This window comes from Serinus canaria, chromosome 4A (assembly GCF_022539315.1).
Source record: "Serinus canaria isolate serCan28SL12 chromosome 4A, serCan2020, whole genome shotgun sequence".
In the NCBI taxonomy this organism is placed as follows: Eukaryota; Metazoa; Chordata; class Aves; order Passeriformes; family Fringillidae; genus Serinus; species Serinus canaria.
The window spans coordinates 5,973,536-6,105,337 of NC_066318.1; the positions used below are offsets into that span (position 1 = coordinate 5,973,536).

General features: G+C 50.9%; 3 protein-coding genes across 5 annotated transcripts; 1 reads left to right on the forward strand and 2 right to left on the reverse strand.

Annotated features, from left to right (window-relative positions):
- Positions 1-2,123: 2,123 nt before the first annotated feature.
- Positions 2,124-7,102, reverse strand: YIPF6 (Yip1 domain family member 6). Its single transcript, XM_030229040.2, has 7 exons — positions 7,010-7,102; positions 6,065-6,193; positions 5,462-5,540; positions 5,112-5,154; positions 4,309-4,434; positions 4,056-4,213; positions 2,124-3,381 (listed from the first exon to the last, which is right to left on the reverse strand). The coding sequence occupies exons 1-7, from the start codon at positions 7,046-7,048 to the stop codon at positions 3,263-3,265; spliced, it is 693 nt and encodes a 230-aa protein (XP_030084900.1). The 5' UTR covers positions 7,049-7,102; the 3' UTR covers positions 2,124-3,262.
- A 397-nt stretch (positions 7,103-7,499) lies between these two features.
- OPHN1 (oligophrenin 1) lies at positions 7,500-57,661 on the forward strand. 3 transcript variants are annotated; one of them, XM_030228799.2, is made up of 24 exons: positions 7,500-7,704; positions 21,902-21,997; positions 26,002-26,063; positions 27,485-27,556; positions 33,883-33,984; positions 34,920-35,030; positions 35,637-35,741; positions 36,684-36,813; positions 38,158-38,258; positions 39,818-39,909; positions 40,030-40,108; positions 40,739-40,772; positions 42,075-42,137; positions 43,056-43,130; positions 44,752-44,836; positions 45,160-45,218; positions 46,583-46,688; positions 47,412-47,571; positions 51,196-51,343; positions 52,342-52,638; positions 53,304-53,469; positions 54,403-54,453; positions 55,166-55,216; positions 55,362-57,661. In XM_030228799.2, exons 1-23 carry the CDS (start codon positions 7,551-7,553, stop codon positions 55,206-55,208), a joined length of 2,391 nt encoding a protein of 796 aa, XP_030084659.1. In that variant the 5' UTR covers positions 7,500-7,550; the 3' UTR covers positions 55,209-55,216; positions 55,362-57,661. The 3 variants fall into 3 exon arrangements, with proteins under 3 accessions (XP_030084659.1, XP_030084660.1, XP_050830356.1); XM_030228800.2 differs by having other exon boundaries at positions 52,345-52,638; XM_050974399.1 differs by lacking the exons at positions 7,500-7,704; positions 21,902-21,997; positions 26,002-26,063 and adding an exon at positions 27,025-27,139.
- A 3,381-nt stretch (positions 57,662-61,042) lies between these two features.
- AR (androgen receptor) lies at positions 61,043-101,174 on the reverse strand. The gene is made up of 8 exons (XM_030228989.2): positions 100,097-101,174; positions 83,054-83,205; positions 75,867-75,983; positions 70,375-70,662; positions 68,134-68,278; positions 67,236-67,366; positions 66,880-67,037; positions 61,043-66,609 (listed from the first exon to the last, which is right to left on the reverse strand). Exons 1-8 carry the CDS (start codon positions 101,002-101,004, stop codon positions 66,454-66,456), a joined length of 2,055 nt encoding a protein of 684 aa, XP_030084849.2. The 5' UTR covers positions 101,005-101,174; the 3' UTR covers positions 61,043-66,453.
- Positions 101,175-131,802: the final 30,628 nt, after the last annotated feature.

The window sequence follows — 131,802 nt, forward strand, 5'->3', positions numbered from 1 at the left end:
AGGGACAGCGCGGTCCTGCCGCCCTCTGGTGACCACTGGCCCACGGTGGCCGTCCCCAGCCCCGCAGCCCATGCTCTGCACAGGGGCAGGGTGTCCCTGCTGCCACCAGCTCCGGGCCAAGGCTCCCTAGCCAGGGCCGTGTCATGGATGTTCTCGTTGTCAGTGAGAGCGTGGACAAACCCCTGGCCACTGTCTCAAATCCTGCTGTGGCTCAGGGATGGGTTTAATTGCCATTGGTTCATTAGCCAGTCAGGGATGGGCCTTAATACCCATTGACCCATCGGCCCCCTCCTACCAGGTTTCTGTTCCCCCATTGCCCCAGGCTCCTCCAGCCCCTGGTGGTCCCTGGCCAGCCCTGCTGAGGCACACACAGATCCCCTGGGTGGCTCCTGAGGCCTCCCAGCCCTGAAGCCACTGGAACCCCAATTCTGGGGTACAGCAGCACCACTGCTCCTTCCCTGAGCAGGGTGTGAGCACCAGCAGGATCCCAGCCTGGCCAGGGCCCTGTCCTGGCTCAGCCTCAGGGTGTCTGGTTCGAGTGGCACACGTGTCCTGCTCTCTGTGTGGGGACAGGGGACAGGAGGGTAGGGACTGGGGAGCTTCCCCCTCCTGCCTCAGCCAGGCCAGGGGAGCTCTGGTGCTGCAGGTGCCATAGGTACAGAGAGCACAGAGCTTCCATCCATCCACACCCGACATTGCCCACGTGACTTTCAGCCTGTTTGAATTTTTCAAGTTAAAACAAAAAAAAAAATTCTTTTTTATTGGTATTAAATAGATCAGAATTAAACATATATAACAACTTCTGCTGATAAACAGTATTAAAAAAATCCTAGTAGGAAAGAAAGCCTGGTTTGTGCACTGGAAATCAGCCATTTCTCTGCAGAGCAGTTCAAATACTCCTTTATAGGCAACACAGCTGCTACTCCTTGTCACCCATCCCCAGCAGCTTTAAACAAGAAGGAAAAGCCTTTCCCTTTGGAAAGCACAACAGTTCTTACCACAGACATTTCCAGCACAAATTAAACCTCTCTTGTGGTGACAGGGATCAGTCCCCTGCAGGGCCCTTGGGAGGGATGTGCTGCCCACCAGGCTGGACAGGATGAGGGACATTCAGGGAGCACTCACAGGTGACCCCAGCACTTTAAAGTGTTGCATTAATCAATCAGCTGCATTAATTCCAGCATCTGCAAATATTAAACAAGCTTGAGGCATTTTGTTTCCCTGAACCAAAATGGTCTGGCTGTGTTTAATGTGCCCTTGTGGTTCTGTCACAGCAGGGGCTCTGCAGGACCTCAGGGGGTCAGGGTGGCTGAGGAACAAACCCCAGTCTGGGCTTTTTGACTTTCTGAAGTCATGTAAAAAATTTGAAAATATTACTGGATCAATTAAATGCTACTCCAGTTATTCTCGAGATAGAACAGCAGCTCAAGTCACAAGATCCAGAGAGAATCCAAGGATTTCTTTGAAAGTGTGATTAAATTCTTGTAGGACAGAAAGATTTGGCTCAAGGAATCCCACCATAGCCATCAACAACATTAACATTCACTTCCCTTGAATATTTCTTTTCAGCTTCAAAAAGCTGAACATTTAATTGAATGAAAAACTGCACACTTAAAAGAAAAACCACATTCCATACCAGCAATAATTTAATGGAAGCTTAAAAAATTCCCCTTTCCATGGTTCCCATGTCTACAAACCACCACAGCTCCCCTCCAGCCCCGTGGTGCCACAGCCAGGCCCTGCCACACACAGCAGCCCATTATCCACTAATGCAAAATTGCACTTTTCATCTGAAATTCAGCAATTTCCATCGCAACTCCCACCCACTGCCAGTGTTTACAGACTGCTCTTGCACATAGAAGTAGAAATTAGGCACATTCACACCTCAGCAGAACCCACAGACCTCAGTTTCAGTCTGTCTGCACAAATGTAGGAAAAAGGACATTTTACAGCAGCTTTTTCACCCCAGATATTTCATGGATTGCTGACTGAGCACAACAGACAACAGGAATCATTTCTGTAGTTTCCAAAAACAAGTCCCAGCCCCCCAATGTCTGTGCCAAAATGCACCTGACTCTTGCACTCCTGTACCCAGGAGAGGTACACAATGAACCTGCAGTGACTGGTGGAGCCTCCTCCCTTTTATTAAAGTATTAAGCAAAATTAAAACCCCACAGAACAGTATCTGACATCTCATGGGAAGTACAAGGGAACAAAATGCACATTTGCACACATTTCTTTGCTGTCTCCATGAACAACCAAAGGAACAGTCACACAGAGGCAGGTGTGAGCAGAATTCACATCCTGCTTCAGAGCACCCAACACCTCCAGTACCATTTACTTCTCTTCCTTCAAGCTGTTTTAACACTCTGGGGGCCAAGCCCTGGTATGGCTTTTCAGACCCAAACAGCCTGTGCAGCAAAACCTCAACTTTCTGCACAGAACCCCTTGTTTTTATCATACATACACATTCATGGTACTTCCCAAATGCAGAGTAAGAGCCCAGTCTTTGCTACAAAGCAGTCTCAGCATTTCTGCGGGACTCTGAGCTTTGTTCCTTCAGGTCATAGGTCTGCAACTTGCAGTGAGCCCACAGTCCCCTCCTAGAAGCAGTGCTGAAGGCACCAAACTGGAACCTTCTTTCTTGCCACATGAAGGGATGGACACACTCAACACATGGATACGGGCAAAAGCAACTCCCTGCCACCAGCTCCATTCCCTGAAAAGGGATCCAGCTGAGTTTTGACTGAACTCTCCTTTCCTGGGAAAGCCCCAAGCCCACAATGCCTGGGTGCACATCCCATCACTCTAGAAGGGAATGAAAAGGAGTCAGACACATCTCTTTCCTCTCCACACATGATTGCAGTGAAGTTCTATGGTTTGGTAAGGCATTTTTATCTTCAGTGAGAATCCAAGCACAGGCAGGATATCTGCCAAGTCGTGCAAAAACTTAATCTCCCAGCAGCTTGAAAATCCAGGATTTCCCACTCTCCCCTCAGATGGAACAATCCCTGTCCCAGTGGGCACTGTTTATTTAACACCAGTACAGAACAGGGCTAAATAAACCCCTCAGCAGCTGGACCTCAGTATCTTTCACAAAGAGGGACACACAAATGAGCACTTTTTGCAGCTCTCTGGCTTTATCCCACAACCTGCCTTTTTACAGTATCCCTATATATAAATTAGAAAGAGATAAAGCCAAGGATTCACTGCAGCGTCCATGAGAAAGTCCAGCCAGTGTAGCAGTCCCTTGGGATGGTGTTCACTGGGGGGTGAAGGTCAGGATCATCCAGCTGATGACGAAATAGAAGAGGAAGATGGGGTACACGACCAGGGCCTTGCGGTTGGGGGGCTGGCTGTCTGCCAGGAACGCCGTGGATGCTGCAGAGACACAAAACCTGTGAAGCAGGAGCAGCACAACCCTAACAGCCCCCTCACAGCCAGGATCTGCACTGCAGTTGTGTTGAAAATAAAACCACTGCTCAAACCAACGGCTGTAATCACCAAGTGCAACTTCCATTATCGTAGAGAATGATAAGTCATAGACTCATGGAATCACAGCATGGTTTGGCTTGGAAGGGATCTCCAGTTCCACCCTCCTGCCACAGGCAGGGACACCTTCCACTATCCCAGGCTGCTCCAAGCCCCAACCAGACTGTCTATAAATGCTGATTAACACTGTACAATGAGAGCCAGATGTACAGGAGAAATCGTGCAAATGCATCTCTATAAAATCAGCATTTTCTAATAGTATTTATAACTTAATCAGAGAATAAACCACCAAACAGTCTAACAGAGTTCAATACTAAATCATCATCCCGCTGCCCAAGGCAATTTGCATATGACCATGGAAATCATCAGGAGCAGAAGCAGAGGCTGAACCTCTGCCAGCTCAGGGACTGTAAGAACTAATTCTACAGCCCTTCAGCTTCAGATTGGAAGAACTATTTCTACAGCCCTTCAGCAGCCCAGAGCCACCTCAGACTAGAGCACCCCTTGGTTCTGCCTCAGGGAATGCACACGGATCAAGCTCCCCAGGCACAGGGAGGACTCACCCAGGGTGGACCAGCCAAACATGGCCCCCACCACGATGAGGCGGATGATGAAGCTGACGGTGCCTGCGCCCGCCAGCAGCACCAGCCTGCACACCAGCATGGCCACGGTCAGCGGCATCACGCAGTACCCCAGCACACACAGGCTCTGGAAGAAGGAGCTGCACAGGGAGACAGCAGCAGGGAAACAGCAGTGAGGCCAGGCAGGGCAGAGCTCTGTGCACAGGGAGCCTCTACAGAACAAACCCGCACTCACATGGTGCCTCCCAGAAGCTTCGAGTTGAGCGTGATGACAACGGCCCCGAACCAGATGATGACAAAGACCTCGGCAAACTGGGGCCCCCCATCATCCTTGCTGTCTGCAGAGCCACCCTGTAGCATCCTGGAGTGGGGAACAGGGAGAAACAGCTGCACTGGGGAACAGACAAATGGAGGCATCAGCACTGATGGAGTTTTCCCAGACTGGAGCAGGTGCCAGAGCAGGAGCCCCAACACCGATCCCCAGTTATGCTGCAGGCCCATAGTTTTTCATCCATTTTTTATTTTCATTACATCATCAGTTTTGCACAGGAAAGGAAAATGGTTGTGGCTCAACTGAGGTGATTGCAGTCCATTTGTTTCCCTGTTTTGAGGGCTGTGAAAGCACTCAGAAGGGAATCAAGCAATGGACAACAGGCTGAGATGGAAATTAAAGTACGAAAGTTTTGGTACCTCTCAAGGCAGCAGAGTAGTGTGTGATTGAACAAACCAGCCTTAGAGAAATCCTGGAATAACTATGGGATGCAGGAACCACAGCTGAATCAGGACAACCTGAGACACCTTCCGAGGCCAGGGGACCAGGAATAGTTCATCTTTAAATCCTAAATTTAGGGACAGGAGGTACTAATGGGCTTGAAGTGCCACAAACACATTTTATCAGAGAACTCAACCAAGCAGCGCTTGCAGAAAACAGAGAGGGATCACATGAAATAGATCTTAACACATTAATTAGTAATTTTGAATATCTCATTTCCCTCATGCATTGGGCTACAAAACCCCAGACTCCCCCGGAATACTCACAGAGCCAGGGACACACACAGCACCAATGGGCCCCACAGATCCCCTGCAGGGAGAGGGAAAACACATCACAAAAGTCACAGAACCATCTCAGTTCTGCTTTCCCTGGGAATGCCCAACTCCCAAGGTACCATTTGCCACATCTCACTGCTTTACAATTTTCTTATTCAGCATCTTACCCCACAATCTATAATAAAATTCACTCAAGAACAAGCAGCTGCTACAGCTCCCAGTTCCACCCATCCTGGCCCAGGCCACCCTGCCACAGAGCCCTGGTGACACCCCAGCTGCCCAGGGTGTTCAGCCCTCCTGAATGCCCCTCCCCTGCAGGTCAGGAGGGCCCCAGCACGTACAGTCCCTGAGGAGGGCACTGCTCTTCTTGGGATACATGACATGGACAAACTTCTTCCCAACGGCCTTCAGGTCCCTCATCTGAAACAAAAGCAAAACACTTTCATTTATCCCCTCGCAAAAATTACAGCTCCCAGCTAAAGCAAAGAGACAGAAATAAAGGAACATGGATGGCAAATCAGGAGAGGATCCAACCCAACAAGTTCTGTAGCACCCTCTGCAACAATGACTGCTTTTCCTGCACTCCTTAACAACCACAGCATCACATCCTTTTCTTTAACAACCACAATATTGTATCTTTTAATAACACCAGAATATAACCAACAACTTGTTTGCTCCCCTAAGAAAAGAGAATAAATTAAAAACACCTTCAGTCAGTAGAGTTTCTCACAAGCTCCCACTGAGGCCTCTGCCCTCACATTGATTTCAGGATCACAGAGAAACTCTGGGCCATAATTCAGACACTTTTTGACCCACAGGAATTTGTTTTACATGATGAGTTCTAAAACAATTCCTGCTGAAGTACAAAACCACAGGTTTTGCACAACAGCTGCCAAAACCACCAGAAAACCTGAGTTTTACCCCAGCCACAGGCTCAGACTCACAATTGTGTCCTTGACTGGCTCATCCAGCGTGGAGTAATCCTCATCAGGAGAGTGAGATCCCACAGGGACAGTGATCTCCCCTTCCACTGGAATGTCCTGGGATATGGACACATCTGCCAGACCTGGGAACTGAATGGGCACAAACCTTTAGGAACAAACACAAACATGCTTGTGTGCACTTTGGATGGGTTGGGGATGGACAGAGCTGCTCAGAATTCACGGATACAATAAAGAAAAGGCTTTGCAGCAGGGCCAGACTGTCTCGGCCCGATGTGAGCAGTGGTGGCCTGAAGAGCTGAGCCAGGTGTGTGTGAGCCTGTCCCCTGCCACCCCCAGAACCCACCCTCTGTGCTCTACTCCGGCAGTAACTAGAAGAAGTAAAAAGTCGTGTTTCAAGGGAGGTGATGCCTGAGGGCTGCACAGCCGCACCACTCCCGAGTATCCGCATTTAAAATTAACAATAACATTTAACATCAACAGCTCTGGGGAGGTGCACGGACACCCCCGGCCCGGGCACACACCGAGGCTGCTCAGGGACCAGGTTTAACCAGGCTGAAGCCCTCTCTGCCGGCGGGCGAGCCAAGCTCCGGGGTGCCCGGAGGCGAAGGCAAACAGGGCACGGCCCGACCGGTTCTGCGGCAGGCGCTGGGCAGGCGGGGCACGGAGGGCACGGCGGAGGCCGGCAGCCCCCGGCCCTGCGCCCGACCCTATCCCCTTTCCTCTCTTCTTTCCCTGTCGCTTTCCTTGGCCCCCGCCCTTGGGACGAGCCGCCGCCCGCCCAGGCCTCCAGACCCCGCTGCGCCTTTGCCCGGCACCTGACCGGCTGCCCGGCCCTGCTCAGGGACAGAGGGGGACCCGAACACCCCCGGCCCGCCCGCAGTCTGGCCTCCCCGGTTCCCCTCCCGACGGTCCCGGCTCCCCCCGGGCCCCGCTGGCCGCACTCACCAAGGTCCCCCCTGCCCCGCTCCCCTCCGCCGCCGCCATCTTGGCTATCCCGGCGACGTGGAGGCCACTTTGACCTCATCACCGCGCGCCGTCGCGTCACGCGCCGCCGCCAGGGCGTCCATGGCAACGCGTGCGGGCCGCGCCCTGACGCCGCCCCGCCGGCAGGGGGCGCGCTGGGAGCGGCCGGGGGGCGGCGGCAGCGCCCGGCCCAGATCGGCCCGAGCGGAGCGCGGCCGGCACCGCGCGGAGCGGCCGAACCGAACCGAATCGAACCGAACCGGGCCGGGCCGGCGGGCGGCGGCCCCGGGCGGCTCATCCCGAACTACACCTCCCGGCGGCAGCGGCGCGGCCGGAAGCGCGGCGGGCGGGCGGGCGGGGGTCGCTCGGCCGAGGCGCGGCAGCAGGAGCGGGCGGGGAGCGGCGGGCGGGGCCGGGCGGGCGGGGCGGGCCCGCGGGATGCCGGCGGCTCGGGGCGCCCGGGGCGGCGGCGGCGGTAGCGCTCCGTAGGCGCAGCGCGGCGGAGCCGGGCCGAGCCGCGGCCATGGGGCACCCGCCGCTGGAGTTCAGCGACTGCTACCTGGACAGCCCCGACTTCCGAGAGCGCCTCAAGTGCTACGAGCAGGAGCTGGAGCGGACCAACAAGTTCATCAAGGAGGTGATCAAGGACGGCAACGCGCTCATCGCCGCCATCCGCGGTGAGCCGGAGGGGCGGGGGTCCGGGCAGGGCTCGGCCGGTCACCGCGCTGTGTCCCGTTCCCTGGGCATCGCCCGCAGCCCCGGCTGGAGCCGCTTTGGGGCCGTGCCTGCATCGCTCCGGGCAGGGCTGCCCTTCCCCGGGCCGCCACCCTCGGCGTGTCCGTGTCCCCGCACTGCCACCCCCGGGGCCACCCGCCGCTGTCCCCAGGCAGGGCCGGGCCGGATCCGCCGTCCCGCTGGGCTGGCACCGGCCGAGCCTTGCCAGCATCGATGTGCTCGTCTGGGGACGGCGATGCCCGCTCGGGGATGGTGCTCCGTTATTCCGCATCTCCCGGGCGCGGGGGGAGCGGGGCGGGTCCATTCACCCTGCGGGACCCCCGTGAGTTGAGAGGGGCCCTGCTGGCAGCCCTCCCATTGTTGTCGGTGTTCTGTCATCCTTCAAATCGCGGTGAGCGTTTTTCCCAATGAAATGTCGATTTCAATGTTGACTTTGCGGGAGTCGCCTGTTCAGAGGTGCTGACAGATCACCAGAGCACCTGGGCCAGGTTGTGTCATCGGAAACCACCGAGTCCCACGTGTTTGACACTGTCCTGACTGCTTAGATTTGTTTTCCCTCCCCACAGCTGTGGATCCACCTTCATACACACCTTCCTTGTGTTGTCTCCCATGCCCTCCTGGACTCCGTGATCTTGTAGGTTTTTCCCAATCCAGATGATTCCATGATTCTCTGCTGTTATCCATGCAGTAGAATCCAGGCCAGCAGAGCATCCATGGGGGCAGTGGAGGGGCCCAGACAATCCACGCTGGTCACACACGGTTTTCCTGCCAGCTGGTTGGTTTCAGTTGGTGTTAATAGGTTTAGATGTTGCCCTTTTGTTCAGAATAATTCAGAGCTTCCTTGTTATTGAGGCCGTGGCTGGAATAGCCCGTGTTTGCCCATCTGGAAGCAGCAGAGACAAAAGCTGGTGTGACTGAAACTGCCGACATCACAGGGCTGTAAGACCTAACGTGGATACAAAAACTCAAATCTCTGCACAGGGCAAAGAAAAACCCCAACAAAATGGAAATTAGAGGGATTAAAACAAATCCGCTTGCTAATGGAAATGTTTTTCTTCATCACTTTGTTCAAAACCATTTCCCTTTTCAGTGTTTGTAGTGCACAGGGATGTGAGGGATTTCGCTGGGTCAGCAGACCCGGCCCAGGGAGACTGGCCAGGGAGGAAGGGCAGAAGCAGAAGAAAGCAGAGCACACCCAGACAGCACTGAGAACCCCCAGGGATGAGGATTTCTTGCCTGAAATGCTGTGGGGTGTTTTTGTAGATGATCCAGCAGGCTGCCAGGGAGGTGCTGGTCCTGCCTGGGCTTCCATCAGCTCCCTGTGTTTAGTTAACAGGTAACTTAAAAAAATAGATATATATCTGAATCCTACCCATGTGGAGCTGTGGGTGGGAATCTGGGGTACTCACTGGCCATGGTCTCCTCACGGCCAGCTGGCAGATCCCAATGTCCACTGGGACAGCCATGGCTGACAGTCCCTCTGTGCCCCCTGACAGGGTGGGGCGAGGTGCCCTCAGCTGCTGGGATGCAAAAGTGGTGGTGGTCCCATCAGGAGAGTGAGATCCAATGAGGAGAGAGGGTGAAGTACCTGAAGGGGCCTACAAGAAACGTGGAGAGGGACTTTGGACAAGGGATGGAGTGACAGGACAGTGGGGAATGGCTTCACATGAAAGAGAGCAGAGTTAGATGGGATAATGAGGTGAAATTCTTCCCTGTGAACCCTGGCAGAGGTTACCTGCAGAAGCTGCCCCATCCCTGGAAGTGTCCAAGGCCAGGTTACCCGAATGAGGGGGGCTCTTTAGGGGGCTTTTAACTCCTTTGGCCTTTCATGGATTGAGGGAAACTGGTTCCATTCCCTCCACCCAACTGATGTGTCACCAGCTGGAACAAAAAAAATTCCAGGGCTGAAGCTCTTCTAGGGGTCTGCATCCCACCATATCCTTTGGAGGGTCATCCAGCAGCCACAGCCCCACCAGTGCTGCCTTTGAGACTGGTACTTTCTCTTGTCAACTGACATCCCCCCAGCAGCTGAGTAGTCCCAGATACATGGGACACCACAAGGGGACAAAGAATTCGGTATTGCCACGTGAGGAATTAAACTGACTAAAGCAGAGAATAATATTGTTCATTTGTAACAGTCTTGGGTGTGAAAGCCAATAATAGGAAATAATACTTTCAGTCAGAAATGGAAATTATTTTTCCTGTAAAGTTGGCTGCATCCCTTGGTCTTTGTGGCAGCAGTATGGAGAGTCACTGGCAGTGCCAAGTGACAATGCTGGTCCCACACACACTGCTGAGACCACCGTGGCCTGTCCCTGGTCAGGCAGGGAGAAGGACTGGGAGGTGTCTGTCCCTTCATGCCCATCCTCGTGGGCTGGCCAGGATCAGGACCTGATGTGGGCACTGGGGATTCAGCTCCAACAGCAGCTTGTCCATGCCCAGAGCTCCCCATGGCCAGCACTGGTGGGACAGAGGGGCCTTGCTCAGGGCACATGCTCTAGGCCACTGGGGTGTCAGAGGTTGTGACTCCATGGCATCACTGTGGCTGTAAGAATGGCTGCTTTACTGCAGTTTCTTTCTGTGCTGCAGTGTGGGTTTCTTTAATCTCTCCTGCTCACTGTGCTCAGCTGTGTGTATGATAATGCAAAACCACCTATTTCCCCTGGTCTTTGATCTTCTCTCCCAATTAAATATCAAATGGAGTTGGAGAAATATCAGATGGAAGCTCTTCTCATTAGTACCTGTGAGTGCTGTGAAAATTGTCTTTGAAGCTTGAAGAGCTGTGAGTTCTCATGCAAATGTTGTGTATGGTGGAGCTCTGCAGAGTGCCTGGGACTGTGTTGGCAGTCCCCAGCCTGCCCAGGTACTGTGAGCACTTCATCCTGAAGGATAAAGTGACAAAGGAATGTGTAGGGACTGTGTGAGCTTTTCCCCATGAATGGGGTTCCTCGGACACCCAGGAAAGTCCCACCATCATCATCATCATCATCATCATCATCATCATCATCATCATCCCTGGAGGTCCTGCAGTGTTGTGTGTGGGAACTGTGTCCCCTCAGGGAACTCTTGTGTCCCCCAGCATGGCAGACCTGTTCTGGACAGGTTTCTGTGCTGTTGTTGGATGTGGTGCTTGGGGGTTTAGTGCTGTGGTGTGTGGGAAGCAGCATGGCATTGGAACAGGTTATTTTAATGGGATTGAAACATTGGAACAGGTTATTTTAATGGGATTGAAGCCACCCAGAGTGGCCTGTCTGCCCAGTTCCCCAGAGCCCCATGTCCTGTTTCATGGGAAGGCTGTGGGGCAATGGAATCTGCTCCTGCAGCATGTCACAGCCAGATCCAGGGGACTGTGTCCAAACAACCCTAAAGCTCCTCTAGAAAATGGGGAAGAGGAAGGAGCCTGTCCCACACCAGGAGAGGCTGCAGCTCTCCAGGCAAGCATCAGCTTTGCTGGGAGGCACAGCTGCAGTGACAGTGTCCTGTCCCTCAAAGACAGCTTAGCCATGAGACAGTGAGGAGCAGGAGGGAAATGATCTGCTGGAAAACACATCACTCTCCTCCAGCAATAATGTGATCTCTTCTTGGCTCCTTGCTGGTCTTCCCCATCCTCACTGGGGATTTCAGCCAGTAAGGGCACCAGTTACAGCTGGTAACTTGTAAAATTGTCTTCTAACTTCCCAGCTCTGTCTTAAATCACACCCATAGCCAGAGCCCAGCTCTCCCTGGGAGCCTCTGCACCCTGCAGGCATCCTCAGCTCAGCTGGGCGCAGGGGATCTCTGCAGCCAACAGCTGCTGATGGAGCAGCTCCTGCTCCTGGGCTCCGAGCTCTGAGCACAGGACTAGGGCCCCACTTGGTGCAAATCTAAACCAGACAGGCTTTAACCAGACACTAAAACACAATAGCAGAATAAAGAACAAAAACCCTCCCAGAAGCCAACTCACCCCCAGCGCCAGAGCTGCATCCTCAGCGCAGGCAGGAGAGATGAGGGGCCAGCACAGGATCTACCAGATCCAGCTGTGAGGCAGATCCCACCCCGTGTTCTGGGGCTCAGGGATGGGTTTGCTGGGTTTTGCTCCTCCTGGAGCAGCTCTCTGGCTGGGCAGGTTGTCCCTGTTGGGTTTGCTTTGCCAGTGGCTGAGGATGGTTTGGCTGTGCCATGATGTCCCCAGGCCTGGCTCATTGTCCCTTCCTCCCTCCCTGCTGCAGTCCTGAGCTCCCCAGCCTCCCCCTGGCTCCTGCTGGTTCCAGCTGCTCCATGCATGCCCAGGTGTGCCCAGGCCTGGGTTTGTTTTAGGAAGCCCAGGGCAGGGGTGGCTGGCAGCAGCAGTAAGGCAGCCCTGTCCCTGCCAGCTCAGGGGCTGGTGGGAGGGCTCTGGACCAGCCTTGGCCCAGCTTAAACCACTGTGCAATATTTTGTGATGGCTTTTTCCAGCCCAGAAATGCTTCCCAAGGACTTGCCTGCCTACAGCAGCACAGGGGCCAGGACAAGAGGCAAAATCATTTTCATGTGTTTAATGATATTTTTTCTTGTGCTGCACATGAGGCATGCAGGGAGTTTTTCATCCATCTTCTACTGCCTTTTCTGGCTCCTTCCCTGGGAGGATGTGGGTGTTATCCATGTTCTGTGTGTCTCACAACCCTCGGCTCACAGCAGCACTGCTGCTGACCTAAGAGTTTCCTCTTGAGTCACTGTATGAGGACTCAGCTTTTCTGGCTTTATCCTTTTATTCCTAATGCTTTTGGTGGCACACTGATAACTACAGATGTGGCCTCCCGTGCTTGCCCCCAGGCTTTTCTGTCCTGCTGGGTGCCAGCCTGGCTCTGTGGAGTGACAGTGATGTGCCTGCTCTGTTCTGCTGCAGCAGGCAGCCAGACACCTGTGGCACATCCTGGCCACGCTGCATCTTCCTGCCCACACAGCGTGTCTCTGGCACTCATCCCTGGCTGCCCAGCCATGGATCTGGGCTGCAGGAAGAGCCTGCAGTGCCAGCTTGGGCCATTCTCCAGGGACAGTGGGGCAGGTGCTGCTGTGGGGGCTGTGAGGCACTGCCTGGCAGGAACACAGAGGTTTGCAGAACTGTGGGTTCATAGAAAAAAATCTCTGGTGAGCAGTCAGCACTATTTACAGGTACTGAGCACCAAAATGCAGCGGCTTTGGAACTGCTGGAGAAGTTCAGGAGGCAGCAGTTATTTTTCCTTACTCAGCATTAAATGAGTCTTCCAAACACATAAAGCTTCCGTCTGAGGATCTGACGCGTGTGAATGAGAAAGCTTCTGGAACCTTGTTGTTTCTGTTCTGGGGATGGTGCATTGTCCATACTGGCCTGTGTTGTGTCTCACAGCTGCTGCACTGGGAGCAGTGATCCCAGGCTGTGCTGGCTGTTTTCTGCTAGGACACATTCAAACATGGTCTGCCCCTTGTCCTTTCCTGTCACCAAATTCTCCATGCAGGTGAACGTGCGGTCATGAGTTGTTCAAGTGATGATAAGAGCAGCAGAATAGCCTGAGATAAAGTCTATAAATATAAGTACAGCCCAGAAGTCAGTTGCTCTCTCAGTCTGATCTCGCTTCTTTTTAGCCTGTTCCCCCAGCCAAGCCTGATTTTGAAGAGCCTGGGGATGTTTAAAACAAGAATAGATTTATTAATGTTACTAAACCTTGTAGCTGTGAGAATGGAGAACAAGGCACACAGTCCGTTCCTGTTCCATCACAGGATGAACTGGTGACTCGCAGAGCATTGGGGAACCCTTTGATGTGGAAGCACAAAGCCAGACCCCCAAGTCCTTGCAGAGGTGCCCAGAGTGGGGGCAGCTCTTGGCAAAGCCCCCCTAAATGTGCTGGTCAGGCTGCCCCAGTGTTGGTCAGGTTGATGGTGCCAAGGAGCCTCCCGGGAGATGCCAGCTGGTGCAGGACATGCCATGTCCACGCTGGCATCATCTCCCAGACTGGATCCGGAGGGATGCGCATTCCTCCCCGCACCGGAGCCCTGCGGATCGCTGGTAAACCTCCGGCGATCCCTCCCTGGCGTGCTGTGTGACTCAGCCGGCCCCTGCCCAGCCCCGCTGCGCCCTTATCGAGGGAAACTCTGAAATCATCGGGGCTTGGAGCGAGCGCCCGTCGGAGCCTGCCCTGCCCGGGAAGGGGGGCTGCAGTGAGATGCGTGTGCGGGCTCTGCAGATCATGAGACGGCTCCGTGGGGATTGCTCGTGCTCTGCCCCGGATAAGAGTCCGTTGTTTTCATGTTTGTTTTCCCCGTGTCCGTCCTGCCTGTGCAGCGGGGAGCCGCGGATTTGGAGCACACCCTCTGCCGCTCACGCCAGAGCTCCGTGCCAGGAGCCTGCTCGGCTGCTCTGGGAGCCGGGGGCTCTGGGTGGCCCGGAGCACTGCAGGGATCTCTGCTGCTCCTCTGATGCCCCTGGGAAACCGGCTGCTGCCCCTCCCTGACGTCTCACTCCTCCCAAGGGAGAGCAGAATCCATTTGTTTTTCATGGCTCAGCTTCGTGTATTTTTATTTTTCAAAAGAGTCTGTCCTTTGTTCCCCAGCCCGAGGACTGTCCCCAGGCTTGTATTCTGAAGGCGGGGACTTGCCTTCTGTGGGACAGTGATGTCCCACATCAGGTGTATAAATAGGTGCAGCAGCCAGAGCCACCTGCCAGCCTCACTCTGCTTCCAGCTGGCTGCCTGCTTGGCTTCCAGCCCCAAAGTGTCACCCACAGCCACAGCTCACCCGGCGCTGCCATCCCCAGGGCTCACCCGGCCATCCCTGCTGCACCCAGCAGCCTCTGTGTTGGGAGTTCTCAGGAAAGCTGAGAGTGCCGCCACTCTTGGAGCCTCCCATGAAGGGTTTGGGAGCCGCTGACGGAGCTGCCACCACTTCCAGCAGCCGCACCAGTGCCCATGGAGGCAGGCACTGTCCCCCAGCTGTGGCTGTTCCTCCTACACCTGGGTTCATTGTGCCCCACAATTCCCTACTGTGCTGACAGTCGGATTGGGACACCAGCTGGTCTGAAATTCCTGCAGGTGTGGCAGCACCAGCCCCGTGGTTGGGCTTGGTCTGTGGTGAACCAAAGAGCTGTGACAGCGTTTTGTCCTTTGTGACTCTTCTCTGCCTCTGCAACCCCAGGAGTGTCTGTTTAAAAAACAGTTGCGTTATTTCTTACTGTGCATTTCACCACTTTTTCTGATTTCTAAGGCAGCTCATCTTTTCTTAACTTCATTTCAGTTGGCCACGTGTTCTGGGCTGGCTGCCCTGTGTCTCTTCCCAGTTTTGTTGAAGCAGCTCTCCAGCTTTGCAGGGCTGCAAGGTTGATTTGAAAGGCCAGCAAAATGGCAAAGGGGAAAAAAACCTAATCTCTGAGAAGTTCAGGCTTCTAAAGTGCAGTTTTAGCCATGGCTCATCCTGAGGAGCACTAAGGGAATTGCTGATGCCAGCAGGAGATTTGCTGCTATGGGGAGAGTGGGGGTGCCCTGGCTGAGCTGGGCCAGGCAGGAGGCTGTGCTGCCCTTGTGTTGCAGAAGCAAAAATCATTAAAAATAATTCATCCAACACACTGTCCCTTATAAAAATATTAAACACACAGCCTGAAGTGCTGCTGTCTAGGAAACCAGTACAAGCCAGTGAGTGTCACTGGGAGAATGGTGTGCTCCATGTCTTTTCTTGAAATTCTGAAGGCATCGTCTGCTGCATTATTCTCTTCTGGATCAATGGATCTGTCACTGTGGAGGTCTTAGGAAGAAGATGCTGGATAACTTAATCCAAGGGAGGGTGAGAGTGTATCCTTCTCCCAGAAGCTGTATCCCACATCACTCCCTCCCAGTTTTCTCCAAAACAGACCAATATACCCCAAAATTTTGTTGTCCTTCCAGTCTTGCTTGGTTGCTATGTGTTTTGGTTGGGGTTTTGGGCTGATATGTCGCCAAACTTCCAAGCTATTGGTGAGAAGACCCATGATCTCCTTGCGCTCCAGGCATCCAGGAAAGAGCCCCTCTGTGTGTTTAACTGCCTTGAGCAGTTAAAGGTGCAGCCTCATAACCTTTACCAGCTCATCTGGGGCACGGCAGGTTCGGCAGAGCTGGTTTCCTTCAGGCAATGAGGGAAATAAAGCAGGCGTGAGAATTATGTGATGAGTGTGAACCCTTGCTGTCTGGGTCTTTGGGTATTTAATTTAACAGTAAATAAGAAAATAAACCTGTCAAGCTCGTTTGGGCACTTCTTCTTATAAGGCTGGCAGGGCAAGGAGAAGAATTCATGAGAATAAAAGATTGAAATTTAGGACAGGAAACAGAAACTGTGGAGGGTGAGGGGAGAGTGGGAGGGGGATGTGTAAGTGGAGGTGATGGTCCAGAGGGCAGGTAACCAACTTGCAGAGCAAAAGGTCACTGGTCAGGGAGAGGTACTGAGAAATGTCCTTTTACTGGGAGCACAGCCCTGCTCTAATGCCTGGAGCCTGGGCTGGACTGGCTGTGAAAGGGAAGCAGCAGCTTATGAAAAACTCAGTCAATGAAGGGCTGATTAGGAGAGGTAAATGTGTGACAGAGTGTGAGACATCCAGTCAATTCCTTCACAAGGGATTTGTAAAGCACAGCTAAATATAGCAAATTATTTTTAGCACTTCATGCTAGCCACTTACTCCTGGCAAGTGGAAAACCCGTGTCAGTGTGGGAAAAATGGCCTTTGTCCAATGTGTCAGGATTTCTGAGTCCCCACAGAGCCTTCAGGGGCACTTGCGGACGGCTCGCCCTGGGTCACTGCCAGTCACTGCCTGTCCTGGGCCACTCTGTGATTCCCTAGTGGTGAGCATCTCTCCTCTGTGCAGCACCAAGAGGGCTGCATTCCTTGCAGGATCCTGTGTGGATTTGGGACTGCCTGGAAGGCTAACTGGAAGGTTATATTTGTATCCCCATCTGAGAAAATTAACATGTTTCGGTGTTTGGGCAGCTGTGGTGTATTTGGGAGTGTTCCATGTGTCAGGGCTCATTCCTCCTGATCCTGATGGCACATCTGGGCTCCTCAGGGGGAGCTCATGGCTTTCCAGGCTGAGGTGTTTTTGTGGGACAGAGACTGGGGGCTTCATGCAGGTGGTACACACAGTGTAAATCCAACACCTTGGAGCAGAGTCTGGCACCTTGGCCACTTACTTTGTGTACTGGCTCCTAAAACTCTGCTGCAAGAGAATTCCATGGAAGCTATTGGTTGGGTACCTTGTCCAGACCCTCTTCCTCAGGGTACTGATGGTGATCAGCTCTCTCTCCTTAGTGATGCAGCTCCCTGGGGAATTCTTTGGTGGGAGTTGGTAACAATGGGCACATTATTTTCCCCTTAGGAATTACAGCCATCTCTCTGCATGCTGGGAAAAGAAGAATTTCTCATGCTGTATGTATGCCGTGCACAGCTCTCCACCAGGGAGGAGAAAATCATCCATAGGGACCATTGGTAGGAAATATAGTTATGTCCTCAGCAGGGTCTTGCAACGTTTCCCTGACAAAAATGGATTTCCAGGGTTGAGATCCCAACCCGAAAATTTCCATGTCTTAAAATGCCCTTGTTTAAGGGCAGAGTGAACTTTTATTGTCTTTTGTTTGCTTATCTGAAAGGAAAGTGTGTGACCAGCTTTGATAGTTCTGTTTTCAAGCTGGAGAATAAGAAAGCAAAATGCAAAGATGGAGCTCCTGCTTAGCTTTGCTCTGGATATTTGCACTGCCACAATCAAACCCAGGCTGTGTTTTCCCTATGGGTTTTATTCATGGCTGGCTGAAGCTGTGACTGAGTTGCTCTGGCACTGCAATCTGTGGGTTGGCACATGCAGAACCTCAGGAATTGCCTTTTCCCCCCTGGAAATCTCTCCTGGCTGCTCTTCCCCATGCTGTCCATGTGTAGGTGCAGGCAGGGAGACCAGTGAAAGTCACTTCCCACCTTCCAGTGTGGGCTGGGACATCCTGTCCCTTCCTAGGAACAGGGCAGGGATGCTGCAGCCCCATCACTGCTCAGCTGTTCATGCCTTCAGCTGGATCAGATTAAACTCAGGACTGCCTTTGCACTGAAAGTGTCACTGGCCAGTGATTGCAAAGATGATGAACTTGAGGGACGGTATTTTTGTTTTGTTTTTTCCTCCTTAATTTGCTCCCTGGGAGCAGCATGAGATGGGGATTAGCCAAAGGGCTGCTGAACCCACTGCTTGGGAACCCACTGCCCCTGAGCTTCTGGAGGAGCAGCAATTCCCACCTGGCTGTTTCCTAGGAAGAAGCAGAGTGGTGCTGTATACCAGCTGCTGCACAGCCAACAGTCATATAAACAAGGGCTGTTGGGGTGTGGATAACAGGGGTGAGGGTGCTGGTACTCTGGCCCTGACCAATGTGATGTGTGCCCTCCACACCCACTCTCCTGCACAGTTGGAGATGTTCTGTTGGTTTTCAAAGTGTTTATTTCTAAAAATCAGGCTGGATTTTGCCCCAATTGCCACACCCAATGTCCCATTGTTCCCTGTGGTGTTAAATGAGGCAGCCCAGGCAGGGCCCTCCTGTCCTGGCTCAGGATCCTGCCGGTCCCCATAGCTGTCACCACTTGGTTGTCACAGCCACTTCTTTTTCTGTGTGCTCAGGGGCATGGTTTCCTCTCTTGGGAACAGAGGACCATTGCAGTCAGACAGATGTGACCTGGGTTGCAATTAGTAAAGCTAATTAAGGATGTGCACCTGTGACACCTCAAGCATTGCAGACCCTCGAGCGGCACCTCTGTGCCCCGTTCTCTGGCTGTGTCTGCTCACCCTGTTCACCCATGGTTCTTTTCTGTGGTGATGGTTTCCTTCTGGTTTAAATTCTAAGCATTGGAGGAAAAAGCAGCAGCACAGCTTAGTTTAGGGTTCTGCTTGTGTTTGTGTTTTGTCAGAGACCTGTGGCTTTTGCAGTGGTAGCAGCACTTTTTTGTTTATGGTTTTGGGTTACCTGTGGTTGCTGTCAAAGGCTGAAGTGAGAATCATAGGTCCTTACTGAGCAAGCTGTGAGGCACATCCTTCCAGAGCTGCTGGCTCTGGAGGTGTTTTTATCCACACATAAATGCAGCCTCAAGCTCTCTGTGTGCCTCCTGAGGCTGGCATGGCTGGCACTGGTGCCCTGCAGCCTGGCTGGGGCCACTCTGTGCAGGGATGGAACTTCATTTTGACTAGGAGAGTAAATTATTGTAACCACAAATGATGATATTTGGCATTGCTTCCTGATGCTGGAAGGGAGAGGAGTCCTTGAGGACTCCTGATCAAATTCATTTTGGTGTGTTTCCATGGAAACAGGCTGAGCAGGGTCTGTGGGGTAGTGCTGAGCCTTGGCGTGCAGTTTGCAGGGATATTCCAGCTTGGAGCATGGCACTATTCCTTGATCCTTGGGCCCTGGTGCTGGGGAAACAGGACAGGCCCTGCACTGCTGTCCTTCCTGCCAGGCTCTGGGGGTGCAGAGCAGCAGCCTTTGGCAAACAAGTGTTTTTATTGGGGGGGGAACATTTCCGACTGTTGAAACAAGGAGAATACAGACTTATCTCTCCCAGCGTGGGATGGAGCCCCGTTTTTCCACAGCAAATCTTTTCCTGCTGGCTCCTTCCTGTGGTCAAGGCTCTTTCCTGTGGCCATGGCTTATCCCTTTCTCCCCAGCTCCCCTGTCCTGCCTGATGGGGTGTCACCACTGTCACCAATGCCATTCAGGTGCCACCAAGGGAAGGGCAACATCCCACGGAGTCTCTGAGCACTGACACCAATTCTCTGCCTCGGGGCCTGGTGCTGGGCCCTGCAGGGACACAGCCCTCGAGGGGAGACATCCTCTGTTCCCATGGTGCCAGCAGTCAGTGAGCCCCCTGCTGTGTCCCACTCACACCCCAGGGCTGTGGCAGTGCTGCAGCAGCAGTGATGCTGTCCTGTGCATGCACACAGGAGCTCTGTCAGGAGCCAATGTTCAGCCAAGGATCACGACGTGTGGGAGTCGAGTTGTGTTGGTCTGGAGAAGCCTGGTTTCCATTAAGAGCTCCTCCAGAGCCCGCCAAGCACGCAGGGTACTGGCTCACACCCCCTCCTCTCTCCTTCCTTCTCTCCTGGGCTGACAGGAACACACAGCACAGGGAGACCCTCTGCCCCTGCCAGGTACCACCCATGGGACCTGTGTGTGCTGCCATGCTCAGGGGTACACTGGAGCCATGGTGCCTTGTCACCTGCCCCCAGCCAGCACCCATGGAGGGGACAGACAGACAGAGAGACAGATGCTGGCTCAGGATGCTGCTGTTTTCAGAGGTGCTCAAGGACACACACTGGTCTGGGAGGGGTGTTTGGAGGGAGGGACTGAAAATCACCTGTGACCAGCAGCAGGGGAGGGGCTGGATGGGGCCACAGCAGCATCAGGGGCGGTGATGGTGATGGGGATCTGCACGGGATGAACAAAGATTCCCCTGAGCAAGGGCTGAATGAGCCTCCAGCCTGGCCTGAGCGAGCACTGGGGCACTGAGGGGGAATTATTTGCTGAGGTTTTCCATCAAGTCAATGACATCGTTCTGTGCGAGAGTTCACCCATTTACGTGCTCCAGCCCCTGGCAGCTGGGGCTAAATAGCGACATTCAGGCCTGAATCTGCCCATTCAGGAGCCAAGGTTTGACCCATCGAGGGAGCTGCTGAACGAGGCTTTTGAGGGAGAAGCAGGGATTGCACTCTGAGCCTGCACTGGGGACCCAGCAGTCCCCCCACCCCTGCCTGCCAGGGACCTTGGGGAGGGTCAGGAGCTCCTGACCTAGGGACAGAAAAAGCAGGGCAGTCTGGGGACCTGCCAGCATCCCACACAGACCATTTGATTTCTTTTCCCCAACATTCATTTCAGTGTTGTCCAATTTTTCCCTCAGAGCATCCCATGATTGCCACCCCAGTAGTAAGTTTTATTTCCAAATCAGAAAAACCCATCCATGTACACCAAGTTCCTACATACAGCAATCATGGTGCTGGTTTGGCAAAGCAGTGGTGGGAGCTGGTTGCCCATGAGGTCTGTGCCATCACATCTTCCCCACATATAATTTCATGAATTTCTGAAAGTGCCATCTCTGTGCACTTCCACAAAGGAGTCCAGCCTGGGACTGTGCCCATAGCTGGAGTCCCAGATTAGGGGAAGCAGCAATGTAAATCAGAGGCTAATGTTATTCCTTTGCTTTTCTTTTTGTCGCCTACATGCTACTCTCTGAGGTCAGGCAAGTGCAGCCTCCTTCTGTTTGTATCTCAGGAATTGTTGTAGCTTTGTGTAGGATGATGTGGTCAATCCAGTGAGTGTGCTGTCCCTGCTGGCCCTGGGTCAGGCTCTGTACTGGTGTCACTGTCACGTCCCAGGGCCCCTCTGCCAATGCCAGCAGACGCCATCCAGACACGTCCTGCAGCCACACAGAGTGCAAAGACACAAAGCATCCTTTGGGCCAGAAACTTCTCTGGAAGGTCCAAAAATAATTTGGACTGAGCCACAGGAAACATCAGGCAATTTCTTTGCTTCCAGCCCAGACTGTTCCTCACCAGCAGGAGCAGCAGGTCCCAGGGCCATCTGTGAGTGCCCAGGCAAGCCCAGCTGAGGCCCCTGGCTCAGCTGTGTGCTCTGTGGCACTGTCCTTCCCTTAGGGCCTGTCTTTGTCCATGACCCCACAGAGGAACAGTTATTTTTAGTCCTGCCTTTTTCCTCGCATTTATTTTCTGACTCTACAGATTTTTCTCTCATATTATGAAGCAATTTCTGTGAACAGTGGCCAGCCTGTCCAACAGCCCCTGAGCTCCAAGGAGCTGTGCTGGGGCACACAGAGCCCTGGAGTATCTCCTGAATGTTTTCCTGCAGGAAAGCGTGTCCCTTCCTGTCTGTGGCTGGACACAAGGCCATTGATCAGCTGTTGTACGGTGTGGTGCATCCATTAGTGCTGCAGAAGCTTTTTCAGAGAGAGAAAAAACCCAAATCCAATTCTCTCTGCAGTCTCTGAGGGTTATTAATGCTGCAGCATTTTCTGTAGCACTGAAATTCCCAGTGCCTGTGGATTTTCATAACCACCCTCCTCTGGTCTTGTTCCATTCAGGATAAATTCCTAGGACATGCAGCCTCTGTAGAACAATTGCAGAAACCCACAGCTGTTTGCTCTGTCCTTTTCCAGGATACTCCTCAGCAGTGCAGAAGTTCTCCCAGACTCTGCAGTCCTTCCAGTTTGACTTCATTGGTGACACGCTCACGGATGATGAGATCAATATTGGTGAGTTCTCTGCTTTTTGAAGCCGACTTCCAGTAATTGGAACAGTCTCCCTCTCTAGGAATTAGCCTGCCTGATGGTTTTTAAGCAGCCTCAGGAGCCAGGTTCCAGGCAGCTCTTCCACAGCTTATTTTATGATGTTGAACAGTCACGGGTCGAGTTTCACATTCCCAATTCAGCGGATAATTTGCAGAGGTTTTCCATGGCTCCAGGCCTGCTCCATGCTGCCAGGTGCTGGGGAGGAGGCAGCGTGGTGCTGACCTCCCAGCCAGTCCCTCTTCCCAGAGCTGCAGTGAGCCCAGCTCTGGGTGCTGCTCCCAGAGCTGCCTTCGCTGCACTGGAGCAAACTGCCCCACGCTGCCCTGCAAAGGCACCAGGCTGCAAACTGCTGGGAAAAAGGGCTGCTGGATGTGTCTCAAATGGAAAACAATGGCCATCTGTGCCCTGGGCAGCCTTGCAGGGCTGCTCCCTGCACATCTGCTTGGGGATTAGTGATCCTGGAGCTGTGTTAAATCCCTGCCCTCCCCCAGCTCAGCTTTGGGAGTCACTCAGCATCCACAGCACAGGGGGCCTTAATGCCCCAAACCCTGCACGTTTCACATGAATCTGCTCTTGGCTTAGCAAGGTGAGTGGACTCTGTGGGGGTGACAGGGGGCTGCAGGAGGACAGCATAGCATCCTCAACCCCCAAGGTTCTCACCCTGCCCCATCAGACAAAGCACTTGGGCCACCTGCCTGGGTTGAGGAGCTGGGGCTGCCCATTGGCTCACAGGGCCTTTTCCAGGCAGGAGCACAGGGCATTCATGGAGTGGGGCACAAGGCACCGGGTCTTTTCCAGGCTGCTCCCGACGGCTGCACATAGGGGAAAAAAAGAAAACCAGCTTTTGTCAGGCAGTGGTTGCAGAGTGGCCACAGCGTGACATTGCTGGTGTCAGATCTCTCGGCCACTGTCAGAAGGGGAAGGAAGTAGAGCCTGTTCCTTGGGCTGTTGTATTTAAAGCCACGTGAAGCAGACTGCAGCCTGCCCCTCCAAGGCTTGTTTCCTTTATGGAAAGTCTCTGGGTGAAACCCACTGGAAATGAGTCAGCCTCCAAATGTAATGGCAGCAGAGGTGCTGAGCTTCCAAACACACACAGGGTCAGGGAGGGGGGAACTCTGCCATGTAAATGCCCCTCCTGGGAGCTGAGGGGTCTGAGGCAAACAGCCATGCAAGGAAAGGAGTGTCCCTCCTCTTGGCTGGAAGGAACAAAGCTCCAACAACCAAGCAAGGCTGCTGGGAATGACAGAGGTTGAATAAAGGGAGTGTGGGATGGGGAGAGCAAGAGAGCAGATGTAAAACTCTCCGTGGTGAAAGGAATATGTTTCCCTTCAGTTTTGCTGGGGAGGATTTGTTTTGCTTTTTCAAGAAGAGGTCCCCAGCTTCCCTGTGAAGAAGCCTGGGCTGTGTTTCTCCTCCCACCCAGGCCCTGATGTGCCTGCTGGGGTTGAGGTTTCCTTATTCCTGACACAGCAGTGGGGCGTTGATGTCTCCGTAGCAGCTTCCATCTGCCAGGGTGCCAGGGGTCTGTGTGGGAGGCAGAGCTCATTTCATGTGCAGGGTATGGGAGTGAAACAGAACACTTACAGGCACTTCTTATGCGCTGCAAGAGAACGTGTTTGGGTTGTAAATAGAGTTTAAGTCACACTGCTCTCTCCTTGTGTGGGCACAGAGCAGGCTGGCACCCGAGCGGGTGGCAGTGGGGACACTGCAGGTGGCAGTCAGGACACTGGGTTGATGTTGTCTGTCGTGAGCAGCACTTTCCCCTGGGGAGGTGAAAGGTCATGGATGCACCCATGCTACCCTGCAGCTGCAGCCTCTCCTGTGCTCCCTCCTGCAGCTTCTCCACTGTCACCTCACGGGACCCAAATCAGCAGCTCCTGCAGAGATGGAGGGGGCAGTGAAATGGGGTGGCATGTTCTTCCCTTCCAGACACAGGAACCTGGAATCTGGCTGTAAGGACCTTCCTGGAATGCTTCTGGCTGCCCAGCAGAGTTGCTCTGGCATTTCCAGGTGTCAGTTCCCAGGTGTGGCTGGGCAGGCTGTGGCTGCTGGTGGCCCCCCTGCTCCACACTGCCCTGCATGGGCTGGCAAACTCTGACCCAGACCAGTAGCACAGATCCACCGCAGGCACTGCTGGGTTGGCAGCAGGATCTGAGCCTTGTGTGTGGTGCAGGGTCAAACTCAGTGGCTGTTCTGTGACTGGAGCCAGGAAACATGTTCCTGGGCTCTTCCTGTAGAGCAAAGGGAAAAAACAGCTAGGGAACATTTTATGCACTGACATATTCCCTGTAAGTTTGGGGCTGGATTCTTTCTCCCTGTGATAATTCTTTTCCTGGCTCAGGCCCCTGGTGTCCATGCACTCCATCCTCCTGGGGAGCCACAGTGACAGCCACGTGTGGCCCTGGGTGTGAGCACCATGAGCTGTAGGACCATTGCATTGCGGGGTGCTGGAGTCCTCACTGGAAGAGAGCTCAGAAGCTCCTGACTCATCAGGAAGGTGTGTTGTGCCACTGCCCGCTGAGGGCCCATGTCATGAGGCTGCAGTTGTTCCCTTCTGTGTGTCTCAGCAGCTGCAGAATGAATCCTCACACTGGACTTTAGGACAGGTACCTCTCCCAAGGTGCTCCTGTGGATGAGGGGAGAGGGCCTTCAGCTTGCACAAGGAGCACAGGAGCACCCTCTCCCTGACCCGTGGGACAAGCTAATCCTGTGCCTGCACTGCTGTACACCTACTGTGCCCCCTCGTGTGCTGCCCTGCCCAGCCCAGCCCAGCAGGGAGGGAGGGTCTGAACTGCAGAGCTCTGGGGTCTCACAGAGCCACTCTGGGATGTTCCCACCAGGGCAAGAGGGAGCCTGGGACCCACCAGACCTGTACCACACTGTGCTGAGCAAGCTGGAAGTGTGGGAAACTTTCCCAGCTAACTCCCAGGTAGTTCCCAGGTACACTGGGGTGATCAGGTTGTTCCCCCAGGCAGCCAGCACACAGCCACAGTACCTGCATGGGCAGGTGTTTGCCCAGCCTTGCCTTGCAGCCCAGAGAGAGGGGAATTTGGCTTGGCACTGTCAATGCTCTGCTGCTGAAGGGTTTCCTTCCCTGGGACAAATTCAGCCCCTTCCCAAGTTGACCTTTGATGGGCAGGGAGAGGGGCTGCATGTTCCCTCTTGGTGTGGGGGGAACTGCTCCCACCTAGTCTTTTATTTCCCCAGGCTGAATTATCCTTATTTCAGCTTGTTAAAGGAAGGGTTTCATGCTATTTTTATTGTAGTTGCACTCCAACTGCTTATCAATGAGATCTTTTTGTTTCACTGCTAATATCTTGGGGGGTGGTGTCAGTGTGTGTGACTGTGTCTACACCTCTGCCTTTCCTCCTGTACATGGACTTTGTGCCTCCTGGTGCAGCATGTGATCTTTGTCATTCCAAGCCATTTTCATTTGACACACTTGTCCTGGCAAGCACCTGCAACTCTTCCTGGGACAGAGGTGCCAGGCCCATCCTGGTGCTGCTGGCAGCTGTCCAGGCAGGCCAGGCACCCCTGTCCTGCCCACACTGGCATTGCCTGTCCTGCTGCAGGCCCTGGGGATGGCAGCTCCCCTTCCCCCTCTCTGGCCTTTTCCTGCATTTGCCCCTTCTCTGCCACCTGTGTTGCCATCTCTATAACACAATTCCTGATAAAAGCTAATTAAAATCTTCTCACCTTCCCAGGGCCTTCACTCCTTCATTGCCTGGGTAGGAGACCCTCCTGTCCCTTGCATACATAAATACCCCTCAAGGCCAGCCTGCACCTGGCATTGCCTCACTCAGTTTCTGCCAAAAGGAGCCACCTCTTGGTTTTTTTACCAGCCTTTAGATGGCCATGCTGGGGGGTACAGCCACATTGGGGTGTCCTGACATGCATCACACAGGGTGTGACAGTGCCACATCCAGTGCCACAGCCCAGCTCCACTGACCACTCTTCTTTTCTTACAGCTGAGTCCTTTAAGGAGTTTGCAGAGCTGCTGCATGAAGTGGAGCTGGAGAGGTCCATGATGGTAAGGAGATGGGAGCTGGGCTCTGTCATTCCTGAATGCCAAATCACAGCCACAGCCCCATGTGCCTCTGTGTCAGGTTTCTCATCAGAGGGAAGCTGGGAGCACTGAGAGTGTGCTCTGTACTCATCTGGTCCGTGGGCCCTGAGCATGGGCGGGCACAGCAATAGGTGTGGGGGGCTGTGGCTCTCCCAGGCAGCACAGGCAGGCCCAGAGCCCCAGGCCTGCAGCTGGAGGGGCTGATCACCAGCTGCTTCTGTGGGGAAACCAAGGGTTAAAGAATAAGAAGTGGTTTTGCTCAGTTTTTGCTGGGTGCAAGAAGGCAGGTGTCCCTAAACCCATCTGTGCTTGTCCAGCTCCTGCAGTACAATGCACTGCCATCAGTTTCCTGCTGCCATGTGCCCTCAGCCTCTCCAGGACTCCTCCAGAGCCAGTGCTGGCTTCCCATTTCACTCCTAATTCCAGGAAAAACATGAAGGTTAGGCTCGGTGGAGAGCTTGCAGCATGCCAGGAATGTGCTGCTTGGCTCTGCCTTCCCCTGCCTCGTGCAGCCGCAGGATCTCCTGCCAGGCTGGGCCAGAGGGTCCATGGGCAGGCAAGGAACAGCAGGAAACCAGGAAAGCAGTGAGATACTTCTTTATTATGAATTACATCCCAGGTATAGTGGCTCCTTTGGCAGTGGCGGTAGCAGTGGAAGGTGTTGTTTCAGGGGTTATGGGCACTGTACAATTTTCAAAGTTGGGGTTTTTTCCCTCTGCTTGTAGGATCAGTTTTACAGCAGCTCCCTCAGGAGGTTTCACACTCACTGTGTTCATCAGCTTTAAATTCCCTGAGGGGCTGTGCTGTGTGGTGTCCTGTCTCCTTCTCTTCCCCTCTCCCTTTTCTGGAGCGTGGGACAGAGCCTGTCAGGGAAGTGGGGATGGGAGGAGACAGCAGGCTGATCCCAGTGCCAGGCTGGAGCTAGAGCCAGTGGTACAAATTGGGATGAGCTCACTTTCATGTGGATTCATGGTAAAGGTGTGCAGAGCACCATCCAGGAAAGATCTCTCAGACATGAGACCGGAGTAGAAGAGACACAGGCAAGCTTTCCCTGTTCCCTAGCTGTTCTGTGACAGATAACCTGGCTGAATCTCGAGACAAGGGAACTCCATCCTTTATTTGAGAGCAGCCTTGTTAGTTTGGGGACACTCCTGTCACCCACAGGATGTCCCCAAAGCCTCCTGGGATGTGGCTGGGGTTTGCTGTGTGTCACCCATAGGGAACAGCAGGTACAGATGGTTTAAGTGAATTCACCTCCAGACAGAGAAGTTTCCAGTCAAAAACATTAAAATCTCAGAGTTTTGGCTTCTAGCCCTGTTCAGCCTCTGTTTAGAAGAAAATTGATCAGCATCCTGCAATCAAAATGCTTTTTCTTTGCACTGTAGGTGCAGAATGCAAGTGATTTGCTGATCAAACCTTTGGAAAACTTCCGCAAGGAGCAGATAGGGTTCACCAAGGTAAGGCTTGTTTGTTTGTTTTCAGTGTAAACAGATTTGTTTTCTGTTACTGTCTTTGAATTCAGATTTTTCTCCTGTTGTTGTTAACAAGCAGTTGCTGTACTGCATTCTGACTTCAGGCACTCAGAAACTCCCTGTTCAATGCTGGCTTTCAGCTGCTGGCAGGAGGGTTCGTGCTGTGACTTTTAGTCTGATTTTTCAATCTTAAGAGTCTCCAAAATCTTTTCCTGAATTCTTTGGGTTCTCTCCTGGCCTGATTCCAGCACTGCCTCTGTCCTGAGCAAGGAGTGCTTGTTTCAGCCAGGAGATCCTCCTTGCTGCATTACCCCCTCTGTCCTTTGTTCAGTCAGTGCTATTGAGAAGAAAATACTTTCTGCAGAGAAGTGTGTGGTGGAGTGGGAGGGAGGAAGGGAAGGAGGGAAAGCAGGAGAGGCCAGCAGGCAGAACCTGATTACAGTCATAGGGCTTTTGTTATGAAATATTTACATAAAACATCTAATGAGTCTTTCAGATGGACCAAACTTTTAAAGAAACAAGCTATAAAAAGCAAATTCTGCACATGTGGAGCACAAAAGATCTTTTTTCCCTTGTCTGCTATCAAGAAATCCAGGTTCCATGTTACTCAGCGGCAGCTTAAAATGGGGCTGGCTCTGACCCAGCTCTGAAATGGAGATGTTTTGGAGAACACTTGAGGCTTGGATTCAGCCCAGCCCATCTGGAGGCTTTGACTTTTAATAAATACAGGGTTTGAGAAGAGATGCTTGATGGCCCTCCTGCCCTCTGCCATGCCCTGAGGGCTGGTCTATGGAGCCCTCTGAAGAGTTGCGGCCACAAGCATGGCACAGGTGCTGCCCACAGCCCCTGCTCTCGTGTCCTTCAGGCTGATTTTGTTCCAGAGAGCCCTTAAGGTGTGTAAGGGCCACTCTGCCCCCAGCCCAGGACATGGTGTGCCCCAAGAGCCGAGCTGGCTGCACCCACAGGCCTGTGCCCATGTCCTGCTTCCTTCCCTGATGGCAGGCACTGGTCTCAGCAGGGCTGGTGCCACAGCCCCAGCACTGACACAGCCTGCAGCCCTTCCTCAGTCCCTGTGCATGGGCAGAGTGCTCCAGGTGGAAGCACAGGGTGGTGCCAGTGGCAGGACACTGCTCAGAGCAGCTGGAGAGGCGGCAGAGGGCAGGGGGGTGTTGCAGGTGGCTCAGCCATTGTAGTTTGGTTTGGGGTTTTGTTTCTTGAGAGGAGCATGAGCTGCAGAGGTGCCAGGGCACTGTGGTGGGAAGAGGGCTGTGCTGTGGCTCAGCACTAGTGCTCCATGCAGGAGCTCACTGGACAGCACCTTGCACCGTGCTAGGATCCAGGTGTGCCCACGCTGACAGGGATGCACAGGGAGGTATCCCTGTCCCCAGTTTCACCCCAAAGCCTTGAGAGGGTGTGAGTTTGGGAGTGAGCCCCAGCCACTCCAGCCCCTTGTCCTCAGCTCTGATGCTTCCCTGACAGCAGCCTGTGCCCCACTGCTGGTGGGCTGCACCCTCAGGTGTCACCTGGGCACAAAGCCTTCCTTCCTGCCAGCCTGCAGAGCATCTCCAGGTCATCCCCACCCTGCAGCAGGAGGGGGAAAGTACAAATGAGGCTCCTCACAGTGGTGCTCTCTCAGTGTGGGTTACTCCCATTGCTGCTGGGTCTGGCATCACCCCATGGACCCTTTCTGATCTGCACCGGGGGCAGAAGCCCAGGCCAGGCTGTGGAACAGCCGGGAGACATGACACAGGGAATTTGTGCCCTCTGCTTAGTTTCCGTATTTTGGCAGCATCGCCTTCTGTGAGATGTTTTCTGTTCCCTTTGCGAGCTGCTGGAGCCAAATAGGAAGAGCCCTTGAATCGGGGCTTTGTGATGCCTCTGGCTGGAGCACAGCCAGTCTGACCAACACATCTGAGTCTGCATTCAGCCGTTCTGCCGGGAGCAGTGGAGTCTCCTCGGGAGGCTGTGCTCGCACACAGGGCAGCCCCGGCTGTCACCGGGACCCCTCCAGCCACTCCCTCCCGCCACAGCCCGTGGGGTCACTGCTTCTCCTGTGACTGCTGTCAGTGTGAGTGACCTGCCACAGCACAGATAAAAGGGAGGGTCTGGGACCCCCTGAGCTGAGCCATTTCCCAGCTCTGGCACTCATGGCAGGGGGTGAGTTTGGGAAGGAGCTGGTTCATATGGAGGTCCCATCCCTCCCTCTCCATAGCCCTGGGGCTCAGCTCACCCTTGGGGAAGAACCTGGCCAAACTTACTGAGCCAAGGAGGATTTGAATAGAAAAGTTTAATTCCAGTTTCACTTGGAAGGAGACAGCTTTTTTTAAAAAACACGAAGCCAACCAAAAAAATCAGGGGGAGAATCTTGTTGGGATGTACTGTAAGGGCAAGAGGAATGCTGAAGAGCTGCAGTGTTTGTCAAAATTTTTTCCATAGGAGATAATGTATTCCTAAAAGGTCTTAGTTAATTTCGTTATTAATTTCATGAATTATAATTTTAAAAGAAAGGGAGGTTAATAACTTCTACTTGCTTTCATCTCTGGGGGAGCAGGGCCTAATGAGCATTTGAGAGAAAGCAGTGGGTGAGGGAAAAACGCCAGGATGAACTGAGTGTGCTTTGATAGAACTGATCTTTCTGCACCCCTCGACATTTTAGAAATCTGTTTTGAATTAACTGCTGATGTCTTATAAAAATGAACTGTGATGATCCTGCATCCACTGCTTTTGCACCCAGACCCCTCAGGTATGCAAGGAGGTGGGGGGTCCCAGCAGGACAAGTGTGTTTGATTCCTTATGGAGAGGAGAAGTGGCCCGGGAGCTGGGCTTCTCACTTGCCACTCACTCTACCTCCCCAAAAATGGGAATTTCAGAGGATCCTAATTAGCAATTAATGGTTAAGGGGGAGTTTTGGCAAGTCTGTTTGCCCTTTTCCCCCTGATGAGCTGGACCTGAAGCTGCCGAGGGGCTCCAGTGTCACCTCAGTGCTGGTGGCAGCCAGGATGTGGGCAGGACCTGGCACACACAGAGCAGCCAGAGCTGCTGCTGCATCACCTGCCTCAGCAGGCAGCCAGTGCTGTCCCACGGGCTGCTGCCATTCCTGGGCACAGCAATGCCTGTCAGAGCTCCCAGCACAGGTGGTTCTGAGCCCCATCCTGCCTGTCCTCGGTGGGATCTGCTCGGTGTCGCCCAGTGAGCAATAAACGGAAGGTGGGTGGTGCCTCTTGGACTTGGCAAACCTTAATGGAAACGTGGTGCTTCCCTTTGATGAATATTCATGAGGAACTAATTTGTGCTCGTGTTTCCAGATTGTGCTTCAGTCTGGGTGATTTTTTTGTGTTGTTTTTTTTGTTTTGGCTTGCTCTGCTCAGCAGCCAACTCAGAAGGATTTGTAGGTCATCCTTCTGCTCTTCAGTTATATGCTAATTAGCCAGAGTGGGAATGATTGGCAAACTCCGTTTTAGTGGCCCAAAACGCCACACTGCACTGTGGTCCTGTCACACATGGGTCCATCCTGGACATCATTCCCAGTCCCTTCAATCCCCGGTGCTCCATGTCCCCATTGTGCCCCTGCCTGCCTTGGGTGCTGGCAGAGGAGGTGGCACTCCCTAGAGGAGTTCCTGTCTGGCTTCCCAGCTCCTGCTGCAGAAGGAGCTCCACTGCTCCCCCAGGCTCTTCCTTTCTCTTCACCAGTCTTTCCTTGAGCAGAGGTGACCCCTCTTCCTCAGAACCCACCATGTCTTCCCACAGGGAGCTGCCCACAAGCTGGTGACAAAGCTGCTGCCTGGTGGTTTGTGGTCTCCCTGTGGCTGCAGGCTGTGGCCTCCTGTGGGCACCACAGCCACACACAGCTCAGGGCCTCCTCCATGGGTTCTTGTGGCCATGTGCACAGGCACCACAGCCTCCCACAGCAATGTCACCTCCCGTGGGGACAAGCCAGGAGTCACATGCTCCCAGGCTGCTGCATCCAGAGGCACATCCCCCTGCCCATGGGCTCTGCCATGCCCAGCCACGGTAGCACCAGGCTCTGGTGGTTCCCTTGCCCCCTGCTTCCCACAGCTCCTGGCACAGGTGAGCAGCCTCCCACATGGAGAGAGCAGGAAAGATTGGTCCCAGTTCTGGCCTGCAGTGTGGCTGTCTTCCCTGGTGGCCTCTCCACAGGGTGGGGACAGCTGAGTCATCCTATGTGTGCTGCTTGCTGGTGGTGAAAGGTGGGAGAGAACTCCTGGAGTGGGCTCCAGCCCCATTGCTGCTGCTCACCCACAGCTCTGCTGAGGAACAGGGATGGCACCATCCCTGTGCTGCCACCACCACCTCTGCACGCCGCCTTGCTGGGGACAGTGGAGCTCTTGGTTGGGTTTGCAGCTACCTTTCCATGGCAGCACCTGCTTTTCTATCTCAGGACATGCTGCTGGCACAGCCATCTCCTCCGAGATGTGAGGACGTGGCCACACGAGCGCTGTGCCTGCAGCCCCACAGCTCTGCTTCCCTTCCGTGGCCTTGGGGCTTGGAGGCTCTCATTGAGGAAATGGAAACAAGGCAAATTCCTGGCTGCATTAGACAGGGCATTAATGGCACAGACAGCCCAGGAGTTTGACCTTGCAGACACGGGAACTGCTGCTCCACAAACGCTTTTGCTGCTCTGGGTTTGGGGTTGCTGGTCAGGGCCTTAGTCACGAGGGTGGTGGTTTGTTTTCATCTTCCTTCCTGGCTTCAGCCCCGCAGTTGCTGCACTGCTTAAATTAGGATTCACCCTCTCTCTTCCTCTGGATTTGATGTAGATCTCTCTGTTCTGATGTGTGAGGCTGCTAACACGGAGTCACAGTACCTGATATTGCAGGGGGTGGTTCCAGAGGATGCACTTCCCTTCAGGTGTCCTGGAATTCCAGGGTCTGCATGGCAGGGTATGTAATTGCTGAGGTGAAAAGGTTTGCTGGGCTAATCCTGCCCTCCTCCAGACACTTTTACATAAAGAGGGGTTGGTGCCACTTCCTCATGGTAATTGTGCTTTCACTACAGCCATGGCAGGACTCTTGTGGGAAGAGAATCCTCTTCCCTGGAAGGCAGCTGGTAGGAAGGCTTGTTACTATTGTTGGGAGCCACCTGTGCTGAGCCCAGGGGTTTTGGGAGCCTCCAGGCCTCCTGCTGCAGGGCATCCTGATGGACAGATGGAATAGTCTGTGCAACTGGAACAGGGAAGCAAAACTTCAGGCAGGGGAAGCTGTGGTCACTACTGAATTCATGAGGAAAGTTCCTAATATCCAGCAGTCTGGCAGAGCCCATCTGCTCTGGATTGTGGTGATACTGGTGTATACTTGCTTATCCATGCATTTCTGAGTGGGGGCAAGAGAACAGGATTTCGGGGCTTGCAGGAGATAGATTTTGAAAGATAGCAGTAATTCCCCAGGACGGTGGAACTGCTTTCCACTTTCTTGAGTTTTCAAAAGCCAGACAGAAGATCTGGGCATCCCATACATATCTGCACTGTGTGTACACCAGATCTTAACTGCTTGGACCTGGCACTGAGGCTGCTGCCAGGCTGGAATTTCCTGATTTCAGTAATTTAGTTGCCTCCCAGGAATCCCTGATATGTCAGATATCATCTGAAGTGGGTATTTGTGAACCTGGCCCCTGCTCTGGTTTTTTTGTGATTGCCAATGTCACAGTCAGTGCAGGCAGGAGCCAAGAGAGCCTGGTGCTCAGTCCTGCTGCTCCCTGCCTGCTCTCAGGGGTTCCTTCTTGAGTGTCTCTGTTTGCTGCTCTCGTTCATTTGCGCTCTCTCTGCAGCACAGCTGAGGGCAGATGAGGATTTCCTGCCTGCCAGGCTTCTGCTTTCCTTTTGGTACTCTCAGAAACAAATTATAAACTCTTTAGAACAGAAATTTGCCACAATCTAATGAACCTTTTCTTGACCTTGCTGTGTCCCTGACATTGCAGTGTTTGCCCAGTTGTTTCTGGGCTGTGTGAACAGCATGTCAGGAGATGGTGAACAGGTTTTTATGTATGAGCACATATTCAGTTTACTGGATATTGAAGAGATTGAGAGTGGGGCTTTTGCCATGATGTTGGCATGAAAAAATACTTCTTGTGCCACAGAGTATTGCTGGACTGGGTCTTGAGGTGTAATTGCATCCAAGGTAGGCAAGGGGCTGTGAAATCAGAGCAAATGAGAAGTGGCCTTCTGTTCTCTGGCTGGGTTGACTAAAATTTGTCCATGGGAATACAGAATTGCACAAAGAATCTCGGTGTTGATGCATGTTCTTATCTGGAAAATGCCAATAACTGGTTCTGCTTCAACCTCTTTGCATCTACAGGAAAGAAAGAAAAAGTTTGAGAAGGATGGCGAGAAGTTTTACTCTATGCTGGATCGCCACTTGCATTTGTCTTCCAAAAAGAAGGAATCTCAGTTACAGGAGGTGTGTATGTAATTTTTCTCAGACTTAGGTCCAGAAGCAACAGCACCAACTGCTCTAGGTCTTAAAAAAAGGGAGAGGAATCATCCCTTCAAGTAACCAGTTGAAATTAATAATCCATTAAATCTACCCAAAGCCTGGGTTCTCTGTGAGACCGGGGAAATCAAGCTCATAGTTCTCCTGTGTCTGTTGGATGCTGGTAGTGGCTTCAGACATTGTCACTGCCCTTCACCATCAAGCATTGTCATTGCTTGATGGTGAAGGGCAGTGACCAGTGGCACTGGCACTGGGGACTGGCCACCCTTTGACCTGGGGAAGTGTTCTGGCTGAAAAGTAACCAGTTATTACTCCTTTTGCTGGCCTGGTGTCCTGCCTTGCTGCTGGTGCTTTTGGGTGGCTGGGGGCTGACAGAGGAGGGGGTTCCTTCCAGCTGGTGCTGCTGCAGACATGTGGCAGCAAGGAAGGAAAGCCAGCTGTTCCAGCCCACTCCAGAGCAGCTGAATCTGGTCAGATCTGTCAGACCAGTTGTCACATCAACCTACGAGCATCTCTGCAAGGCAGACTGTGTGTGAGCTCATTGTGTGCTCCTGCCACTGCTGCAGCTCCAGAACTGCTGGTTCTGGGACACAGATGGAGTCAGGCAAGAGGGTGGTGATGGTGTCCTTGTCAGGAGAAGAGGTGTGCTGAAGTAATAAAGAACTTTGGGAAAGCCTTTTCCTTGCAGAGTGAGAAGAGGTTTTGAATCCTTGAATGAAAGGGAGCCAGAAATGGGCAGACTTAAAAGAATATCCAGTGTTCTAGCTCACAGCTGGGCTGGACACCAGGCAAGCGTTCAGTGAGGACAGAACTATGTGTGGGCTGACAGACAAAAGTGAGTCAAATATTTTCAAACTACATGTGATGTATTTTCTTTTTCCACCTTTCCCTCTTTCTTCTAGGCTGACCTTCAGGTGGACAAAGAGAGACACAATTTCTTTGAGTCCTCCCTTGAGTATGTGTACCAGATCCAGGAAGTACAAGAAAGCAAGAAATTCAGTATTGTGGAGCCGGTAGGAGCTTTCTTTTCTCTCAGTCTCACTGGTTGCTGCTCAGATGTGCTGGCAGGGGATGAGTTGCCAGGTTGGATTAGGTCCTGTGGGGCAGGAGCACTGTAAAGCCCCAGTCCTGTTTCTTCTGGCTGTCTCTGGATCCTTAGCAACAGGTTGGACACAGGTCTTGTTATGACCTATCTTGGCCCCCCTGGGTTTGGTAAGAGCTGTCTGTCTGCAGAGGGACAGAGGTGTTATCTGCCCTGCTCACCTGTCCCAGCCTGGCCTGCAGGGTCCCAGACTGGCTGAGTGCAGGGACCCTGCCCTGGATGGTGGCTCTGCCCCAGTGCCAGCTGCAGGGGGGTGTGGGATCTTGGGGATGATCTCTGCAGATCTGCTCTGGGTCTCCTTGCCGGGTCTTTCATTCTGAGTGTTTTATTTAGACAGATGTGTGGGTGGTAGCTTGGGCTTTAGGAACACTGTGGTGGATAAACCATACCAAGGCTGGCATTTCCAAAGTTGTGAAGAAAAAACAATTGCATATGTAATTTCTGAAACCCCACACTCTGTCCATCTTCCTTCCATTATAAACACAGAAGTTCAGTGTGTCCTTTCCCTCCATTGCAGGTGCTGGCATTTCTCCACAGCCTCTTCACTTACAACAACCTGACAGTGGAGCTGACACAGGATTTCCTCCCATACAAGCAGCAGCTCCAGCTCAGCCTGCAGAACGTGAGTCCCTGCCCAGCTGAAGGACTTTTGTGTGTGACTTCTCTTCTCATTTGTATTTACACACCTCTGATGGCAAGGTCTTTCCACCCAAGCAGTCTGGCCATGTTTGCATTGTTGCAGATACAGTTATTTCCTTCTCAGTTCACATGGGTTTTCCCCTGTCTTCATGGGGCAGTTCACAGGTCTATGAAATTGTTTTCTCTGAAAGGGGCTACTGCAGTTGCATCATTTAACCTGGTGCATAAAGAAGCCTGAGATTTTCTTTCAATCAAGAGATTGAAATTGTACTCTAGGAAGGCCTCTAACCTTGGTGTTAGTGGTACTGGCTTCTTGCAGGCTTGCTGCATGCTTTGGTAAGCTCCTCTGCTGGCCAAGTGTGCTCATGGGGTAGAATATCTGAGTCCTGTTTCCTTTATCTTCAGTCTTTCCTGACTGGCCTTCATTTCTATGGAACAACAGCCATAAATCTGAGCCAAGATGATTTTGCTGCTGGCTCATTAATTGGTCCAAGCAGTATTCCATCAAAATGCCTGGATTTTGTACCCCCTGTTGATGTGACTCTTTCATGCTAAGCACTGTAGCATGATCAACACCTTTGGGAGGAGAATACACCTGTTACCTGAGCAATGGTGTGAATGGGAGCTCCTCTCCTCCAGTCAGCCTTGAAATATGCTGAAGTTCCCTAATTAAGGGAACAAATGGCCTCTCAGCTGTGTCACTCAGCACCATCTCTGCACATGATGTGTCTCTTCAATCATCCCTTAGAACTCAATGGTTCTTACAGCCACTTTCCATGTGCATTTGTGGAGAGGTTTCCATGTTTTGTACCTTGGGAATGGATTCATTTCTGCTACAGCACCTCAGATTTATCTAGGAATAAATAACCTGCAGCTCACTTTTTGCTCATATTCAATTATGCTTCTGTCTGTTTTCTGTTCCCAGACAAGGAATCACTTTTCCAGCACACGGGAGGAGCTGGAAGATCTAAAGAAGAGGATGAAGGAAGCACCCCTAACCTGCAAGCTGCCTGGGCAGCCCACCATTGAGGGCTACCTGTACACTCAGGAGAAATGTAATGGCTCTGGGATGCAGCAGGGAATGGGGCTGCCCTGACATAACCCCCTGCTGCACTGGGTGTCACCACTGCCAGGCACAGCATGCCCAGGGTGTCACCTTCTGCCACTGCCTGAGGTGCCTGGGGTGTCACTGCCTGCAGTGCCTGGGGAAGCACTGGCAGCCTCAGCTGGCAGCCTTGTCAGCAGTGGCACAGAGCTCTGTCCAAGTGACATATCTGTGACAGCACAGGCTAATTGCCCTGCACTCTGATGAGATGGGATTTATGACTCCAGAGCCTGGAGCTCTGGCAGACTCTGCCTTGGCTGTGTTTTACCAGGATGAATCTGGTGTCCTGCCCAGCCTCCCTCTGGCAGCCTCTGTGAGCAGCTGAGCACAGCCAAGGTGGAACCGGTGCTGAGTTAAGCTGCTGAGAGCAAAACTTGTAATTCTGAGCAGAATAAAATCAGACCAAATGCAGCCTTTTCCAAAACCTGGTTGCAGCTCTCCATGGCCATGCAGCAGGAATGCTCAGAGGACATAGGTCTGTGCAAAACTGTGACTTCTGGGGCTACAGACAACTTTGTAAGCATTCATTCTTAATCCTACGTAGAAATCTATTTATACATATATTTTTATGTCTGTTTATCTTGGTTTTAAAAGAAAGCACACTCAGTAATTTTAGATCCTAAATGTGGCATGTTCCTGCAGGCCAGTGGCTATTTTCTGCCTCTGTTTATGCTTCCCTATAAATCAAGTATGAAAAGTTGCTCTTCCTGACAATTGCAACTTAAAAACAAATTATAGAAAAAACACCAGTTGGAATATTTCCTATAAAGGGGTTCAGGTAAGAAAACAGAACAGAGGAAAGTGACTATAAATCTGGAAATAGGAACTTCAGAGTATTTCAAAGCTGCTGTTGTCTTCATTATTGAGTTTTCACCCACAGGAAAAAGTAGTGGGGTTTGTGGAACAGACATTCAGGACATGTTGGATCCTGCCAGTGTAGGTCTTGGCTGGGCTTGGCCAAACCAGCCTGGCTTGTGGTCAGAGTCCCACAAACGCCCTTTTACCAGCTGTGAGTTGGGAGGGTGCTGGAGGCAGCTGCTGTCCTGTGCTCCTCCCCTCCTCCTATTTCTCCTCTCCTCCTGCTTCTCTCTTCATCTCCTCCCCTTTCTCTCTTCCTCCTCCTCTTCTCCTCCTGACTCTTGCCCATGGAGACACCTGCAAGCTTGATGTCCCTAGGGGCTGTCAGGGTCCATCCCCAGAGAAGGGAGGATATGTGGGCAGCACTGACCATGCCTTGCTGGCTGCACCCAGCTACAGCTCTGTCCCTGATTCCAGCCTCTCCTATGTTCTGCAGGGGCTCTGGGCATCTCCTGGGTGAAGTATTACTGCCAGTATGAAAAAGAGGCCAAAACCTTACGGATGACTCCCATAGACCAGAAGCCTGGAGCTAAGCAGGTGAGTTGGATGTCTGCAAACATTGGTCCAACCACTGGGCCCTCCTTCTACCCATGTATGGCCTCCCTTCCTGTGACAGCCAACCCTGCAGGTGCCACAGAGCAGAGGGGTGGGCTCTGTGCCCTCCCTGCCCACACAGGGCAGTTTGTTGTCACCTGGAATAGTCACCCCCATGAGGAAAGGTCTCACTCCAGTGTGTCCCTGGGAGCCCAGGCCCTGCAGGGTTTGGCAGCAGACGTGGGTCGTGTGACATGAGAGATACCAGACAGTGCTGGCCCATGAGTTCAGTCTGGGGTGAAACTTGTGCTTCTCTGGACCAGCTGATGTTGATCCTTCCCCGTGCACAGGGGCTGGAAGCCACAAGAACTGTGGCAGCCACTGAAGGGCCTGAATGATTCAAGTTACTACAGGAGTTCCTGCTTCCAAATGCAGCATTTCCTCACAGCACTGTGTGCTCACAGCACTGGTTTGTGGTTTGATTTCTGCTCTCAGCACTGGTTCTGTGGGACTGGGACAGTGTGAGTAGAGGAGAGGGCAACAGTGCAGCTCCAAACTGCACTAAGGCAGCAATTTGGGTAACTACTTCTTTCACAAAGTGCTTTGGCTTACCAAAGCCTGGGAGTTCCCTCAGTCCCTCCTCGTGACAGGGGAGGGGTGGGAGGATGGAGCTCAGCCAGTGCCTCCAGCTGAGTCCCCCGCCCTCCTCTGCCATGGAGTGGTCCCCGGGGCCTTCCCAGCCAGGCGTGTGTGCTCCAGTGTGTGAGCTCATGCTCTGCTTTTGGCAGGGCTCTGCACACTGCAGCAGGAAAATAAAATAGATGTTTTGCAACCCCTTGGCAGAGTGCTGGGCAAAGAAATATCCAAACTATTGTATGGAGAGATTTGTTGTCATTTATGCCTTAAGCAGGTCTAGTAAGGCCCATTACTGCAGGCAGGGGCTGGGAGAACTTAGTGCTTTCCCAAATACTGGTAACCTGCACCATCAGGTTACAGCTGGCCACAAACCCACAATCAAATTATGAATTAACTCTGCTGTGGAGTGCAGAGACACAAACACCAAGGACCAGAGCTGAGCCTTTCCAGAGTATGTCTGCTTTGTCTGGGGTGAGGAAATGTACCTCCCTTTGCCACACAGTGTTTGTGTAAAGCCTTTGGTTCATTGGTGGTGTGGGTAACTGGTACTGATGACCAGCCCTGGTAAAAATTAGAACCCAGCTGTGTCAGAGCATGGGTGAGCGTGGTCCTGGCCTCAGAGACAGGGAGTGCCTCATTGGGTTGGTTGGAGCAGTGCTCCAGCACTGCAGGGACAGAGTGCTGCTGTGTGGGGTAATGCTGTTGAGTCCAGAACATTTTTTTGGCTGAGAGCAAGCCTGGAACTCAGAGCCTCATCTGCCTGTGATGATGGTGGGAGGACCACCTGTGTCCTGGTACCAATGCCATTGGAATATCAGGACAGGAGCCATGGGCAGTGCTGTGCTTAGCTGCAGCTGAGGGGCCTGAGGAGCCCAGACTCTCCCATATTTCTGTCCTCTCACCTTGGCTTTCATGTTCTCTCCTAGGGCACCTTGGACCTGACCCTGAAATCTTGCGTAAGGAGAAAGACTGACTCCATAGACAAAAGGTTTTGTTTTGACATTGAAACTAATGAAAGGTGAGAAGCTTCGTGTCTGGTAGCCTCAAACCCCACGGGCCTGCAGCAAATCCCTCTTTGCTGTCTATTAAAACCAACTTTCTTCCTTTCCCTGCCTGCCCCTTGGGAAATTCCGCACAGGTCCGGGACCATCACGCTGCAGGCGCTGTCAGAAGCCAACCGAAGGCTGTGGATGGAGGCCATGGACGGGAAGGAGCCGGTGAGTGTTCCTGGAGCCATTCCCAGCTGGAATGCGCTGCCCAGCAGTGTCCTCTGCCGGCGGCTGCTGCTCGGGATCACTGCTGCACCTTCACCATGGGCTCCCTGCTGTTCCCTCAGCTCCCAACTGGGGATTTTGGGTTTCCCCCGAAAACTCAAGGTGTTCCCTGCTGTTCCAGACCCCAGCCTTTCCAGGGCTGGTTCACTCCTGCTCCTCACTACCTGCTGGAGATGGTGTTTTGTCTGTCCCTGCTCTTAGCCACCTTCAAAGTTGTCACTGCCCATCCTGCACCCCTGTTCTCCCACCTTTCTGTGCCTACTGGTGTCCCCTTCCTTCAGTCTGAGCAGAGCTCAGTGCCCTGTGGTTTGCCTACAGAACAGAGAATTCCCCTAGCAATAGGTGCCCCACTGAAATACAGGGAGGCAGCAGAAACTCCTTGATTGTGGAGATATTGGGTTCTTGCCTAAGTATAAAATAAGATTTCTATTGGACATTGTCTTTTTGGCCATGATTATCTCTGGGTAATATGGGGGTGATTTATGGAATGCTGCATTTTCTATTAGAAATAAATGCCAAATCATGCTGATGATGTTTTTGCTTCTCCCTCCCCCATTCCTGCCCTTTTTTCAGATTTATCACAGTCCCATCACGAAGCAGGAAGAAAGTGAGTCACTTCTGTTGCTGTTCTTTGGACTCTCACAGCCTCGAGGCCAGGCAGAATTTGCCTTGCAGATACACTCATCCTCAAATCCTGCTGAGTAGCACTGTCCCCGCTCCGTGACAGCAGTGTCACTTCTGTTCTTCCACCACAGTGCCTGGCATTGAGCCCAGATGAGAACGAGTTGCACAGAACTGCAGTGAGCAGTTTTTATTTAGCCAGGAGTAGTGGGATGTGAGGTTTAGTTTGCACCTCCAAACCCTAGTGAGAGATTCTGAGGATGTGTCCCTTAACAAAGGTTGTAATGGGGCAATAGAGGTGGCATTGAGTTCCCTGGATCTCCCACTCACCACCATGTCCTGTGTCCCCCCTCTCAGCAGTGAGGTGTACCCTGCAGAGCCCTGGAGCACTGAGACACCCTGCAGAGCCCTGGAACCCCTCTAGGGCTCTGTTAGGTGTCTGAACCCTGCATTCTGTCCCGGAGCTCACTTCATCAGCACTCTAACTAGCTGGCTCTACTGAGCACAGGGGGAGCATTCCCAGAAGCATGAGCACAAACCTGCTGTGTGGCTGTGTTCACATCACACACTGGGAGGAATGTGAATTAGGGTTCCACTGAATAAGCATTCTCTATTTGTCATAGATTAAAGCTGGTATGAATTCCGGTGGTATCATAGCCCTCAGTATCAAGCACCAGGTGGGCCTGTGCTTATTCCTGGGGCAGGGCTAAGAGATGTCTGAGTTTGATGTTGCTGTTGCTCAGAGCAGACAGAATCAGTATAAACAACCTGCTGAAAATGCAGGGATCCCATAGGACTGCCCAGCTCAGTGGAGGAAGCCCTGTGCTCAGTTTTCCTCAGCACATCAAGCTGGATTGGTTTTGCTTTTTAATCCTAGTGATGTAGATAAGGAGAAATTACACAGTCCCATGATGAGGAGTAACTTTAACTACAGATTTTGCTCTGGAGAGTATTATTTAAGTCTTTATCAGACACAATCCAAATAATTGACACTATTATTATTATTAAATACCTTATTATTAAACACAGAGAGCGTGTAGGGAGCAGTGCTGCAACTCAAAATAAATTTGAGGCAAAATGGGAGAACATGTGTAACTCATAACTCCTTGTCAGGGTGTCCAGAACACTGGTGTTTCCCGAGGGGGTTTGGGTGCAGGTGTGAGCACTCTGTGCTGGGGCACTGCTGCTCTGGGTGCCAGGAAAGGCTGGGGGTGGGCCTGGAGCTGGGGGGTCCCAGGGGTCTCCAGGAGTGCTCAGGCAGCTAACAGAGCTTCCTTGTCCAAAACAGTGGAGCTGAACGAGGTGGGCTTCAAGTTTGTTCGGAAGTGCATCAATGCAGTGGAGACCAAAGGTGAGGAGCTCACCCAGCCTGGCCGTGCTTCCCATGGCCTTGAGTCACGCTGTGGTTCCTGCAGTACAGGGTTAGCCACTGGCACAGGACTGCAGCTTTCAGCTGAGGAATGTGTGTTCTTCAGTTAAATGCATGTTCTTTGGGAGCAGAAATCCCAGAATGTCAAACCAAGGCCGTTGGGGTTGAACTTCCACCTTTATGCTGTTTTCACTTGCGGTTTTCTCAGTTTTGGCCCTGAGCACAGCCAGTGTTGGGCAGGAGAGCAGCTCTGGCAGCAGGGGTAGCTACAGGCTGCTTCAGTCCCAGTCTGTGAAGCAGCAGAAACAGGTGGAAGGGTGGCAGCTCATCCTCCGGGCTGTCACATATCATCCAGCCTGCACCAGTGAATATCAGCAGTGTGGGATGGGGACCTGGATTCATCTCCATATGTGGGGTTGGGGCTGCTGGGGCTGTGGCAGCCAAGGCCCCCTGGAGTGGGGAGCAGCAGGGGCACAAAGACCCTGCTGGCAGAGCTAGGAGAGAGAGCCTGTCCCTTCTCTGGCCAGTGTTTTCAGATTCTGCTTCAATGCTTTTGTCTTCTTTGGGGGTTTGAGCAAATCCGTGATAAAGCAGCACCCCACAGAAATGGGGTGTGTGGACCCACACCCTGGCTGTGCTCATCTGGCTGTGACATGGTGACCATGGTGGTGCTGGTGGCCTTGGCTGATGGGGTGAGCAGAGTCCCTGCCTGCAGGGCCCGGGGAGTGGAATAGGGTTTGGGATATGGGGCAGAACCGGGGTGTGGGACAGAACCCAGGATATGGGACAGAACCCGGGGTGTGGGACAGAGCCCAGCAGCAGGAGAACATGTCCACTAGATGGGGCTTGTGGATCACCAGCAGGAAACCTCGGCTAATGCTCTTGGCTATGTCCTCTTAGGAATCACTACGGAGGGCGTGTACCGGACTGTTGGCAGCAATATCCAGGTGCAGAAGTTACTGAATGCCTTTTTTGGTAAGAATTGATTATTCTGTGCAATTACACTGTCCTGTTCTTGAATTATTTGTGAGGGACAGAAAGGATTGGGTTCCACAATGAGAAATGTCCAGCATGGGTCTTGGTCCCTGTGACCCCTCTGATGCTCATCTTCCCCTTCTCTCCTGGAATGACACGATGAGCTGGACTGGGAGAGTGGCCTTTGTAGGGAGCCCTCCAGCCTGGTAAGGTTTTTCTTTGGAAAGATGGGGACACCTTGCTGTGTGCAGTGTGTACCATAAGGAGCCAATGTATGTTAAGAAGCCAATGGATGCATTCCTGCCATGAGCCTTCCTGTGGCTGGATCTGCCTGTCATACAAACTTGGCAACTGGGGAAGTTTTTACAGTCTTGGCAGTCTGTGGGGCTCAGCAGCACTGCTTTGTGCCAAGACAGGCCCTTCTGGGCTGGGCCCTGGCTGAGGCCATCGTACCCTCACCTCACCTGTGAGCCTCTCAGGGAACCTCTGGGGTTGATCCCCACCTACCGAGGCCAAACCTTTCTCCCCAGCCCTGCCTGGGGCTGGAGCACAGGGCAGGGATTGAGTTCACCTCTCTGCCTGCGTGCCTCGGGCTCATGCCAGCTCAGACATCTGATATTAATGCAGCACTCTAAGGCTTTGGCTGTTTCCTATTGCTTCTACTCTGGATGTTGTTTATTAAAACCTTGGTTTGTTCTGATGTCTGGCTATGCCCAGTTCTCACAGAGCCATGACTTTGGGCATCTGCCCAGCTCTGCTGGCCCATGACTCATTGCTAAGCCTCAGGTTTTATTGCTGCTTGATTCTCACCCTCCCTGTGAGCAGCTCTGTGGTTTTCTCCTCTGAATCCCACCAGTGAGTGCCTTTTTGTTTTGTTTATCTGCATGGGTCTGTGTAACCACTTGCCACCCCTCTGCATATGAAAGCATAATGGAAAGTCCAACACCACAGAAATTATTGCTACAGCAGGATTTCATCTTTAACCACTCAAAGGAGATAACTATTTTTTTTTAGTCTCTAGTCCTATTTATTTTCAAAAATAAATCCTGCTGTTTATTTCTATAGTCCAGCTTCCCTCCATCCTACCACTACATCCTTCACTTCATGGCGCCACAGACGTGATGTGGTTTGTCGGGGGGGAGGCAGGACCAAATTGTATTTCCATGCTCCTGGGCCTTCCCTCAGCTCCCTCCTCTCTGTGCAGCAAGAGGGAACGCTTCCAGAATAGCCTTCAGGGGAGTAGCTGCAAATGAGAGATTTGAGCTGGCATTCAAATTACTTTGGATGTCAGAAAGCTTGTCTTGGACCTGTTGAAATCCGTTGTTTCTGCCAACCTTGGGAAAAAACAAACTGTAGAGAATATGCTCTCAGTGGCTTCTCAGCACTGCTTAAATTTTACCTTCTGCTTCCCTCTTTGTCCTCATTAGCACCACTCTCAGCCTCTCCAAAACCTTGACACTGGTGCTGTTTTTCTGCTTTTCCCAACCATGGAAATTAGGAGTTCTCTTTGTCTGCTGCTGTGGCTTCGTGTGTCTCAAGGGGAATTCCCCCCGCCAAGCAGACTGTTTGTTAGTAACCTCTAAATGAACTTTATTCTAAAACATTTTTATTCTCCTTGCAGATCCAAAATGCCCTGGGGATGTGGATCTCCAGAGTGGGGATTGGGACATCAAGACCATTACCAGCTCACTGAAGTTCTATCTCAGGTAGCACTGCAGGTCACACCCAAGGAGGCAAAGGGGACTGGGGCTGACCAAGATGAAAGCTGGAATGAGCTGTCAGATATTCACATCTGGCTGTTGAAAAGGGCAAAGTGACAAAGGCTTTGGGAAGAAGGATGATAAATATGGGTGTTGCAGAATCCCTCAGTCCTATGGGGAGGGCTCTTTCACTGATATTGACTGCAGAGGGAAATGTCACTGGGACTTGGTGGCACTGAGGGATGAGCCAGTTTGCCCATTGGTCCAAGATAGGTCACAAGGGGGTGACAATGCTCTGCAGAGCTAAGTTTTCTTTCTGGTTGTTGCAGGAACCTGTCTGAACCCGTCATGACCTACAAGCTCCACAAAGAGCTGGTCCTGGCTGCCAGTAAGTCCCACAGCTTCCCCACTGGTGGTCCCTGGCCCTGCTCTCCCCAGCCAGGGTCCATCAAAATCACTTGGCAGAGCTCTGCCAGCCCAGCTCTGTGGTGCCCCACTGCTTCAGCTGTAGAGAGAGCAGTGCTCTCTTCTCCAAGTGCTTTTCTGTGCAGGGGATGTGGTGGTGGATGTTTCCTTCCCTCCTTTACTCCTTCCCTCAGACAGGGTCTGTGGTCTCAGGGGGTCTGGAGAGCCAGAGGATGTCACTCACTTGAAAGCAGCACAAGTCTGCCACAAGAATTGTTTCCCTCTAGTATTGATATATTTATTTTACAACTGTGAGGGAATGGGATGTGCTGTTGCCCCCCAGATAAGTAGGTATTCCCTTTAGGTTGTGAAATTTGTCCTGGGATGTTGAAAACAGTCCATGGAAGGCATTTCTCTGCTGTAGCTGTTGGGATTGAGTCACAGTTGGGACTAACAGAGGTCAGCCAAGAAGCTGCTCTGTGGCTGTCACCTCGTTGTGGCCACTGCAGATAAGCTGTGGCAGCTGTGAGCCAGTGCCCTATGAGGGAGACAGGCATGCAGAGAGCATGATGAGGGTCATCACCCTCAGCATGGGAGTGCTGGCATTTGGAAATGTGTGGGATTAGAGCATCCCTCATCCCACTGTGCCTCCAGAAGTCACAGGGAGGCTGGGAGGGATGCCCACTTCTTCATGTATCCCTCTGGAGAATGAATAACACCCATTTTTCTTGGAACGGGAAATGTTCCACCTCTTGCTGAAGGTGGTCAAGCCCAGGATTTATTAGTTTCAGAGCTGGTTAAGCCCATGATGGCTGGGTGTGGGCAGGACATTTATCCCTTCCCTGCCCTCCTTCAGAAACTGGCACCATTGAGCTTCCCAGCCACCCAAACACTATTCTTTTCACACAGAGTATTTTATTGTTTCCTGATTATTTATTCGTCTAAGTGTGACCTCTTTGGGTCAGGGACTCAGGTTTATTCCCTGTAGGATATTTTTAGGTGCTGTTCAGTGTCAAAGCTCTCTGGGCTCATAGACTCCCAGAGGGAAGCTGTGTGCTGCCAGGTGTGTGGAACAAGGGTGTGAAGGGGAGGACCTGCCCATGCCCAGCCTCTTCTGGAGTGTGTCCTTGGGCTCCTTTTCAAGCTCCGTTTCTTCCTCTTTCCACTTCATATTGTTTCTGACAGTATTCATCCTGTTACTTTGAAATCTCACTTCCCTCTGCTCCCTTTTGCTCCCATGCTGCACAGGGAACAGCTTCCACAGGTTTCATTTGGCTTTATATTTCTCTGGTGTATTTAGTTTGAAAGTGTTGGGTACAAATTCTTCTTTGTGTTGCTGCTTTCCAGAGTCTGAGAACCTGGATTACAGGCTGGGAGCCATTCATGCACTGGTCTATAAACTGCCTGACAAGAACAGGGAGATGTTAGAACTCCTCATCCAGCACCTTGTCAAGTAAGCAGATATTTTCCTCTAAAACCAAAGAAAGGGGAATAATGGAATCAGCAGAATGAGCCTTTCAGGAAGGTCAAAAATTGCAAAATTTTACCCACCATAGTCCCCTTGGAAATTTCCATGTGGATTGCACAAAGTGGGTCACTATCCTTGCTGCCCTCTGCATGCTTCTCTTTCTGATGGTTCCTTCCACTCCCTTTCAGATATGCACAGAGCAGGAAATGATTTAAAAAATAAAATACTCTCTGAGAGCAGGGGCTGTAAACAGGCCCTCAGAAATTTATTGGAAACCACCATAATGTGCTCCCTGTAATCAGTTCTCATCCTTCAGAGGCAGGGAAAATTAAAGCCAGAAGTCAGTTCTGGATAAAAAGGACATAGGATTTAAATGATTCCTTTTGTGCATATGTTGTGCAGATAACTTTTGATTGCAGAGTTAAAGAGGAGCTGGGAGTGAGAAGAAATCAAATAAAGATGCTGTCAGCACGTTGCTCTCTCCAGCATCTGTCCGAGCCAAATGTGTGTGTCAGACCTAGAGCCATGTTTGTCACTGCTAGGAAACAAATTCTGAAACACAATGAAGAAAAATGAATTACTGATTCTTAGTGTATCCTGGGTTTTGTTTTTTTGTTGTTTTGGTTTTTTTCCTACTTGTAATAAGATCTGTTTGGAAAAAAAACAAACCAAACCAAACTCTGTTCCTCCTTCCCCTGCCCTCTGCAGCGTCTGTGAGCACAGCCGGGAGAATCTGATGTCACCGTCCAACATGGGGGTGATCTTTGGGCCCACCCTCATGCGAGCACAGGAGGACACCGTGGCAGCCATGATGAACATCAAGTTCCAAAACATCGTAGTCGAGATCCTGATAGAGCACTTTGGGAAGGTACGGGGCAGCCCCGGAGCAGCCTCGGAGCAGCTCCGGCTGCTCCAGCCTGCTCCTGCCGACTGTTGCTGTGGCAACACGGCAGCTCCGGCTCCTTCTGGAGTCTCCTTGGGCTGGCTTTATGTAACACTCTGCTCTGAAAGGCTTAAGGAGGAAGCAAAGAGTAGCAGGTGTGTGTTCCTCAAGGTTGCTGTTATCTGGTCCCAGAGGAAACGGCGAGTCTGGGCATTTTTGCCTGTTCTTTTTAAACAAGGGGAAGCTTTATTGAAAAAAAACCTATTGTATGACTGCACATTACAGGGCTTTACTCTTTCCTTTGCTAGACAGGAGCTAGGCCAGAGGAGAATTGGTTTTAATGGGCACAGTCCAAGATGAGACACTGCACAACTGTTAAATCAGTGGAAAAAACCTAGAGCAGAAAGTGTTGAATGGTTGATGAAAGTAATTCAGCTGTGGTTGCGTTCAGATACAGACACAGGGATGGTGTGGAGATGGAATGGGGAGTCTGAGGGGGGTGCTCCCTGGACTGAGGGGGAGTCTGAGGGAGCTGCTGTCTGGGGTGGAGCCTTCAGAGGCTGAGGCTGCTGCCCATGTCCCTGAGCCATTCTCTCACAGGACTGAGAGCCCTGGAGAGCCTCCAGTCTCATCTGCCCTCCATGGATCTGCACTGGGTATTCATATTTCAGCCTGAGCATCGCCCGTGTACCCAGCCAGGCTCTGGTTGCTGGGGTGGTGCTGAAGATGCACGTGCAGACAGCAGCTTTGTCATGTGGAGCTCTGCCTTTGGAGAGCAGAATGTTCCACTGTGTCTGTGCTCACACTTGCTCTGATACCCAACACCGGCTCAGGGGTGTCGGGTGGCTGGGGGATGACAAGAGCTGGGTGTTAATATTGAAAGCTGGAGCAGCCTTTGCATCCAGAGCAGCAGGTCCTGAGCAGGGAGCAGATTACTGCCCTGGTAACAGCCCTGGGTTCCAAGGAGTGAGTTGGGTCCTCCAGCTTTTCACAGCAGAGTACACAGTGTGCAAACCTCTCTTGTGGAGCTGTTCATTCAGGGATGCTGTTTGCTGTGAGGGGCTGGGGTAGCTCCCAGTGTGCAGGGCAGCACATGGGCAGGGGCAGGGGTCCCTTTGGAAAGGGAAGAGGCAGTCAAAGTTGGAACAGCAATGTTCTTGCAACAGTGATGTGGAGCCAGAGCAACTGTGGGGGGACCACGTCGGGGTGTGGGACCAGATGAGGGGGTGGGAGTTGGCTGTAATGCCAAGGATTGAAATGGGATGGAAGAGCTGAGACAGGCTTCTGAGAACCCAGAGCAGAAGTTCATGGAAACACCAGTCGATTCCTTTGTAGGCCTCTATGAACACTTGTAATAACTTCCCACAGAAAAACAGGAATTGGTTTTTGTCTGGGATCTCACATGCTCGCTCCAGATGAGGCTCTGTGCTCCCCTCCTTACAGCCTGCAGCAGAGTCTGAATCAACACACCCTGCCATCTCTGAGAGCTGGCATGACAGCTTTAATTAAGTTAGATGTCCTTTTGCTTGCTTTTAATTTCTCTAGCAATAAGGTTAAGTTAGTCACATTTATTGGATTGAGTTTATAAATTCAGCCTTGGAGCTGACAGAGTCTTCAGCTCACACATGAGCAAACAGCTCAGATGAGACTTGGAGGAAGAGGGGATGTGGGTTATATGGTGCAATCTGAAGACTCTGAGGACAGAGTAACTATTCATGAAGTGTTTGTGGATAATTGCTGTTTCCACAGCTCATGTTTCAATGCTGTGGTTAAATTAAATAGGTTGATTGTTCTGGAAACACCTTCTTCCCTGTACAAACCTCCTTAAGGTGAGGGTCTGTCAATATCTTTGTACATTTATGTTATTTAACTTGATTTTCAATTAGAAGTAAATCAGAGCCTGCACCCACCTCTTAAACACAGTCATTTGTGGTTGGTTTAGCTTGGGTTTCAGGTGTTGAAAGCAGTATTCTTTGGTACCTGTATAAGTGTCCATGGGGAGCTTAATGTTTCTTTTAAAAGCAGGATTGGATTCTGCTCAGAATAGAGCAGAATGAGGCTGGTATTTCCAAAAAACTTCCCTCCTACAGGCAATCCTTTGCTGATTTAATAATACACAAGTTGCTTTTAATTCATGTACTGCTATGTCACAGCAAGAGAGTACTCTAGTACTCCAAACCTTGTGTTTGGAGCAGGGAACATGTCTTGCCCCTGCCCAGGGCAGAGCCCAGCAGGCAGTGAGCCAGCACCTGCCCTGTGTCACCAAACCCTGTGTGGGGCTTTTTTCCCAGAGTGGGTGTGTAATCTTCCCTCACTGGAGATATTCCAGAACTGTCTGGACACAATCCTGTGCCATTTGCTCCTTAGGGAAACCTTGCTTGAGCGGGGAGGATGGACCAGATAACCCACTGTGGGCCCTTCCAGCCTGAACCATTCTGTGACTCTGTGTTGTTTCTCCTCTCCCCATGCTGATTGGGCCAGGCTGTTGGGAGCAAAGCCTGGCTCTGGCACATGGATTTATCCAGAGCCAGCCAGGCTGGGCCAGAGCAGCCTGACCGTGGGGTGTGAGGATCTGTCTGCCACTGCCTGCCCACCCCAGGCACACACTTGGGACCAAGAAATTTAAACCAGGGACATGTTTTCCTCTCCCATCCCCCATCTTGCTCTCCTAGCCCTGCTCTTTGGCCTGGAGAAGAAAGAATATATTTTTGGTTTGAATTACCAAAATGAGGCACTTAATCAAAGCAGAATGTTATACTTCTTCATGGTAAGATTTTTCTGGGTGATGCAATTAGGCTGTTTTTCCATACCGAAGTGTGGCCCAAGGGTGTGGTGACCCAGCATGCCAGTGGGGCTGGCACAGCTCTCCTCCTCTAGGCTGGAGCCAGGAAGGGTCCAGCTCCACATCTCCCAGGACAGGCAGTGCAGCCTCTGGGTTCAGCAGCTCAGGCCACCTCTCCATAGTAACTCAGGCTTTAAAGCCTGATAAAACTTTGATTAACATCCCTGGGAAGAACAGAGGAGCAGCTGCTTTGGGCCTTGATGGGGTGTTTCAGCTCTTCAGATGTATTTCTTTTTCAGCTCTTAAAAAAAGCCCTGACATAAATGAGAACCTCTCAATTAATCCCAACTAAATAGGTGCCACATGACCAGTGAGAAAAAGAGATAAAACTTCTCAGTAGCATTGCTTTTATGCCAGTATTTCATCCCAGGTAATTTCCTGGTGCCAAATGTGTCATTGTAAACCAAGAGCTGAAGGGTTTTAGTGTTAGATCTGGAACAATGCAGGGTTGGTTTGGGTGATTTGAGGATTGTATCTCTGTGACGATTGGAATCTTGGTGTTGGTCAGGAGCTGTCAGCTCCAAAGCCTCCCCCACCTGCTCCAGGGGAATTTGCTTCTACAAATTGTCTGTGTTTGTGATCTTCCTGCTGAGCTTCAGTGACAGTGTCAGTGGTGGGAATGGTGTCAGTGGTGAGAATGGTGTCAGTGGTGGGGACGGTGTCATTGGTGGCCACCATCACCCTCTGTGCTGGGCAGGGGCATCTGCAGGAGAGGTCAGGCAGCAGCCCCTTTGTGTCGGGTCACCTGAATGTGTCTCCCTTTGCAGATCTACTCTGGCCCCCCAGAAGACACAACAGCCCCCCCGGTCCCCCCACCCAGGGTGGCTGCCCGGCGGCACAAGCCCATCACCATCTCCAAGCGTCCCCTGAGGGAAAGACCTGTCTTCTTCAATGCCTCTGTGGAGGAGAGTGGAGGTCAGTCTGGCTGTTCCCTGATGCCTTACCTACTTCTCACCCCTCCTGCTTCCTGTAAAACCTTTCCAGGAGCAATGGGGGTAACAGCAGCAGGGCTGCACTTTCCAGGTCCTGGACATGGCAGGAAGTGAGGGCTGCTCAGAGAGAAAGGAAAGCTAAAAACACTCATACATTGGTTGCATCATGTCACAAGTCAGACTTTGTGGGATTTGGGCTTTTCTACTACCTGCTGCATGCTCCATTAGCTAAACTAAGGCTGGTTCTTAGCACAGGGGAGGCCCACAGGAGAGGTTTTGTGGCATCAGATGCAAAAAAACTGCATGGAGTGTTGGTGGGATGGTAGCCAGGGAGGGCTATGCTGCAGGAGGCCCAAGGAGGTCTCAAGCCAGCTCAGCTGCTGGCAGTTCCACATCCAGAGCAAGAACTCCAAAGAACTTTTTCAGGACGCAGTGAAGGTGTTTTCTAGACCATTATGATAATGTGAGAGTAGAACTCACACATTATGAGTGAGTTCAGCATTTCCTTCAGCATTTCCTTATAGTCAGCTGGATTAACAGCAAGGGGCACATCACCTTAAAATTATGTTTCTGCACCTGATTAGCTCTAGTCACTGCAGGCTGTGCCCTGATTCCACAGTCACCGAAGAGATGGAAAGTTGCTTTCTCCATTAGTTTTCAGAGCTCTGATGATGTTTAGGTATAAAGTGCACTTTGTGACACTGGCAGAACATGATTGATTCACATTGCTCTTTAAAATTCCCAGACTGCTAATGGAGTTGGGGCTGGCCTTGCATTTCAATGCTTCCTCGACCTGGGAGCAGAAGCATTTGTTCACCTTGGACTGCCCCAAGGCTGCCGGGAGCAGTGGGTCCATAGCAGAGCCCCTGCTTGCTCCTGGGTCTGCAGCACAGCACCAGGGGTGGCATGAGTGGCTTTTGGAGGCACTTCAAGTGCAGTGCACACCTAACCCCACGGCTCTCTGCCCTCTTGTCTCCACAGCAGAGAGGCTCAGCCAGACCCCCAATGGCGGCAGTGTGGAGGCCCCCAAGCCCCTGCTCCGCAGCCGCCTGCCCGCGCCCCGGCCGGGTGGAGATGAGCTGGGGCGTGCCCCTGCCGAGAGCCGGCCCCAGCCGCGCACTGAGCCCGAGCTGGGCAAGCTGGGGAAAGGGCTGCAGGATGGAGGGGCCAAGCCAGCTGGCAGGGCGGCCAATGGAGTGGTGACCAGCCCTGCCCTGAGGACCACCACGCTGCAGGCCAGGAGGCCAGCACCCCGGCCGGGCATCTGTGGCAGAGAGGGTGAGTGTGCGCTGGGGCCTGGCCAGAGCCAGGCAGGGCAAGCCCGAGGTGCCCAGTCAACCCTCCCTGGGCCAGGTGGTACCTCTCCCCCTGAGTCCTCTCGATGCAGTTCAGCAGGAGTGACTGGGAGACCAGAACAGCCTAAGGTGTGGGCACGAGTAAAGTCTGACACTCATTCCTTGTTGACTTGACTCTGAAAGACTTTGAAGGGTTAAGTAAATAGTAAGGTTGGCTGGATCTTGGGGAAGAAAAGAAGCCAGGGAGAGGACAGTGTCACTGTCCAGGATGAAAGCTCAGCTGCAGGAATCACCAGTTTGTGCTGTTCCTCTCCCATTCACAGAGCAGCATCGCTCAGGGTTTGGTTAAGAACACTTTTCATTCCCAGGAAATCAGCTTGACAGTCCGCAACTGCATTGAGTTTGTCCTTGCAGGTCCAGCTCCAGCCCCTGTTCCCAGTGCCAGGAAAGATTTTTCTGGGACCGGTAGTGTGGGAACTTCCTTTCCCAGGACTCTGTCCCTCTATTCTGGCTATTGGCCACTGTCAGTGAGAGAGTGCTGAGGCAGAGGGACAGAACTAAACCCATGGACCTGTTCAGTGCCCCTTCATAAATATCTGACCTCTGCCAGAGCTTCCTGATCAGTGTTTGTTATCTCCATCCCTGCAGGTGACTGTGACGGTGTCCCTAAGCCACGTTCCCATGGTGATAAGCCTGTGATAACGCGTCCCCCTGTGAGACCTCCGGATCCACCGTGCCGGACTCCCATCCCTCCAAAGCTGGAGCAGAGGCCAGATCTGATAGCAGGGACAGCAGAGGAGATGCCCTCATCTGTGTAAGCCAGCAACCCGTGGAGGGTGCTTGGTGCTGGTGGTGACACTTGGGGGCTCAGTGGCTGGAGCCTGTGGATGTCCCCTTGGCACTGGTGCAAGTGCAGGTTTGAACGTCACTTGGAAAGCTGAGCAGAGAGCATGGCCAGGGAGGGGAGTGGGACCACAGTGAAGGCAAACACGAAGCTTTGGAGCTGCTCAAGCACAGCCCCAGGGCTGAGCCTTGCCCCATCCCCTTCTCTGCTGTTCCTGGGTCGGTGGAGCTGAGCCTCTCCCTGCCTGCCCCCAGCAAACCTCTCAAATGGGACACTTTCTGGCGCAAGACATGATCCAGCTTGGATCTTCTTAAGAAAACTGGATGGAGTTCAGCTTCATCTCATCCTCAGACTTCTTTCAGATTTTAAGAGAGTCAGAAACCCTGCTGGCTTTAGTGGGAATTAACCTAAAGAAAACAAAAGGTGCCATGAGGGTGAGCTCTGTGCCAGAACTGCCTTAATTCCTTCTCTGGGATAATTTAACTTCTCTTTCTTGAGTATGGTTGGGAGCACATAAACACTGAAGGAAAGACCATAGAGGACATGGATGCACATAGGATTATAGGCAAGAGCACAGAAATAATGATGTGGCATGTGGTGCTATGTTTTAGTTGGTGTGGTGGTGTCTGATCAAAGGTTAGACTCCATGATCTTGGAGATGTTTCCCAGCCTAAATGATTCCATGATTCCATAGCTCTGTAAGCAGCCCAGCCAAAGCACTGGCAGGTGGTGTGCGGGTGGAGTGAGCACAGGAGCCCAGCTATGCCTTGGCACAAGAACTGTCAATTGAAGGTGATCTCTGCAGTTCTGCCAATGCCGCAGCTCATTCCCCTGGCACAGAGCAGATCTCATTAGCAAAATGCCAGGTCGAATCAGGAGAGACTTCTCCTGTTTTCTTTGCAGGGTGGCCTCTAGGACCAAGTTCTTTGAGACGGCATCCCGAAGAACAGGCAGGTAAGGCTGGCACGGGGAAGGTTCCATGTGGAGAGCAGCAGCCCTGCAGCACAGGGTGCTCCCTCTGAGGCAGAGCCAGCACAGACAGCCCCAGCCCCAGGCCTGCCTTGTCTTGTACTCACAAATAGCAGATGGGGCTCAGCTAAAATGCTGAAACTAAACAAAGAGCACAAAGCATAAAATGTGAGTCCAGATACAGACTTGATAAATTAAATCCGCCAAGCGAGAAACCTCCCTGTGGATCCCTGTTACCATGTGTGTGGATCTGTGTGGTGTAGTGCCCGTTGTACTCAGGCTTTGTGGGAAGATCAGGTCATGGGTGAAGTGATGAGGGCTGGTTAGGTCCCAGCAGCTGCCGAGAGCATGGCTGGTCCAGCACAGGGGGTATGCAGACAGGGAGCTAGGGGGTTATGGGGACAGTGTGGGCAAAGCCCTCAGCTCTGAGTGGCAGCAGGTGCCATTTGTGATAATATTTGTCCAACTAAGCCTCATTTCCTGCTTTGAAAAGCTGCCAATCTCTGCCCAAGAGAGAGCAGGTTTGTGTGTAAGTCTGAGAACTGCTGCTGCTGCTGGTACTGAGAGAAAACATTTGTGCTATTGCAAAATAGACCCTCCCTGCCCATTAACCCAGCCTCGAGGAGCTTGTGGAGCTGAGTTGGAGCTTGCTCCTTGCACTCATTTTTTCTCTATTCTTCTACTTCCTTTTAACCAGTTCTTCATCACCACAAGGCCGGATCCCAAGTGATGAGAGCTGAGGCTAAAGGTATGTGTTTATGACAACAAATCAGATAAACTGAAAGCAGACAAGACAAATCAGCATTTATGAGGTTGTGGGATTCCAGTGGTTCTGCCATTACTGGTGGGTTTGCACTTCTGCACAGAACATGAAGCTTGTTTTCTTCTTCCAGGCTTTGTAAGCACACCTCAGCCCAGCTGGACCCAGGAGACTTTCTGTGCTTGTGACCCAGGAGTCAGAGCTGAGCCTTGCCAGCCCCAGTGCCCTGGAGAGCAGCTATCTTACTGGACAATGATTTCCAAGCCACAAGTGGCTCAAGAAATTAGGAGAGGGAGACCACGATGGAGTGCAGGTCCTGCCCACACATCTGTGTTGAACTGTTCCCTGCCCTCCCACCTCTCCTCCCTCTCCTCTCCCGTGTGTGCCCTGCAGGTGACGGCAGCATGGGCAGGGCTGGGGGACACGGACCGCCTGTTCACCTGCTCACTTTCAGGAAACACGCCTTGAAAAGGGTGTTTGGACAGCACAAGGGCTGAGTCCCTCTGTTTGGGTGCAAGGGCAAAACAGCTGCAGTCCCCCCTTGCCCTGCCTGCCCTGAGAAGCTCCTTCCTTTGTGCTTGAGTCCCTCACTTGGTGAGTGTCAGCGTGTGGGACAGCTGTGCCTGCTAACGCTGCCCATGGTGACAAAAGCTGGGCAGGGATGGAGGAATCACTGTGCTCAGCTCTGGGGGATATCCCCTCATCTCTTTCTGGACATCCCTGGCCTGGGACACTACACTGACAGAGAGGCTTGGCCAGGGGCCGGAGCCATGGCCACAGCCTTGCCTGGGATCAGCTCTCAGGCAACACCCTCGGGTCAGCAGCCTCCAAGGGTGCAGCTGGGGGAAGGGAGCAGCAGGTGCTCCTCCTCTTCCTCCACTGCCTCCTCTTCCATGAGCCACACTCGCCCCAGATCCACTTCTCACAGGCCCACCAAGAAGTCTCCGTCCTGGGTGATTGTGGTGGCCAGCACAGAGGTGCTGAGGATCTGAAACTCACTGTTTGTAGGTCAAACCCATTGTTTGGTTTTTTTAAGAACTGCCCAGTTTCTTGTTTGCTTGTTTATTAATTTCCAGTACAAGATGCCCAGCCTGTCCCTCAGCCATGGCCCTGTGGATGATGCCCATTGGCCTGGGAGGTGTCCCTGGCCAGGACCTCTATAGCACTTAGAGGCTTGTCTGTTGCTCCAGCTGCCACCAGGGTCCAGCTCCAGGGCTGTGCATGGCAGAGAGCTACTTCCCTGCTTCCTCCATCTGCCCAAAGATGACTCCCTCCTTTTGAATGGTTTTCTTTAGGTGCTGAGAGAAACCAGTGGCCAAGCATTCCCACAGCTGCTTCCCAGGTGCTCCATTCCCTCGAGCATGGTGTCCTGCCTGGTGCAGGTCCTTCCCACCTCCTGGCACTTTGCCTCTGTGTGACCTCATGTCTCTTATTGCTGAATGACACGCAGCTCATGTGTGTCATGTCCATGGTGCTCTCACTCCCTTGGCTTCAGCAGTGCCCCAGCTTCTCCCTCCTTTAGGCCTGGCACATGAAAGTGGCTTTAAAACCAAACCAGCCCTGCAGCCCTGTGCTGTGGCAGTTGAGGCTGTGCCACATGCACTGGCAGGCCCTGGGGCTGTGCTGGGCCCCTCCTGCTGCAGCCCCTCACCAGGGGCTCAAGGAAAACGCACAGGGGTTCTGATCAGGGATCTCTGAACAGGAATGGAGCTGAAGCTGAAGCGAGCTGCTCTGACCAGCCTGGCAGTGGGGCCACCTGCCTGCAGCACATCACTCCCTGGCCCTGTTGGGGTCTTGGGCCTGTGGCTCCCACACAAAAGGCCGGCATTTCCCTACTGTCTTTCTTGCTTTGGGACACTGTTTGGGGACCCGTCAATCCTGTCAGTTTGGGAAGCTCCTTGGGTTGTGCTGATGCACGTGGCTCTGGAGGTGACATTCTGTGGGAGAAGTGGCTTGTCACATCCTCCTCCTGCTCGTGCCCACTGCCCAGCACAGGCCCCCAGGACAGAGCTGGGCTCCATGGGTAGGGAGAATCCAAGGGTGGCTGGATTGGTCTGAAGTATAAGCAGTGGGGAGAGGCAGCTTCTTGCAGACTATTTTGTGTCCTTTTAAAGTTCTGTGTCACTTGTATGTCTGTGCTGATTTTTTGCTGCACCTGTGGGTGCAGCTGAACACTGGGGACCAGCAGTTGGAGCAGTGGGGATGCTGGTTGTGCTGGCAGGGGGCTGTGGGGTCCAATTCCTGCTGCTGTGGGGCCCAATCCCTGCTGCTGTGAGCACAGTCCCTGCTGCCAGTGGCCCAGGAGTGACAGCTGGGAATGTGGGATCACCCTGTGCAGCATGGCAGCCCCCAGCATCAGCCCTGGAGCCATTGTGATGTGTACAAGCTTAGGTTACTGCAAGTGTTTATAAAGTTTCCATGAAGTGAAACAACTATCTCGGTGTGTTTTGTTCCTCTTCACCCTGCGCCCTGGTGCTGCCCCACTGCGGCCCTCTCTGCAGGCAGGCCCTGCTGTGGGGGCCCAGCTCTGTGCCTTGGGGAGGCCACACAGGGCTGTGTCCATGGGATTGGGAATGCCCTGGGCTCTGCATAGTTCCACTCTGGGTTTGCAGTCCCCAAAGCTAGTTTTCTGCATTTTTCATACTGGAGAAGCTGTCCCTGCCTATCCCTGAATATTCCTGCACTGCCACAGTGCCTGGACAGCGTCCTGTGCCGTGGGTCAAAGTTTTCCTGCAACCACCAATGGCTTCTTTCCATCTATCCAGCACCCTTTTCCACTCCTCACATCTGTTTTCCCCCCTGTTTTGACTCTGACATTGCACACCAGTGTTTGCTTTTCAGGCCTCTTGCTTTTCTTTAGCAGTGGGCCTTCTCCCAGGAGAGAACAGCTTCTCTCTCTGACACGGGAATCTCGCAGCCAGCTTTGGAGCCCGGATTTCTGGACAAGCCTGACAGAGGTGACCACTCCAGAGGGTGTTCCTGGGGGCCCAGGGACAGCCAAGCTGCCTCCACAACCACAAGAGTCCCCAGCTGGAGAAGGGGAGCGTTCCCACCCACACCCTGCTCAGGGCTGCTCGGTGTTTTCGGGATCCTCCTGCAATTATTGTGTGCAGGCCCTCGCCCACAGGCTCTTGGTGCAGCACAGGCCAGGTTTGTCAGCCCCGAGAGGTCTGTGCCAGGCCAGGTTTGCTAGGCCAGGTTTGCCAGCCCCGAGAGGTCTGTGCCATGCCCTGGCTCCAGGCCCAGGCAGCCAGAGCACTCCTGGGGCAGGCATGGACACAATGCACCAGAAGCAGCAGCTGGAGAGTTTTCTGCTTGTTTTTTCTGGCTTCTTGTTTCTCTCAAAAGTTTCCTTGTGGGTCTGTAACTTTTCCAGGACTGGATGCATTCAAAACAGCTACATTTGGGGAAATAAACTTTTTCCTTTCCTCACTAGGCCTTGTATGAAGTGATCCTGAACTGGAACGAGCATTGAGGCACTGCCCTAATAATCCTTGTCTGCCAACCCACAGGTGCCTGGCTTGCTTTTTTACAGAAAACATTTGGATTTAATATGAGCAAAAAAATTATTTTCCAGCACAAGTGAAACCTTTCAGGTTTTTATAGAGAGAAGATAACAAAACAAGCAGTTCCAAAGCTTGAGCCCAAGCCTCAGTGAGTTCTTCCCAGAGGAAGATCTGAAGAGGCCAAAGACTCTGCAGCAGACACATCTGTGTGTTAAATTTAGAATTGAAATATACTTAGTGGAACACTGACATCTGAAATTTATGTGCTACACAGAGAGCCATGAAGGCACCGAAATCCACCCACGTGGGATTCCTTAGAGGATCAGAGCCGTAGTTTTCAGCTCTGTAGTTCTCCCTGACCCATCCCACTGCACCATTACCCATCTGGATGCTCCGAGCTGGGATCAGCTCCCTGCACTGGGTGGGTTCCTGGCAGCCCTTAGCAGGTTTCTTGGACTGTACACATGGCTGTAAATCAGGTCGGGCCTCCAAAAAGTCCTGTGATTGGCTTAAACAATCAAATGCTTTGAACTACTAAAGGCCATAATGTTTTCCATTTTCTGTGTTTTCAGAAGTTTAAGAAGTGCTTTAACAGCCTCTGTCAGTGTCTCTAAGAGCTCCCACAAGGCAGAACTTCTGAAGATTCTTGAAATCTTGTATAAAATGGGCCATGTCCAAGAGGGCTCAGAGAGACAAGTCCCCACAAGCTCTATCCTCCCACAGCTCCATCCTTCCTCACTCTGTGTCCTGCACACCCCAGCTCCCTTCAGTGCCTTGGCCCCACAGGTTCTCCTGGTGGCGACCACACCATGCTGCCACACCATGCCACTCTGCCCACCCTGCTCCTATGGGATGGGACACGTGGCATGACAGGCAGGCCCTGTTTGCCCTCCCCTTGGCACCTGCCCACTGCTGGCAGAGGGAGGCAGCAGCAGTTTCGGGTAAGGAGCAAACCCCGGCGTTGGCTGGTGTCCCTTGTGTCAGGGCACTCGAGTCAGCGTGACCCCACTGAGGTCTGTGGCTGCCACTGGCCCATCCCGGCAGCATTGGCACAGCCCTGACACCATGGCGGCACACAGGGCTGTCTGCCAGCACAGCAGGGTCACAGTGCTGGCACTCCAAGACCCCCAGGGAGGGGAACTGCTGAAAGGACTTTTTGACAACTCGTCACTATTTTTGGAAACAGAACTTCTGTTTTAAAAACATCCCACTTTCTGCTATGAGGACAAGAACAAATAAATTACCTTAAAGCATGAGGCCATTTTGGGGTTTTCATGATGTTTCCATGTTTTCAGTTGTTTTCTTCTTCATGGTAACTGGACTTTTTCCTGTGAGCTTGGTGTGCTGTTCTGCCAGGGAGCCAAGGCATCTCTAAGGGCAGCTCTGGAGCCTGCTGGCATGCTCCTCACCCCCAGTGCTGGCATGGTGGCTGTCACCCTGCTGCCAGGCCCCACAGCTACAGCAGTTAGGAATGGTCAGGGAGGTCAGCAGAGCTCCCCTGTAACCTGTAGGTCCCAGTGAGCTGGGCAAGGGGGATGCAGGGTGTAGGATGTGGGATGCAGGATGTGCAGCAGAGGTGGCTGGAGCATAGTGAGGCAGAAGGAGTTGAGTGAGGTGAATTTTTCCTTCAGCTTCAGTTCTGACCCAGCAGCCCCAAGTTGTGGCCTCACTGTCCTCCCACAGACACTGTTCAAGCCACACGAGTTCAAGGCCGTAAGAGACTGAGGCCAGTGTAAGCCCAGGATGTGTAGCCACTGAGGGACCAAGTCCATCATCCCATGAGGTGCTGGACCAGTGGCTCCTGAATGTCCCTAGTGTCCAAGTGGCCATTTGGCAGGTGACACTGGGACTGACATGCTGGCAGGTACCCATCTGCCACACTAGCCTTGAGGAGCTGAGGCCTGCTCAGTGTCCATTAAGGGTGAATTTTGAAAATAACACAATAATTTTCACTGTGACTCAGAGCAAGGGATGGGATCAGGTTCCTTGTGGATGACAAACCCAAGGGTTTTTATTCTCTCAGCACACTGTTCTTCAGCTCACAGGGCACGGTGTGTGGACTGCTGCTGTGCAATTACACACCAGGCATTGCCAGCTATTTGTGGCCCAACGAGCTTTTTTTTTTTTCCCAAGCTCTTTGCTTTGTCTCAGTGAATCAAATCTTGGCCCTGGGCAGGATTCACATCTGTGCCTTGAATTAACAAGTGGCTGATAAGCGTCTTCTTTATTACTTGGAGAGCATAGGTCAATTTTATAAAGACGTTGCAGAAGAATGGATTTACAACTGTTCATAAAGATACCAAAACAATGACAAGAGCAGGAGGACACTGGCCTTTATTAGCTCCTTGCTTTGAGAAATACATTAATCAACTGAAATTCAATTTAAAAGACCCAAAGAGGAATATATGAAAGGATTAGCCAATTGATATGTAATTGAATTACGAGTTCAGACGTGATTAATAGTGAAATCTGAGTGTGAAAGAAAGCCTACAATGATCCAATGTACAGCCTCATCTACTGGCAAATGACCCACTGATTCCCAGCACCTTTGCTTGCTGGCAGCCATCACGCCCACAGCAATTTCATGCACAAAATCAACACAAAAGCCAAATGCAGGCAGAGGGTAGAGCTCCAGCAAACTGGATTCTGCATTTATTGGACTCAGAACAACAGCGGATTTTCAGGTTACAAAAAGAACTGAACACCAAGCGTGAGGGGCCACCCTGTGGCATGGCTGGGGGCTCACATGGGCCCAGGCATGACTGAAAGAGAAAGGAGAATTTTCATTTACCTGGGTGCCAGGCAGGCCCCTCTCTTTGGTTACACAAATAAACGTTCTTCAGTCCCACATGGGGACTTGTGAGTTGCAGTTGTCCCCATGGCATCCTACACTGTACCCCATTGGCCCCAGCAGCATCTGTCACCACAGTCCAGCCCCCATGGTACCAAAACACTCTGGGGCTCTCTCTTCCTTATCCAATGCATTCTGTTCCAATAAAAATAAAAAATAAAAATTAAAAAATTAAAAAAAAAAAAAAGAAAGGAAAACCAGCTGTGTCAGCAATCCATCTAATTCCTTCTCTGGGATAATTTACCCTCAGGTCATGCTATAATTTGGGCAAAGCACTGCAATTCCAAAATGGGCCAGACCAGGCTGTGTGCTCTGCACCTGCATCATGTGGTTTGTGGGGTCTCCAGGGTCACAGCCCCATGGAAATGGGACCAAGGTGTGCCCAGTACCATGCTCAGCCCTCACCTTGGAGCCAGGCCCCAGGAAAGAACCAGCATCATACCCCAAAGTCTCTTTGCTTTCCAAGGCTGCTGGCTCTTTTTCTTCTGGCAATGCTGTGGCATTGCCTTCTGTCTTTCTCTCAGCTCTGGTGGAAGGAGCAATTGCAGACTGGCCTTTGTTACTCCCAGGAACACAGCTGGGAGGCCCCCCCAGGCAAAAAGGCACCAGCAATGAGCTTTTTGGCTTATTACAAAGAAAGTAAAATATATCAAATAAAGAACTCTTATTATTACAGAAACATGTTAACAAAGAGAAACAGCATAAAATTGCCACAGAACACCAAATATCCAGCACAGAGAGCAGCTTTTATCCACTTGCTAAGGGTTTATGTGGGTGCAGAGATTGACTCTGTGAGTCACAAGCACAGCATCCCTCTGCTGCTGAAGGGAAGGAGCAGGCACCAGTGGGCAGAGGAGGCTCTGACCCATCTGAAGGGGCTGGGACACCCTACCTGCCCACAGCCCTCCCAGTGCCTACAGCCAGCCCTGGGCCTGCACACAGGTGGAACACAGACACTCTCTGTGACCCCAGCATTCTGCCCAAATCTGTGAGGACACTTTGTGCAAGTCAAAGAGGGAAGGAACAAGGGACACTCCATTGTTCCTCAAATGCAAACACTGTCCCTGTCTAACCTCAAGACACAGGAAGGCTGGAGAAGTGGATACCAACCCCAGCCTATGCCAGTGAGTGCTCTGTGCATGCCACAAAAAGGGGGACCTTTGCAAACTGGGCAACACCCAGACAGAAAAATAATTAAAAGTCTCCATTAAATTGGCACGTTCTGACTCATCTCCTGCAGAGCATCCAGTACCTCAGTGTGCAACCAGAGAGGACTCTTAGAGCACGTCACTAAATAGATATCTTTAGCAATAGAAAATGGGCCATGCCTTTATTTTATACAGAGATAGATAATTTTAGCATACATCATGTTATTGAAACATCCAGGGCAAGAGCTCAGCAAGGGGAGGGACACCACAGGGACTACAGTGCTGGCCAGTGGTGGGAGGTGACAGAGGGCAGCAGCTCTCAGGCTGGCTGGAAGGCAGGTGACACCTTGGGTACCCTCAGCATTCCCTACAGACCACAGGGACAACCCCATGGCCCAGAGCAAGGAGTGGTACTGCAGGGAGGGTTCTGCCCCAGCTTCACTTCCCTCACCGAGCACCCTGTTCCCTGAGCCAAGCACAAAGGGCCTCTTGGACATTATGGCAGTGGCATGTGGATGCTGCCAGCTCTCCAGACTCAACCACAGCCTCTCCAAGCAGAGAGCTGCTGTCCTGGCTCTTGCTCCTGCTGAGCTGAACTCCCTGCTGAGGCAAGGGGTGCTGGCAGGAGCCTGTCAGGCTCAGGTGGGCACAGGTTGGTGACACGTGCCCCGGGAATGCTGCATGCCATTGCACCATTTGATCTGTCTCACTGCTTCTGGCATGACACAGGGTGAAGAAGTGTCCCTCCTGCCCTCACTAAAGGCAGCATCCTTTATCCCACACCCTCTGTAATGCAATGGTGCCCATCCATGCACAAACACTGCTCCCAGGGAGATGCCAACATCTGTATCCCTTGTCCTCCATTTGCTGCCTTGGGCAGGAGCTGATGGGCTGAGCCATGACCCAGACTGAGCCAGCTCACAACCCCCCACACCTCTGAGATGAGCCAGAGCAGGGTCAGGGAATTCACAGGGGAACATGGAGATGGTTGGTCTTAGCCCAACTCGAGGGCTCAGCCAGCCCAAGGAGAGCCTCAGGGACAGCTTCTTTGGGACTGTGAACATGGTGAAATTCTCCTTGCTTTATTAAAGCAAAAGTAGACAAGAAAATGCAAAAGAAAACAAAAAGCATAAAGATAAATGGCAGGTGTTGGACTTTGGTATTTCTTAAAGCCTCTTCTTCCCCAGTTCCTGCAGCAGCTCATGAAAATCCACATGGAAACATTATTAATTCCCCCAGCAAATACACACAAGTGCTGCAAGTCCTGACTCCCACATTTCCTGTAATCATATTGCAAAAACCCAGCTTTTGAATTAACAAGTTGCAGAAGTTTACTGTGATAGTGAAGAGACAGAGAACATGACCTCCATGCCCCTGACTGCCCCTCTGTCCTTGGCTGGGGATACACAGGCAGAATCCTTCCCCTGCTCCCCCACTTCTCATTCACATGGGGCTCCCACCAGCAAAGCAGAGTGGGCAAATCCCTGTTAGGTTTGGCCTCTTTTAGTCTCCCAGCAGATGAACACCCAGCAGGACACTGCCACACTTGTTAACCAACCTAACCTTCCCTGACACGAGCCTGTGTGAAGCACGAAGCTCTCCCAAATTGCTGTTCCGAGTGCTTGGAGCCGGAGCTGATAACAGGAACTGGGAATCACCACTCATCTGCTCACTGAGCTCTGCTGTGAAAAGCCACGGAAATTTCCAGAAGACAGGGATGCACCAGCTGGAATTTTTTACTGGTTCATTTGCAAATATCTGTAGCTCACACCAGCACTGAAAATGCCAGCAGCCCCCTGGCATGGGGGGCCTCTGAGAGCAACAACCTGCTGGCTGCCAGCCAGAAAGTTCACTTATGGATTCTGTTGCTGCCTACATGAGAAGATTTCGGGAGGAGGAGCAGGATCAGAACCCTACCTGTCAGAGGAAGGAAAACCATTGCAAAGAAAGATCACCCCCTTCCATAGGAGCTTTTTCCACACTCCTTCTCATAATGAAAATCGCATCAAAAGGTTGAAAAGTATCAGGGAAATTGTTTGTTTTACTCCAAAAGTGTAAAGGAGCATCTGCACCATGACAGCATTTCCTGGAGAGCTGGGCACAGGGTGGGCACAGGGCTCCGGGTGGGCACAGGTTCTGGGTGTGCTCACTGCCCTGGGAGGGTGCAGAGTTTGCTGTTTGTCTGTGCCAGCACAAGAATCCCTCATAGATGTCTGGGTTGGTAATGCCAGGCCATGTCACAGCCCATGATGGCATGTGTGTGACCCTGGAACCAGCCTGTGTGTGTGCAGTAACTGACAGCCTGTCTAGGTTTGGGCAGGTGGTTTTGATGTACTCAGGATGTGCAGGAAGAGGGGAACTAAAACACCACAGAGCACACAGGCTTGGCTGCTGGGTGTCTGCTGGGGACAGGCTGGCTGTGTGGGGTGGTGCACATGGGATGGGGTGTGGGTGGTGTGGTGCATACAGGACCATGTACATGGGACAGTGAGTGCATGATGGTGTCCTCCTGGGCTGCAGTCAGCCACTGGCATCAGCAGGAGCTGTGTGTGCTGCTTCCAAGAGCAGGGGGTCTCTTGGTGCTTCCCTTGCAGCCCCTCAAAGAGCCATGGTGGCAGCAGCCAGTTCCCACAGCCACCTCTCCATGGACAGGATTCAGAGGAGTCCCATGGTCCCACAGGTCCCGTAAACCCTGGCCTTGGTCCTGGCTCCAGAACACTCATCTGCTGGCATTGGAAAAAAATAGCTGGGACGAAATATTTGGGACAAATGAAGGGAAAGAGCATAGTTGGAATCCCAGGTCTGCAGAGCCATGACAGGAGCAGAGCAGGTGTGGGGGCAGGGGCTGCAGGTGCCCAGGGGAGCCAGGCAGGTGTGAGGTCCGAGGGCATCAGGCACTTTCAGAGGTGGGTTCAGCTTTGTCAGGGAGCAGCAGCTGGCAAGGACAGGAATGTGACTGCTGAGCACCCAGGGGTCAGCAGGGCAGACAAGACCCAGCTGGACAGGCCATAGGAAAAACATCCCAGGTGGAAAACATGAGCCAGCCATCGTTGGGGGATTTCCAAGGTGATCTTCTTTGGCAGGCCTTGTGCTGCAGCCTGTCCACTCCATTGCTCGTGTCTCAGCAGTGCAGGCCGGTCCCAGGGCCAAGCTGACCAGAGCAGATCCCACAGTGGCTGTAGGGCCTGTGAACTCCTCAGCCACAAATTTGCCTTGTCTCCCAGCTCTGCTCTGCTTCTCTTCTGCAATGTTTGAACTTATCTGCTTCCCAGCACCATAGTGCAAACAAAACATCCAGAAGGAGGCTGGCAACATAACCCACATCCAAACACAGAGCTGCAACCTGCTTTGTGTTGTATTCTTTTTATAAAAATCACCCCAAACCCACCAACCACTGGCACTTCTGCTGTCCCATGGCCCTGGGCTGCTGGAGTCACAGTGACAAACAGAGAAGAATACTCAGACATGGTGCCACTGCCCTCACCAGTCCCTGTCCATCACCATGAGCAGATGGTGCCAGGCAGAGGTCGGCGCCAGGGGTTCAGTTCAAGGTACCCCAGGAAAATAGTAATCTCAGGAATCTCAGCAGGTCTGTCACTGCCTGTCCCCTTGGCCACCGCTGCAGAGGGATTCCCCAAGGCACTGCAGGACAGTAGTGCAGAAGTAACAGGCAGGAGATGGCTGAAATGGGGGTGGCAGCACGGGGGTCCCTCTGAAAGATCACTGTGCATGGAAGTAGATAGGCTTGACTTTTCCAGACAGGATCTTGGGAACCTGCACAGAGATGATCTCGGCCATCATTTCTGGGTAGTCCACGCTCACCATGTGCGCCTTGATTAGGAGATCAAATGTAAACTGATGCAGGTCCTTGGCAATCTGGGAAAGGAAGAGAGCTGGTTAAACAAGTCTCTGGGCAGAGCTTTCTCTGGGAAGATACATGACAAAGGTCCCACCTTCCCTGGGAAAGGGAAACTGGATGAGACTATCCAGTGCTCTCTCCAATTGCATCTGAACTCCTCCCAGGATGGGGAGGTTGTTCCAGGGAATGATCATTCTCACTGCGAAAAATTTATTTTCTAATATTGTTTCATATGCATCTAGATGCACATTGAGCATACAGATGAACATTTCCCTGTCCTCTCTTACCGGATGCACGGAGTCCAGGACCTTGGTGAGCTGGTAAAACCTCCGGGAGCATGAGGTGGGGTTCTTCCTCTTGCAGGCAATGATACGGTCAAGTTCCTTGATGTAATTCATGCGGAGCTCATCGAAGAGCTTCTGGTTCTTCAGGCCATCCACTGGAACTGGGTGGGAGGGGAAAGAAATAGTGAGAGGAGCCCAGAGAGTGACAACAGGAGAGCAGGAGGAAGGCTGAAGCAGGGGACATCCCCAGCCTCCTCCTGGAAAGTGGAAGTCCAAGCACAGGAAAAGCACCAGATGCCTCAAGCATGATGCAGCAGCAGGTGCTGGAGCTCTGTGGAGGGAAGAGTGTGGATACTTACTAATACTGAAGAAGAGGAGAGCCTTCATACAGAGGAACTCCTGGGGTGTGATCTGAAGCCACCCGAATTCCTGGGAGAGGTGCCGCATCCTGATGCACTGGCTGTACATCCTGGATTTGTGCATGCGGTACCTGGCCGGGTGAGATGGGCACAGATGGAGCCCAAAGTGCACATGAGTGACAGGGAGGACACTCCCTGACCCAGCAAACCCCCCTTGCCTGGCACAGCCTGTTGCCAAGGGCCTGAGCTCTGTCCCAGGGGTGCCACATGCAGGAGTGGGGCATTTTCTAGAACGCCTATGTGTGATCTTCACTGGACACAGATGGCTACAAGGGACTTGCAGCGTTTGTTTGAAGAGCGACTGTAATGATTTCCCAAACACTTCTGTCTGTGAGGGATATGAGGCTGAGTTGGAGCTCCCAGGCAGGTGGGGGTTTGCCTGCTGCTGTGCTTGGTTATTGGGTTCAGGCTCTTCTATCTGAGTGCCAGCAAACCCTCCCCAGCTCTAAGCTGATGGTACGTCAAGGAGAGCTCACCAGGACCTTACAGTACATTTTGTCTCTGTCTCTGCTCACCCCAGCTACCCAACAGAGCTGGAATTCAAACCCCATAGCAGAAAGGCAGAAATGGAGCAGTCCCTCACCCCACACCAGCTTTTGCTGCTGCCCCAGTGGGCGTCAGCCCACGGCAAGGCTGAGGGAGCAGGCAGAAGGACCTAGAGAGGCATCACAGTGCTCTCACTGCTCCTGGAGGTCGCCAGGGTTGGTGGCAGTGGGGAGCAGGCTGGGCACAGCCATGCTGGGCTGGGTTGGGCAGCTCAGTGTAACTGCTCTAAGTGTAGCTTGTCACCTGGGCTGACTGAAAGCCCAGCATCAGGCTGTTGCTGTTTCACACTTACTCATTGAAGACCAGGTCTGGAGCAAAGTAAAGCATCCTGGAATTGACGTTGGTGAAGGATCTCCACCCCATAGCAAACACCATCAGGCCCATCCAAGAGTACTGGATTATTGACATCTGGTCATCCACATGCAGGTTGCGAAATCCTAATAAACAATGAGGGAGGGATGTTACAAATTATTGTTGGGTTCCTGCAGTTTCCAGGGCTGTTTCCAAGCAGACTCCAGCTCTCCTGCAGCGCTTCTCTTAGGACAAGGTAGTCAGTCCACAGCCCAAGCTCAGCCAGCTCATGTCTCAGGACATGAGTCATGACATGGAGCTTGACTGGGAATTAAGGATAGAAAAGCACAAACCTGCCCCTCAAAGGGAAGAAAGGGAACTTCAGAGACAAAGAGGAGAGAAAGTCCCATTAGAACTTCACCACATTTAAGTAACTGGATTTCTATGTGATGCTCAGAGCCAGCAGGCAGCCCCTAGGCCTCCCACCATGGTTACAGGTGCTCCGGTTTTTGCCCCATGCACACTGCATGGATCTCTTGACTGTGGGAATGAGCATGGAAACCTCAGCTACATTGCAAGAGAAACAAAAATAGCAACTAAATTCAAATTACCATTCCCAGATGGCATCCCAGAGTTAAACCCCAGGCATGCTTACACCACCTCCAACGCTGGTTTTTTCAACATACTTGTAAATAGGCAAATATAATTGAGTTTCAAGGCAATCATGCATTATTTCAATCAAATATTAAAGCAATTTAACAGCTCCAGTGTATAATTACAACCCATTGAGGCAAGGATCTCTGTGCTTTGGAGAGCTCTTCAAGGCAAACAAGCTGGAGAATAAACCTTGCCCAGATGCCACCCTGGCACAGTCGGTGCTGGCCCTGGGGGGCAGCAGGGCAGCAGCTGACACCGCTACACACTGAGGGGTTGGGCATCAGGTGCATTTCAGGAGAGTAAAACCCTCTGATAAAGGGGTGATTATGATAGAAAACATTTCCCACATCACTCTCCCTTTCCATCAGCACTCCTGCAGTGGTAGAGCCTCAGCCCTGGATGCCAGGTGGCTTTGGTGGTGTCTCTGTGGATCTTGATGTCTGGTGTGGACAAGCCAAAGAGGAAGCAAGATTTGTCCCTGGTTTTACAAGCCAAGTGACTCAAGAATAGCAGAAACAGAATGGGCTACTCTGCTACTATGCAGACAAATATCCCATTGGGAGCACCAGTCTAGGGGACTGCTAAACTCCTGGGAATGTCAGACACCTGACCACAGTTCATCACCAAGGTTTGGCAGAGAGTGGCAAACTTACTGTGCCTCAGTCTTCTCCTCTGGCTGTATCACCCCACACTACAAGGAGTGGGGTTCCTCTTTTCTCTGGTGTTCCCTAAGGAGTGGGGCCAGAAAGGAGAAGGCAGAAGGACCTGGCCCCATGCCCCAGTCTCCAGGATGCTGGGAGGTGAGCTGGGTCCTGCTGTGCCCAGACTGAGCTCAGCCCTCTGCAATCCCACTCACTCAGTTCCAGGATTACAAGGTGGAACAGGCAGCATGTCACCAACCTTGCAGTGACGCCTTGCCAATCCAGCTCCATGAACACATCATTCACCAGAATGCTTCATTTACTGCACCTGCTGACCAGCATCTGGAAAATTCCTGACCCCAATTACCTCTCTGAAGCATCACAAATATATCACACCAGGCTATCACATGGGCAACCTGAGTGAGTGCCAGGAAAAGCCCTTTGGGATTCTGCATTGCTCTTCTGCCATGTTGCTATTTACCCTTTTCATCACTTCAGCTGGGTTCTGGGACAGGGCTGATCCTTGTCTAGAGGGCAGTTCTGCAGGGCTGGCAGACATGGCTTGGAAGTGGAGCAAAACCTCCATGGAAAGAGAGGGAGAAGAGCAGGACCCTGAGCCCAGACAGCTGCAGCCCTGCCATGGGGGCAAGTGCATTGTGCCCACATGGTATCACTGACCAGGGGCTATCTGAACCCAGAGTATAAGTTCCAACACATTCCCTCATTCCACATCACCCCTCAGTTCCTTCTTCCACCAACAGCCCCTCTAGAGACAAGTCTCACTCTGCTACAGGCTGCTTCCCAGGCAGGGGACACACACACTGCCCATGGAGATGGTCCTCCAGGAGCTGTGTGATGGGACAGGGGCTGCAGACCACCCGCTTTGCACCTGCCCCCAGATGGGCTTTGGAGCTGGGAAGGGATTTATTTGCTTTTCTTCTTACCTGGCAGAGCCTTTGCCCATTTGACCACGTAGACCAGCTGCCTCTCCCCAAGCTCATTCAGGCTGGTCAGCAGGTTGGAGAAGGAGTCAGGCTGGCTGTTGTCATGGCCAGCACACACCACCCCAGGCTCGATGGCCTCCAGGACGTTGAGGAAGATGGGCTGGCACTCGTAGCCATCAATGCGTGTCATCACCAGCTTGGGAGCTTGCTCCTCCGTTGGGCTGGACAAGCTGGCTCCCTCTATGTCGTCCTGTGCCTTCAGGTTACCCAGTTTCTTCAGCTTGCGGGCTATGGGAAAGATACAGTTTAGTGTGATACTTAAAAATATGTTAAAAACATGTCAGGGTTTCTTGGCTCCATCATTGTAGTTATGAGGAAAGGAAAAGTGATGACCAGCAGCACTCTTCCCTCAGTGGGCACTGCCCAAGGAGCGCCCTGGCATTGCAGCTCTCACCTAAGGACAAGAGGAGAACACACTCTGTGACAAAATCCATTTTGTTGTTAATCTGACATGGAAAAGAACCAATACCATTTACATCCTCTGCAACAACTGGTCTCTAACTCCCATTTAAAAACAGAGAGGAAGATGCAGGGAAGAGAGAGAAGAGGTTTTGACTCGACTCAAACTACTGCTTGTATGCACTCAAAAAGAGGAGCAACACAAGATGATAAACTCAGCATGCAGTCATGTTCCAGAGAGATAAAACACTGCACTTGCATGCCCAGGTGGGATTGTTCCATCCCAGACCAGGGCCGAAGCAGGATGCATCTGAGATAAAAGCCTTCTCCCTGCAATACCTGCTGCCCCACAGCCAGGCTCTCCCAAACACACTGCACACATATTACAGAAAACACATTTCAGAAGCCAGCAGGTGGTTCCAGGGCTGTTTCCCTGGAGTCCCCACCCAGGGGGAGTGGACCTGAGCCAGGTGGCCTCACTCTGCTGTGCAGCCTCATGTGCCCCATCAGCAGAGCAGGCAGCTGGCAGGGGGGCCAAAGCAGCTGGTGACTGTGCCTGTGCCCAACATGAAAAGGTGTTTTCCCCACACACCTGGCTCTTAACCACAGCTGCAGCACTCCAGAGGTGTGATACCAGAGGTCTTGGGGAGTCTGTGTTCCCCTCATTGATACCAGCATGATATTACTCAGCACAGGTGGCCACCTACTGCCACCCCTCACCAAATCCAAACCCCAGCTAATTAGAGAACAAAAGCCCATGGCTTCAGCAGGTAATACAACATCAAACCAGAGTCCTTGGGGTTTTGGCTCCTTCATTATATGATACTTATCTCAAATTACCTTTCAGCTGTAATTAGAAAAATAAGCAGTAAAACATAAAAATGTCAAGTCAAAGTGCAGCTCTGGAAATTAACTCCAAATGTTGATTTTTTTTTTTTTGTAGTCTGTATGATCTGCTGTATGGGCAATGAAGACAGGCTTCTCCGTAAAAAGAGAGGAGAAAGATTTAATAAAAATAAAGGAGAGCAAGAGGAAAACAGTGCTGCAGCACAGTTTGGCCTCTGGCCATCAGCCACTCCTTTGATACAGCCTCCTCTCCCTCGCCTCCAAAGTCACAGCTCTGCCAAGACCACCACTAACCCACATCCCCAAGTGCCACAGCCACACATCTGTTAAATCCCCCAGGGATGGTGACTCCACTTGGGCAGCCTGTGACAGAGTTTAGATTTAGAAATAACCACTGCCCCAGGTCATGTGTGTCAGTGAAGCCAAACCCACATGTACAAAGCACACATATGGTTGTGTTTAATTGCTTGGGTTTTTCCCCTTAATATTTAATTATCTAGTATTAAAAGATCCTGACTGAAGTGAGAAGACAGCAAGTACTTACTGCATTGGCTCTGAAACTGCAGCCACAAACCAGACTCCTCTGTGACAGTGGGTGATAACTGTGCTATCAGACAGGCCTTGGGTTTGTGCATTCCTGGAGCACTGAAATACTGACATTATCAGGTGGAGAAAACCTTCAGAGGTAAAGGTCTGAAGGTTTTCTCCTTCAGACCTTTACCTCTGTCTCTGTCACCTGTGGCAAACCCCTTTGTGGTGGTGGCTCCTACTCAGTAGGTAATATAAACAAAAATTTAAAAACTGGAATTAAAGATATCTGCAATGTTTTTACTCTAGGATGAGCTAAGCTGGGTAGAAGTCTACATTGCACTTCTTCAAACCATGGTGGGAGAAACGTTAGGACATGTGACCAATACTGGGATGGTCCTGCTTGTCTGTCAGCAGGGACAAGGGGCCCAGGGAGCCCCTTGTACAGCTGCAGCACAGCACTGCCCCAAGCCCTGCAAGCTGACCTGGGGGTCTCTGGGGAACTATTGGATGGATTTCGGAAAAATCTTAAAGGACGCAATTATATATCACAATAAAATATTCACCAGTGCAAGAACCCCAGGGAGCACACTAAGAGTGACGGCCAAAGTGATACACATTTTAAGTGTCTCCCTTACAGGCACTTCTAAAGTTTTGAGGAAGGAGCACTCTGGGCTCCAGCACCAATTTTCTGGATGCCAGGACTTAGGGAAGTTATGGAGACCTGAAGAAGCTGCTCTTGCACTGACTGCAACAGAGAGATCCTGCAGCACATGTCAAGCTCAGCTGCCAGCGTGACACTGAGGAGCAGAACAGGACTTGATTTATAACCTGCTGCCCTTTGCTGCTTTTATGAACTTCACACCAGGCTTGTGAAAACCTGAACCTGTCAAGCTATCAGTCTTGTCTGGCACAACAATTTCAGTTGATAATAATAACATTACTGGTTGTGGCAGATACATTTAAGAGGTCTGACTCAATCAGGTCCACATGACTGAAAAGAACTTGAAGGATGTAATAGTATATAGTGTTGCTGAATTATTGCAAAGACCCTAGTGACACATCTCAAGGCAACATCAGACAGGTTTGTTTCTTACAAAGGTGGCTTATTTCTACATTCACCCAAAACCAGACTTAACCATTTTTAGTCAACCAGCTCATATGGCAATGTATGGATGGGAAAATAGGGATGAACATTAAGGATGATCACGGAACAGATGGACTGAGGTCAGCAGACAAGGGCTGATAGGTGTTGACAAACTGCAGAAGCCATTGAAGATTTGACAACACGTCTTGGAGCAAGGAGGAAAGGAATGTCACTTGGGTGGCTGTGTAGGAGGCAAAAGGGTTATTGAGTCAAAGGTGACAAATATCCACTGTGGGGACAGAAAATCAATAAAATTAGAGATTTTAATCAAGCAAACCAAGTTGTAATAAAGATCCAATTGCTGTAAGTCAAGGGCAGACCAGACGAAAAATGAGGAACAGCCTGATTGTAACACTGATTGTAACTACTGCAATGGCTCTGCAAAAATTGTGTCAGATTCCCCCTGGCTGGAATCAATACCTACTGTGTGGTGAGACATGAGCTCTGCTCTGCCCCCAGCAGCTGAACCTGAATTAGGACGAAGACCTGAATTAGCCTGGACTTTCACAATCTTTTGGCTGTTACTACAGGAGATTTTTAGCTCTACTACAAATAAAATTAAAAGAATTACATGTATTTTGAGTTTTTGCTCCAGCCAGGACCCACAGGGTTGCAGCTCCGGTGGCTGCCAGCTCTGGCTGTGGGCACATGATCTTGAAGTTCCCCACAGGAATAGCCCCTGGAACCTCTCATGCTCCCTGGGCTCAGGGCTGGCAGGATCCCTGCAGCTGTGCCCATACCAGGACATTTCCCAGGTTCAGGACTGGCAGGATCCCTGCAGCATCTTCCCCAGCAGGAGGCACAGGTGCAGTGGGACAGTGGGCACAAGCCAGCACAACAGTAGGACTCAACACACTAAAAACAGCATTATCACTGGTTTTTTGCTCTTTGTTTTTTTCTTTTCCCTCTCTACAGTATCTTTTCCCTCTCTGTAGAGAGAAGATCCTGCTTAGTGGATACCAGCTTGCAGGTCACTGTGATCTCAATCAATAATGAAGTGCTTCAACACATTGCCATCCTGTTCCAGAGCAGATCCTGCAGAAGCCATTCAGTGTGTCACCTCCCCCTTCTCCTCCTTCTTCTCCTTCTTCTCCTCCTCCTCCTCCCCCACAAGAGCCGCAGGGCTGCTGGGGATGTACCCCATCAGTGACTGTAATTAACCACCAGCTAAAAACAACTGGTTGGAGCTTGGGAGTGATTTCAAACGCCCTGCCTCCGCTGTGGGAGAGGTTACTGTGGGCAACCACAAGCTTGCCTGTTTGTAACAATTGCCTTTACACCGACATCCAAACCAAATGTAAAATAGACCAGGCAGAACAGGTCAGGGTGACCCAAAGAGCTGAAGAAAAAAGAAGGGAGCGGGGTATTCGTATTAGCATTAATTTTGTCAGTGTGTCCTGCAGAAGAGGGTTACACTGATGTATGTCTTCTCCTACTTATGGAAACTTCACCAGAAAAAAGCACTTAAAAATAAGCTAAGAAAAGGGAGGGAGAACAGCGCTGCCTTTTGGAATCTTTGGGGAGAAATTAAATGAAACCCTCTGCTCTTTGGTGAGTCACAAATCAGAGCCACTTCAGGAACAAGTCCTTCAAGACAGTGTTGTTCAAGACAGCCCAGCAGCTCTGGAGGCTCAGCCCATCCCAGCAATGGGGTCAGGATTTTACCTAAAATGCTGACACACCCAAGCAGTCTGGGCTGCCTCTGTCCCCCTGTGCTGTGCCTGGCACTGCCAGGACTCCTCTCTGCAGCCCCAGAAGCTCCTTCAATCCAGGGCTTCCCAGCAGAGGCAGGTCTGTCAGCACTCTTTTCCAGGATATTTTCCTCCTCACAGAATCACAGGGTGATTTAGGTTGGAAGGGACCTTAAAGATCACCCAGTTCCACCCCCTGCCATGGGCAGGGACACCTTCCACTATGCCAGGTTGCTCCAAGCCCTGTCCAAGTTTCCAAGGCCTTGGAAATTTCCAGGGATGGGGCAGCCACAGCTTCCCTTGGCACCCTGTGCCAAGGCCCCACCACACAGGGAAGAATTTCATCAGATGAACTCAACAAGGAGACAACCAGTGATCAACACTGGCTTATAGACTATGAGCAGAAAACCTCAGATTTTGGATATCAGCACCCTGTCGGTTTTGGAGGGCTACAGGTTTGGGAACAGAGACAAATTGTAACAAGGACCGTGGACACAGGAGCAGTCTCCATTCTGCAAAAGAAAACACTGAGCCCCTTTCTGCCTTGGAATAATCCCATCAAAAGAGGGGAGTGCTCTGCTCTGAGGCTCCAGGAGCTGTAACCAACTCACCCTGCTGTTTACATTTTTTTAGATTGACAAGATTGTGTTAGATTGTGTTTCCTGAAACACAGACAAAAGCTACCAAAATTCCCCATTTTGCTATTAGAACCCTAAAAATGTTTCTTGAGGGTGTATCCATCAGCCTCATTTTCCAGCCACTTACTGACTGTTCATCCCCCAAGTGACACTTGGGGCCCCAGGAGGGGACCCCGGCTGTACCTCCAAGCGTCATCCCGGCCTCGTAGCACTTGCGCAGGCGGCAGGAGGGGCAGTTTTTCCGCCGGAACTTGTCGATGGTGCAGTCGTTGCGGCTGGCACAGAGGTACTTCTGTTTACCTAAAACACCAGAGAGACAGAGCATGGGTGCTGGGTACCAATGAAGATGCAGGCTGGACTCTTTTGGGACCACCAAGGGCAGCCTGGAGAGTTTGGTTCTCGTTTTTTAAATGCCATCCATCCATCCGTGTCATCCATCCATCCATGTCATCCATCCATCAGCCATTGCATGGTTTTTGGGGGTTTTCTTCCAGACCAAACCCCACAGTTTGATCCTTCTGCCACAATACTCACCTATCAGTCCCCTCAAAACCATGATGTTCTACAGACCTTTAGGGGCTGAATTATTTTTTGTGCAACCCATTGATACCAGTTGGGTCTGTTGCCTCCAGGTTACAGATATTGGGGTTGGGGAGCTGCTGCTCCACAAGTGAGTCTGATGCCACCCTGTCCCCTGGGACATATCTGCAGTCAGCCAGGAGGGAACTGGGAGCAGCAGTTCCCAGCAACTCCCTGTACAGGGGACCTTGTGCAGCCATGGGTTTTGGGGAGCTGCAGGAAATTCAGAAGTTACTTATGGCGAGAGTCACCCATACCTCAGACCCAGCCTGCACTCACTCAGAGAGCAGCTCCTGCAGCTCCAGGCCACAGCTTTTTTCACTGCCCCATTTGCCAGACAAGCCAAGAATCGGCACATTTATTGTCAAGTTTGAATACATTTACTGGATCAGGATTTATCTGATGTTCTTCAGGCTGCTCCAAACCAAACTGGACTCAGCACACAACAGAGAGGTGCAGCTTATAGACCCACAGGCAGCCCACATGGGGAACCAGCCCATGGCCTTTATTTATTATCCTGCAAGGGGTTACTTTCTGCATTCCTATAGGAATAGCCCTTTGGAGTCATCAGAAATCTATGAACAGAACGAGGCTGAATCCAACCCCTTAATATGCCAGTTTTGGCATGAGATGCACCAATTTTGGTGCACAGATTTTACAACCCCCACACCTCCCTCATTTCTGCCCTCACTGCCACTGCCTGAGTCTTTCACACTCCCCTCCTGGGTCCCCCCAAGTCGTGCCTGGCCACAGTTTTGGCAGGACCAGCTGCCCCTGTCACCCCCACAGACACCCCTGTCATGGCTCAGCACCCAGCCCACTCCTCCCACAGAGCTCAGGGGCTGCACAAACACCCCATGTTTGACCTTTTCAGAACTGTCCTCTTTGGGATCATCAGCCACCCCCGTGCTGCAGCTATCACCTGCATTACTCACCACATCTCACACCTGTTAAATCATTTTAACACCGTCTTCAGAACAGCTCTTCTCACCTTCTCCCTGGCTCATTTCCCATGAGAGGGATACTCAGGCAAGCCTTGATGACACCTAAATCCCTAAGGACCCTAAAGGGAGCACAAACACCATCCTCCCTTTCAGCAGCTCATTGAGGAGGAGGATGAGTAACAAAGAACTTCAGCAGAAACTGGGTTACTTGGAGTTATTTTTGTGCCAGGGGCACTGAGCACTGAGGCCACACTCACTCCACTCAACCTTCTTAGGTACTCACAAACGGGTGCCCTACTTTCTGGGGAACAGAGAGCTGGAAAGAGATTTGGCTGCCTGAGCCCCCCAAGAGTGTTCCAGGATCAGGCACAGCTGTGTCAGGAGCAGCACCACCACAGTTCCATTCCCCTCCTCACCCCCAGGATCTGGACAGACCCCAACACGTGGGCTCATCCCAGCCCCGCTCTGTCCCCACGGGAGGGAGCATGGATGAGGTTTGGTGGTGGAGTCCAAGCCTTGCTCCATGAGGCCACTGTGCTGTTTCCCATCTGCTCCTCAGCAGCATCTCCCAGCTCCAGAACTGTTAAGAAGAACACGGAGAAGGAGCCTCTCCTGTGAGCCAGGAGCAGGCAGAGGGGCCCAGAGGACAAACAGGGCATGCTGGAGGAGGCTGCAGAATGGCAGTGCCACCCCAGAGCAGCACAGGCTGTGAGCAGCAGCCACAGCTCTCCCCACAGTCACGATACAGTGACACTGCTGAGATGGCCAGGCCAGCTTCATGGTTCATGGACAGCTCTTTGGGGCAGGAACCTGCTCTCTGTTGTCTGTGCCTGCACAAGTGAGCCCTGTTTACTTTGTGCTGTTCTCCAGTAACAAAAAGAGAACCCAAGAGCCACAACTGGTCATGGTACTGCTGCTGCTGGGTGTGAGAATGAACTGAGCTCACCTCACCCTAATTCCTGGGGATACAAAGATTTCTCCTTAACCACCAGGAGAGGAACCACCAGCTCTAAAAGGCAGGAGAACAGGGAGGGGTGGCTGGAAGGTGCATGGGTTCCTTCCCTCTGAAGTGGAGGGAAGTTCCCTCCCTTCTCACACACAGAGACTTGTTTCTAATTTCAGGGTAATTCCCTCTCTTCATTCCAGAGCAAGGTGAGACATTTGCAATCAGCTGCTCTATATTTAAAGATAAATGTGCTGGTTTTTCCTTCTCTAGAGTTTAACAGTGAAACTACCTCTTTGTTTTCCTTTCCTCCCCTGCAAACAGCAGAGGTGTTTTCTCATGCCACTCAAAGGCAGAGGCTCTTGCTTTGCAAACCTGTACATACAGGTCCAAACCTCACACCCACTCTGGGGTGTTCCCCAGCAGTCCTGCTTTTGCAAGGCCCATCACCCAGCCTGCCCTTCCCCCACAGACCACTGCCCAGCTGAGGACACTGCAGATGTCGCCCAGAGAAGCCTCACCTCCTCCCCTACCCCCCCAGGTCCTGTTTGGCATGTGCACAGGTGAGGGGGGAAGTCACACCCAGCACCCTCTGCTTTCCAGACCAGCACAGGCACCCCAAGAGAGCATCTTTGCAGCAGCCCCCACCATGAACACACTGCAGTGCCAGTGTCCCCTCTGCTTGGGATGTCCCCCCCACCTTGGGCCCCTTCTGGGCCCCCTCACACCAGGCAGAAGGACTCTTCCACCACCTCTGAGCCCTCCCACTCCTCTCCTGGGACCGCAGCACACACTGGGAGCCAAGGGGAAGAACTGCTCTCCAGGTCTTCTTGACTAAAAATAATGATTTATGGAGGAGAGTTGCTCAATCCAGAGGAATCATCTAACTAACAGCCTGTTGCCACATGAGCTGTTGTGCCCAGACTAACTTTCTCCTCCAGACAACAAAGTAATCTCTGCAAACATCTGGAGCAAGATATACGACTGTAAATGTGAAAAACCAGTGAATGCATTTTGGAAGACAGAGATCCTCATATTTCAGGACATAAACTGAATTTTAACAGCTGGGGGATAAGGCCAAGCTTTCTGCGAAAGCAACTCCCCTGGGTCTCATGTAACCGTGGAGGCTCCAGAGCTCCCCTGGAAAGCCTCTGGTCCTTGGGGCTGTCACCAGCAGGGCCATGCCCAGAGCTCAGCCTGGGGGTTGATGCTGGTACCCTTCCCCATGTGATGCTCCTATTAATAACTCAGGAGGGCTCAGCCACAAAGCTCCCAGAAACCAGCACTGAGCCACTCTGAAGAACTACCTTTGCAAAGTCAATTCCTGAATAGCCCTCTGTATTTACCAGATGGTAAAGTGAGCATAGGGAAGGCACCCAGAGCTTTCCCTGTGCTCTGGTTGTTTCATCTTTTGCTCTCCCCATGACATTTTAAGGCAAATAGCACCCAAACAGTCATGAGAAACCCACCACTGGAGCATCGTGGTGCTGCAGCACCACTGAATCTTTTGCACACTCAATTTCTTTGCATGTCACATCAGCCTGGGAAGGAGGAGAAAGTTTTTTTATAACATGGCAATGATCTTTGCAAACGTTTACTTTAACTTTGTGTCATGTTGAAATCTGGCAAGAAACTGTTGAGTTGGCCCAGAGACATCTCTCTGGTGTAAGGCTAATCCTCAGCAGGTCAGAACATAGAACACTAATCCATATGGAGAATGATGGAGGCACTCCGAGCAGCCTGCACAGCAGCCTGGCTGGCTGCCTGCTAGGAAAATTGCCAAATACTGTGTTATTTTTTTCATTTAGCTCTCTACTATTTAAAGACAGCCCCATCAGGAGCACAGCCCAAAGCATCCCAGTCCTACACTGCCAGGAACGCTGTGTGGAGGCAGCTCTGGGCTGGCTAAGGTCACCATCAGATCTCAGAAACCTCAGAGGGACAAGGAAGGTCTTCTTGTGTCCAGGGATATATGCAGAGACATGATGATCCCCCTCCTGGACAGAATGGGAGAGCAGGAACCCCTGGGCTGCTCACTGACAAAGGAGCTGCCTTGTTTGAAGCATTTTTCTGTTTCAGGGACAAGGGTGGCATCACAAGGACTGAACTCCCATGTCTTCAACCCACCCCAGCCATGCTCACCACACCCAGAGGTGTCCTGCCTGTAGGGAAAAACAACATCTGTGCTGAGTTGGATGAGCTCAGCAGATGAGGAAGGGGAGCCCTGCTTTGTGGGCAGCAGGGGAGCAGCACCCTGGTGACAGGGCAGCCACCCAGCCCTCTGGGGTTGGTGACTGCAAGGGAGAGCTGGGCTTGGTCACCAAACGAGGGTGGTGACCCTGCAAGTGAGGCAGTCCCCACCAGTCTGTGGGGTGTGCTTCAGGGCTGGCCTGGACACAGCCTGGACATCTTGAGAGAGTCTGTGAATCACAAGAGCCGGCAAAACAAGACAGGGCAACATTCCTGTCTTTTCTGTTAACTCTTCAGCATCTTTCTGGAAAAAGCAGTTGAACCTGAACTTGTGAAACCCCTCAAATCTGTCAAATATTCCATCAAAGCAGAGGTGACCTGCTCCTGCCCATAAACCCCTCAGTGTGTCCAAAGGGAAGAAGAATCAGTGTCACAACCTTTTTTTTCTAAATCTTTTCCCTTTCTCACCCCTTAGAAGCCAGTGCATGTCTATAAAACCTCCTTAAATATCCCTGAATCCCAGCCAGATAAGTTCACTATTATCTCAGAAGAATATAATAAAAAGGAAATTATGTGCCCAGCTATTTCCCTCCCTTCCAAGATGCTGTTCGTGCTGCTGCAGTCACAGCCCTCTGCTGCTCCCTCCACTAAAGGCTGTGGCTTGACACCAGCACCAAGAAGGTAACAGGTTTCTTTTCTTGTAGGGGAGCATTTTGATCTACTGCTGTGAAGTCTCCAAGGGTGACCTAAGGTTTTCTGAGAGGCATTTTATGGACTTTAAAACATGAGAACGCACTGAAATATCAGCTTTCAGTAATGCTGCTCAGCTTTAAGAAGGAAGAGATCTGTCTGGAAACTCACCAAAAGTTAGAACAGAAATCACCACCTGCCATCTCTGCATTCAGTACCTATAAAGGAGCACAATTTATTATCACTTCCCCAAAATAAAGACTTAGCCATGTACCTCAGGGTAGCGTAAGATGAAACCTCACAATTTGGCAGCCCCCTGCACACACATATGGCTCCTCAGGAAAGACAAAGGGCTGCTGCCCAATCCCAACACAGCCAAACGCTCCCAACCCTCTGCCACACTGTGAGGCTGAAAAACTAGGAAGAGACGTAATTACCATTTAAATTCATGATATAACACAATCAGGAGAGGGAACAACTCCAGGGCACGTGTCTCAGAGCAGCCCAGGCTGCCCCTCTGCCCATGGGCACCTCTGGTCCCTGTGACCCACAGGACAGAGCCCACCCTGGTGCCAGGGGAGCAGAGCTCCCACACCCACCCGCCGACACAGGCACTGCAGCGGCACTTCATCTGACTGAGAGCCAAGGCTCCACTTACTATAAATCAACAATAACTTGCTGACTTAAACAAGCATCTGTTATTTACTCTGGCTGCACAAGCCAACCCACTTGGCTTGACACAGAGCTGGTGTGCAGCAGAGACAGATCTGCAAATTATTTACTCAGGAGAAATATGCAAAATTTGTTAACTATTATTTGACTGCCCTTTTTGGCAACATTGATGTCCCCTGTGGCACAGCCCCTATTCTTCCCTGAACCTGCCCTGACAAGCTGGCTCCTGGCACAGAGGAATGAGGGAAACACGACTCCAACAAGAGGCAGGATAATGATAATTGATCTAATTGACGAAGAAGCAGCATTCTGACAACAGCAGGTGAGCACCCCTAGCCTGGGACTTCTGTTCATAGACAGAAGAGGTTGGGCACAGGGGAAGGTCATGGTGAGACAGAAGCTCCATCCTCTTTTTGCTGCCAGCCCTCTCCCAAGGACACCATGGCCAGTGACACCAGCTGCCCACATAAATTGTATTAGCAAGAAGGAAAAATGCTGGCTTGTGTTGGTTCATCTCTCCTGACAGCAAGCCTGATGAGTGACTACAGGCACGTTACATTGCTGGACAGTTCATCTTCCACACCAGAGGCTCTCACTGCTGACCAAGAACCACAACTCTGAACTGCAGGTAGAAACCAGCCATTGCTGAGGCACAGCCTGAGGAGACAGCTGGGCTGGCTCCTTCTGCTTGTTCATTGCCCAGGAAAAGTGGTACAAAGACCTTGCTGTTGAGAGGGAACATTTGAGCTCACACTTATCCCTGGAGAGCCTGACACTATGGAATTGGACATGAAGGAGGAGTTGCTTTCTCACAGGCTGGGGAGAAGGATCACAGACCCCGAGGTCGAGCATGGCTCCTGAGGGACAGAGGGTTGTACTCTTTTGTGAGCAGTCACAGAAGGGACCCTCCAGAAGGGCTGCAGTAGAGGAAAAGCCTTCCCTGAACACCAGTTGTGCATCTGAGACTGCAGGTGAGCTGATGGGAGCTTAAAGCACTCTGGAGAATCAAGAAGAGAAGCAGGAACTGACTGCTCCAGGCTCTCACCAGGTCACTAAGACAATCATGGAATCACAGAAACATTTGGGTTGGAAGGGACCTGAAAGACCATCTTGGTCCACACCCCTGCCATGGCAGGGACACCTTCTCAGAGACCAGTTTGCTCAGTGCCACTGGAAAGAATTATATTTTGGGAAACTGGTTTGGCTACTTTTTGAGAACAATCTGTAAAATGAAATTGCAAACCCCAGAGAGACAAATCAATTTATCCTTGATTTTTCTCCCTTCCTGCTTTAAGAAATCTGAGAATGTCATCACAGTGGGGCAGTGACCTTTCCTCTCCTGTCCCCATTACCTTCAGCTGCCCGTTTGAAGAACACTTTGCAGCTCCCACATGTCAGGGCTCCGTAGTGGCACCCGGAGGCTTCATCTCCACAGATCAGACAGGTCTTCTGGGGTGGGAAGTAATAGTCAATGGGCAGGACATGGTCACGGCCTGGCTCCAACCTGCAGCACAAACCAGAGAGGACAAGAGAAGGGTCAGCAAATGTGCTCAGGGCACGCCATGGGGAGCAGGGTCATGGCAGAACTGCAGTGATGGATCAGCCAAGCACTGAGCAGAAAGAGGGTGAGCAACAACTGAGCCAAGCCTGGCCCTGACCGTGCAGAGACCCTGCCCACTGCGTGCAGTGTCTGACAAAGTGTGACAAAGTACAGTGACAGTGACACACAGTGACAGCACAGCCTAGGGACAGAAGGTGACTGGGACTGGCTGTTGCAGTGCTCATGGAATTTTGGCTTCAATAATGAAGCTCATGCACAAAGCAAGGCAGAGCACGGCACTGCCAACCACTTGATGCCACGTCAACCACCAGCACCTGACTCTCCTTCTCCAACACCTCACCATCCCACACACCCAGATTCTCCTCTCTCAGCTGGTACTGTCCCCTCCCCAACCTGATCTGATCTGTTTGATCAGATCCATGGAAAAACTGCTCTTCCAGAGGGCATGGCAGGAGGAGAGGGGCTTATCCAAATCAGGAGCCAACATGTCCAAGCAGTTTGGGAAGCACCAGCACGTTGAGTTAATTACCAGAACTCATTTATCTGCAACCACTGAATGTGGCAATTAGCTTCTAACAGTCTGCAAGTCACTGCAACTTTTGGGTAAAATTAGATCCCCTTTCATTTTTGGCATTGTTTATTGCTTGCAGGTGAGCTCTGAGAAATCAGGTTACATCAACAGTGAGTGTGACAAAGATGGGACTTCTTGAAAAAACCTTTATACCCAGAAAAGCCCCACTGTCCTCACCTGGGAGCTGTGCAGATCCCACCTCGGTAACTGCAAAAGCAATTTCATCCTCAGTTCTTATGGCAGAAACCTTCTGAGTGATTTCTCATCTCTTTAACAGGAGCAATCAGTGATTGATCTGTAGATGCAGCTCAACCACCATTCCCCAGCTATCTCTATTTCCAAGGCTTTTCTGGAATTACTGATTAAATGGAGGAGACACAGTTGGCTGCACTGTGCCTGCCATAGTCAAATCCTGTTGCAACCAACATGTTCTTTTCTTGGCTTAAATGGCATCCCACCTGTCCTCCTGGTGCTCCACATCCCCCCAGATACTTTAGAACCCTGGGACTGGGTGAGAGGGGCTGCTGCAGAGCAGACCCTGCTGAGGAATACCAGCAGCACATAGAAAAGCCTGGCTAAGAATGTCTTATTCATACAGTGTGTTTTAGGTTCACACATAACAGGCATTCCTGCTAATGGCCCAACAACTCTTTTCTCCTCTCTGTGCAGTCAGAAATCCAACAGTGCTCATTTCCCTCTTTCCATCAGGCTTCCCCTCTGTCTCCCCCACGCTCAGCACTGTGTGCCATGAGCAGCAGGTGTCGTGACAACAGACACAGGACTCCCAGAGGAGGGTGTTTTTGAGGATCAATTATCTGAAACTGCAAAGCAGGGTTTGAAATTGAGTGGCTTCTGAAACAGCTTTTAAAGAGCTGCTCATGTGTGGGGAGATTTGTGCAAGTACAGAAACACCTTCCAGCAGGTGTGCATCGAGAGTACCCCATACACGTGTCCCTGCCAGGGACGGGGCTGGGCAGGGCTCCCCACACACCCCTCCGTGCTCAGCCACCCTTGTCCCCACTGCCACCAACGGATGGAGACTGGAGGACACTGGCTGACATGGAAGGTGATTCCTAGCCATGGGACAGGATCCTCCTGAGGTAAGGCTTGGCAGAGTGTGCAGCCCAAGGGGCAGGAGATGTTGTTTAGGCAGGTGGGGAGTGGTTCTGCAGCACCAGAATGTGTTTCCCTGCCAGCAGCCACTGCCCAGAGCTGAAGCATCTGCCCAGGAATGCCCTTGACTTCAAAACAACGCCAGTTTGCCTTTTCTTTTTATTTTTAGAGAGAGAATTGCCAGAAAAACATAATGTGAAAATGTTCTAGCAACTCAGAATGAGCTATGCTAATGGTTCCCTTAACGATCCATTTTCCAGTTTCCAAGGGACATTTACAGGGTGTTCTCAAAACGTGCAGGTAATACATAACACAGGCCAATGAGCCAAAGAGGTGCCTGGAGAAGCTGCAGGGCTGGCAGCACTCTGGGCAAAGCCCCAGGTGCCACCTGCCTCAAGGCAGTGCCACAGCCCCTTGCCACCATTGAGGGCACAGGAGGGACACGAGAGGTGGCAGAGCGGCCACCTCAAAGCCAGCAGCTCCAAGCTTTCCTCTGGCTGGAAGTCTGTACTCTGTGGGGCGGTGCTGGCCCTCGGAGCCACAAGAGTGCTCAGGTCAGACCAAAACAACTGCGGGGGGCTCGCAGTTGGCACAAAGTGTGGCAAGTGTCAGCCCCAGTGCAGAGCCCAAAGCAGGGCGATAGCGGCCAGGGCAGACACAACTGGAAGCGGCGATGGCGGCGGCGGAGCCAGAGCTGCCCCCAAGGCCAAGGTCGTGGCTGTCACAAAGGAGCTTGGTGGCTTTTGGGGGCAGGGAAAAACAACCTTGGTATCTCTTCTGCAGCTCTAGGATGAGCTTTGCTCTCGTTTCAGAAGGGTTCTGTAAGGAAGTGGAAGATTTGCTGAGCTCCCCTTACATGCAAATATTTCTGGGGAGTAGGAACTATCATGTGATGAAGCATTTGTTTGTCATTAGTTAAATTTCACCAAAAAGCCACATTTCACAACACCCCCAGAAAGCCAAGGGCAAGCTCTAGTAAAAGAGGAGCCAGCCATTTCTCCTGATCCACAAAGGAAGTTTCCATCTCAGCAACAGCTGGCACAGGCTGCTCTAAAGGAGCCTTGGCACAACTGCTCCCTTCCCCGTGACTTCCCACCCCTAAGCCAGACCAGGACACAATGATGGCAGCTGCCACACACCCCCAGCTCATCCCACACAGGAGCCCCAGAGCAGTGCCCTGGTCCCATACTCCCTGAGAAGAGGAGGTTTGCACTTTCACCATGCTGTGTCAAAACCTGACCATCTGTGATGCTCAGGAGGGTGTTGAGCCAGCACTCACACACAAACTCAGGTGACACAGAACCCTACCCAGTCATTTCAAGTATTGTCATTTCTGAGACACTCTGATGTTATCAGGGGGGATCTCTGCCTTTAAAACAGCATTGCCTGTGCATGACATTCTCTAATCCAATATTAAATTTAATTGGCTTCCCCTCAGTGCAGCTGTGGTGCTCCTGCCTGGATGAAGTTCTGTGACTCCCATCAAGAAGCCAGACCCATACTCAGCAAAGGGCATGACTGTCCACTTTGGGCACGTCCTCGTGTCCCCTTGCACTGTCATTTGGCTGCTGCTGGCTCCAGCCAGAGCTGAGCCAAGCCGTCACTCACTGCCACCACATCACACTGATCCAGATAAAAACACCTGCACAGAAACTTTAAAGCATTCATCTGTTAAAATGCTTTCAGCCATTTAATCTATAAACATACAGCTTTGTACACCAAATTCACATCCTTTCTGCTAAATAGCCTTGAGTATTTTTTAGTCTGCTCATGCCTTGTTTTTGTGTGCGATGGCAGCAGAGGCACGACAGCATCTGAGAGCAGAGCAGGGTGCAGCATGAGCCCCAGGCCTGCTAAATACACAGAGGAACAGGATCCTCACCGGATTTAAATAAATATTACCAGATGACAATGGGTTTTCCAAGCATCCCAGCAAGGCAGGCTGCCAGGAGGAGCACACCTCAGAGAAGCAGATGTCCTCCCACCAGCAACTCACAGGAGCAGGCTTGGGTCTCCAGCCCTGGCACTGCCTCCCAGCCCAAGGGGCACAAATAGCTTCCACAGGCAGAGCTACGCAAATCCCTTCTCAAATCCCCAAATTAAACTCTGGGTTTTTGTTTTCAAACACTCTGTTTCCTTATTCTGACAGTTTATTTTTCACACAGTGCATCCCCACTGCAGCTGAAGCCCCACCACTCCCTTTTCTGTCCTGTGCCCCTCTGTGGTGCAGTAAGGCTGCTCCAGGCCTGAAGCTGCATGGACCCAGCTGCTGTTTGTCCCTGCATTCAGGGGACAGCCCCAACCTGCCACCTGACCAGCTGAGGCAGTGCACATAACCCAGCCTGCCAGGGAGTCCCCTCATTTAATGGCCATCCTGGGCTCCCACCTTCCAAAGTTCCATATGAAAGAAGCTAAAAATGAGCTTACAAAGGTGAGAGGTGGCAGGTTTGCTAGGCCTGGAATGCAAAGCCTGGAAGAAGCCGCCCTGCAGCCTTTGCACCTCACTGGTGGCCACAGCAGAGGCTGCTGCCCACATTTGGTACAGCTCACACCAAAACTTCTGCCTCAGAGCCTGATGTCCATCCAGAGGCTCAGGGAGCAGCTTAAATAAATCAGCTCAGAGAAGATGGAACACTTGATCCCCCAGACAGAGCAGGTACCTATGAAAAGAGATGGCACAAGGACATTGCAAGGTCCCTTCAGATGGGAACTCACCTGATTATGAAGGAAAAAGGAGACAAAAAAGCAAACAAGGAGCAGCAAGGCTGCAGGCAGGCTGCAGCCCTGAGGAGCACTCCCGAGGTCATCCGAGCCCTACACTGTGTCCTCCTGGTGACTGCAGAGTCACCTGGAGTCACCAAGGACAGGACCTTGGCATCCTTGTTGCAGAGAGAACCCTACTTATTTTCCAAGGAAACACTCTGTCCTCACTGATATTTATGCAGTTAGTTTAAGCCACACCATAATCTTCCATTTTTCAAATCCATCTCCTCTGCTCACAAAAAGAAAATGTGCCTGTAAAGAAAATCACAAATAATGAGACACTTGATACATATATTTCATGCTCCAAGAGACACTGCTATCATGCCAGATGCAGGTACGGGCTTACAGCTCCCAGGAAAGCATCCACGGTACAGACTTGTGGTGCCACATACCAATATCTTCACCTTCAGGAGAACTTTTACCTTTCCCTCTTCCAAAATCAAGCACACTGATGCTTACAAAATGCTCTGGAAGAGGGGATGCGAGTTCTCAGTGCCTCTTCTCACAGCTGGTGTGTTGGGCAGATCTCCAGAGGATCAGAACACAGTACCAGTGTCCAGCCATGGGGCACAGCACCTCAGGTGAACTGGCCATGTGGCCCCCAAGGCCACCATGGTCCTCCAGCACCCCCAGCTAACCACAGCACCTGGCACAGGGCTACCAAGAGAAACCCCAGGCAGAAGGATTCCAATCAGTGTCTCACGGAACTCCAAATGAATTTGGAATTTAATTTGGCAACAAGGATCAAGTTGTGCTAATGGCCAGAGGTCAGTGGTCGACTCCCAGCTGGGCTGCTGAGGGATGCCAGGATTCATTCCCAGACTCAGATATTTAAAACACAAAATATTTTCCCCTCTTCCTTTGGCAGTGGAATTATTGCTAAGGAAACCAATGCTGCAAATTCTGCATTTTTATTTCTCCACTGTAGGAAGCACAAGGCTAAAACAGTCAGCAAAAAGGGTGGGATCCGGCATGGAAACATGAGGAGACCGCAAATACCACAAATTTGGCACCCAGCTGGGGAGGCTCATGGCCTGAGCCAGCACCCTCCCCCGGGCACAGCATGGAGCCCTGGCATGGACGGGCATGGCAGCAATCAGCAGAGCCCCCCCATCTCGGGGATCAGCCCCCTGCACCCCTCTTGCAGTGGGATCACTGCAGTGGCACTGCAGCGCTGGTCCCACCACTTACCAGCAGCGCTGCATTATTTTTAGGCACGTTTCTATCAAGACCAAACCTTTGCAGAGACACAACTGCAGGGGCATAAAAATCCTTTGCCTTATTATGTCTGGAAGTGGATACGAGCTCTATCTGCAGAACTTCCCTTCAGCTCTGCTGGCAAAGCACTGAGTTTCTAGAGGAGACTTCACGACTTGTGCAACACTATCATCTTCCCGCCGCGTCCTCCAAGCGGATCGTGCTGTGACTCATCCCCGACATAAACACACTAATTATAATGAAGGTTTCACATATTTAGTGCCAGGTCTCCCTGCAACTCTTAGCCCCAGTCTCAGCAGAACAGGCAACAGAGAAGCAAATTCCCCAGCAACTCACAGCCATTGGCTGACACCCACCAATCCCTCTGGCTCCCTGGCCTTCGTGGCATGCCTGTGGCTCACAGCTGTCCACATCTGCCAGGTGCACATGGATTGGGGCAAGAGCAGGGCAGGACTGGCCCCTCAGCAGGGCTTGGATGGTGGGGATGGATGGATGGATGGATGGATGGATGGATGGATGGATGGATGGATGGATGGATGGATGGATGGATGCATGCATGCATGCATGCATGCATGCATGGATGCATGGATGCATGGATGAATAGCTACACCAGTACCAACTCCAGCAGCACATACCTACAACCCACTGTATCCAGACAGGCATGGGCTGGGAAACAGTGCTTTGATGCCAGTTTTCACTTTTAGTGACATATGGCAGGGACAACCACACCTGCTGTTTTGGAGGCTGAGAGCATTCCCAGGAAAACACGGAGAGCAGAACCCTGCAGCCCTGCACCCAGCTGCCTCCAGGAACCTGTGGGAATGGATGGTCCTGCTGCTATCACAGGCCCATGCTGGAGTTCTGACTGGCCCTGTTGGGCAGCCATGTCCAGAGAAAGCCATGGCACACCAGGGACCAAAGCCCTGCCCACTACCCCTTGCCCATGCTCTTCCAAGAAGGCAAGGAATGAAAGCAGCCAAGAATCATTTTCTTTCAAGCCCGCCTGCAAACCAAAACACAGATGCCACATCTAATTTTAGGCCTCCCAGCCTTGAGAGTGTTCTCCCGAGTCTCTGTGAGTGAGCAGTGAGATAGTCATCTCAGGACACGCCGCAGCCGCCGTGGCTGCGCACCCGCCTTGACCCCAGCTCTGCACAGGGGGCAAGGGCAGAGCAGGAGGGCACAGCATGGCCAGGAGTTAACAGATCCCCACAGGGGATCCTGCAGGACACACTGAGCCCCCTCCACTAACTGCAGTTGAGTGCAGAGGGACCAACCAGCCACCCTGCTAACCCCAGGCTGCCACTTTCTTCCTGCTGGACATGACAACTGCTTCACCTCAGGCCATAATCCAAGGTTTTAAGCACCCACATGGCAAAAGGGAAGGTGAACTGAACAAGAAGAGAACAGCTGTCCCCTGGAACCTTAGCTCCCATCTCAGCTCAGTTCTGCCAAGCCCTCAGCACAACCCCAGTGGGATTTCTGTCCTGCAGGATTCCCAGCACTGTGCTCTGCTCCCTCTTCAAACCACCCCCAACACAGCCCAGAATCAAGGACCTGGGACTTGGCACAGGCTGTGCTGTAAACAAGAAAGGGGAAAAGTCCCTGTCCTGCTATTGTTTTTCTAACCATTTAAAGATGCTCCAGGGGACTGGGGAGCAGACTGGGAAGTAATAGATTTCTTTGTAAGGGGAAGATCCTATTACGAGGGAAAAGACTTTTTGACCACAGGGAACATGTGAAAACAAAGCCAATTACGGAGAGCCAGGAAAACGAAATCCATGTGAACAGGCTGAGTTCATCGGGACGATGTCACATGTTTTGGAGCACAGGAGCATGCACAGGGACAATGCCCAGAGCCTGCCCACAGGGATTACAGTCCACACTGGACCCATGGCTCCAGACACGTGTCCCCCAGCCCTGCCCTGCTCACAGAGCACTGCCAGGCAGCAGGAGAGGGAGTGGGGGTGAGCTGGAGACTGGTTCTCAGTGTCTGAGGAGGGAGAAGCAGCAATGCCAATCCCACACCAAGCCCTGTGCTGCCTGCAGAGGCACCCAGAGCTCCAGCCACCTCTCCTTCCTGCAGGCAGCACATGGCACAGTGCCTGCCCTCCAGGGACATGTGTGCAGAGGGAACGCTGCAGGCCCCAGGGTGAAGGGTGGGGATGTTCCTCATACCACATAATCTGTGTGTGGTGTCCATGAGAAGATGATGAACATCCACAATGTGCACAGGCACACACACTATTCAATAGAAACAGTAAATCATCCCAGCTCTCTTTACAGGGGGATTTCATTTTCCAGTTGACACACCCCATTGCTTCCCAGATGAAAGCTATCAACCCAATCAGCACAAGAATTCCTTCCCCTTATTTCTCTTTCAAGAGGAAAGTGGAGCTGCCGAGATATCCCAGTGCAGCCCTCCCAAGAGCAGGTCGGGAGATGTGCGGGCGCTGCTCTGCGGATCAGTGCGAGGGGGAGGAGGCAGGAGCCTTCACCAGGAAATTTGTGATACAGAAACTTGTGCCGGGGCTCTGTTCTCAGCACACAGGCCAAGGTCAAAGCGGTTTTTTTTCTGCCATTTCTAACCGGCAAAGAAGCAAACACAGCTAAAATCCGTAACAGCAGCCAAAATGCTGAGGGCTGGTGAAAACAGCAGAGATGGAAGTGTCGTGTCGTTTTGGGAGAGACAAAAAGACCCCTCCATCCACCCCCAGGCAGAGAGAGCAGAAGGGGGAGAAAGCAAATGCCAGGGTTTTCCCACCTCATCCCAGGGACTGAACACATCCTCTGTAAAATGTATTCTGGAGATGTGCAGCCTCCCCTCTGGTGTTTGTAGGGATTGCTCCTGAGGCAACAATTCCAGAAGCACTCAGCGGGATGGGGGTCTGGAAGGTGAAGATGCTGCTGTAACACAGAAGGAATTGCCCCGAGGTTCTTCCCAAAGCCATTGGCCACAGCCAGCCCATGTCTAGTCCCTGCTGGAGCATATTGGTGCAGAGGGAGAGGTCACCCACAGAATGCACCACCCATCCTTAGGTGACAAAGCCAGGCAGGACATGGCTTGGAGCAACGTGGTCTAGTGGGAGATGTCACTGCTCATAGAGGGGAGCACAGTGAAATGGGCTTTAATGCCCCGTCCAAAAAACCCATTCCTTGAGTCTATGACCAGACTCCCCAGGCTCCAGCAGGAGCTGGATCAGACAGACAGCACCCAGGACATCCCCCTAGCAGTGCCTGTCACAGACACCTGGCTACAGACATGAAATGTAAATCCTCATGACTGCTGCTATGCCCAGTGCATGAGAGGTGGCTGGAGCTCTGCATGGAGCTCTCAAACAGCTCTCCTGCTCTGCACAGCCCGAGCAGAGCTCTGCCAGCCCAGGCACACCCCAAAAGTGTCCCAGGAGCACCTAGATCTCAGGGCAGACACACCAAATGATAAATGTGCCTGTGCCCGGCTGCTTGCCCTGGCTAAGGCTTCTCACAGCACTCCCTTCCCATGCCAAGGGTGTTCCAGCATTGGTGGTTCTACACTGACTCTCCCATCCTCACTTAAGCCATCTCTTTTGCCCCTAGAGTTGTTTGGGAAGTGACAGCTGCCTTGCCTGTCATGAGGTGCTCACCCTGGTCCAGCCAGCCCCCAGACAGACAGACTGGCCCCCTCAGCAGAAACACGGGCTCGGCCCAGGAATCATTATTTACTTATTAGGATGGGCTCTCTTCTCCTTTGGATGGTACAGGGAAAGGCACCAGGACACCTGTGGAAAGCACGGGTGTAATCCAGCCCTGTAGACACCCGAGCTGCCTGGGGCCGGGTGGCCTGGGGAAAGGGCAGAAGCTATAAATACCTGGGGAACTGGCATATACTTTTAAGATTATTTCTATTACTGCAAATCACTTAATCTGAGGTCTGTGTCCCTACAGACCAATCCCACCACTCCTGAGGACGTGTCAGCACCTGACTTCGCTGTCACTATTTGCAGAGGCGTCCCCGGGCGGGGGCTGGGGAGCTCCGAGCCCGGGTGCAGAGGGTGACCTTGCTCTTTCTGGCCTCTGTTCAGCCTGCGCTGAGCGGGGAGCAAGCAGCACCATGAGAGCAGCTGAGCCAAGCTGACCCGAGGCAAACCGAGCCTGCCCTCCCATCCCGACCCGTCCCGTTCCACACAGGTCCCCGGGTGCGCGATGCCGAGGCGCGATGCTGCACTCCCGTAACCCCTGTCCTGCAAACACTGCCCCGGGGGCAGGCCAGGGACACCGGGGTCAGCGGAGGTGAATGGATGGGGTGCAAGGTCCAGCAGGCTGCTGCAGGACGGTCCCCAGCAGCCGGCACAAAGCCAGCACGGTCCCCCGGGACCCCAGCGCTGCGGCACTCACACACCGAGGGGCTGCTGTCGGACCTCAGCCTGCAGAAAAAGGACAATTCCCTTTTCCACAGTTGCCTGGAGGCTGAATGAATCGCTCCTCCTGAGCGCTTCAGCGGTGAAGTCCTACTACTGGGAGTGTTTTTATTACTGTTAGAGGATACTTTGAATCTCACCTGAAACCGCTGGCGAGAAGAATCAGGGTTGCAATGGCTGGATTTAAAGCAGAACAGGCATCCGCCGCAGTGCCCACGAGCACTGCCCACTGCAGGTACCCGGCCAGGGTGAGCTGGACTCCCCCCACCAGGAGGTCTCCCCAGGCAGGCTCATCCCTCCCTCTGCCCCTCACCCGGAGCAGGCAGGGGATTAAGGGTGCTTGGACATGGATGAGCAGCACAGGCAGATCAGGGAAGGCAGACAGCAGTGGTAACAGCGAGAGAATATGGATGGAGAACCTCCGTCACAAGTCTTTGCCATGACAACTGGGCCAGTTCCTTTTCATTTCAATGAGCTCCCTCATAGCACTGTTAACAAACAGGGCTGGCTCTGGTCCCCACAGCGTGCAGCAACGCTCGATACCAGGGCCACCAGCCACTGCCAGGGCCACCACTGGGCATGCCTGCACGGCCACCCACTCAGGGCTGATGGGACCAAATCTGCCTCTTAATTGTTTACCAGGCATAAATGCTCTGCTGCAACAGGAGAGGGGACATCTGCCTCCTGTGCATGCTGCAGGCTGGATCTCTGGAGGAAAATGAAGAGCTGGAAAGGATCCAGTACCCCCACAGGAAGTGTTGCCATTGCTGTTTTCCTATGAACATGGTGCAGAGCTGGGCTCATCCAAGGTGAGAGCAGATCACTCTGGTCAATGCCCATGTTTGACCCAATGATGACCCCAGCAGGAGGTGCCTGTGCCCCCCATGCCACATCACTACATGCACGTGGTGGCACCAAGCTGCCCTCCCCAGATGGCCCAGGCTGTCCATGATGGCTTTGTGGTACTTGCTTTGCATCAGTCTGAGGTGCAGATGTGCCTTTTGCAGAAAATCTTCCAAAAAGAAAATTAACTTGCACAAAATAATGAGGCTGAGGAGCTGTGCAAGGAAGAATCTTCATTTTTCCTATATATTTTCAATGTTCCAGAGCCATCCACAGCTGCACAGATCTCTGGAATCTACCAGGGCAGCTCTCAGAAACAAACAGTTTTTACTAGAAGTCATAGAAGGTCTCCCACTGAATAGTTTTCTTTCAGTAAACACTCATTTGATAAATTTTAAATGTTCACAGGATGATAAAATAAATACAATTTCTTTCTTTTGTAGTTTTAGTCCCCAATCACTAGCAGAAAGTATCCACTGCAAACAACAACCCAGGAGGCTCCAGTGAGTGCTCCAAGTCTAGACAGCAACTGGCAATGAAGAACTGGCAAACTGGGACAGCCACCTTCAAACAGCAATTAATAAAATATGAATGAAGGTCTGTGCCAAGAGTGGAATTCATGGGAACAACAGAAAAACACAAAGAACTGAGCTACTGCTCTCTACTACAAATTGTTCTTAACCCTGTGTAATGAAACTATTTTCATCACACCAAAACACAACTATGAGATTTCCAATATTTTGGGGAATTTTGTGATTTCTTCCTGCAGTATATGGCAGTGATTCCAGCTTTCCTCCCAGCTCAGGAGCATGCCCCCCCCCTCGCCATGCAGAGACTGACTCCTGATCTGCTCCAGTTTCCTCTGAGCCTGTTCCTCCCACTGCCCATCCGCAATCTGCGCCTGTGGGGACCTGGAGGTGATGCCTGGCACGGACACAGAGCGGGCTCTTGTCTCTGCTGGAGCCCAGTGTGGCCTTGGAGGGTCCTGCTGCAGTGGGGGGAAGCTGGCATCGCCCCTGGGACACCGCTCACATCTCTGCCTCGCTACAGTGTTTCTGCTTTCATTCTTCCCGGGACTGTCCCACACCTTCCTCGCTCTGAGAAAGGGGACAGAGGCAGCAGCTTCCAGGAATTGTGGGCTCCATGCCTCGGGGACAGGATTCCACCTCCAGCACCCACTGATGCCCATTCCCTGGGGCTGGTACCTGTGCCCATGGCAGGGATCTTTTCCTGGGGCAAAAACCCATCTCTGCACAGGGAATCCTGACTCCTGTCCCCTGGGCTACAAAACACACTCTCCTGTTCCAAATCAGTATTTTGACATGCTCAAAAGCAGCACCAAAGCATTTCCCATTGCTAACCAGATCTCAGTCTGGAATGAAGCTCTCCCAGGAGGAAAACCAATGGTAATGCCAGACTGGCTGCAGGGAGTGGTGCTCATCTGTTCAGTGGATAAACACCTGTGCAATAGGGAATCTATAAGCAGCAGGAAGAATGTAAAAGCTGTATGAGCAGGAGAAGAGCTGCCATGAGCAGATCCTGCACAGCTTCCAGCCCTGAAGCTTTGGGAAAGCACACAAAATACCTGTGACTCTGACCCACCAACACTCCTAAAGCTTTTTGTGGATTGTTTCTTTGGCAAAATTTTCTGATTTGCAGCTGCTGCTTCCAATACCAAGTGCCACATAAAGCCTGTCCTTCCACTGCAACCAGCACTTGAGAGGATCCAGGGTGGAATACTCATTGCCAATACCAAGCACAAGCAGCTTCCAGAGGGTGTAAGAGCTCAAAAGCTCAAGACATTTGGAATATAGGGTGGAAAAGCCTAGAGGAGGATGGGGCAAAGTCTGCCTTTGAGCAGTGAAGAGGCAAGGAGATGCTATGTACCCTCAGAGCAGCTGGGTAGGTCCCACAGGGACACCCTGCATGTCTGCCCTCCACAGCCCAGCCCCTGACAAGTGATCCATCTCCTCTTCCAAGCAGTAAGGGAGAGCTGGAGCACAGGAGAGCAGGGAAGAGAGGGAGGGACAGACAGAGGAGGAAGGGGAAAATGAGGAGACCATTTTATGAGATTTGATATATGCTCAGGAGTGAGGAAAAAGAGACACCAGTGCCATGCTCCAGCACAGCACCAGCTTGGCTGCTCCCTCAGTCCTGAGAGGTTCTCCTTGCTGAGCAGAGCTCCAGCATCCCTGCAGCTCCAGTTACCCAGCCCCTGGGGATCACTCATTTCCCAACCTCAGCTCCAGCCATGACAGATATGCACCCTGCCACAGCCTGCTATCATGCCAGCTCACATTCAACCAAGCCCTGAGTTCTCTATTCCAGCTTCAGCTGGAATATCATAGTTGTCCTGTGTCTGAGCAATGAAAGGGTGAGAGGTGCTGAGGAAGAAAGTTGTTTATCTTTTCTCTTCTCCATTTATCAGGAACTGACAGCAAGCTTCAGCACACCCCCAACCCCCCTGGCCACCAGAAGCTCAGTGTCCATGTGTCCGTAGGGGCCAAAGGGACCGGCTGCCCACATGATGTTCTGCCATGCTCCTCTTGTCTTCAAAGAAATATTTACATCCTATGGCCAATTGCCAGAGCAGAAAGGTCACACTGACAACAGCAGACAGGAGGGTCAGCCCCTTCCCAAGGGCTCTGGAGTTCTGCCAGTGCAGCGCTGGGGGTCCCCAGAGCCCTCCTGGGACTGGGATGCCAGAGCAGCTGCTGCTGGGCACAGACTGGGAGTGAGAGCAACCCTGAGAACGACCTCCTGCCTCATTCCATCTCTCAGTGTAACAGCTGCCCTTCACTCCATCTCTTTGCCAGTCTTATCTCCTCCCTCCATAGGAAGGAATTACCGCAGGTTTTATCTGTAAGCCTATCACAATTACAGAGCAGAAACGATTACAGAGCCATCGAGCCAGGTGATGAATGAACACGTGGCGCTGGCCCAAACTGACCACAGCCAGACTAGGCAGGGAGGGGAACCAAAGGCAGAGGTAACCAGCAAACACCAGGATTCCAACCAGTATCAGCACCAGGTAACAGAAGCCACAGCAAATGCCACTTAAACACATCTGAAGCTACGTGGACAGCAAATTTTCCTGAGCCCAAAGCCCCTTAATCCCTTTGATTCCATTGCTTCAGTAACAGCTCTTTCTCTGATTCCATTTCATTCTAAACTGGAGGCCACCCCCTCCAATCCTCCACTGTAATTTGTCTTCTGATGGCAGAGCCTTGGATTTATTCTGACAATGCTCCATCTTGCTCCTGAAACAGGTTATTTTGTCACCTCAAATACTGCTGGTAGTAATGATGCAACAACCAGAGCAAAAAGATAAACAGCTCCAAGTCCAGAGTAATAAAACATCCGATTAATTTGCTAATTACATGCAAGTCTGACTGGTGCAGTCAGGGACACTCTACCAAAAGCTTTAAATTAAACCAAATTGTGTTAATAACCACAGTGTTTCTGGGATGTGCCAGCACCTCCTAACTCTGTCACTCCCTCAAATATTAAAAACTGCTCATGCTTTAGTGTCGTATGTAGGGTGTTTAACTCAAAAAATACCTACCCATACCTGGTCCCAACTGCAGCAGGGTAGTACTGGGGCTTGGGAGAACTCCATCTGTGAGGGAAGAGCCATGATCCTGCTGGCAGACAGCAGGACCATCCAGAGAGGAAAGAAAGTAGGAGCAGCACACTTTGAAATGCTCTTTATTCTCCAAAGCAAGGGGGCTTGTGTGTGCCTCTGCTCCCAGCAGCACCTTGAGGGACAGGGCTCTGAGGTGCCCATTGCCCCTGTACAGCCCCAGAAGTGCCATCACTGTCCCCCCAGAACACTGAGGCTGCATCCTCTGAGCCTACAGGGGGAAAGCTTTATGTGCAAGGTCAAGCAGGGCAGGAGATCAGACCTAGCACCAGACAGCACAGGGATGCAGGTCCAAAAGCCAGTCATCCTTCCATCAGGGAATTTTACTACAGAGCCTCTCAGCTTCCTTGAACCCTTCTTCCCACAGCCCTGCTTCCTGGGATACTGGTACACAATCCGACCTGGCAGCAGCAGAGGCTGTTCCTGTGCTGGTACCCTCAGATCCAGGAAAAAATGCAAAGCTGCAGGAATGGCCCAGCAGCATGCTGTAAAGCTAACGGATACTTTGCTGGGATAAAATGTAAACCTGGCAGCGATTAACACACATGGCTTGAGCCAGATCACGCTGTGTGTTCCGCTTTCCTTACGGTGTTTGGAAATTACATCTGAGCACAGAGAGACAATGTCCCTCCATTACACCTTTGCAGCAGCAGGGTAGTGCTGTACAAGCCCTGGAGCTCAAAGGACAAGGCACTGGTGTTGTAAAGGTTGCTGTGCCAGCTCCAATCCTGCTGATCCCACAGAAGTCTACTAAGGCAAGCACACCCAACAAAGCTGCAAGGAAGAGGAGTACACAGCACTTCCCACAGGAATGAGGGAGATGTTGCTTATCTCTAAGGCAAAACCGAGCAAAATGTACCTGCTGCTGCCTAGTGCAGCCTCCAAGACTGCTTGCAGACCTCCATGGGAGCCCACACCTGCTCTCCTCAGTGTGATATTCCCTGTTTGAGTAGGACCCCACTGCACAGCTCCGCAAGCAGAGCGGCCGCATGGAACAAACCTGCACCGCCAGCACCCAAATGCTGAACTTCTCCAACTTGATTCCTCCCTGCTCCCTCTGCACTGATTCCAGCAGAGATTTATCCAGACTCCAGAGACACACCCAGAGCTTGCATAGCTCCTGCCACGTACAATGCTCACAGCTGGATGATGCTCACAGCTGCACTCTTTCTGACCTGTCATTACTTTTATTCTTTTTTCTTTTGCCAAGCCCTTGACATCTCTGTACAATCCCCCAGTAAATCACTGTGTGGATGGAAATTGCCCCCAAATGAAGCTCTGGGCATTTAAAACAGAAACAAGCCCAGAGGCCGTGCACTCGCCTGGTGCTAATTTAGAGGTAAAATCTAATTGTTCATTTCAGCCTTTGCTCCCAGCATCCCAAGCATCACGGGGTGAGTGTGTGGATGCAGGACTCCCACGATGCAAACCCCAGCTGAGGCCTCACATACTCCTGGATGGGGCTACCTCTGAGCCAGCAGAAAATCCCTTGGGCAGCCCGTTCTTCCTCCCATTTCCATCAGCTTGGCCACATTCTGTTGTGCTGACAGGTGAGAATGCAGGTGCAAACTGCTTTAAATGCTGTACAGGTATTTTACAGATATGGCTCATCTCCTTTTTTTGAAGTTAATACACCAGGAAAAACTATTCTTGATTGAATCCTACTTCTCAAAAAAAATCTCTCCTCCCCTGGTTCATTCCCAAAACCTGTTCTACCTCTACTTTAAAACACATTTTCTACCTGTATTTAAAACAGCCCCAAAGCACAGGTGATGTTTCTCTGCCACTACATTCGGGGTTTCCTGCTCTGCACAGTGCATTCCCGGCAGGAAGCTCTCGGCGGGACAAGTTGCTGGGAGGATTTTAACTCGATGTCAACATCCGTCCGTGCTTCGGGGCTCAGCGTCCCGATCTCGCCCGCTCCCAGCGGCCAGGAGCAGCGGGAAAACAGATGCGTGAGGAAACGAGATAAACACAACGACCTCACAGGACGACGGGGACACCAGGCGCGCACCGCGGCGCTCCCGGCGTGATCTCGCCTAGTCAGTCCCAAATGAGAGCATCGCGGCAAAACGGAAGATTCGGCAGCGGAGACGTGCACCAAAGCGGGAACAGCCAGGACACAGCGGGTTGGACCCGCGGTGAGGCTGGGGCGGCGCGGGGTGCAGAAGGTGGCATGAGGGATGCGGGCACGGGATGCCGGTACTGGCGGGATGCAGGATGCCGGCGGGAAGCACGGTGCAGGGTGCGCTTGCCGCTGGGCTGCGGGACGCGGGTACTCACCGGAGGTCGCCGTAAGCGCCGGCGTAGCCCTCGACCCAGGGCTCCAGCTCGCTCTTGATGCCGGGGGCGGGGGCGGCGAAAGGCGCCCGGCCCGGTGGGTACCAGGCATCAGCAGGGCAGTCGGCGGGCCCGGCGGGCGGCTCGGGGCACGGCCCGTAGAGCTGCCCCTCCTCGGCGAAGAAGGTGGGCCAGGGGGGCGCGGGGCCCGGCGGGACCAGCTCGGCTCCGAAGCGACACGGGCCGCCCCAGCCGCCGCCCGCGGCCGGCCCCGCCGCGCTCTCCAGCTTGACGCGGCCGAAGCCGCGGGGCAGCCCCGGCCCGGCGGGCGGCTCGGCGGCCAGAGCGGCCTCGAAGGAGGGCGAGGGCTCGCGGGCGGGCGGGCGCGGGGCGCGGGGCGGCCCGGCGGGCACGGCAAACATGCAGTCCTCGCGGGGCAGCTGCTCGGCCGGAGTCTCCAGCGCCTCCAGCGCCAGCCCCATGGAGGCGGACACGGCGCGGCACAGCTGCCGGGCACTGTCGCCCAGCGGATCTTCCTTGTCCACCGGCTCGGTCTCGGGCGGCGGCAGCATCGGAATTGCACCCGCCTCGCCCAGCAGCTCCCTCAGCTCTCCGGCGCAGGGGAAGGGCGAGCCCATGGCGGGGCCGGCGGCCGGCAGCGCCTTACCGGCGGCGCGGGGCTCGGGGGGCGGCAGGCAGCCCGGCGGGGGCGGCAGGCAGGCGGGGGAGTCCGGCGGCGCTCGGGGACTCGGCGGGCAGGGCGCGCTTGGCGGCGGCTGACCGGCGCCCGGTTCCTCTCGCGGCGGCTGGAAGGCGTCGCAGACGCTCTGGAAGAAGCTCTGAAAAGCCCCGCGGAAGGTCCTGCCCGCCGGTCGCGGGTAGACGCGACCGACCCCCAGCTGCACCTCCATGCTCGCCGAGCGCGGGGCAGCGATCGCTGCGGCGGCGGCGGAGCGAGGCGAGAGCGGAGAGCCTTGGCAGCGCTCCCGGCCCGACCCCCGCGGGCCGCCTACCCGTGGCGCTGCTCGGCGGCGCCCATGGCAGTGACCGCCGGGCTTCGAGCTCGGTGCGCGCAACAGGCAGGGAAAGTTGTCGGCGGGGGCGCGGGCAGGTGCGGCGGCGGAGCGAGGGGCGGGCGGGGGCGGCCGCGGGGAGGGAGGCGCGGCGGGGAGACCGCCCCGCGCCGGGGCTCCGCCGCGATTAACTCTGAGACGGCCGCGTCGACGGCGGCAGCGGCGCCCGGCGGGCCCCGGGCTCGGCGCGGCCCCAGCGGCGACTCCGGAGCAGCGCGGACGCGGAGCCGCAGCCCCGCCGCAGTGTCCGGGCTTGGCGCCTCGGCGGGCGGGTCGGAGCTGGATGAGCCTGCCCGGCCCGGCCCGCTGGGGACATCGCTCGGCACCGCGGCCCCCGGGTGACCGCCCGACCGGCCCCCGCGCCCCGGCTGGGCGGGACGGGGCGGGGATGTGGGCGCGGCGGCGGCGGCTGCCCGGGTTCCCAGCTGGGCTGCTGATGGAGCGGGTGCGTGCGGGCCACCCGCCCTGGCCGGCTCGGCTGCTCCCCCGCTCTCCCCCCGACTGACAGCTGGCGCAGCTGGGCGGACTTGGTCAGAAAAACGCTCCTTTTGGCGCTGGCGTGTCGGCGCTCAGCAGCTCCCCACCCTCGGCTGAGCCAGAGGCGACCCCCGCCCCTCTTGGTTCGCTTCCTGCCTGAAGACCGGCCGCCCGCTTCCACCTCCCAGTGCCCCGCGTCGTGCCACAGCCCCCGCCTGCCAAAGCACGAACCATCCCGTGGGCATCCCCGCCCGGGTCACGCACTGGGATGAAAAACACCTCGCTAGCAGAGAGAATTAGTGCGGGACCTACCGTAAACAAGGCTTGAGCTCCCCTTGCTGGTCCTGGAATAGCAATCCTAAAGCAACTTCTGGGAGATACAATCCCCTGGAAACCTGGGAATGGAATCATTTTCATTCGAGGGATCTTAAAACAAGCCCGTTACTTTGAGCCCCTTTGAAGACAAAGGGAAAAAAGTCATAAATAAGCGCAGCCCGTGGGGAAAACAGAGAGACGTATCCCATCTTTTAAAAGCCTTTTTACAAGCTGTGGAAGATAAAAATAAAAATCGAAGTCCAGCCAAGCAAAATTTGGCAATGTCCTCCATCCTGCCTGCGGGATCGGAGCAGCTGGGGGAGGGGGAGGAGTGATGTGCGCCGTGGGGACGGGGTCACTGCCGGTGCCTACTGCAGCCTAGCACGGCTGCGGGCAGGGACTGCCACCCCCCAGGCCGTGGTGAGCCTAGGACTGTGCCCAGTTCCCCCTGGCTACCAGTGAGGAAGAGCGTTTGCAAAGAAACCTCATCAGCTCTGGCGTGTGGGTGAAACACCAAGCTGGGCTCTGATGCCAAGTCCCACAGCCCCTAAAGCACTCAAGGCAGCTCAGCTAACCCCTGAGATGGTAAAAACCAAGGGAGATGCTGTAAAATATCTGCTGCCCAGTGGATGTGGGTTCCAGTGTGTTTGTTGTTCCAGCCTCTCAAAGCTGTCAGGCTCCTGGAGTGAAATATACAGACTGTGGAAAACATCTAGGGGAGGATTCTCACTGTCAGCCTCAAGAACTGTATTGAGAAGGGCTGAGGGCTGGGGCTGCAGCGCGGGATCACTGCAGGAACAGGGGCCTCTATGCCTCAGATGAGACATGGGTTCTGACCAGAGAGCTTTGCTTGACCCCACTGTTCCCACAAGGAGGAAACATCCTCAGCTTGTACACCCTGGAACACCACAACCTTCAAAGACCTCAGCACAGTTCAGACTTTTGATGTTCAAACAACCATAGTGTCTGGGATGGGACCTGTTGGGGCCTCAGCTCCTGACTCTGGAGTTTTGGCTTTGATGCTGTTCGTGTTGCCTTGCCCTTTCCCCTCTCTGCAGCATCCACAGGGCCCTGGATTTTCCATCTGAATGTTGCTGTGGGGTTTTTGGAATGTTGATCACTGCAGAGGTGCAGAAAGCGAGACTGCAAAATGGTTTGTGTACTTCAGCCTGCAGAGCCAACATTTCAGTTCTGACTGATGATCTGTGGTAAAGATGTTTTTAATTTATTTCTTGAACAGGCATCTTCCAAGGTTTTTTTTTTAACTTGGTCCTCACGTTTCATTTAAAATGGATGAAATATTAGTGGATTTTCTGGCTGTATATGTGCATGACTGCATATGCCAGGCTTAAAGGCTCTGTAAATTTTAATCTTTATACGTGGTTGCTGAAGTCATCACACAGTGTTCTAGAGATGTCCTTTTCTCAGCTTGAATTTGATACAGATTTCAATTATACTTTCCCAATCTCCCAACAACATATAGTCAGGTAATTTATATCTGTAAATGGTTATTAAAGTGTGAATTTAACATCCCATATGGGTATTTATAAGACTTTCTGCACAGGCTGAGGTCTGAGCTGTGTATGTCACCAACAGTTTGGTCTTTCAGTTCAAAGTCAATTTAAATGCACGAGGAGTTAAAAAGATTGAAGGTGGCGGACTCGACTGTGTGTGATAGAACAGGCACTTTGCCTGGCCTCATTGAAAGCAGAGTGAGCTCCAGTTTGGGCAGGGGGAGATGCTGAGGAAACCCAATCCAGCAAAACACTTCAACTCTTCTTCATCTTGAAGTGTATAAATAGTCCCAGTGAAATCTAGGAAATACTCCTGTGCTTAAGGTTAAGGATTCCCTTAAGTGCTTTGCTGGACCAGTACCAAGGTGATTATTTACAAAGTGCTGTCAAAAACATTGGACACTGAGAAAAAACTTTTCCTGATAAAATCCTTTGGCTCAGAATGTCCTGTGTGACTGCTCAGAACTGCAGCAAACAACATTTTTCAGAGATAGGGGCCATTCCATGAAAAATTTCCCTCTAGACCCAAGAGTAACAGGTGGTCCTTTGTTTTGTTGCCTGAAAAAACATTTAAAACCAGGTGATCTCTAAGAACGCAAATCTACAGCCACAGAGAGATCAAATGTTATCAGGACAGTTCCACAGAACTTGCCAGGAACAGAATCAATCATTTTTCACCATTAATCTTTAGTGAAATGAGGCCAGTAACACAGAGTCTGACAGTTTTGCTTCCATTCCTTGAAGCCTGTTGCAGGCATAACCCATTAACCATCACTTACTGAATTACTCTGGTTACACTCCTCCTTTTGTACCATCCCAGCTGTGAGGAGATGTCAACAGCTGTGAACCTGTCTCTGAACCTGCTCTGCCAACATCCCCTAAATGGTGAACTCATGGAGTTTTTTCCAGCTGCATGAGAAAAAGAGGAATTGTTTCTGTAGAGCATTGAAAGTGACAGCAGAGATTCAGAAAGGATCACAGGCACAAGTGCTATGTCCCACTCCCCGCCAGGGCAGAGGCAGCTGGATGAACCAGAGGCACTCTGAGCCTCAGTGGTGCCTGTGCAGGCTGGGATGTGCCTCTGCTCTCACCTAATTGCCTCTCAGCAAGGAATACACAGAGATTTAGGGGAAAGCAGCACAAACAGGTGAGGGAGACTGGCTGGTACTCCCCTGGATGCTGTGGTCAGGGTGGAAGCCCATTAGGGCTGCAGGAGCAGCAGTTTCCACCACCCACACCTGTGGACAGCAACCAGGCAGGAGCCTGTAGAACACCAGGCTCATTAATGATGCCTCCTACAGATTTTCCTCATTAGTCTGTGCACTCTATTATTCTCAAGCTGCTTAGAGCTATGCAACAATACAGTTTTCTTAAGATTTTATATATTTTAGCCATTTGTGTCAGTCCTGGACTGCTGACTGCCTTGTCTCATCAGACAGGTATGTGAGTTCACATGGGTGGGTTAAGAGTCTTTAAAATTTGCCCTTGCATGAAGGTGCAGACAATGTTTTCACTTTCATCTGTTTTAATTCTGAACATTAATAATGTTTCACATCTCTCATAGCTTGCACCTTTCTGATTTAGGGCACAAGTTGCTTAACTCTTCCTTGCACCTCTCCTTAGTTGCCAACACAGATGCTGCTTTTACCCAAGAATGCCCAAAGCTCAGGTGCCCCTGGAGCAGGAATCATCTGTCCCTCACTGCTGCCCTCAGTGAGTTTTGATCAAGCATTTGAGATGGATCAGTGAGAGGATCCTGCTGTGCTGTGCTCATGTCACCCTGCAAGCCTTCTCTCAGCAAGGGGGGACTGATTGAGCATTGTCACCTCTCAAAACCCAGGAGAGGAAGAGTTTGACAAAGACCTGGCTCACAGCAGGACTCCCTGGCTGGACCCTGCCCAGGGGTGGCATCAGCCCAGCAGCATCAGAGGGAGGCAGACCTGCACAGTGCCTCTCAAATGCCTTTGTTTGCATCTTGGAACAAATCCTGCTTTAAATACAGGGCTAATCAATGTCTTAGGTAATACTTCTGGAACAGTTACAATCACCTGAAGTGTTTTTCTTCCCTTTGCCCAAATTCATCCCTGTCACCTCCACAGAATCACTAGTGTGTTTTCCTTCTCTGACAGCTTGGAGGCTGATTTTCAGAACAGCCTGTTCATGCACCTTAGTGAGATGACTGAAGTGCTTGGTCCAGTTGATCAATCCTTGCAGTGCTGAGAGCAACAAATCTTCACTCCTAATGAAACACACATTTGAACCCTTTCCCATGTCTTACACAATTGCCTTCTGGGCAGAGTTTGGAGTTTCTCAGGAGCCAGGGAGGTGATACACAAGTTTGTGATGAGTTCCAGTATGAAATCTCATCCAAGGCAATCACACTGGCAGATCCATTTTCTCAGCCTGCAGCTAGGAGAAGCCTGGGATAAGCCCACTTCCACTGCTTGGCAGGGATGCCCACCTAAAGTGAGATGCCAGAGGCTGATGAAGGTTCAGTGGCTTCACTGAAGCCTGTGGGCACTTTGAGCTGCCTTCAGCAGGTCAGGACTCATCCAAGCTTCAGTGTGGGGCTGTTTGGTTATTGCTGTGTGTTTGAGTACCCTGAGGATTTCAAGAAGTGTCAGAATGTTTTCCTTTATCTACAGTTCCTAATGCTGCTGTGCTCAGCTGGCACAGCTCTTCCCCAGCACACCTCAGAGGTCACTGTACACTCCCATTTCCAACACTGCTGTTTAAAGACATCTAAAAAATATCAGAGAGGAAAAGTGTGTGTCAGGGCTCAGCTGAGAGGGACTGAGAGGTGTTGATCAAATGTAAGAGCCGCTTTGGGAAGAAAATTGCCCATTGGAAACTTCACTAAAACAACACACCTCTTTCATGTTGCTACAGCACACCTCACAAAAACTCTGATGCAATGTCCTAGAGATGAAAGACTGCATAATTTACTTCATAGGCAGATTTTTACTGGTACTTGGATTCTGAGGGGTCTGTTCTTTCAGCAGGAAAACCTCCCATGCCCTTTGAAGTCATCCCTCTTGTACCTTGACTTCTGTCTGCATTCTCCCCATCTGCTGATTCTGAACTCCTTGCCTCCCTCCACTGAGCATGGAGCTCCTTCTGCATGGGCTGCTGTGACAAGCACTTTTTGTTGTCTTTAGAGCCAAACTTTTGAAGGGGAGAGTTCCCATCTCTCCTGTTCTCCTCTGTGGTTCCTTTCCTGCCCAGCACACACGCTGGGGCACTCACTGGGAGGCAGGTCCTGAGATGCTGCCACTGCATTCCCCACTGCAGACTGCACAGCACCCCAGGATAACAGGCAAGGTGGATCAGGGGTGTCCTTGGGCTCACCCCTGCAGAGACAAATCCAGGCCTGGCTGGTGTTCACTGCTTCTTGCACTTTCTGAAGCACTTCCCTGCCCTTCTGGTATAAGGAAGAAGTGTGCTTGGTAGTAAATTAAAGGAAAAACTAGAATAGTGCATCCCCAAGGGAGACAGTAGAGATGAAAAGTATTCATGGCAGCATGCCTCTCTTAGATGACCTGGAAAAAAGTCATAAATATGGGTAGTGTAGTGTCTCCAAAGTGCCTCCAGTGAATCAAAACAAATAAACCTTTAAGCACAGGAGTCTGAAGTCACCAGGACAGCTACAACACAGAGGTGAGAATAATTTACAGAGAACCCAGAGAGGCCAAATGGGTTTGTGTTCCCCACATGTTCACCTGCAGCACAAAAGCAACCTGCTGGTGGAACAGGTTCTCAGTGATTTATCTCCTGCTGCCTTTCAATTAGTATTGAAAATTTTTGACTTTTAGTGTAAAAACCTGTTAGTGACATCATTCTAGGGCAGTAAATCTTGGCCTAAGGAGGCCACAGAGACTCCCAGCCCTCTGCACCTTGGGCAGAGGTGCAATTTCTGTAATGCTGCTGCTGTGGGCAGTGACATGGGGTGTTCATTCCTTAGGCTTTACCTTTGCTGCTCCAGTTCCAGCCTGAGCAGCACACACAGACACAGACACCTCAGTCTGGTCCCATACTGGGGACAGAGGTTACACCAGTGGCTGCAGCCTTTTTCTGACACTTCAGGGCACTGGCCAGAGACCAGACATGCTACCAAACTGAGTGTTGGTCAGGGCCTTGCTCAACCAATAACTGACATTTGTTATCTTTAAAAATTTTAATTTGTATCCAGAACCATACTGCCCAAAGCCTCCTTTGTAGAGCTCATGATTGTTTTTCATGTGATGCTCTCTGGGTACTTCCATGAACTGTTGTTGCACGTTTCCTGGGGAAGTCTCCGTGGTTATAAATCATCAGCAGATGTCTCATCAAGGAACTGGCAGCTTTACTAACAGAAAAATAAGGGGGAACATTTTTCTTGTTGTTACGTAGCTCCCTGTTAATCACAGAGGTCTGCAGATCCTGTGCATATTTGTATTTTGTTGTTTAGCCTTGCCCCCAAGGAATCCATCCCTCTGATATCCAGCCCTGTTTTGAAACAGACACTAGAAATGCCATTTCTGTGCTGTCAGGTTTTGCAATCCTGACAGGTCCCCAGGCTAGCCTGGTGTCCACCCTGCCCAGAAAGCCCAGCTCATTCCCAGGTCACTAACTGCCCCCGCTGTGATGCCCGGGCACTTTGCTGTCCCTCTCCCTGCAGATGCAGAGAGCTCCTGGCTCCTTCCTGCCCGAGGGAGGCCTGAGGGATGGCTGCATGTGCCTGTGCAGCTGGAAGCCAAGCACCACATTTCATTCCCGGTCTCCTCTCCTCCTGAGCCTGAGACACATCAGCCACAGCTGCAGGAAGAGGCAGGGAGTTAAGCCATGCCTCAGCTAGTTCCTGCAGAGCTTCACTTTGCTTGTTTTGATGAATTTTGTTTCTTTTTTTTTTTTTTTTTTTTTTTTTAATTCCATTTAGACACAGTTGTAACCCTGCAAAAACAGTCTGGTGCAGCATTGGGTTCTAACCTGGAGCCAGCCTAAAGCATCAACTTTCTGGGCTTGCTGGCACCAAACAGGCATTGGCCACTGAGAATATAAACCACTGCTGGATGGTGCTCCTTGCTGCAGCACAGCCCAGGTGGATTACAGAGCTGGTCCAGCACATCAACACACACACCCAGCATTTCCTTCAGGCTGGCACATTCTGTGGTCCCTTAAGGACACGCTCTGCAGTGCCCATCACTTCTGCAAAGAGAGGAGGCTTCTGGCTGTGTCAAAATGTGAACTGTCTCCCTGGATCTAGAAAGGGGAGGAGAATTTCTCTCCTGTCTGCTGGGGGATGAGCACTGTGTTAGTAAATCTGCAGCAAAACCTGGGAAAAACATCTGAGTTAGAGAGGACACAGCCTGAAAGTGGCATTCCCTTGCATCACAGTCTCTGCGAGGTGTCTGCCAACCTTGTTTATCCTATTTTCTGGCAAGCCAAGAGTTTCAACCAATTATTTAGTGCTTCATTTCTCTTTACTAGTGCTGCTCACACCAACTCATATCAGCTCATCATTTCTGTGCTATTAGACAAAGTCTCGTTTGGTGTTACCAAAACAAAGGGAAACAAAGCTTGAGCAGTCTGTTTGTTTCAAATCCACTGCCACTGCTCGGGTCCTGCCTCACAACAGATCTTTGAGCACCTTAAATCTGTTCTGTCTGCTGAGCAGGACCAGAACTGAGCTGTTTTTCACCTGAAAAACAACCACCACCACAACAACAACCACCCAGCCAAAATGTTTTTAGCATTTTCAGCCCCCAAAAAACAAGTATAGAAGAAAGACCACTGTACAGCCAAGAAATAATTTCACCATTAATATTCATGAATTTACCACAGGGCAAGGGAAAGGCAAAGGCTGTACAATTTTTGGCAGCTAAAGAACAGTGAATTAAACCAGCAGGAGAGGATTCTCTGCCTCTTTCTTTTCGTGGCAGTTGATCCTTCCCTTTCCTTTTTGATCTTCCTACAGCTCTGCAGTAGGACAGCAACCCCTCAATACCTTTGTGGATTTTTTAAGCCCAGTGAGTCCTGCAGAGCTCTCCTGGTGCCAGCAGCCCAGCTGCTGTCCCTGTCTCACACGTGGTAGGTGCCTTTGTCCCCAGCCACAGACATGCATCATCCTGTGCCGTGTCCAGTGGGGCTTGGAAGATCCTCCAGCCCTGGGCTGAGCTGTCATAGAACAACAATGCAATGAGAAAACCGATTTGAACAAACAAGAATGGGTCTGGTTTATGTATAAATAATTCTGTTAGACCTGGAGCACAAACACATTGAGCATTGGTCAATAAGCCACAAGACAAAGAGCAAGGAAATGTGAATTGGCTGTTTCACATCCCAGTGAAACCAGAAAGGCCACAGAGGCCAGGGAGGGGATCTGAAAATGGGATTTCTGCATGTCCTTGAGCATCCACAATCTTTTGGACCATGCTGTTAATGTAGAATCCAAACTATCTGCAGTTTTTGGTGGAATCCAACAAGGCATGAGGAATTCCAGAAGAATCAGAGACCTGATTCAAAGAAGGAGAGAACAGACTGTGTTACAATGCTGCAGAGAAGGTTGGAGTCTTATTTATAATCTTATTGGAAAAAAGATTTAAGAACTCAGAAAAACAGTAGCATGAAAGGAATCTGTTTTTACCAGTGCAAGAGCAAATATTTAAAGTTCTGTTGAAAAGCCCCAGAGTGTCTCAGAATTGTGGAGTGGGCCAATTGATTGTATTTCCAATTTGTCCTTTTCTCTGCAGAGAAAGGATCTTTTCAGCAGATTATCTGCTCTTGTTCCAATCCTCAGTAATTCCAGTGCAAACCCATAGGAGCTGCCTGTTGCTAGCTGGGATGTGCTGCCTCTGTGCTGCCTAATCTGCCTGTCCATCTGCAAGAAGGTGCCAGGTCCTGCCTTGTGTTTACTCAGTGATTGCTGCCTTCATTGTGTTGGCTAATTTGGCAAAGTGAAATACAATTCCTTATCCAGCTCTATCTTCTTCTCAGCTGTGAAAGAAGGTTTTGCATGCAATCAATCTCATGGAATGCTTCCAGTCACTTTAAGGGTGGGACCTTACTGCTTTTGGAAGAATTGTAAATTTTGAGGGGAAAATGGAGGACCAGCAGCTGCACAGGCTACTACATAATGGTAAATAAAGTAAAAAGATGTTGAGGAAAGAATCACCTTTCATGTCAACTCTTCCTTTCCTTAGGAGGGTTAGTGGGCTGCTATATTGTAAAAGCTGTTTTTCAAGGAGAAAGAAAACTCCATTTCCTCTGTGTAAGGCTACTGGCATGAAAGAGAGAATTCCCTCTGTGAATCTGTCCCTCTGAGTGGGCCAGCCCTTCTCTCTCTGTGCACAGCCCTTCCCCGTGCCTCAGCTTTGTTCTGTGCTGCTTTATATATTTGTTTATTCCTTTACTCATCCAATCATTATGCTTCTGCTGCTGCTGGAACTGGAGGGTGTCCATGGCTTTCCTTGTTCATCCATTTCCCATGTGCACCCATGGTGAGGAAACAAGGTAAGATATATTTTTGCAGATTGTGTTCAATAAAAACACCCCCAAACACATTTGTTGGGTCTGTTGGGTTCCCTGAAAGGGAGGGTTTGAAAAGCCACATTTGAACTGTTCTCACAGGAAGGAAGTATTGGGAATGGCAAAGGGGCATATTAAGGTTAATCATAATTGGGAGCTGAGTATAAAACAAGAATGATGCTCTTAGGGCACTCAGGTAAGGAAAAAGTCCAAGGTAAACCAGTTTGGTCTCTGATTCCTTCCAGGGTTTTGCCATAATTCCAACTCACCTGTGAGAGGTGCAGAGTCTGCAGGACCCTCCTGTGCTGCTGCAGGGACCCAGCACAGTTCTTGGTCAGGACTCTCAGCATGGTCCCAGGAAGGTCTGTAGGTCTGCACCACCTTTAGGCCACTGCAAGCACCTTGCATTGATGGACCCAAGGAATCTGAGTGTGATGTGCATGGGAGAGGGAGAAGGACAGGACTCTTCTGCTTCCTCCACCCTCTGATCCCCATCAGGGATCACAACCTAGGAACCTGATAGGATCTGAGCAGCCTCTTGTTTCAGAAGAATTCCAGGAAGGGTTGGCATAAACCAGCTGAGGAGTTCCTCATTCTGTATGTGACTCTGTGACTCCAGTATCTACCCTGTGCCACTGTGTACAGTCACTTTCATTATCCAGTTTGTTTTCTCCTCACCAAACATCCATTCACTGACTGTTTCCGAGGACCACTGGATTGACGTCAGTCTTATTTTCATCTTTCACTCCTCCCTGAGGCATAATTCAGGTCATTCCCTACTGCTCAGTTTCAATCCAGATTCCAGAATTGGGCAGTGGCTGCCCAGTGTCCTTGAGAGTCCATTTGGTAATTGCCTGTCAGCCTCAGGAATTCTCACTCTCCCTGGTGGAAGTGAGTCAAGGCTGTCACTCCTCGACAGCCTGAGAGATGCTGTTTAGAAGGTTTTCTGCTCCATTCCCATTCCTTTCTTCTATCTGAGCCATTCCTGTTGCTCCCACTGAATTTGTAACAAACATTTAAAGCATTCTCAGTTTATCTGTGGCCATTTGTAAATGTTATCAGCTGTGTGTCCTGGCACATTTCACATGCAGAGCACTAGGAAATACACCCTAATTAACCTGCCAAACCTCCTTGTGAGGTGGGTGAGCTTTCTGATCCTCCACCTCTCCATGCTGAAGTTCTCCGGTTTCTCCAAACTCATGAAGCAGCCAATGCCAGAACCGAGGTGAAACTCAGAAATCCTCAGCTCCTGTTGCTGGGATCTGACCTTGCTGCTCCCACGGAAACCTCCCCATTCAGTTTGCAACTGGCACATTGCACATTGCAATCCATCCCTGCCCACATCGACACTGCAGGAGCCTTTAACCCCTTCCTGCCCCCACCACAGGAAAGGCTGCAGGTATGTGCAGGGATGGGTACAGACAGGTCCCCCTGCCTGAGAACAGCTCAGGGAGTTTCCCCCAAATGTCAGAGGGAGCCCTTCAGCTCAGTGTGAGATCCATGTTCAATTTTACATGCCCTGGGCTGGGCATCTCTTTTTTGCACTAAAAGTCACAGTAATTAATCTCCCTGTAAACAAAGAGTTTAATATGCCACAGGGAATTCACTTAACCGAAGCCATGGCAGATTTATAGTTATTAAATGGAATGCCAGGAGGTTGTTAGCACTTTGGGAATCCTGCTTTGTTATTTCATAATCACGTATTTATGGTTCCCACAGCACATTGTTTTTGTCTTGCTGTTCATTTATGGCAGGTCTATTAAAGTGCCACAGGTCCTGGGCTGTAACTCTCTCCAGCACTGCTGTGATTGCACTTCCATTCTTCTGGGGCTGGTTTGGTGGAGATCAATACCAGAACCCTGGAGAATATAGAGGGAGCACGTTCTGCCTTATGAAGCAGGCACAAAATGAAGCCTGTGAACGATCTATCATCTGAGGAACACTCTCCTTACAAGAACGATTTGTTATCTGCAAACTCAGGTGCTGGCTCTTGGAGCGAGTGTGGATAGCTGAGCCCACAGCCTCCAGACTGGTGAGCTGAGCCCTGGCTGTGCTGCTGGGCCTGAGGGGAGGGAGCAGCCCCTCACCCCTGAAACTTCCCAGGCTCTCCTGCCCAACCCTGCCAGCACGTGTCCACACCCCTGCTTCCATCCTTCTCCAGGCCTTTCTAGGTTTTTTCAGTAAACTTGCAAGCTTCAATTGTTCTCATTTTTTTCTGCTGTTAATTTATCTCTCTCTGCTCTGCTCTTCTCCTCCCTCTACATTTCCACCAAGGCCTGGGGGGTTTGTGGAGCTTTGCCAGAACACCCAACCCCGTGACATTTGTCACATTTATGGAGGAGAAGGACAAAAGCCCAACAGTGCTTCTCAAAAGTTAGGAAATCAGGTGAATTTCAGCAAGAATTTTTTCGCAGAAAGGGCTGTAAAATATTGGAAAGGGCTTCCCAGGGAGCTGGTTCCCATCCCTGGAGGTGTCCAGGGAGTGCCTGGGCATGGCACTCAGTGCTCTGGGCAGGTGACAAGGTGGGGATGGGGCACAGGTTGGACTGGATGATCTTGGAGGTCTTTTCCAGCCTTGGTGATTCTGTGATTGTGTGAAATGAGATGCATTTGTAAAGAGCTGGTATTTTAAGGGGCCTTAGAGAGGTAGTCCTATCACAAAGGCAATTCTAGTTCTGGAATTCTCTCAAATTCAGGCCACCAATATGCAACTGCCCATCAGTGAGGACAGTGTTTAGGGCAGAGCTTGAGTCCACTGCACCACACAGAATTCATCCTCCCAACAGAGTTTTTTTCTTCACTTTTTCTTTTGCAGTGAACAATTCAGATGATGCACTGAAAGTCCTTGTCTAAATATCAATTTATTTAGTCGACTCATTCTCACACAGGGAATAACCTAGAGAGTGCTCTTTTGTTTTCTTCCATCATACCTCTGCCTCTTCTTTAGAAAAACATAAGTTTTAAATTAATGGATAATTTAGAATGCTACAGCTTTTCAGTCAAGTTTTAAAAGCACATACCAAAATAAACCCAAAGTTTCCACTTTGTACCCAAAACAGTAAAAAAAAAAAAAAAAAAAAAAAAAAAAAAAAAAAAAAAGCAAAGCAGTGCATGAGGGTTTTTTTAATTCAGCAGCTAAATCACTGACTGCATGTTCCCAAGGACAAACAGGCATCACTGAGCCTGTGGGAGCTGTGGGAGCAGCTCCCAGGGACCCCCAAGCTCAGGGAATCTGTGGCAATAAAAATCTGTGGCAAAGTAAAATACCAAAAGGCATGTAATGAAACTTGGGAGTCATTTGGATCATTTAAAAAATGGAGAATTAGCCAAAGTAGCAGAAGATAGAGCAAGGAGGAGTCTGAAGTTTATTCAATTGTTACTGAAGAGAATTCCTGAACAGCAGCAGAACCAGGGCCAGAATCCTGGGCCCCGTGAACTCAGCTGTGCTCCTGTCCTTGAGACTATCAACAGGGTTTGTTTTCTCTCCAAGTCTTGCATCCATTTCTAGGAAAAGAAGTCAGCAGGAACAGTGGGAGCTGTTCCCTTTTACGTATAACCAGCAAGGTTTGCACCTAAGCTCTGCTGTGGTCCTCCCTTCCAGGCTTGATGCCCCCAGGTTGGGAAATAATTAAAGTATATTAGTCATAAGGCCAGTATAAGGCAAATGCCATCAGTGTCCTGCCCAGAGGACACACTCTCACTGGGGTGAGGTGTCAGCAGCAGAACCAGCACCACTGGCAGCACCTCAGACATTGACACAGATGCTGTTTGAATTTCAGCTCTGCAGTGCCTCAGCTCCTTGGGCTGGGTCAGTTATCTTGCCCAGAACCAAACTCACACATTTTCAAAGGAACTTTCAGGTCAAATGAGGATTTGTCCTAGTTAGAAGGTAGCTGAGAGAGGTGGAACTTTCCCCTCCTTAGACTGCAGGATCTGCATGAAGCATCTGGTGCCTGCCCGTATTTTGGCTGGGCTGGAGTGGGTGACCCTGGTGGACAGACAGAGGCAGAGCAGGGGGGGCTCAGCCTCCCCAGCGCTGCTGCAGCAGCAATTCTCATTCCTCACAGCCTGTGGTGGGTGGCTTTGGCTTTTATGGCCGGCATCCAGCAGACAGCAAGGATATCAGCTCTTGTTATTCCAGCTCGTTTCCGTGTCTGCCTCCTGGCTCCTTTGTGGTGTGAATGCAGAAACTGCTGTGTGTGTGTAAAACACAACAGTCCATTCTGACATTTACAAAAAGTTTAAAACGATCTTTTGTTTTTTTTTTTTTTTTGGTGCTTAAAAAAATAGCAGATGAAACTGAAATTCAGCTTAAGGACACAAGCGAATAGAGGAAGCAGTGAGTATTGTGTTTGTATGGAGGTAGGGTAACAAATAACAGAGTGGTTAGCAATTATCTGTTTCCATTTTCAATAGTTTTAGGTTTTATCCAACCTGGAAGTTTCTCTGTGAGACCTGGATATTCTAAAGAGACTTTTCTGTGCAGCAAATCAGCATTACCAGGGCTGCCCACTGTACCTGTCCCTTACCACGCTCTGATTGGGATCTTTTCTACCTGACACCACCAGATGGGAAGTTTTTCATAGGTGTTTCTAGCATCAAGCAAAGCATTTCCTACTGGTGCTGGTCAGTTTTGGGCTTTCATTAGACCAGCTTGGCCTTGTCCCAGCCCTCCTGCAGTGCCTGGGCCAGCCTGGGCTCTGTCAGTGTGTGCTGGGCTGGCTGCAGTGCTCCTGGCAGGCGACTCACCCTGACCAGCCCCATCTCAGGCTGAATGTGCTTCAGCTCCTTCCTATCCCCAAAAACCACCCTTGCCAAGGCCTTTCACAAAGCTGCCCCTCTCCAAACCCCAAGGGTGCCCCTGGGAGCTCCCACAACCCCTGCTCCCCTCTGCACTCCTGTCAGCCACTGAAGCAGCTGGGGCTGGCAGTGCCCAGGTCGGGGCAGTGTTGGAGAGTGCAGCTGAGGGATTTGTTACTGCAGCCAGCTCACACACTGCTGGCACCCAGACAGCTCATCCCTGTCCTCAGCAGCCTCACCTGTCACAGGGATGTGCCCAGTGTGATCCAGTCAGCCCTGAGGATCAGAGTAAGGAAAGCACCTGGAATGCAGGGATACAAGGGCACCTGGACAGAGTGCTGCTCATGAGCAGGAAATGTCCTCCAACCATCCTGCCAGGGCACAGGGGCTCCTCCTCTCCCTCCCTGCTCACTGACAGGCTCACAGCTGGGCAGGCTGTTTGTACTCAATCCATCTGCATGGAATTTTCCCCACTGAACTTCTTACAAATTCATTAGGAACCATTTCTGTCACAGCTATCATCAAATATAATTCTAGATTTAGAAGAGCATTTTTGAGGTCCAGCAACCACAGCGTGTTTGGAAACAGGGCACACACCCTGAAGTCAGTGTTGTTAGAACAGAGAATTGACAATCTCACACAGAAACACAAAATCATGGAATCATCCAGGCTGGAAAAGATCTTTAAGATCACAAAGCCATCAACCCAGCATCACCACCGTGTTCTCCAGTAAATCCTGTCCTCAGGTGCCACATCCACAGGGATGGATCAGGATGCTGAATGCAAACTTCATCTTTCAGCAGAGCTTACAGCTGAGTCTATGCCATAGGATAAAATATAAATGTGAAGTGTTCCAATTGTTTAGAGATTCAAATATTTCAAGTTTTTGAACAGGTCCACAGGTTCACACTGAGTGGGGTCAGTTCTGAAGCAGAATAGAAGATAAGGAGACACTGAGTCATATCCCAAAGTGTAGTCAGCCCTCAGTAAATAACCACCCAGCATGTCACATGCCTCCATTTAGGAGCATTCAAAAGCAAAAATTCTGTGCATAATCAGTCCAACCACGAAGTCACAGCAAAACTAATGGCAAAACCAGCTCTTGTGCTTTGACTTTTGCATGCAGCTGAGAAAATTGTCTATTTCAGGGGAGTCCCAGCTTTGTGAGGTGTTGTGATTGTACAGCTGTAACTTTGTCCCTCACTGATGTGTGCACTCATGTTTATGGATTGCCTGGGATGGATTTGTGTCTCATCAATCACACCAGCACGGCAGGAAGGATGATTCTGCCAGGGATATTTACAAATTCCACCTCAGGCAAGGTGCAAGGGTGCAAACACTTCACCAGGGAGGCTGGAAGTGGTGATGCAGCAATTCCACCCCATGATTCAGATCCTGCTCCAGAGTTAGGAATTACTTGTCTACTGCAAAATATCTCTCTTGAGTACATAAAAATCTGAAATAGGCAGTATCGTCAGCAACATTAACTGGCTGATTTAAATCCTTTTCTGACCAAATCCATCTCTTCTGTCTGAAGCTGCCATTTCCCACCTCCCTGAAAGGGAAAGATTTGGTGAACCACAGAGGACTGTCACAGCAGCCAGACAAGAGCAATGCCTGATTTTATCTGGTTGAAAGCCCATGAAATCCACTTTACTCTAAGTAGATGTTGACCTCTTTTACAATAACTGGTATTTTTAAACATCCATATATGTCATGACCTTTCTGAACTGATGAAATATTCATTCAAATCCCTCTGCATGGGGAAATGAACTTGATTCCTGAACTCAGACCCTTTTCCTGCCCTGGCTCATCAGCTTGCACAGCCCACACAGAGGGGCAGGATCACAATTCTAAATTCTATATCCAGTTAAAATAAATACATGTTCTGTTATGCACACTTTGGTTCATATCTCAGCTCCTTGTGTTAGGCTTGACACCCAGCATGAAAACATTACCAATATGTACAGAATTTGCTTATATTAAACCTAGGTCAATATATTATGCCCAATTAATATAAATTTAGCAAATGTTGTTAGTTTGACAGAAGCCAGAGCTCTGTTCCGGGCTTTATCACTGGCCTGGGAAAATCTGCTTTCTGCTGCTCTCTAATCTCCAGTTCATGACCTTTCCTGTGCTTGGGTGCCAGCTCTTCAGGATAAATGTTGTCTGCAGGTACAGTGCCTGGGGGGGCTGACCTGGGTGAAGCTCTCCTCAAGCACTAACACACTGCTCAGTGCCACTCTGCCCGTGCTGCAGCCTCCTGTGCTCTGGGGCATGGTGAAGGGAGGAAAAACCCTACCCACAGTTTCTTTGCAACTGCTCAGGGAAGGAATGATTTAGGGTTTCTATGACGGTCACTGCCCTGACTATCTTGGTAGCAGGGATTGTCCCCAGTGGTTGACATGCTTGAATTCAAAGCAGAAAAATCCTTCTTGTCTGCTACACTGCTGAATTAATCAGAAGTTCCTGTTGTCCTGGTGAAAAGCTGAGAGAAGACACTAAACAAGGCACAAATATCAAAGGTCCTTTCCCCTGAACATCCCATGTGGGGTGCAGCAGTTGTTTTATGATCCCTCCATTCCCACAAGAGAATTCAGAAAGCAGAAACCTTGTCTAAATAAAGACAACCTTGGCAAGGCACATAATTCCAGCCAGAGATTTCTGTCAAGGCAGCGCGCGGTCACCGCAAGGCCACGAGGCAGGAACGGGGAGCGGAGGAACAAGAGAGACATTTTTGTGGAAACAAACAAGAGAAGGAGCTGATGGTGAGAGGTGCATGTGAGCGCAGGGGCTGCTGCCTCACTGCAGCCCAGGGGAGCACTCCAAGGATGGTTATTTCCTGACAGGCTCTCTCCAGAGCAGGGTTCCCAGCCTTTGCACCCCAGCAGCAAAGCAGCACAAGTGCCTGTAAACACATTGCACACATCACAGAGCTCAGTATGCACATGTGTGTGTTAACCCTAGCTCTGCCTATATCTGAATTTATTATTGGCTCTGAATTTCCCTTGAAAAGATGGTATTCCTTCAGGAACTCAAAAGAGGTGGGATTTCAGCTTCATGGAGCTCAGGGAGAACAGAGAGTGAGCACAGACAGGAATTTCCTCCGGGGTGGTTTGGTTCAGCAGCAGCTTCTCACAATGTGAGTTCTGCCACTGATGATAGACCCAGGCACAAGAGCCTTCTCCCTGACCCAGCCAGGTGGCTGCACACAGACCTGAGACTAATTTACTTCTCTAAGTCAGGACCTTGGAAAGTAGAACCCCATGCAGAAATGTCTCTGCTGTTTATTACAGACTCTATTAAATAGAGTAAATATAGTCTTACATCAACTATAACTGCCATTCAATCAGCTGTGGAACTCATGAGAGTTGGGATGAAAATGGGATTGGCAGGAAATGTTCTGAGATAGCCTCAGCAGAAACTGGAAATAAAAGAGTGAAGAGCTGAGCAGGTCCTTTCATACTTTGGCAGGAGCTGACAGGAGTAGGCAGAAAGGTTTATCAGATATTTGGATGTTCATTCTTCTCCAGACACATGGTTTCTCCTACCTACATCAAGGGAACAGAAGTGTAAGTGAGGTGGTCCCAGCTGACCCCACCAGTCCCTGCAGGAGACAGAACCCTGTGAGACCTCCTGTCCTGTCTCGCATGCTACACAAAAATGTGATTATGGATTTTTTTTCTTCTTCCTCTGTTGTTTTTTTTTTTTTTTTCTGAAGAAATTAAGTTAATGCCTCTTTAAGGTCATGTTTCTTTGCAAAGGTTGTTTGTTGCAGCACCCTCTTGACTCTGTGCTGTCCAGCAGTTTTGCTGATCTCAGAGCTGGTGACACACTCATGAATTCTTCTAGAAGCCCCTTGTGACAAACCAACAATAGAATGTGGATCAAATAGGCCTTCTACTCCCTCCACCAGTGCAGCATCTTTAGTTCTGTATCACACAGATGCTCTGAAGACAAAACCCTCAGGTTTTTGATCCTCAGATGCCTGACCCAGCACTGAAATTAAAATGCTGACCATAAAACCAAGGTACCAAGGTCATGTACTCCATGCTCTTCTGTCAGGAGTCAGAACACACTTCCCCAGGGTCCTGTGAGGTACATGCAATTACAGAGGCAAACAGGAGCCCTTTCTGCTCAGACAGGGTTTGTGGCTGTTGTCCTTAAATGAAAAATACCAGTGTGGTCAGGAAAATGACATACAATCTAATTTTGTACTGGATTCCCACCTAAACTTCTGAAAGACATAGCAGAAAATATCCATCCCAGGGTCAGGAATGAAGACAAATAAATAAATAAATATGTAAATACTGTAATTTGTCTGGGCTGCAGTCACTGCAAAATGGCCACTAAATTCTACAGGGTGAGTAAAACTTTACAGTTTGGTTGTTATTTTGGAGCACTGACGACTGATATCATCTTGCAAAGAAGAGTGATTCATCCAAGTGCTTAGAGGATGGGAGCCCTGGACAGGTTCTGAGGCTGATGACCAACATAAACAGGCTGTAAATTCAGGAGGTAATAGTGCAAGTCAAAGGAAAAGAGGGAGAGAAAGGAAAACATATGGCCAGAGTTAGAGAAGTAGACAAAAGTTTGAACGGTGAAAACAAATCCAGAAATTCAAATATTTGCTCCTGCCTGAGCACTTCCAGCAAATCCTGCTGAGGAGATTGTGTGGGACATCATTCACAGAGCCTCAAATGGAAACTGAGCTCAGACTCCTCTGAACTGATGGAATCTGCAAAGCCTCATCCATACTGAGGACCGAGGAGGCCCTTGACTTGAACTCTGGAGGAGTCCAATTACAGATTCTGTGCCTCTGACCCTCTCTGACAAACACCTCCTCCAGGCTGCTCTGCAGCAGCTCCCCTGTCTGGTGATGGCTGACACAGCTCAGGGATTGCACACAGATTTTAAAATGTGAACTGAAGGATTTTGTTCAAGAGCTTGACCAACACTGAGGCATAAAGGAGGCTGTGAAGCAATGCAGAGACGGGAGTGGTGTTCCCCTAGGGCTGGCAGTGGCTGGGACTGTGTACAGGTGGCTTCATGGCCTCACCTCTGCCAGGTTATTGAAACAATTTAATTGACTGAACTTTACATGGTGAGCTGTGACTTCCCTGCAGAGGAGTTTGCACACCAACATAATTTATTTTTGGCCTTAACAACTCCTAACTTCTGTGGTGAGTGAGAGCACTTGTCAAAACCCACTCAGATGTAGGTAAAGATATCACTCTTAATGGCTGAACATATCCAGCACCAGTAACTAATCTCAGTTATCTTTGACATCTCATGACAAAAATAATTATGTGCCAGAGAGTATCATTGCCACAGACCTCCACAGCACAGTGACACAGGTTTCTCTGGGCAAAATGACACAGCACTGTGAGCTGTGTCCTTTCAGGGAAGAAGTTACTGAGGAAATTGAAGTGGACTGAGGTGGAGTACTGATCCTGCACAGCAAGGATGTGTCTTGTGCATCATCACACCTCCAGCTTGTGTCCCTTGCCTTTCAGGAGTGACAGTGAAGACTCTCTCCAAACAGACCATGCCCAGCACTCATTGCAAGCAAGGAGGGGCTGGGGCTGCTGAGAGCAGAGGCAAGAGACTTGCTGCATTCCTTCATGTGCTGCCCCAGCCCTGGCTCCTTAGGCAGCACAGTGAAACCTCCCAGTGATGCTGAAAGGAAAGAACCAGTCTGGATCTGCAAACCCAGTCTGGACTTGGAGGTAAAGAAGGGTTGAATGCACCACAGGGATGTACAAACAGCTAAACCCCAGGTGGGCAGAGGGGAGGCAGAGGCTGGAATTTGGGAGAGAACTGATGCTGGCAGAAGATAAGAAGGTATCAGAGTCGTGAATTCAGCCTGGAGTAAGTTTTTCTTGGGAAGGACTCTCTGTGTTTGCCAGCACAGTGTGTATTGACAGTCTGCAGCTGTGGACAAAGCTGAGTGTGGATCTACCTCCTGTCTGAGCAGAAATCATGGGCTGGGAAAGTACTTGTTCTGGCAAGCAAGTGTAGAGAGCTTACGTTGGAGAGCTGGGTGACACAGGCACAAATACAGCCCAGAACTCATAGTTAATTGTTGGTGAAGATTTACCCTTTGTCCTTATTAACTTGCCTTTAATCAGACATGATAAATGCTGTGCTTTACTCAAATGTATTCTGAAGGAGTCTAAACTTCCCCAGCTCACCCTTTAATCATTCTCTGGCTTACACATTTGTCTTTCTTTCCAAGATGCTGGTAATAAATAAATGCTGTTTAAATGGTCACAGTGCTGTGGCAAGCCTGCAAGCCCATACATCTTGTCTTTGGGTGGTTGGTGTTTTTTAACTGCCTCTATATTTCTTAATTCAAAGACTTGAGGAGTTCAGCACTTGTTTCCTGCCTCGAGATGTCTGGTGAAATGTCTGCTGACATCTTGTCTCTAGTGTTAGTGCCAATGGCAGGTGAATAAGCAAAATGAGAGAGCAGCTGCCTGGAACCTGGGCCACAGCCCAGGGATAAGGGAGAATTGCTGCTCATCTGTGTCCTTCTTGTCCCCCATGACTGGACATGAAGAGAAGGTGTGAGCTTATAGCTGATGTACACTTACACCTAAGTAAAGCTTTTTTACTCTAAGGATGATCAAACAGTGGAACAACCTGACATAAGAGTCTGTGGAGGCTCCATCCTTGGAGATAATATGGCCTTTATAATATAAAAATAATCAGCAAGACTGAATATTCTCTCTGCTGCAAAGCAAGAGACAGCGCTGGCATCAAAACCAACTCAGTGCTGGAGAGAAAGAGGAGCTGATGTCTCAGCAGTAACAGGAGATAACAACACCCATCTATCTCCAAGATTTTTGCCAGCTTGGAAAACTGGAGGCTGGAAACATGGCCAGAATTATCTAGGATAATCTCAGGCAAAGTACAGAACCAATTAATTAATAACCTGTTTCTGGAAGCTCTAGAATGATGATCTGTGGCTGATTAATTGGGGTGGTGTGTTCCTCAGGACTGGTCATGTCAGCTGTACTGCTTTCCATGGAGGGAGTTCAGTCACTGACTTGGGAAAGTGTTGGTAGAGAAGTTCTATGATGAAAGGAAATCTGAGCTTTTAAGATATTTGGATCATTAAGAGTTATTATGTGTAGCATTGATTCATCAACTTGTGCTTTTAAGTTAACAAGCTCTGTTTGGCAATTGCAATCTCTCCTTTTTCTGGACTGCAAGCAGTGATCAATCAAAACCCAGCCCTGAAGTGACTGGAGAGGTACCAACAGCAAACTGTGCCCTTGGCAAGGGTCTGGATATTCACTGGAACCTGCAAAGAACTCTGGCTATCTAAAGAAACTTCCCATCTTACACACTGCTGAATCACCAGCCTGGGGTTGTTCTGGGATAGGCAAGAAGAGTGGAGAGAACATTACCTGTCAGAGAGCTATCAAGCACTGAAGAGAAAGGAATTCCTTTGCTGGGACTTTTCTGGCAAAAAGCTCAAGGTGCTAACCAGTTATTGGACAAGTCTTCTCATGAATTGCAAATCCAAAAGCCAGAGAACTGCAAGGTCCCAGTATATACTCTGATTATTTTCCAAGCACTCAGCAGAGTTAAAACTTCTCCAGTTTCTCCACAGTCTCCTTGGTCAAGCTGCAAATCCGGGATAAAATTTACTCAATGACTCCTAGACAAATGAATGGAAGCATCACAGCTATTCCACATGACTGCAGTTCTCCAGGTCCTGAAGATGAGTTCCTGTGGTCTGTTCCTACCTGGCAGAATGTTTCCATGAGCACTCAAAGCTGCACTCAGACATAATTTATGTATCAAGTCAGAAAATATTTTAATTTTTGAAAGAAAAATACCAGAACTAGCCCCAACCCAAGGTCTCATAGGAGAACTTGCTGGAATTCCTTGTGGATGGAAAGAAACCTCAATAACTAACATTTGTTGATTTCTTCTTAAGGCTGGGAAAAGAGAACATTAAATGGAGGAAAATGTTAGTTTGACTGAAAACAAAAGCAAAACTTGTTCTAAAGCCAGGACTGAGCTGGAATTTCTTTCTAGTGTTTGCAAAGGATAATAAAATGAAGCACCAGGAAAATATCACATCTCACAATGATGAATGTTATTACATCAGACTTTCTAAATACAGCTTGACGAATCTGTGCAATAAATACAGAAATAAACACAGGGAAAAAATCAGAAGTTATTTGACTTTAAAAACCATTTGTGCTGTGCATCAACTCTTCTGCAGGGTTTTTCCAACAAGAATTACAAAGTATTTCACAAACTTGGATCAGCTCCTCCTGCTTTGAATGAGTTGGGGAAATATTTCCTTTTGAATGTGGGAGAGAATTGAGCCATGGAAATGAGCAGAGGTGAAGTAGTGATCCAGTGGCACAGGTAGGGAAAGCCTCCTCTCCTTCCCTCCCAGCACAAAGGTGCTTTGGCATCAGACAGCAGTACAGCAGCTGTGAGCCAGTGCTTGGATCTGCTGCAGGCACCAGCAGCTACTGGCCAACCTGATAAATCAATTTTTCCTTGGTGTAAAAAGGCAAAGCTTTAGTAATATGCTAATAAAAATAGCATTAGTAAAATGCTTTATTCAGGTCAGCCCCATTGCTCAGGAAAGATACACAGCACAGGTGTGAGAACCTGTGAATGTGAATCTCAGATGGTTCACTGGCATGTTTTAGGGTGCTGTGAACACTCTGCCTCCACTGGAAGGGATGCTGGATCTTCCCCCCCAAAGCAGTAAGGGCTGAAATCCTCAATTCAGAAAGGAATTCCTGGGAGCATCCCCAGTTTGACTTCCCTGGACTCCTGCAAACATTCCTCATTCTCAGGGAAGGACACAGAAATCGTGTATCCATTTAGAGCTCATGCTGAATTCACTCTGTCTCAACCCCTGTCATGGCTGAGGAAGTGCTTTCTAACACATTTTCCAGAGGATAATGTTGTTAGTATTATTTAATTTGATTTTACTCTGCTAATAAGCCACAGAACAACATCAGAGACCCTCCTGACACTACTCATAGCTGACCTTCTTTCTGTGGGATGTGCAAATATCCATCCACATCACCCCAAAACAGCATGGCCTGCTGCTCTTGACTGCAATACCTGTCCCAGCCTACCTGGCTTCTGCTGCTTTTGGCTCTGTCTTCCTCTCCCTGTGGATCCCTGCAGCTGCTCTGGAGCAATTTTAGTTATCAAGAGACAGCTCAAGTTCCAAGAACACAAAGTAAATAAACCATTAATGGTGCCTGTACCAAATTAAAACCTCTCTAATCTTTGTACTTCTATCTTTATTTATTCTACTAATTTCATGGCTGGAACAAGTCTAAATATAAACAAAACGTTCTCCACTATCCATCCACAAAGCCCAGAGTCTTGGCTCCAAGGAAATGTGCTGACACAGTTAAAGGAAACCCACAGTAGCAAAATCCAGCAGTTTTCAACCTTTCCTAAATGACCACTCTAATGCCGTGAACTGGGATGAACTCAGGAATCTTCAGCCCATTAAATGACATGGAAAATGGAGCATGTTCATCATTCTCTGATGAGTTTTCCCACCTCTGAGGGCTTCTCCAGAGCCTCTCTCAGGGCAAGAGCACAGGCAATCAGATCTGGTTCCTGGCCACTGTGCACTGAAATTACCCAGTGGATGGAAGATGAATTTCTTCTCTTCTAGACAAGACTGTCAAGATGGAATATCTAGAAACTCTTCATAGCAATGTGCTTTTAAGACAGTGGAGTTATCTCTTATTGAAAGTGGTTGGAAAATCCATCCAGCAACCTTTCAGAAGTGAACATTACAATGTTATGTGTGCACAGGCAGATGGAGGAATGGATGATTTCACGGGTTCTTTTTATTTCCAAATGCTGTAACTCTGCTGCTTTCCCTTCCCCTGTCCAACATCAGCCAGCCCACACTCTGAACACAACCACAGAGGAAATGCATCAAGGCAGGAGTTCTTAATAGTCACTAAAAAATGAGTTCTAAAAATGGATAAATGTTAGCAGTGATCTAGACAGTAAAACACTGCAAAATACTTTTTTTTCTGCTGGTATCAAACAGTTTTTGAGAATGACTAATACACTATTTCCACTGGCTCCAGAACATAGGTACAAATTATTGCTTGAGAGAAGGGAAACATCTGTTCTTCCCCAGCCTATTGCCTTAAGACTGTGAGGTTTGAAATCCTCCATTTCTAAATGTTAATGACCCATGTGTGGGGTTGGTTGACCAACCATGCATGGCCACAGAGAGGAGAGTTTCTGTTGAGGAGTTTCTGTTGAGAAGTTTGTTTCTTCTAACACAGCATGAAGAAATTTAAGTCACCTGGGTCATCATGGTCCTCTGAGGCTCCTCTGAGAGTCATCAAATTCAGTCTCCTTAGCAAACAGTAAAACACAAGGTAAATGTCATTAAAATGATGGGGCTTGTGCAAAAAGCATTGTGGGAAGGAATCTTTCCATATCCTGCCATTATCATTTTCTGTGTCTATGACACTGTAAGCTGCTTCCACACTGCCTAATTAACACAGTCATTAATATCCTGTTACAGGAACCAGAATGTGTTGGGAGTGTTCCATGGGGTTTTGCTGACTGGCTTTATTTATTCACACATCTATGGTGAATTCATTATCACATTCCCTGAATATGCCCCATCATGGTGGTGAAAATCTGTCTGTGGTAAGAGGATGGTCCTTGACTAACAAGCAGCTTTTTGCATCTTGCCTCTCCCACACCCCTCCTGTATCCTCCAAGGCTAAGGGAGGCCACTGCCAGGCTCTAGTTTGATCCCTGAAACACAATCCATGGCAATTTTTCCCAGTAACACCTGCACTGACTGATATTAGCATGCAGTCTGCCTTGCTGTGTAAATAAACTCTCTTCAAGTCTGACAACTGCTCATGGAAGTAGAAACCTTTCATAAAATCTTCCAGACCTAATTAACTTATCTGAAGTGCTGTAAAATTTACAGCCTTTCTCTGGAGAGCCCGTTGCATTGGCTGCCCACCCCACCTTTAAAATCCTGTGTTTTGTTCCTTGACTGCAGTTTTGGGACTCGAGGCTTCAGCCCTGGCATTTCATTATGCCTCCACTGGGCTTCAGGGGTGGAACAGGCTGTTCTCCCAGGATTCTCTCCAGCAATGAAGCTCTGAGAGAGGAGTTTTGGTTGCTTCAAGCCAAGCTGCAGCTTGGTATCAGTCCCCCTTTGACTGATATGGCCAACTGGCCAGAAGAATTCAGTAGTCCCTCATTGTCACCTCCTTGTGCCATTGCAAAAATTTTTACCTTGTACAGCTGCAAAAAATAGGAGGAGTTGTGTGGGAGAAGGGAATATCTGGGTGAATGTGGCAGGGAAAATGATGGTTCTTGTTCTCAGACAGCCTTGTGACCCTCTGATCATGTCAGGAGACAGAGCCCTCTGACATTCTGGCTTTAGTCTCTGAGTGCAATGCAAGAGATATCACAAGTCATTAGGAACAGTTCTTTGCAATTTCCATACACCATCTCATACAAGCCCAGTAAAAACCATCACAGAAAAGCACTGGGTTGTTTTCTCCCCTCCTTTCTATTCCTGCTGGAAGAGGCACAGGGCACATTTCTGAACAAATGGGTTTCCTTCTTTCAGCCCTCCAGCCACTGAGTTTAAAGCTAACTCAGATACCTCTGGCCCATGTGACACCCTGTACTTTGGGTATAGCTCTCTTGTCTGACCTCCCTGACACCCCAAGATTCTTTCTCAACACCTGTTCCAGTTTGAATTTTAATTCCTAAATCTACTTTGAAGATAAACATGTTGAATCCATGGCCTGAGACAGAGCTCTGTTACCATTTAATGCCATTTCTAATCTTGCTTCTTATACAAGTCAGTATTCCTTAACACCCTCTAAGAAGTTCTCATATGGGACATACAAAAGTCAAACCTCCCAGTTACAAGAAAGAGCCACTGTGGGGAAAATCCCCCAAAGCAGAACCCAGATAAGCCATCTACCTTTTCCTCCCTGGCTTCTACAGCTGAAAAATTATCAGTTCCCATCAGACCTCACCAAACAAACCCATCCAGTCTGAGGCTGTAACATTGCTTTCTGCTGAGACCACAGAGGCAAGCAAAAGCTTTGATCAACTAACCACTGCAAACTTTTATTTATTTTTAATTTCCTTTTTACGTAGCAGACATGGTTTGCAACAAAAGGTCATTTGAAAAAGCGATTTGGCCAGTGCACAGAGCAGCAATATTTTCCACAGCACACTCAGCTCAGCTGTGCCAGGGCTAGGAGGGCCTGTCCTAGGGCTACCAGGGGGTTATGGTCATTACTGTCATCCAGGTTTCTGGCCACTCTGATTTTTTATTCAGCTTTTGGAATGGGATGGGTTGGCACAGAATAAACCTCTGCCTGGGCAGTCTGGTAGATGCCTCTGAGATGTTTTATGGGTGCCTCTTTCACTGGCCACACAACTACAGAGTTAATTCTGTCCTATTTCTTACATAACTGGTAAATTTTCAATTTCAAATCCATGAGTAGCCAAGTGATACAAATTCCTAGGGACAGTGGAAGGCAACAGACCCAGTGGTGCACCTGTGATTGGAGGCAGGTCTGGCACAGGTTTCCATCCAAGCCAGTACCATAGCACCTGGTCAGGGAGGATCAGTGCCACTGAATCTGATGTGCTGTGGCTGAGCTGTCACTGTGCCTCTCACTGATCTGTGCTCTCCACCTAGCTTACAAATCCTCTACATTAAAAGTTCTTGAATCACTGACTCTGCCTGGGAAACAGGGGCATGCTCCTTCTAGCCCAACCAACTGGTGAATTTTCTTTGGGGAAGGTTAAAAGCAAAATAATAAGGAAAAGGGAAAAAAAAAAACCAAAGTCACAGAAAGCAGCAGGCTCCACCCCTCTTACTTGCTGAACTTCAAGGGACACCTTTGAACATCTGCTTAAAAAAAGAGATGGAAAAATAAATTTCAAAAACCACAACAATTTCCACTGTTAGGAATGCTTTTAGCAACTCTCCAGTGGTCCTAATTTTAGACCATTTTCCAGTTAAACTTAGCAATTTCTAAAGTTTAATTACAGAGTTATTTCGTTCAGACTGACAGCAAGATATTTCTTTGAGATTTCATTTTGGGTGTACACTGTAGAATCTTTCTTGAAATGCTGCCCTTGATTTGTACATCCTTCCAAGGGAGATGTGCACAAAAAAAATCCACATCCAGCAGTCACATAAGTAGTGTGTGCCTAATTAGTATGGCTAAAGCTAAAGATCAGAAATGTTGCAGATGAACATTATGGCTACACACTGTCTCATCTTTTCCTTTTGGGAGCAATGAAGGAAGCATTTAGCTAAAGCACTTGCATAGGTAATGTTGCCATCTTGCTTTCCTTCTGAGTTGGCAACTGCCTGCAATTTATGCTTGAAATATGGAGCATAAATACTGCTCCACCGAGGGGAAATATGGTGATGTAGAATTCAAAAAAGAAGTGGGGACTAAAGGGCCATTAAGTTTTTTATTAGCACTACTTCACAAATATTCCAGCATGCTGATGGACTTCTCTCACCACAAACTCTCAGTGCAGACTCCAGGGCTGTCCAAGGGGGATAGAGAAGGATGCCAATATTTGGAAAATCTAGAGAAGATTAGACAGCAATGAAATAAAAAAGAGTTAAACCTTAGGACTGTTTGTTCCACTTTTAAAAAACTGAGGTATCTCAGAGGAGGGCACAGACCTAACTTCAAACTCTCATGGAAGACTTGAGAATTAGTGAAGATCTGGCATATGAGAAGTTCTGGTCACTTTGCTCACTGCTTCCTCTTGTTTCCAGGAGTATTCCACACAGATCACACAGGATTAACACAAAGCATTGGGTGATCACCTTAACTTGGCTCATCTTCCACCCTCCCAGTCTCTCACCCTGCTATTCCCACAGCTCTCACATTCCCACACCTGTGTGCAGGACAGCAATCTCTTCCAGTGGTTAAAGGAGTTCCAGTGGGCCTGAGCTGGGCTGAAGGGAGAGGCTGGGGTGAACTTGTGGATCTGAGAACAGTTCATCTTCTCATTCTCTTGAGATGAGAACTTCTCATCTCAAAATACCTTGCAAAAGTGCTTAAAATATCTTCAACTCTCCTTGAATTAAATCCTTCTTCACTTTTTTCTTTTATTGTTGTTTTTCCTACCTTTGCCATTTCTGGAACAAAGCAAAGAGTAGCAGAACCCTCCAGATCTCTTTGCTTCTGCTTTTTGAGAACCTTCTCACAAAGTCACATCACTGATCCTATTTCCTGCATTCCCTTCACCGTGGAAGTGCTGTGCTTTCATTATTGAGACATCATATTTCCCTGCTTTAAATCCTCTGCAACTCTGTGAAATTTGAAGTGACAATCAAAGCTGGGCACTACTTGAGGAAATGATGGTTTGTTGTGTGGTGCTATCAGAAGATCATAGCTTTGGGGACTCAAAGTTCCACAGGATTTCATAACCCCACAAAGCATCTTTGACACCAGTGTCTCCCTGCCCAGCCTGTGCTGGAACAATTCCTTACCTTCTGTTCAATTCACACACCCTCATCCTTCCAAGCTCCTCAGGCAGTTTTATACTCTCCCATCCTTTTTTTCACTGCAGGTGCCTTTTTGTTCTAGAAAGGCACTGCAGGTGCCTTTCTAGAACAAAAAGATGCCTTTTCCCAAAGAGGCCAGGATGCCTTTTCCATGGCACGATCTGTCTGTCACTTTGCACATTCACCCCTAACGCTTCCCAGCTCTCCTCAGGCCTGATCAGGAATTCACATCATCCTCTGGTTTGCTTTAGTTTCCTTTCTCTGGTGTCCTTCCCAAAGGCTGAGGGTTCCTTCGGGCTCCATCCTGCCCCTGTGATGATGCCTGAGCACAGAGGGTGCTGCAGGCTGCCCTGGTGTCTCCCTGACGTGCCTGGCCCTGCACATGTCCTGAGCAGAGCAGCCCAGGGTTGGTTTGGCTCACCTGAGCACCCCCTGGGGAGCCTCAGCAGGAATCTGCCTGTGCTCCCAAACCTCCTCTCTTGCCTTAGGCAGGATTTAATTGACCACTTGGAGGATTCAGCACAGAAGGCAGGAATTAGGGAGGATTGGCACAGAGCTGCTCCCCTCTGCTCCCTGCAGAGCTCCCTCTGCCAGGTGGAGCTGAGCCACATCCAGAGGAGTCAGGGGGTCGGTGCAGCACATCCAGCAGCCCCTGCCCCACAGCAGCTCCAAGAGCTTCAGGCTTTTCTCATCCCTGCTGCAAAGTTCTGAAGGGAAGCAGCCAGCCCCAGGCATAAATCCACAGTGATTTATGTGCCACTGGCAGGCTGTTGGTTTAATCTGTACAGGTTCAGGTGTATGAGATCCATATGAAGATTTAGCTACGCAAAATTGCAATTTTATGTTCCATGTCCCTGATTGCCTTGGCATGTGCTGGACTTTGCTTAGAACTTTGAGAAGGAAATCAGTAGCAAGTCCTGCTGCTTCTCGTTTTTATCCTTCCCCATGTCCATAACACAACCCTCTGCTACCCTGTTACCTTCTGCTTTTCTGCCACTGACAGATGCCTGTCTTCTTTGGGTTTTAATCTCCACTGGGTTTACATCTAAGCTTTATTTTTTTCTGCTCAAAAGTCAGGATATCTATTATTTATGCTTTGTTCATGTGCATGTTCCAACAAGTTCCAATTCAGCTACAGGGCAAGGTAAAGATCCTTTTTTGGGAAATAAATCCTTTTCTCACCTCATGTTTCTCCAGGTGTGTAAATGTGATGAGTGTCTCCCTCTGAACAATGAACCTCTTTCATGCAGCTCCTTAGGAATGGTGGAAATCACAATATAAGTCTGGAAAAGGAGGCATGTGACCAAACAATAGTAACGAAGGTTAATGAACACCCATGAGGTGCTGGGAACCAAAGATCCTGCTCAGGCTAACGGGAGGTGCTGCCTGACCAACCAAAGGCACCTCTGAACTCTCCTGTGACAACAGTAGGAACAGAAGGAACTGTTGCCCGAGGTGAAATGTTGC

Bases quoted from the DNA above. Each gene is read 5' to 3' on its own strand.
- AR (XM_030228989.2), bottom strand. From the start codon at position 101,004: ATGGAGGTGCAGCTGGGGGTCGGTCGCGTCTACCCGCGACCGGCGGGC. The intron at 75,984-83,053 runs GTAATGGGGACA...CTGGTGTTTTAG, and splicing joins CTTCAAACGGGCAGCTGAAG to GTAAACAGAAGTACCTCTGT. The intron at 67,367-68,133 runs GTAAGTGTGAAA...TCACCCGGCCAG, and splicing joins CCAGACCTGGTCTTCAATGA to GTACCGCATGCACAAATCCA.
- OPHN1 (XM_030228799.2), top strand. From the start codon at position 7,551: ATGGGGCACCCGCCGCTGGAGTTCAGCGACTGCTACCTGGACAGCCCC. The intron at 35,031-35,636 runs GTAGGAGCTTTC...CCTCCATTGCAG, and splicing joins AATTCAGTATTGTGGAGCCG to GTGCTGGCATTTCTCCACAG. The intron at 51,344-52,341 runs GTCAGTCTGGCT...TTGTCTCCACAG, and splicing joins CTCTGTGGAGGAGAGTGGAG to CAGAGAGGCTCAGCCAGACC.
- YIPF6 (XM_030229040.2), bottom strand. From the start codon at position 7,048: ATGGCGGCGGCGGAGGGGAGCGGGGCAGGGGGGACCTTG. The intron at 5,541-6,064 runs GTGAGTCTGAGC...CTTTTGTTTCAG, and splicing joins AGCCAGTCAAGGACACAATT to ATGAGGGACCTGAAGGCCGT. The intron at 4,435-5,111 runs GTGAGTATTCCG...TCCCCACTCCAG, and splicing joins CTGTGTGTGTCCCTGGCTCT to GATGCTACAGGGTGGCTCTG.